This window comes from Muntiacus reevesi, chromosome 2 (assembly GCF_963930625.1).
Source record: "Muntiacus reevesi chromosome 2, mMunRee1.1, whole genome shotgun sequence".
NCBI lineage: Eukaryota > Metazoa > Chordata > Mammalia > Artiodactyla > Cervidae > Muntiacus > Muntiacus reevesi.
Window position 1 is genome coordinate 89,586,078 of NC_089250.1, and position 121,896 is coordinate 89,707,973.

At 40.0% G+C, this 121,896-nt stretch overlaps 1 protein-coding gene across 1 annotated transcript; it reads left to right on the forward strand.

The window, feature by feature from the left end:
- The first annotated feature begins 61,635 nt into the window (after positions 1-61,635).
- On the forward strand, positions 61,636-118,975 carry EGLN1 (egl-9 family hypoxia inducible factor 1). Its single transcript, XM_065922313.1, has 5 exons — positions 61,636-62,924; positions 107,389-107,508; positions 112,671-112,807; positions 115,415-115,482; positions 116,472-118,975. The coding sequence occupies exons 1-5, from the start codon at positions 62,016-62,018 to the stop codon at positions 116,534-116,536; spliced, it is 1,299 nt and encodes a 432-aa protein (XP_065778385.1). The 5' UTR covers positions 61,636-62,015; the 3' UTR covers positions 116,537-118,975.
- The last annotated feature ends 2,921 nt before the right edge of the window (positions 118,976-121,896 follow it).

Genomic DNA, 121,896 nt, shown 5'->3' on the forward strand with positions numbered 1-121,896 from the left:
TGCCTGGAAGCAGTCCATGGCATCGCAGAGTCGGACATGACTTATGTATGTGAGCGTACACACACACACACACACACACACATACACACACACTTTGGAATTAGGGCCCACCCTAAACCAGAATGACTTCATTTTAACTAATTACATGTACAAAGACCATGCTTGTAAGTAAGGTCATATTTTGAGGTCCCAAGTGGGGAAGGGAATAAAAGAGAAAATTCTAGAATAAAATAATGCGTGAAATAATTCTGTTTAGTTATAAGAGGCTTATTCAATCTAACATTTAAATGTTTTCATATGCTTCCCAAGATGTTATTTGGCTTCTAAAATTGTATATAATTGCACGTATTTTCTTCCCATCACACTAAACAAATAAAAATTCTTAAACAATAGATAGGCAATACTTAACTACTCAATAATTAAAAAGCTGGATGGGAAGAAAATTATTAGTTTGAGACCCTCACATTTCTTAATATAGTCCTAGGAAGAACCAATGGGCCATGAAGACTGAGCATATGGAAACAGGGAAAAGAGACAAAAAGACACAGAAGGTGAGAGATAATTTGCCTTGATTGCACAGATCTGTAAAACTGATGATGACGGGTGTAGCATCCCAACTTAGGCTGCTACTTCATGTTGTCTCTGTAATAAAGTAGTATATGTCCTACACTTTCAGTGTTGACATTTACTTTCATTATTTTCAAGTGTCTGATACAACTACTCTGTTAAGACACTGGCAAAGTCTTACCTTCCTTTTAAATATGGAACTCTATGGCCGGTCTTCTTCATCACATTAGGGTCACGAACCTCTTTGATAATAGATAATTTGATAATCAATTCATATTATGGAGTTCTTCCCAAGAAATAAATGAAAATACACTTACATTGTGTGTGCTATTGTAGGTTATTTATGAACTATCTGAAATCCACTCATGGGTTTTAGGTTAAATTCCATGCTCTGTTATTTTTTTATTCCGTGGAAATTCTGTCTTAACAGATTTTTGAAATGGAACATCTTCGGTATTTGTCCACCAACCATTCTTCTCCTTCTTATGGTATATTTATGTAACACTTTATAGTTTAAAAACATGCTTATAAAGTTAATAAAATATATGATGTATTTTGTAAACATCTTCATGAATATTTTTACCCAGGGAAGCTTTGATAAAGTGTATTTATTAAATACCTACTTTTTGCCAACTCAGAACATGTTACTGAATTTTAAGTAGAATATAGTTCTCATGTTCTTATGATGTTCAGTTCAGTTCAGTCCAGTTGCTCAATCATGTCCAACTCTTTGCAACCCCATGGACTGCAGCACGCCAGGCTTCCCTGTCCGTCACCAACTTCCAGAATTTACTCAAAACCATGTCCATTGACTCAGTGATGCCATCCAACCACTTCATCCTCTGTTGTCCCCTTCTCCTCCCTCCTTCAATCTTTCCCAGCATCAGGGTCTTTTCAAATGAATCAGCTTTTCCCATCAGGTGGTCAAAGTATTGGAGTTTTAGCTTCAACATCAGACCTTCCAATGAATATTCAGGACTGATTTCCTTTAGGATGGACTGGTTGGATCTCCTTGCAGTCGAAGGGACTTTCAAGAGTCTTCTTCAAAAAAAAAGAGTCTTCTCCAACACCACAGTTCAAAAGCATCAGTTCTTTGGTGCTCAGCTTTCTTTATAGTCGAACTCTCACATCCATACATGACTACAGGAAAAAACATAGCTTTGACTGGACAGACCTTTGTTGGCAAAGTAATCTCTGCTTTTTTAATATACTGTCTAGATGGATCACAGCTTTTCTTCCAAGGAGCAAGCTTCTTTTCATTTTGTGGCTTCAGTCACCATCTGCAGTGCTTTTGGAACCCCCCCAAAAATAAAGTCTCTAACTGTTTTCATTGTTGCCCCATCTATTTGCCATGAGTGATGGGACCAGATGCCATGATTTTTTAATGTTTCTGAATGTTGTTTTAAGCCAACATTTTCACTCTCCTCTTTCACTTTCATCAAGAGGCTCTTTAGTTCTTCTTCACTTTCTGCCATAAGGGTGGTGTCATCTGCATATCTGAGGTTATTGATATTTCTCCCAGCAACCTTGATTCCAACTTGTGCTTCATCCAGTCTAGCATTTCTCATTATGTACTCTGCATGTAAGTTAAATAAGCAGGATGAAAATATACAGCCTTGATGTACTCCTTTTCCTATTTGGAACCAGTCTGTTGTTCCATGTCCAGTTAAAACTCTTGCTTCCTGACCTGCATACAGATTTCTAAGGAAGCAGGTAAGAGTCTGGTATTCTCATCTCTTGAATAATTTTTCATAGTTTGTTGTGATCCACACAGTCAAAGTCTTTGGTATAGTCAATAAAGCAGAAAAAGATGTTTTTCTGGAACTCTCTTGCTTTTTTGATGATCCAACAGATGTTGGCAGTTTGATCTCTGGTTTCTCTGTCTTTTCTAAAACAAACAGTCCACGTATTGCTGAAGCCTGGCTTGGAGAATTTGGAGCATTACTTTGCTAGCGTGTGAGATGAGTGCAGTTCTGTGGTAGTCTGAGCATTCTTTGGCATTGCGTTTCTTTGGGATTGGAATGAAAACTGATTGTTTCCAGTCCTGTGGCCACTGTTGAGTTTTCTAAATTTGATGGCATATTGAGTGCAGCACTTTCACAGCATCATCTTTTAGGATTTGAAATAGCTCAAGTGGAATTCCATCACCTCCACTAACACTAGCTTTGTTCATAGTGATGTTTCTTGAGGTCCACTCGACTTTGCATTCCAGGAAGTCTGGCTCTGGGTGAGTGATCACATCATCATGATTATATGGATCAAGAAGAACTTTTTTGTATAGTTCTTCTGTGTATTCTTGCCACCTCTTCTTAATATCTTCTGCTTCTGTTAGGTGCATATCATTTCTGTCCTTTATTGTGCCCATCTTTGCATGAAATGTTCCCTTGATATCATTAATTTTCTTGAAGAGATCTCTAGTCTTTCCCATTCTATTGTTTTCCTCTATTTTTTTCCACTGATCACTAAGGAAGGCTTTCTTATCTCTTCTTGCTATTCTTTGGAACTCTGCATTCAAATGGGTGTATCCTTCCTTTTTTCCTTTCCCATTCGCTTCTCTTCTTTTTGAAGCTATTTGTAAGTCCTCCTCAGACAACCATTTTGCCTCTTCGCATTTCTTTTTCTTGGAGATGGTCTTGATCACTGCCTCCTGTACAATGTCATGAACCTCTGTCCATAGTTCTTCTGGCACTCTATCAGATCTAATCCCTTGAATCTATTTGTCACTTCCACTGCATGATGTACCACCATACAAAAATAGAAACCTAAAATGGTTTTTTGGTTATTCACAGAAATATCCTTTATAAGAAAGGAAAAACTGGAAAAAATGTCTTTGTCTATTGTAACTAAAGAATGATTAAACTATCCAATGAGATATGTTGCAAACATTAAAAGTTGCAATTATTGAGAGTTTATAATTACATGAGAAAGTGCTTGATTAAAAAAAAAAGTGTTTCATTTGATAAACAACAACAGAAAAAGAAGACTACAGATTTCCTCTTTCCATCAGGATGTACAGAGTCAAAAGAGACCATCATTTTTAACCTTAACAACTAAAACAAGATAGATAGGCTATAAAGAGTGGTGCATTTGTATTCACTCACCACTCTTCTGGTAAGTCTTCCACAGAATTCTGGAAAGACACACATCCTCTCATGTGTCTCAGGGCCTCTCCTCAGTGCAAGACAGCTGCCCTCAGAATAAGAAGGGTAGGTAAGGAGACCTGACTCAAGTCTAGCTTAAATACAATTGGATTTCATTTCCAAATGCTGGGGAAGCAGAAAAAAACTGAGATAAACTGTTCAAACAATGAGTTTCTACAGAATAGAAGGCAACTCTCCTCCACAGACTGATAAAAGTTCAGCAGGACAGATAGAGATCTCCTGAATTATAGAAAGCTGGGACCAGGACTGGAGAACAAAGAAAGCTCCTCAATAACCCCCCAAATTGGCAACCAAGGTATAAAGCAGAAAGAGATCACCAATAGTTTAGAATACGTGTAAATCCATGGCTGATTCATGTCAATGTATGGCAAAAACCACTACAATATTGTAAAGTAATTAGCCTCCAACTAATAAAAATAAATGAAAAAAAATTTAAAAAAAATAAAGTACTAATTGCTCAGCTGTAAAGTTTAAAGAGATCTCTGAAAACTTACCATTGCTCAGATCTTTCACCTTGGACAATATGCATGCAAAGATAGAGAAATTTAGCAAAGCATAAAATCTATTACAAAAGAACTCCATAGGAAAGTTAGAAATAACATAAAAAGTTCAGAAAAGAATAATTCACTAGATAGGATTAATAGCAAACCAGATATAGCAGGGGGGGGAAATTAATGAATTTAAAGATATTACAAGACAATAGAAAGTATCCAAACTGAGAAAAAATAGTGAGGAAAGAAAAAAAAAATAAACTGTGTCTAAAATCTGTGGAATAATACCCAGTGGCTTAATATATAGCTAATTGAAGTCTCAGAAGGAAAGGAGAGAAAGAAGGAAGAAGAAATCCATGAAAAGATGATGACTAAGAATGTCCTAAAATTTGATGAAAGACATCAATTCATAAATCCAAGAAGTTAAAGAAACCTCAAAGAAAAAAATCTAGGCACATCATAATCAAATGTTGAAAGCAAGGACAAATAGCAGATAGAAAATCAGGAAAAAAAAGACACAATAAATACATGAAACAACAGCAAATAGATGAAAATAAAAGTTGAAAAGCTAGAGAAATATACTTAACCCAGAATTCCATATCTGGTAAAAATGTCCTTCAAAATCAAGGCAAAATAAATATATTTTCAGACTGACAACAGCAGAGAGAATTTAGGTTCAGAAAACTATATTACAAGTTCTTCAGGCTAAAAGAAAGCTCAATAGATGCAGGGAGGAATGGTGAATACTAGAAAGGATAAATATGTGGTTTTTACAAAAAAAAATTTTTAAGTATCTTCACATTTTAAATATATTATAATTTTTTCTTTAAAAAATTTATGTTTTAAAACAAAAAGCAATAATGCATTGTAGAGTTTATGGTATATGTAGAAGGAAAATATAAGATAATAAGAACACAAAGAGTGGAAGTGGGTAAATTAAAATGTACAATCATAAGGTTCTATACTCTCTATACAGTTAAATATTATTTGAAGATAGACTGTATTAACTGAAAAATACATTAAAGTCTTTAAGCAACTTCTAAAAATAACACAAAATTGGCTATAATACTAAAGATTAAATAAATGGGCAAAATAAAATACTAAAAATAATACATGATCACACACACACAAAAAAGGATGATAGGAGAAATGGAGAAACAAACAGTAAATGGGAAAATAAAAACCAAATAATAGGATACTTAAACCCAACCATATCAATAATTTCATTCTATGTAAATGGAATAAACAAAGTAAAACTTTATATGCTGCTTGCAAGAATTATACTTCAAGTTACAGAGAGATTGAATAAATATGCCATACAAAATGTAAAAACTGGTGAAATTGAAACAATGTGTGTAGTTTAGTTAACAGTATGGTACCAATGTTCACTTCCTCGTTCTGATAATTGTACTTTTTAAAAAGTCTAATGTATTCTTATTGAGGAGAGCTAGGTGAAAGTTTCATGGGAACTCTCTATACTATTTTTTTCCAAGTTCTGTATGAGTCAGCACCACTTATATAAAAGTGGTTTCTTTTATATAAGCAATAACTAGTGTTGGAAACCAAATAATTTTCTATTTGTTTGTTTTGCTTTTTAGATTGCTTCCTGCTCATAATAGTTCATAGATCCGAAAGCTTTTTTTCATTTTCTAATATCCCTGTCCCTCTAGTACCAAGTTGAGGATATTTTCATCAACGCAATTCTGTTAAAAACATGGTGGATTTCCTAAGAATCTTGCTGGAGTTCATTACATTTAACAAAAGCAACACCCACAAATATCATAAACCTAAGCCTCTTCTACATTGGGCACCCTGTAAAATTGCTGTGGGACTACAACTTTAAGTTTCCTAAAAGTCCTGTTGTTTGATACAGAGGATTCCCAAGACATGATTTTAAGATTTTATTTTTTTATTTTATTTTTTTTAATTTAATTTTTTTTCAGTGGGTTTTGTCATACATTGATATGAATCAGCCATAGAGTTACACGTATCCCCCATCCCGATCCCCCCTCCCACCTCCCTCTCCACCCGATTCCCCTGGGTCTTCCCAGTGCACCAGGCCAGAGCACTTGACTCATGCATCCTATCTGGGCTGGTGATCTGTTTCACCATAGATAAAACACATGCTGTTCTTTCGAAACATCCCACCCTCACCTTCTTCCACAGAGTTCAAAAGTCTGTTCTGTACTTCTGTGTCTCTTTTTCTGTTTTGCATATAGGGTTATCATTACCATCTTTCTAAATTCCATATATATGTGTTAGTAATGTTCTTTGTCTTTCTGGCTTACTTCACTCTGTATAATGGGCTCCAGTTTCATCCATCTCATTAGAACTGATTCAAATGAATTCTTTTTAACGGCTGAGTAGTATTCCACGGTGTATATGTACCACAGCTTCCTTATCCATTCATCTGCTGATGGACATCTAGGTTGCTTCCATGTCCTGGCTATGATTTTAAGATTTTAAAGAGACTTTTATCTATTTGAAAAGGTCTATGATGCACCACTTAAATCTTTCTGAGTTCATAGTAAAGATTTTACAGTCATACGCTTGGCTTCATCTCTAGACCATGTTTTCTTTTTCTTTTTTAATTTTTTACATTTAAATATAGTTAATTTACAATGCTCTGTTAATTTCTGCTGTACGGCAAAGTGACTCACTTATATACACTATAACATGTCTCCTTGACAGCGCATTTGATTCAATCTCTGCCTAAGAGCCATTGCTTAATTTTAACATTGTCATCTGAAGAGTTTGAAAATAAGAAAGCATTGGTTTTGACCCCGTAAAGTCCCTGATCTTTAATGTTTATTGTGGTAATAAATAATTGTATAGCATAAAATTCACTCCCTTAATGACTTCCAAGGGTACAGTACATAATGTCAACCACATCCCTATGCTGTATGACTGAAACTCTACACCCACTGAACAACAATTCCCCACCTCTCCTTTGCCCCAATCCTAAGTCTCCATCCCCGCAGGCGCAGACTGCTATAGACTCCACGTATAAGTAAGATCAGGTAGCATTCACCTTTTTCTACCTGGCTTATTTCATGTGGCATAATGTCCTACAGTTTCATTCATGCTGTTGCTAATGGCATGATTTCCCGCTTTTTGTAGCTAGGTAAGAAGTTATATCCATTCGCCTACCAATGGACACTCAGTTTGCTTCCACCTTTTACCTACTGTGAATGATGCTGCAATGGTCTGCAATTTCTCTTCAAGATCCTGTTTTCAATTCTTTTGGATATTTGCCCACAAATGGGGTTGCTGCATCATATAGTAGTTTTATTTTAAATTTTTATGGATCCTTAATATTTATTCTTTCTTTTACTTTCTCTCTCTATCTGTACCTTATGACATGCAGCTTAAACGAAGTAAGTGATACTTTGTCTTGTGACTAGAAATCTCCTAGACTGAATCCTTTAGTTCATTAGGTACATTATCTGTTTTCCATGTTATTATAAGTAATAAGAAGCTAAACTTCCCACCACTATAAAAGAGATGTCTCCCTCCTTCCAGCTTCCAATAACATTTTCCTCACTTTCCTTTAGGCCCTCACCAACAGCCTCCTTGAGGGCCGTCAGTCTTCAGCTAGCAGTATCTTTAAGTCTCTGTGACCTCCTCCCACTGCCTGCCCCCAAAGTCACTGCTTATAGCAGCACCCCACTTGTAGTTAGCAAACTTTGTTCCAGTCATATATGCTTCATAGCAAGTCAAACTTTTCTTTTTTCCATAGTGGTATAAATAAATTTATCAAATGAGGGAAAAGACCAATTTTTTTATAGTATTTCAATTAACTGATGTAAACATTCTACCCTTAAGAATATCTCAACTCCACTCTTTTTAAGTGTGGGCTGCACACAGTGACTGCATTTCAAAATGTACAGTGTTGGGGAGAGGGGGTAACTTTACAGTGGGAAAACCTGCAAATAGGAATTTAGCCAGGTGATCAAAGTTCATGTCAATAATAATAAATCATGTTGATAGTGTGCACTCTTGATATGGGATGAGAATGGCACTTTACCTCTGTGGTCTTCCTTTCAAAATCCCTTGAGGTTGTGAGATCCCCAAATCCTACTCAATCCTAATTGAGAAACTTTCAACAAAATGCCTTACTTGAGACTTGAGGTTATTGAAAACGAGAAAAGTCTAAGAAGCTGTAACAGTCAAGAGAAGCCTAAGGAAACATGATGACTAAATGTAATATCCTCCGTGGGACCCAGGTTGCTTGCCTTTGTGTGAATTCCTAGGCAGTGAGCCACCTTTTTGCATCCCTTTGGATCCTGCAGAATTTATTCCTCTGGAGTTCTGCTTTCCTGTTTAAAATTTGAGGTATAATCCAGAATTTCAGTGCAAAATCCCATTGACAGTAGTTTATTTCAACCATCACTTATCTTGGTTTCACGAAGGGCTGTCAGACATCTGTGGTCCTAATGGAAGGAGGTTTCTCACTCAGGTAAAGGCATCTGATAACTCCATACACAGACTGTCCGTCTGCCACTGATTTCCTCTCTTCAGGAGGGCCAAGGATGCCCTACTTTCCAGTCACCTTGGGTCGGCACCTGCCCAGCAGCCGCAGCCGGCCCCTCCGCACATGCCTGGGACTCCACGGGGACACTGCAGTGCAGGCAGAGACCACAGGGGAAAAGGCAGTCAAACCAGCCTGTTCTTAAGGGCTTAAAGCAACAGTTATCATGTTACTATTATTTCTTACAGTCTGGAGGGGGAGTTGAATGTGCTTCCTGCTTGCGATCTCTCATACAGTTAGACTGGAGCTAGAGTCAACTCTAAGTCTTCCTCACATCCCAAGTGGTTGGTGATGCTGACATCAGGGACTCACTCGGGCCACACTCTGTGTGGCCTGGGGTTCCTCACTCACAACACTGAAACTCAAAGGTGTGCATCCCAAGCAGAAAAAGAGAGCCAGAGGGGAGCTGTATATCCTTTCATGACTTAACTTTGGAGGTCTTACTTCTGAGTGATTACAAAGAATCACATATTGAAGGGTAAAAGGCCTTCCACTGCTTTTCTTTAAATATATATATATATATATATATATATATATAAATTAAGTTTTTTGGTTGCACTGTAACTGTTAGTTACAGTACACAGGATCTTCAATTTTGTTGCAGCAGGCGGGATCTAGATCCCTGACCAGGGATTGAATCCAGGGCCCCTGCATAGGGAGTGTGGTGTCTTAGCTACTGAACCACCAGGGAAGTCCCAGCCTTCCTCTTCTTACTTGAGGGAGAGGAAGATTTCTGCAAGAGCTTGTGAAACTGTTGACAAATACTGCTGCAGTCATTTTTGGAAAAGACAAGAGCCTGTCACAGGCTCCTTTGATAAAGAAGCAACTTGGCCGTTTTCAGTTTCCAAGCCATTCCTAGGCATCTCTCTTCAATTATAGGTAGGTCAGATGGTCAGTTATCTTCATGATCAGTGTGGACAGGGTCATCTAACATTTATAGGGAACTAAAGGGGAGGTTTTGATCATTCTTCCTAAATGAAGTAGCACCAAAGCCTAGATACAAAGCAGTTTTTGTCCACGAGATCAGGGCTTGACAAATTATCACCTGAGGGCCAAATCCAGCCCACAACATGCTTCTGTAAATTAGAATTTCAAAATAAGACCCATATACACATATATATTCATATATATATATATATATATATATATATATATATATATAATTTTGTTTCTTTGTTTAATTTTGACTGTTCCACGTCTCTGTTGTGGGGTGAGGGCTTTCTCTAGTTGAGGAGAGTGGGGGCTACTCTCTAACTGCAGTGCACTGGCTTCTGATTGTGGTGCCTTCTCTTGTGGAGCACAGGCTCTAGAGCGCTGGCTTCAGGGAATCTTCCTGGACAAGTGATCGAACCCCTGTCCTCTATCTGATTGGATCGAACCCAATCCACCTGTATTGGCAGGTGGATTCTTAACTGCTGGACCACCAGGGAAGTTGTGTAAATGAAAATTTACTGCAGTACAGCCACGCTTATTTTTTTACATGCTACCCAAGGCTGTTTTTGCATTCAACGGCAGAGGTGAGTGGTTGCAGCAGAGACTGTATGGCAAAGCCTACAATATTTTCTATGTGGCCATTACAGCAAAAGATTTCTGACCCCTGAGATAGAGTACACACACCTCATCATAGGAACAGGTCAAAGAACTTGCCTGCCTCTTCTCTAAAAGGAGATTTTCCTGGTCTCCTTCAGTCTCATCTACTGATCAAGGTGCACTGGAGAAGGGGCTAGGAGGAATGTGCTTTCTTTAAGGGGTGAGGGAATGGTGGACATCTTGGCCACCAAGTATACGGACGAAGCTAAATGGACCACGGAACAGAGGTAGAGATCTACACAGATATTTCTTAAGACGATCTCAGGCTAGGTGGAGTCCTATCCACAGATTCCAGAACATTTGTCACATCTAGTTACTGAGAGTAGGCAACAGGGTCAGTAGAACATCTTTTATTGTCTCTAGGGCAGGCTGACACAGGAACAAATCAAAGAGTCACCTCAGAAGACGTCTTTGTAGAGGGATTGGATAGTCAGGTCTTCCTGATCACTGCGCTTCAGGCATACCTATTTCTGGGCTTTTCTTTCTATCTTACGCTGACTTTTTTTCCCTCTCCATCAGAGTCTCTTTCAATATCATAAGGAGGGAGTCATTTGCCATGGACTCTCCCTTAATAATAGCAAGTTCATGGAAATAGCTTTTCATGGAAACTGTTTTATGAAAGCATCCTCCAATGTCTTGAATTCCCTGCCTGTAAATATTTGTTTCCTCTACATTGACGGTTTCTGTTCAGTCCTTATGTTCTTTTTGAATTGGTTTCTTTTAAAGAATGTCCATCTGCTCAGGGAGTTCTCTAAGACCATCTATTTTTAGAGCTTTGTTTTTATTTTCTAGTTGTGTTTTTGTTAACTGGAGTGGTCAAAAATTGCTATAATTTTTTATTGTTGTTCTCCTTGTTCATGCCAAGCTCACATCACATCACTTATTTTTGATTGTAGATGGTCTCTATCATTTTCAACTAATATTGATGTAGTTTTATAACAAGGAAGAGCAAATCTGACTCCATATTCAATCCATTCCTTTTTTACTTTAACCTTTGGTGTTGCCTGTGCTTAGTTATGCTGGCTCTGCACCTTCTGTAAAAGAATGTTGCCTATAGCCTGAAATATACAGGAGAACCTTTTTTCAGGGCTCTGACCTTGGAGAGTCCATTCACATAGAGATGAAAGTTGAAGAACAGAGAGTAACACTTGTTGGAAGTTCCAGGAACGTTGTGATCTGACCTACATGGACAGCTGCGAGAACACAGGATTCAGACACCAAAAAATGTGCAACAACTCTCCTTGCCATTGAAAGTGCTTTGCTGAAATGTACTTGCCTGCCACCCATCTCCTTGCTTTCAGTTCAGTTCAGTCACTCAGTCGTGTCTGACTCTTTGCGACCCCATGAATCGCAACATGCCAGCCCTCCCTGTCCATCACAAACTCCCGGAGTTCACTCAAACACGTGTCCATTGAGTCGGTGATGCCATCCAGCCATCTCATCCTCTGTCGTCCCCTTCTCCTCCTGCCCCCAGTCCCTCCCAGCATCAGGCTCTTTTCCAATGAGCCAGCTCTTCCTATCAGGTGGCCAAAGTATTGGAGTTTCAGCTTCAACATCAGTCCTTCCAATGAACACCCAGAAATGATCTCCTTTAGGATGGCCTGGCTGGATCTCCTTGCAGTCCAAGGGACTCTCAAGTCTTCTCCAACACCACAGTTCAAAAGCATCAGTTCTTCAGCGCTCAGCTTTCTTCACAGTCCAACTCTCACATCCATACGTGACCACTGGAAAAACCATAGCCTTGACTAGACGGAACTTTGTTGGCAAAGTAATGTCTCTGCTTTTTAATATGCTATCTAGGTTAGTCATAACTTTCCTTCCAAGGAGTAAGCGTCTTTTAATTTCATGGCTGCAATCACACGCTTTACCCTGCAGTAAATCTTTGTCTGCTCCAAACTCCAACGTTTCAGTTTGGCCTCACTGTGCATCAGTCTCAAAATCTTCCGTTCAGTTCAGTTCAGTTCAGTCGCTCAGTCGTGTCCGACTCTTTGCGACCCCGTGAATCACAGCACGCTAGGCCTCCCTGTCCATCACCAACTCCCAAAGTTTACTCAAACTCATGCCCATTGAGTTAGCATATTGGGCACCTACCGACCTGGGGAGTTCCTCTTTCAGTATCCTATCATTTTGCCTTCTTGTACTGTTCATGGGGTTCTCAAGGCAAGAATACTGAAGTGGTTTGCCATTCCCTTCTCCAGTGGACCACATTCTGTCAGACCTCTCCACCATGAATCTTCCATTAGGTAATAATTTTAGCAAAGTCAGTCTAGGAATCTGTGCCCATGGCAGATAAATCTGTTGAGGTAGCCCCTTCTCTGAGTCTCCTAGCAGCTGCCAAAGCTCATCTCACTCTGGGTATCTCAGAAGGACAATCCCTGAGAGAATCCCCACGGCATGAGGCTGTTTGGAGTCACAAAACATCAGAGCTGTGGTCTATATTTAGAGTCATTTAGGGTAAGGACCTCTAGCTTGAGCAAGTTGAGAATTCTCTCACCCCATTTGGGCTCATCCGCTTGTGGGAAGTGAGCCCCTCTGAGTCTGTTCTCCTTTGAGAGCTGGGCCACTCTGTTTGGAGGCCTCCATCTGGGAATGAAAGTGAAATTTTTAGACTACATCTCCTCTGATTTTCTATCTCTGCAACCATAGCTTAATTTTTGTTTGTGACTCCTGTGTGTACCTGTGGTTTTTGTTCATACGTGTGTATGTCAGTACTTGCATTGGCCAGTTGAAACTTCTTTGGTAACAGGGCTCATATGCTACGACAGCAGGGTATCCTCCCCTGTTGCGCTGGGCTTTTGTGGCAGAGCGTTGGTTGGCATTTTCCCTTTCGGACTAGCCTTAGTCATTCATTCAGTTTCACCTCTAACAGGACATCGGTTAAGATTCTCTTCTTTTGGACTAAGAGGGCACTGGTTGAGAATCTCCCTTTTGGGGCTACAGAACTGTGACCCTAAGAGACCAATGTGAGTTGTCTGCTTAATAGTTGGTAACACTGGTTGTGAATAGTTAAGTATGGATAATCAGACAGGAAGGCCTGATGTGCTGCAGTTCATGGGGTCGCAAAGAGTTGGACACGAGTGAGCGACTGAACTGACTGAATCAGAGTTCTGTTCCATATTATAGTCCCCCTAGGGTGAGTTTTGCGAAACTGGGAGATCTTCAGCTATGCTCCCATAAATGAAAGAAAGTAATATTTTTATTGTAATACTGTATGATCTCAGTATTCCCTGAGATCTGGAAAACAATAACCCCTAATGGCTCTGCTATCCATTGCAAATATGATATCAAAGTGAGCCTTTGGGGCTGCCCTGGTGGCTCAGGGGTAAATAATTCACCTGCCAGTGTAGATTCAATCCTTGATCTGAGAGGATCCTACATTCCACAGGACAATGAAGCCCATGCGCTGCAACAATTGAGCCTGTGCTCCAAAGCCCAGGAGCTTCAACTGCTGAAACTACTGAAGCCCATGTGCCATAGAGCCCGTGATCTACAGCAAGAGAAGCCACTTGCAATAGAAGACTGCACACTGCAGCCAGAGGATCGCTGCCACTCTGCAATGAAGCACAGCTGGAGGAAAGACTGGGCAGCAACGAAGATCTAGCACAGCCAAAAACAAATAAATAAATAAACTTAGTTTTCACAAAGCTGGCCTTTTGCAAAGTAGGCTTTTATCCTGGAGGTGTGTGTTTGTCAGTACCTGAGTCCAAATCCTATTCTCTCTTCCTGGTTTTGCTGAAAGTGAGGCATGTGAATGTGAACAAGTTATAAATATGTAATTGTCTGTTGCTGTTATTTCTTTAGTCTGAAGTGGATATTTGTGAACTGGAAAAAAAAAAAGGGAAGTTTTTCTAAAATCTCAAGTGGAAAAACCTTGGGATCTCTGGTTCTGTCTGTCTTTACACGGGAATTGACTTGTACTTTCTAGGTTTAGGGGACGTTGGACAGAGCAGATTTCAGGTTCACATGATCTGAGAAATATTTCTTAATAGTACTGAGTCATCTTTTGGTTTGATTAACATAGACATTTGTCAGCAAGGAAAATAATATGATGAAACTTTAAGTAAATGCAAATGAGATTAGAGCTTTTAGGTAAACTCTATAGGAATAATTATTTTGAAAACGTCTATCTAAAATACTCTCTCCACACGTGTACCCCAATGTTCATCACAGCACTGTTTATAACAGCCAGGACATGGAAGCAACCTAGATGCCCATCAGCAGACGAATGAATAAGGAAGCTGTGGTACATATACACAATGGAATATTACTCAGCCGTTAAAAAAATACATTTGAATCAGTTCTAATGAGATGGATGAAACTGGAGCCCATTATACAGAGTGAAGTAAGCCAGAAAGATAAACACCGATACAGTATACTAATACATATATATGGAATTTAAAAAGATTGTAACAATAACCCTATATGTAGGACAGAAAAAGAGACAGAGATGTATAGAACAGAATTTTGGACTCTGTGGGAGAAGGCAAGGGTGGGATGATCTGAAAGAATAACATTGAAGCATGTATATTATCAAGTGTGAAACAGATCGCCAGCCCAGGTTGGATGCATGAGACAAGTGCTCAGGGCTGGTGCACTGGGAAGACCAGAGGGATGGGATGGGGAGGGAGGTGGGAGTGGGGATCAGGATGGGGAACACTTGTAAATCCATGGTTGATTCATGTCAATGTATGGCAAAAACCACTACAATACTGTAAAGTAATTAGCCTCCAACTAATAAAAATAAATGAAAATAAATAAATAAATTAAAAGTGAAAAAAAATTTTTTTAATTACATAAAAATAAATAAACAAATAAAATAGTCTCTCCAGATTTTGGTAACTTGAAACTAAACTAAGTTGGATGGTGGGACTTCATTGACTATCTGGGTCATTTCAAATAGGATAAAATATTGGAACATCAGTTACTGGGCAGATCTAAGTTTACCTACCTTTTCCTTGTTAGGAGAAGAAAACCAAAGTATAAATTTCCAATCAGCCTATGCTGGTATGACAAACAGTTCACAACTGCTTGCCTCCTAGTTTTCACTAGAAATTAAGGTTTTTGAGAAGGGAGGATTCTAATTTAAACATGTAATTAAAGCTACTAAAAATAATAAAGGAAACATTTCAGTATACAGTAGGAGAGTAGGATAGGTGTTTTGAGCATTGTTTGGCTGAGATTACATTAAGCTTCACTAAGTAAATGGATTTTATTATTAAAAGTAGGCTGGTGCAAGACTAGATTTGGTTCTTCTCTGCTAAGAGAACAAGTGTACTTAGGATGCCGCTTTTGCTAACAGAGTGTGTGAATCTTCTTACCTTCAAGTGATCTGTATTTGTTTTTAAATATTCACAGTGACCTATGATTCTATCTAACCAAATGTTTTTGAAAACTTTTTATATTTTTGACAAACTTTCTATCAAATTCTAATTAAAGTTCTTTTGACTTCAGCTAACTTTGGGTTGTTTCAGAGGGCCCCTGAGGCAACTCAGAGAAATGTTAAACTAGAATTGTTTGGTATATTGAATTACATGGGAGGCATTGTCAAATGAGTGATAAGCCTCCTCAGAATATATGCTATGGATAAATGTTATTAACATAGACAGTCTAGAAAGTTTCCAAAATTTAGATATGTCCTAGTATAATGTCATAATTCTAGTTGCTATCTTAAAATACTTTATGTCAGAGCAAATTGATTAAGCTTCTTCGTCAAAACACTGTAATCAGATCTTTTTTTTTCCATTTATTTTTATTAGTTGGAGGCTAATTACTTTACAATATTGTAGTGGTTTTTGCCATACATTGACATGAATCAGCCATGGATTTACATATGTTCCGCATCCCAATCCCCCCTCCAGCCTCCCTCCCCATCAGATCTTTAACCGTGCCTTTTGAAGTCTTATATAGACAACTAAACTTATGCTTTGCAAAATTGCTTCAAGAAGATTCATGAAAAAGACTGTTTTTCTTTTAAATCATAATGCTGAACTGGGTAAGATGTTTAAAAAGTCTAGCAAAACCTAGATTAATTACATATGATTGAGTAAAGTGATAAGTATGGTTATAATTTTTTATTTTATTTGAAATATTATTGGCTTTTAATCTATGTTTTCTAACTGAACTGTAAACCAAATATTTCTCTCCCTATCACTATTGAAAGTTGTTTTACTTCTGACTACACTGTTGACCGTAATGTTCAGGACAGGAAGAAAATTCTCTTATGTGTTTGTCACAGAGCATAGCTACTCATGAGGTATAACACCATTTGCTTTAAAGTGTGTTGCTAAAAGCACATGTACATCTGCTTTGGCCATTGAGGGAGGGAATACATTTGAAAGTCAAAATAGAGTAGCTGTGGTTCAGACATCCAAGGGAAAACTAGGTGGCCATTGTGGTTGTGATCTCAGACAAGTTCCTGAACTCCTGAGAACTCGAGTTTTCTGAGCGTATCATACTCAGCGTTTCTCAAAGCAGTATCTGCTGGCAGCTGGCAGCTATAACCTTTGACCTCAAGGTCTCCTCTTGTAACTATTAAATTTTGAGACAATAAAATTACCTTAGATTAGATGTTAGCAGAAAAATAAAAGGAGACATGTAGTGACCAACAGCTTCTGTTATGTAAATGTTAATACCGTATCAGAATTTAAAACCTATTTTTGTAGACAACTGGCTTCCTGGTGAAAAGTCTCCCCAAAGTGCCAGGTCCCGACTGGTTTCCAGTTTTATTCTCCTGAACACTTCAGGGAATTAGGTCTTAATCATACAAGAATTGACTCCAGGACTTGGAACTTGGTAATGTTTCCAGTTCACTGTCCATTCCCCAAATCAAGGTAAGGCTATGCTTCATTTCAGCAGGAGGTAGTCAGAATAGTTTTTGCCCCATTCCCTGAAAGATTTGAGGAATGATGAGACAGAATTGGAAATTGAAACCAAATTCCCCTAAAACTGAATTCCTCTGTCAAGTTTATGATTAATCTGTCTGTTCAAAACATTATTCCCCTTCTTGTCCAACATCTGTTCTACTCAATTTTGAGGCATATCAAGAAAAGGAGACAATTGACTGAATATTAGATTCTTTACTTTAACCTTTGGTGGACTGTTGCTGGCTCTGCATTTTTTGTAAAAGAGTGTTGTCTATAGCCTGAAATATATAGGATATCCTATTCTCAGGGCTCCGACCTTTAAGGGTCCACTCATACAGAGATGGAAAGTTGCAGGACAAAGTAACATTTGTCTTACTGGAGGTTTATAGGAACATTGTGACGTGACCTACACGGACAGTTGTAAGAACAAAGGATTCAGACGCCAAGAATTTTGCAGCAACTAATCACGGCCCTTTCTTAACTTGCCATTAAAAGTGCTTTGCTGAAACCCTCCGAGGAGTTCAGGGTTTGGGAGACATAAGCCACCCATATCCTTGCATTGTCCTGCAATAAACCTTTCTCCGCTCCAAACTCTGATGAACTGGTATTACTTGGCCTCACTGTGTGCTGAGTACATGAAATTGCATTCAATAATAGCTTTTGCACACAGGACACAAATCATCTCTTTTCTGATCTCTTAGCACTTCATTCCAAAGATATACCTGATGTTCATTCACTAATTTACACCTTTCATTTTCTCTTTTGTTCTACTGTATTTGCCACCTGATTCAGAATGATGTGGCTATTTCACTTGTATGATGCAATGATTAAAATATTTAATTTCATTTGCCTGGTAAGCAAGAGTCCTTCTATGTCTAAGACTTCTGAATGCCTTGAGTTTGTCTTCTGAACTCCAGGCTGCTGCTTCATCCTCCAAACTCCTCTCCAGGCTTGCATTTCTACTTCAGTTGGAAGCAGGAATTTAAATTTATCTTCTCTTCATTGCCTCTACTTCATGAGGGATATTCTTATGTTTTTGAAAAAATTTCAGATTTCCATTTAAATACTTATAATATATGTATAAATTTCTGTTTTTTCAGTATTTTATCCCATTTCTTTACATAATATTCTTTCTTCATTTTGATATGACAGGTAGATACCTCAACATGTTTTCTCTGTCTTCTCCAAGCCCAAAGATTATATCTTTAATCTCAATCCCTCCATTAGAGATACTTGTATTTTTGTTTATTGGTTTCTTCAAATATTTATTTACTATTAGCATTCCATCTTTTAAAAAAACTGTTTGTTCTCCAGAATGTTAATCAAACCCACTGATCTTGACTTTCAAATATCCTGGAGTTTCAACTTTTTTCTTCTCCATCTGATACACTTTTCTTTAAAGACCTGAAGTTCGTGTCCAGATCACTTCCCACATAGCTGGCTACAGTTTCTCCCTGGACAAGACTTAACTTTGGCTGTATGATGTGTTCATGTGTGCCCAGCGCTCAGTGGTGTCTGACTCTTTGTGACGCTATAGATGGTTGGCCTGACAGGCTCCTTTGTCCAAGGGATTTCCCAGGCAAGAGGACTGGAATAGTTTGCAATTTCCTCCTCCAGGGGATCTTCCTGACCCAAGGACCAAATCTGCATCTCCTGTGTCTCCTGCATTGGCAGCCAGATTTTTTACCATTGAGCCACCTGGGAAACCCTTATGGTGTATAGCATGACTAAAATCAGAAGGTATGTTGAAGATCAGTGTATTGCATGGCCTGTCTTGCAGTCAATTTGTCAACATAAGATGTTTTTATTTTAAGCAGTGGTTTCATGGAATTACTTGTTCTTTGTGGCTCAGCTGGTAAAGAATCCGCCTGCAATGTGGGAGACCTGGGTTTGATTCAGAGTTGGGAAGATCTTCTGGAGAAGGGAAAGGCTACCCACTGCAGTATTCTGGCCTGGATAATTCCATGTATAGTCCATGGGGTTGCAAAGAGTCAAGACACAACTGAGCAACTTTCACTTTCCCCTGTAGAGGCAGAATAATCAAGTGATATTTAAGTTTCTCTGAGCTGACTGATTGTCTCTATCTGTGAATTTCTTCAAGTCCTCATGACATGCATTCAGTTCAGTTCAGTTCAATCGCTCAGTCATGTCTGATTCTTCACAACCCCATGGACCTCAGCACACCAGGCCTCCCTGTCCATCACCAACTCCTGGAGTTTACTCCAACTCATCTCCATTGAGTCAGTGATGCCATCCAACCATCTCATCCTCTGTCATCTCCTTCCTCTCCTGCCTTCAATCTTTCCCAGCATCAGGGTCTTTTCAAATGAGGCAGCTCTTCCCATCAGGTGGCCAAAGTACTGGAGTTTCAGCTTCAACATCAGTCTTTCAAGTGAACACTCAGGACTGAACTCCTCTAGGATAGACTGACTGGACTTTCTTGCAGTCCAAGGGACTCTCAAGAGTCTTCTCCAACACCACAGTTCAAAAGCATCAATTCTTTGGTGTTCAGCTTTCTTTATAGTCCAACTCTCACATCCATATATGACTACTGGAAAAATCATAGCCTTGACGAGATGGACCTTTGTTGGCAAAGTAATGTCTCTGCTTTTTAATATACTGTCTAGGTTGGTCAGAACTGGAATAAGCGTCTTTTAATTTCATGGCTGCAATCACCATCTGCAGTGATTTTGGAACCCAAAAAATAAAGTCTGTCACTGTTTCCACTGTTTCCCCATCTTTTTGACATGAAGTGATGGGACCAGATGCTGTGATCTTAGTTTCCTGAATGTTGAGCTTTAAGCCAGCTTTTTCACTCTCCTCTTTCACTTTCATCAAGAGGCTCTTTAGTTCCTCTTCACTTTCTGCCATAAGGGTGGTGTCATCTGCATATCTGAGGTTATTGATATTTCTCCTGGCAACCTTGATTCCAGCTTGTGCTTCTTCCAGCCAGGCATTTTGCCTGATATACTCTGCATATAAGTTAAATAAGTAGCGTGACAATATACAACCTTTACGTACTCCTTTTCCTATTTGGAACCAGTCTGTTGTTCCATGTCCAGTTCTAACTGTTGCTTCCTGACCTGCATACAGATTTCCCAAGAGGCAGGTCAGATGGTCTGGTATCCCCATCTTTTTCAGAATTTTCCACAGGTTATTGTGATCCACACAGTCAAAGCCTTTGGCACAGTCAAAAAAACAGAAATAGACGTTTTTCTGGAATTCTCTTGCTTTTTTGATGATTCAGCGGATGTTGGCAGTCTGATCTCTGGTTACTTTGCTTTCTATAAATCCAGCTTGAACATCTGGTCATTGATGGTTCACGTATTGCTGAAGCCTGGCTTGGACAATTTTGAGTGTTACTTTACTAGCGTGTGAGATGACTACAATTGTGTGGTAATTTGAGCATTCTTTGGCATTGCCTTTCTTTGGATTGGAATGAAAACTGACTTTTTCCAGTCCTGTGGCCACTGCTGAGTTTTCCAAATTTGCTGGCATATTGAGTGCAGCACTTTCACAGCATCATCTTTTAGGAGTTGAAGTAACTCAACTGGCATCCCATCACCTCCACTAGCTTTGTTCATAGTGATGCTTCCTAAGGCCCACTTGACTTCACATACCAGGATATCTGGCTCTAGGTGAGTGATCAAACCATCATGATTATCTGGTCCCATCATTTCATGGCAAATAGATGGGCAAAACAATCGAAACAGTGACAGACTTTATTTTCTTGGGCTCCAAAAGCACTGCAGATAGTGACTGCAGCCATGAAATTAAAAGACACTTGCTCCTTGGAAGAAAAGTTCTGACCAATCTAGACAGCTTATTAAAAAGCAGAGACATTACTTTGCCAACAAAGGTCCGTCCAGTCAAAGCTATGGTTTTTCCAGTAGTTATGTATGGATGTGAGAGTTGTACTATAAAGACAACTGAGTGCTGAAGAATTGATACTTTGGAATTGTGGTTTTGGAGAAGACTCTTGAGAGTTCCTTGGACTGCAAGGAGATGGATCCAGTCAATCCCAAAGGAAATCAGTCCTGAATATTCATTGGAAGGACTGATGCTAAAGCTGAAATTCTCTTTGATGTGAAAGTCACCTGATGTGAAGAACTGACTCACTGGAAAAGACCCTGATGCTGGGAAAGATTGAAGGCATGTGGAGAAGGAGACAACAGAGGATGAGATGGCTAGATGGCATCACCAACTTGATGGATATGAGTTTGAGCAAGCTCCAGTTGGTGAGTGACAGAGAAGCCTGGTGTGCTACAGTCCATGAGATTGCAAAGAGTCAGACACAACTGAGCAACTGAACTGAACTGACATGTAATACAGTGGCATTAATTACATTCACAGTATTGTGCAACCATCACGACAATTTCCAGAATTTTTCATCACTGCAAACAGAAACTTTGTACCCATTAAACAAATCCTATCCATTTCCCCTTATCTGAGAGCCTGGGAACATTTAATCTACTTGTCTCTCTGACCTATTCTAGATATTTAATATAAGTGGAGTCATACAAGAGTTGCCCTTTTGTGTCTGGCTTATTTCACTTAGCATAATGTTTTCAAGGTTCATCTATGTTATAGCATGTGTCAGTATTTCATTGCTTTTTATGGCTGTATAATTCTCCACTCTATGTATAAATTGCATTTTGTTTATTCATCCGTTGGACATATTTTTGCTATTTTGAATGATGTTAATATGAACATTTTGGTATACAAATTTGTTCACATAGCCCTTTTCGATTCTTTTGCAAATATACCTAGAGGTAGTATTGCTGAATCATGTGGTAATTATGTATTTAACTTTTTTGAGGAAACTCCAATCTATTTTCCACAGTGGCTGTGCCATATTGCATTCCCTTCAGCAATGTATGAGGGGTCTTATTTAGCCACAATCTCACCAACAAATTCCTTTTTTGTTTTTATTAAAGCCATACTACTGAGTGTGAGGTGGTACTTTTCAGTTTACATTTCTTTAATAACTAATGATTTGGGGAAACTTTTCAAATGCTTTTTGACCATGTGTATAGCTACTTTGGAGAAATTATTCAATTTTTTTGCCTAGTTTTTAATTGTTTTTCTTTTTACATTTCACTAATGTATAATGGTATGGATGTGAGAGTTGGACTATGAAGAAAGCTGAGCACCGAAGAATTGATGCTTTTGAACTGTGGTGTTGGAGAAGACTCTTGAGAGTCCCTTGGACTGCAAGGAGATCCAACCAGTCCATCCTAAAGGAGATCATTCCTGGGTGTTCATTGAAAGGACTGATATTGAAGCTGAAACTCCAATACTTTGGCTAACTGATGGGAAGAGCTGACTCATTGGAAAAGACCCTGATGCTGGGAGGGATTGGGGGCGGGAGGAGAAGGGGACAACAGAGGATGAGAAGGCTGGATGATATCACCCACTCAATGGACATGAGTTTGGGTAAACTCCAGGAGTTGGTGATGGACAGGGAGGCCTGGTGTGCTGAGATTCATGGGGTCACAAAGAGTCAGACATGACTGAGCAACTGAACTGAACTGAACTGAACTGAATGTATAATGATGTTGAACATCTTTTCATGTACTGTATATATCTTCTTTGGCGATGTGGTTATTAAAATTGTCCCCATTTTTTATTTGAGTTGTTCTTTTCAATTGAAATATAATTGATTTACAATGTTGTGCTACTTTCTGGTATATAGCAAAGTGATTCAGATAGATATAGATATATTCTTTTTCATATTGTTTTCCAGTATGGTTTATTACAGGATATTAAATATATTTCCCTGCACTATACAGTAGGACCTTGCTTTTTATCCATTTTATATAGAGTAGTTTGTTTTCAGTGATTTACATCATACATATAACAATGTACAATATATAGCACTCACTGTAGCAATATATAGCAGTGTAGCAATATACATAGCAATATATAGTGTCTGTGTTCATGTGTGTACACAGAAATGTCTATGGGAATCCCATAAAGCGTATACACATGCTGTAATTGAAGTCATTATACACTGTAATGGGATGTGTATATCCCATTATATATATATTACATAATCTTGTATAATGTGTGTGTAGACAGGCACCGTATAACACTGTACGTCACTACACGCACAATACTTACAGATGTATATACACACACACTACGCTGCTGCTGCTTCATCTCTTCAGCTGTGTCCGACTCTTTGCGACCCTATGAACCACAGCCCGCCAGGCTCCGCTGTCCTTGGCATTCTCTAGGCAAGAGTACTAGAGTGGGTTGCCGTACCCTCCTCGAGGGAATCTTCCTGACCCAGGGATTGAACCCTGGTCTCCTGCACTGCTGGGAGAGTCTTTACCGCTGAACTACTAGGGAAGCCCACACACACACTCTATCTGTATCTATACGGCATGCGCTATAGCAATATATGTCACCTCCAACGGGGATGAAGTGTAAGCATCTCATGGGAAAGTGTTAGTCACTCAGTTGTGTCCCACTCTTTGTGACCCCACGGACTAAAACCCGCCAGGCTCCTCCGTCCAAGGAATTCTCCAGGCAAGAATACTGGAGTGGGTTGCCATTCTCTTCTTCAGGGGATCTTCCCGACCCAGGGATCAAACCCTGGTCTCCCACATTGCAGGCAGATTCTTTACCATCTGAATCTCCTAGGAAGTAAACATCTTACATGTAGTTATAAAAGCAATAACTGAAAATAAGCATTACATTGTATGCCAAGGTTCTTTAACAAATGGGCCATGATTAATTGTAACAAAATCTTTTTTTTTTAATTTTATTTTATTAGTTGGAGGCCAATTACTTCACAACATTTCAGTGGGTTTTGTAACAAAATCTTAATCACCAACAACAACCACATCCGCAGCTGCTCTGTAGTACAAATTGTGGCTGCCCTCAAGACATCACTTGCAATTTAATTCACTGTCATCCTAACATTCTGAGGTCACTGTTAGTCATGCTTTGTATGAAGATTCCCTAGATCATTCCTATTGGCAAACATGCTTTTGCTCTCATCTTTCAGAAAATCCCTTGCCGGCTTCCACCACTGCCTTCGATTCCTGCCCTATTTCTTTTCACTTCAGAGTGACAGTTCTATGCTTCTCGTTTCCAGTTCTCTCCTTCTACTCTCCCTTTAACTTACGACAATCAGGTGTGCGCCCTGCCCACTCCTAAACTGCTCTCCTCCGGTCACAGAATAAGCTCTACCTTTTCAAAGCCCCTGGACACCCTTCAGTCTTTATCTTACTGCTCTATCAGCTACATTTGTCATGGGTGGTCACCTTTTCCTCCTTGAATCACTTGAACAACTCAGCTTGCAGGGCACTTCTTTCTCCTGGTCCTTTCCCCAATCTCCTGCCCACTCTTCCTCAGTCTTTTTTTCAGTGCTCCTCATTTCTCTAGCCTGTAAATGTACGGGTTCTCCTAACCACAGTCCTTAGTCATCTTCTTTTTAGAAAAATAATTTTATTTATTTTCAGCTGTGCTGGGTCTTCATTGCTGCGTGGGCTTTTCTCTGGCTCTGGCAAGTGGGGGCTGCTCTCAGGTCGTGGTGCATGGGCTTCTCAGAGTGGTGGTTTCCCTTGTGGAGCACAGACTCTAGGGCGTGCGGGCTCCAAGTGCTGTGGCGTGCAGGCTCAGTGGTTGCAGTTCCCGGGCTCTGGAGCACAGGCTTAATAGTTGTGGTGCACTACTATTCAACATAGTGTTGGAAGTTTTGGCCACAGCAATCAGAGCAGAAAAAGAAGTAAAAGGAATCCAGATAGGAAAAGAAGAAGTGAAACTCTCACTGTTTGCAGATGACATGATCCTCTACATAGAAAACCCTGAAAACTCTTCCAGAAAATTACTAGAGCTAATCAATGAATATAGTAAAGTTGCAGGATATAAAATTAACACACAGAAATCCCTTGCATTCCTATATACTAACAATGAGAAAACAGAAAGAGAAATTAAGTAAACAATACCATTCACCATTGCAACGAAAAGAATAAAATACTTAGGAGTATATCTACCTAAAGAAACAAAAGACTTATACATAGAAAACTATAAAACACTGATGAAAGAAATCAAAGAGGACACAAACAGATGGAGAAACATACCGTGTTCATGGATTGGAAGAATCAATATTATCAAAATGGCTATTCTACCCAAAGCAATCTATAGATTCAATGCAATCCCTATCAAGTTACCAACGGTATTTTTCACAGAACTAGAACAAATAATTTCACAATTTGTATGGAAATACAAAAAACCTCGAATAGCCAAAGTAATCTTGAGAAAGAAGAATGGAACTGGAGGAATCAACCTGCCTGACTTCAGACTCTACTACAAAGCCACAGTCATCAAGACAGTATGGTACTGGCACAAAGACAGAAATATGGATTAATGGAATAGAATAGAAAGCCCAGAGATAAATCCACGAACCTATGGACACCTCATCTTTGACAAAGGAGGCAAGGATATACAATGGAAAAAAGACAATCTCTTTAACAAGTGGTGCTGGGAAAACTGGTCAACCACTTGTAAAAGAATGAAACTAGAACACTTTCTAACACCATACACAAAAATAAACTCAAAATGGATTAAAGATCTAAATGTAAGACCAGAAACTATAAAACTCCTAGAGGAGAACATAGGCAAAACACTCTCCGACATAAATCACAGCAAGATCTTCTATGACCCACCTCCCAGAATATTGGAAATAAAAGCAAAAATAAACAAATGGGACCTAATGAAAATTAAAAGCTTTTGCACTACAAAGGAAACTATAAGTAAGGTGAAAAGACAGCCCTCAGATTGGGAGAAAATAATAACAAATGAGGAAACAGACAAAGGATTAATCTCAAAAATATACAAGCAACTCCTGAAGCTCAATTCCAGAAAAATAAACGACCCAATCAAAAAATGGGCCAAAGAACTAAACAGACATTTCTCCAAAGAAGACATACAGATGGCTAACAAACACATGAAAAGATGCTCAACATCACTCATCATCAGAGAAATGCAAATCAAAACCACAATGAGGTACCATTACACGCCAGTCAAGATGGCTGCTATCCAAAAGTCTACAAGCAATAAATGCTGGAGAGGGTGTGGAGAAAAGGGAACCCTCTTGCACTGTTGGTGGGAATGCAAACTAGTACAACCACTATGGAAAACAGTGTGGAGATTTCTTAAAAAACTGGAAATAGAACTGCCATATGACCCAGCAATACCACTTCTAGGCATACACACTGAGGAATCCAGATCTGAAAGAGACACGTGCACCCCAATGTTCATTGCAGCACTGTTTATAATAGCCAGGACATGGAAGCAACCCAGATGCCCATCAGCAGATGAATGGATAAGGAAGCTGTGGTACATATACACCATGGAATATTACTCAGCCGTTAAAAAGAATTCATTTGAATCAGTTCTAATGAGATGGATGAAACTGGAGCCCATTATACAGAGTGAAGTAAGCCAGAAAGATAAAGATCATTACAGTATACTAACACATATATACGGAATTTAGATAGATGGTGGCGATAACCCTATATGCAAAACAGGAAAAGAGACACAGAAGTACAGAACAGACTTTTGAACTCTGGGGGAGAACGTGAGGGTGGGAGGTTTTGAAAGAACAGCATGTATATTATCTATGGTGAAACGGACCACCAGCCCAGGTGGGATACATGAGTCAGGTGCTCGGGCCTGGTGCACTGGGAGGACCCTGAGGAGTCGGGTGGGGAGGGAGGTGGGAGGGGGGATCGGGATGGGGAATACGTGTAACTATATGGCTGATTCATGTCAATGTATGATAAAACCCACTGAAATGTTGTAAAGTGATTGGCCTCCAACTAATAAAATAATATTTAAAAAAAAAAAAAAAAAAAAAAACACTGATGAAAGAAATCAAAGAGGACACAAACAGATGGAGAAACATACCATGTTCATGGATTGGAAGAAACAACATTGTCAAAATGGCTATTCTACCCAAAGCAATCTGTAGATTCAATGCAATCCCTATCAAGCTACCAACGGTATTTTTCACAGAACTAGAACAAATAATTTCACAATTTGTATGGAAATACAAAAAGCCTTGAATAGCCAAAGTAATCTTGAGAAAGAAGAATGGAACTGGAGGAATCAACCTGCCTGACTTCAGACTCTACTACAAAGCCACAGTCATCAAGACAGTATGGTACTGGCACAAAGACAGAAATATAGATCAATGGAACAAAATAGAAAGCCCAGAGATAAATCGACAAACCTATGGACACCTTATCTTCGACAAATGAGGCAAGAATATACAATGGAAAAAAGACAACCTCTTTAACAAGTGGTGCTGGGAAAACTGGTCAACCACTTGTAAAAGAATGAAACTAGAACACTTTCTAACACCATACACAAAAATAAACTCAAAATGGATTAAAGATCTAAATGTAAGACCAGAAACTATAAAACTCCTAGAGGAGAACATAGGCAAAACGCTCTCCGACATAAATCTCAGCAAGATCCTCTATGACCCACCTCCCAGAATATTGGAAATAAAAGCAAAACTAAACAAATGGGACCTAATGAAACTTAAAAGCTTCTGCACTACAAAGGAAACTGTAAGTAAGGTGAAAAGACAGTCCTCAGATTGGGAGAAAATAATAGCAAATGAAGAAACAGATAAAGGGTTAATCTCAAAAATATACAAGCAACTCCTGAAGCTCAATTCCAGAAAAATAAATGACCCAATCAAAAAATGGGCCAAAGAACTAAACAGACATTTCTCCAAAGAAGACATACAGATGGCTAACAAACACATGAAAAGATGCTCAACATCACTCATTATCAGAGAAATGCAAATCAAAACCACAATGAGGTACCATTACATGCCAGTCAGGATGGCTGCTATCCAAAAGTCTACAAGCAATAAATGCTGGAGAGGGTGTGGAGAAAAGGGAACCCTCTTACACTGTTGGTGGGAATGCAAACTAGTACAGCCACTATGGAAAACAGTGTGGAGATTTCTTAAAAAACTGGAAATAGAACTACCATATGACCCAGCAATACCGCTTCTGGGTATACACACTGAGGAAACCAGATCTGAAAGAGACACGTGCACCCCAATGTTCATCGCAGCACTGTTTATAATAGCCAGGACATGGAAGCAACCTAGATGCCCATCAGCAGACGAATGGATAAGGAAGCTGTGGTACATATACACCGTGGAATATTACTCAGCTGTTAAAAAGAATTCATTTGAATCAGTTCTAATGAGATGGATGAAACTGGAGCCCATTATACAGAGTGAAGTAAGCCAGAAAGATAAAGAACATTAGAGTATACTAACATATATATATGGAATTTAGAAAGATGGTAATGATAACCCTATATGCAAAACAGAAAAAGAGACACAGAAGTACAGAACAGACTTTTGAACTCTGTGGGAGAAGGTGAGGGTGGGATGTTTCGAAAGAACAGCATATATATTATCTATGGTGAAACAGATCACCAGCCCACGTGGGATGCATGAGACAAGTGCTCGGGCCTGGTGCACTGGGAGGACCCAGAGGAGTCGGGTGGAGAAGGAGGTGGGAGGGGGGATCGGGATGGGGAATACGTGTAACTCTATGGCTGATTCATGTCAATGTATGACAAAACCTACTGAAATGTTGTGAAGTAATTAGCCTCCAACTAATAAAAAAAAAAAATAGTTGTGGTGCATGGGCATAGTTGCTCCATGACATGTAAGATCTTTCTAGATCAGGGATTGAAGCCGAGTCTCCTGTACTGGCAGGCGAATTCAGTACCACTAAGCCACCAGGGACGGAGAAGGCAATGGCACCCCGCTCCAGTACTCTTGCCTGGAAAATCTCATGGACGGAGGAGCCTGGTAGGCTGCGGTCCATGGGGTCACTAAGAGTCGGACACGGCTGAGCGACCTCACTTTCACTTTTCACTTTCATGCACTGGAGAAGGAAATGGCAACCCACTCCAGTGTTCTTGCCTGGAGAATCTCAGGGACGGGGGAGCCTGGTGGGCTGTTGTCTATGGGGTCGCACAGAGTCGGACACGACTGAAGTGACTTGGCAGTAGCAGCAGCAGCAGCAGCAAGCCACCAGAGAAATCCCTCTTCTCTTTCTTTTTTATACCCACTCACTTGGTGATTTTTGTTGAGTCTCACGGCTTTATATGCAATCTATATGCAGGTGACTCCTAATTTATATCTCCAGCCTGGACCTCTCCCCCAGTTCTACCACAGTCCTTGATCCTCTTCTCTTTTTTCCCATTTAAAAAAAAAAATTTTTTTTTTGTTTATCTATCTTCAGCTGTGTATGTCCAACTGTCTGCTTGACATCACCATTTAGAGTAGTAACGCCTATATCAAACCTTACAAGTCTAAAACAGATCTCTTGATAGCCGCCCTCCCGGAACAGCATCTCCAACAGTCCTGCTTACCTCAGCTCCATTCTACTAGCTGCTCATGTTAAAAAAAAAAAAAAAAAAATGCTGATGTCATTTGAGGTGAACTCAGTGCATGCTCGCTCTCTTTCTCTCACCTCATGGCTGATCTGTCAGTAAATCCTGTCAGTTCCACCTAGAAAACAACTGGGACACTTCTCACAATCTCACATTCACCACCGTGGTTCAGGCCACCACTCTCTCTAGCCCAGATGATTGCGAAAGCCTCCCAGGTGTTTTCCCCATGTCTGCCCTTGCCTCCTACAGTCTTTTCCTGCTAAAATGTAAGTCAGACCTTATTATTCCTCTGTTGTAAACTCTCTAGGATTCCTCACTGCATTCAGAATAAAAGCCAGACTTCCTTAAAACAGCCACAAAGCCCTACATACTCTGGCTGCCTGTCACTGACGTATATGAGCTGATCTCCTGTTAGTTTATCCCATTTTCTCTGCTCAGCTACACTGGCCCCCTCGAAACATCGGGCACGACTCCACCTGCTCTTTCCTCTATCTGGGGTGCTCCTCGTCAAATATCTGTGTGTAAGCGCCTCATTCCTCTCCACCTCTGCTCACAAGTCACCTTCACAGTGACGACTTCCCTGACCATTCTATTCAACAATTCAATCTTCCTGAATTTTTGTTTTATTTTTGTTTAGCATTATCAGATTGTAACATGCCATAATTATCTCTTTCTTTGTCTTTCTCACCATGAGTCACATACATGTGAGGATCATTTTTCTGTTTTATTCACTACTGTATCCATTCTGACTAGAACAACAGCATCTCACATATGCTAGGCACACACAAAAATACCTACTGAATAAATGAAAGAAAAAGAAAAACAGTTTGAAAAACAGTTCATATACATTCAAACCTTATATTAGCAAGTAGACCCACGTAAGTGGGATTATAAAAATCATTGTAAAATATTTGTAAATATGTTTATCAAAACAATGACTACCCACACTACTGATTGCAGATCTAATTACACTTAAGGAGTAAAGTTAAATTATAAGTAATTGGTTTATGTTCTGCCTCAGAATTTCTGAGGCTTATAGCATTAGGATGTTGATATTACCTCCTAAACAATAAAACGATGTTGCTTCTTCATGCAAGTTAAACATAATTAGAATCTTTGCTGCTGTGCTGCTTAGTCATCGTGTCCCACTCCTTGCAACTCCATGGACTGTAGCCTGCCAGGCTCCCCTGTCCATGGGATTGTTCAGAGAAATATACTGGAGTAGGTTGCCATTTCCTCCTCCAGGAGGTCTTCACAACCCAGGGATCAAACCCCACTCTCCTGTGTCTCCTGCATTGCAGGCAGATTTGTTACCACTGAGCCATTTGGATAGCCCCAGTTAGAAGGTTTAGCAGATCAATTTTGATGAAGCTGATCTTTCTCTTCTAGTATAAGATTCACTCAATACAACATGACATCATCTTTATAGAAAATTTAAATTTTAAATAGATTACCTTTATAAGATATTTCTAAAACAAAGTCGTTTCATCGTTACACCATTACTCATGGATTAGTCAAGATTCACTTTTTCGGTTCAGTTCACTCACTCAGTCATGTCCGGCTCTTTGCAACCCCATGGACTGCACCATGCCAGGCCTCCCTGTCCATCACCAAATCCCAGAGTTTACTCAAACTCATGCCCGTTGAATCAGTGATGCCATCCAACCATCTCATCCACTGTTGTCCCCTTCTCCTCCCTCCTTCAATCTTTACCAGCATCAGGGGCTTTTCCAATGAGTCAGCTCTTCCCATCAGATGGTCAAAGTATTGGAGTTTCAGCTTCAACATCAGTCTTTCAAGTGAACACTCAGGACTGAACTCCTCTAGGATAGACTGACTGGACTTTCTTGCAGTCCAAGGGACTCTCAAGAGTCTTCTCCAACACCACAGTTCAAAAGCATCAATTCTTCAGCGCTCAGCTTTCTTTATAGTCCAACTCTCACATACATGACTACTGGAAAAACCATAGCCTTGACGAGATGGACCTTTGTTGGCAAAGTAATGTCTCTGCTTTTTAATATACTGTCTTGGTTGGTCAGAACTTATCTTCCAAGGAGCAAGCATCTTTTAATTTCATGGCTTCAGGCACCATCTGTGATTTTGAAGTCCCAAAAATAAAGTCTGTCACTGTTTCCACTGTTTCCCCATCTATTTGTCATGAAGTGATGGGACTAGATCCTGTGATCTTAGTTTCCTGAATGTTGAGCTTTAAGCCAGCTTTTTCACTCTCCTCTTTCACTTTCATCAAGAGGCTTTTTAGTTCCTCTTCACTCTCTACCATAAAGGTGGTGTCATCTACATATCTGAGGTTATTGATATTTCTCCCGGCAATCTTGATTCCAGCTTGTGCTTCTTCCAGTCCAGCATTTCTCATGATGTACTCTGCATATAAGTTAAATAAGCAGGGTGACAATATACAACCTTGACGTACTCCTTTTCCTATTTGGAACCAGTCTGTTGTTCCATGTCCAATTCTAATTGTTGCTTCCTAACCTGCATACAGGTTCCTCAAGAGGCAAGTCAGGTGGTCTGGTTTTCCCATCTCTTTCAGAATTTTCCACAGTTTATTGTGATCCAAACAGTCGAAAGCTTTGGCATAGTCAATAAAGCAGAAGTAGATGTTTTTCTGGAACTCTCCTGCTTTTTCAATGACCCAGCAAATGTTGGCAATTTGATCTCTGGTTCATCTGCCTTTTCTAAATCCAGCTTGAACATCTGGTAGTTCAGGATTCATGTATTGTTGAAGTCTGACTTGGAGAATTTTGAGCATTATTTTGCTAGCATGTGAGATAAGTGCAATTGTGTGGTAGCATTCTTTGGTAGTTTGAGGTTCACTTGAGGAGGTCTCTATTTCTACTTCCCTCTGAAATACAGCATTCATAAAACTTATCAGGGAATACAGGAAATGTCACACAGATCTCAATGACATAAACATCGCTGAAGAGTTCTGAAGTATTTTGATTATTTTGAAAATAATTTTAAAATCCAGTTAATAAAGTGCATGCAACATAAGTAGCAAAGGAAATTCTTTTTTTTTTTTAGGTTTCTCAATATACATTTTATTTATTTATTTACTTTGGCCACACTATACCAGGGACCAAACCTGTGCCCCCAAATTGGAAGCACAGGGTCTTAACCACTAGACAACCAGGTAAGTCCAGGAAATTCTTCAGAAATTTTATTTTAAACACTTAATTCAAAAAGTAAGTCTTGGGACTTTGCTGGTGGTCCAGTGGTTAAGAATTTGCCTTCCAATTCAGGGGATGGAGGTTTGACCCCTGGTCAGGAAATTAAGATCCCACAAGCTGTGGGGCAACTAAGCCCATGTGCTTCAACTAGAGAATTCAGCAAGTTCACCTAGAGAGCAGCACCAGCGAGCTGCAGCAAACAGCCTGCACCCCACAGTGAAGACCCAGTGCAGCCAAAGGAGAAAAAGAAGACTTCTCTATAGCAACGAATCTCTTATCATCTTCACTTGTTTCTTATATTCAGGTGATTGGCATCAATCTTCCTCTTCCTTCTTTTCGTATCTTCATTTTGAAGTCTGAGTGTAATTCGTTGTGCACAGAAGATAATCTTATTTTCATTGAGGCCTTTTCAGACTATGGATATCTGCAAAAAATATCAAAGGAATGATCCAAAGCTCCAGCTACTGCAAAGGAAGGCTCTTTGTCGGAAACCTGAATAAAGAGAGCATCCGAAGCTATTAATCATTTTCTTAATCCTTTCCACATCCCTGCCAGTGACTCCTAGGATATAATACTAATAATATTTACTCTAACACTGGTGTTACTATAACAAAAACTCCCTTTATATAATAACAATTGACTCAAATGGTAGTCAAGAGTTGAGGAATATTTTTGGAGGCCACTGCTTGCAAAAGTTTTTGAAGTTGCCTTCTTACAGTTTTTGAAATTGACATGCAGAAGCAAAATTTGATCAACAGAAAATAAATTGCAATGGACATTTTGCATGGTCCCAATAGTTCTAACAGCAAGCGAGAAAAGAAATGGTCTAGTGAAAGAGCAATTTGCAGATCGATATGTAAGTATGTAATATCATTTCTGTGAAAAAACTCAGATATGCAAAACTATATCCTTCTATCACCTACTCCTAATGGTGATTGTAGCTAGTACATGGGTAGCAGTTTCCAAAAGGATGCTGGATTTCACTTGGTATTCTTTTGATGTATGGCTCGGAGATTATACATAAGCATTCACAGCATTAAAAGATGTAGAGATTACATATAAATCATTCACATGATTATAGAAGAAAAGACAAAATGGATCAAAACCCAAATCAAAACAAATTTTTGAAGGTGACTCTAAGGAATCGGGGCTGGTGACTCTAAGGAATTGGGGCTGGTGGCTCAGATGGTAAAGAATCTACCTGCAATGTAGGAGACTGGGTTCGATCCCTGGGTCGAGAAGATCTCCTGGAGAAGGGAATGGCTACCTATTCCAGTGTTCTTGCCTGGAGAATTCCATGGGCAGAGGAGCCTGGCAGGCTACAGTCCATAGGGTCACAAAGAGTTTGACAAGATTGAGTGACTAACACTTTCACTTTCTTTCACTAGGAAATTGATTTGGAAAGCCACTGGAGAGTGCTACAGAGCACTTTGAATTAATTCTGTAAATTGCTTCTTAATTCTCACCACAAGATTGAGGCAGTAATATTATTTCCTCTTTATAGACAGGCAAACTGAGACTCAGGAAGGTGTCTCATTTTCAAATTTTGCATAAATATTAAGGGAGTTTGAATTTGAATTCAGTTCTTTTTCCAAAATCCATTCTTCTTCCAGTAGACCATCTAGTCAAAGCTATGGTTTTGCCAGTAGCCATGTATGGATGTGAGAGTTGGACTATAAATAAAGCTGAGCACCGAAGAATTGATGCTATTGAACTGTGGTGTTGGAGAAGACTCTTGAGAGTCCCTTGGACTGCAAGGAGATCTAACCAGTCCATCCTAAAGGAGATCAGTCCTGGGTGTTCATTGGAAGGACTGATGCTGAAGCTGAAACTCCAGTACTTTGGTCACCTGATGGGAAAAGCTGACTCATTTGAAAAGACCCTGATGCTGGGAAAGATTGAGGGCAGGAGGAGAAGGGGACAACAGAGGATAAGATGGTTGGATGGCATCACTGACTCGATGGACATGAGTTTGAGTAAGCTCCAGGAGTTGGTGATGGACGGGGAAGCCTGGTATGCTGCAGCCCATGGGGTCGAAAAGACTCAGACATGACTGAGTGACTGAACTGAACTGACTAAATCTTGCCAGTTCTCTTCTGTGATCATCTACTAAAACATCTTTTGTTTTTAAGTCTTCTAATCCTTTCATTATTTGAACACTATTATTCTATTACAATGGAGAAGGCAATGGCACCCCACTCCAGTACTCTTGCCTGGAAAATCCCATGGACAGAGGAGCCTGGTAGGCTGCAGTCCATGAGGTCACTAAGAGTTGGACACAACTGAGTGACTTCACTTTCATTTTTCACTTTCATGCATTGGAGAAGGAAATGGCAACCCACTCCAGTGTTCTTGCCTGGAGAATCCCAGGGACAGGGGAGCCTGGTGGGCTGCCGTCTATGGGGTCGCACAGAGTCGGACACGACTGAAGTGACTTAGCAGCAGCAGCATTCTATTACAAACAGATGATTATAATATTGTTTTGTTCTTTTAGATCAAAACAAATGTATTTAATAAATGTTTTACACATTTATCATAGAATCACTGCAGAATAAGAAAAGATTAAAGAAGGAAAAAAGCTGTACATGTCATATCATTTAAAAGTAGTCACTGTTAACATTTTTGTAAACATCTTTTCAGTCTCTTGAAGATCCCTTTGCAGTATGGTTTTGTCGTTAGGTTTTAAGAATTACTCATTCAACAAGCATTAACTGAATGTTGAAATGTGTTATTATATTACAATATATTGTAAACATCTTCCCATCATTGAATATTTTCTATGGTCACAGTTGTTACATTGTAAAATTTTAAGATAAATTTATTTTTTGGAGGATACAAGCTAATATTTTTTTTATTTAATGAGAAACTCCAGAGAAATTAAATTTTTATTTTATGCTGCAGTCCATGGCGTCACAAAGAGTCGGACATGACTGAGCAACTGAACAATAGAGTCTGAGTTTTCTACAAAACCATCCATCATAACATTTGTAATTTCTCTGCTTTGAAGCCATTTCCTATGGGTTGCTATATGCCAGGGGTTGGCAAACCATGGCCTGAGGGTAAGACCTGACCTACTATCCATTTTTGTGATAAACTATAGAAACACAACCATATTCATTTAGTTAGTTGCTTGCCTTTTGCTGTTTTGTGCTACAACCAGTTGCTGGCCAACAGTTAATTATTAAAAACATTTAATAACTGGGACTTTACAGAAAAGATTTGCTGATCTCTGATACATACTACAGTGGTGATTCCTGCTCAAAGCTTCTCTGGCCCATATGCTCACAAATCACCATATGTTGGTTCTAGAGACACAATTCCAAATAGAGCATCCAGGTGTAGAACATAATGTCAGATGCTCAGATCAGAATCTATCTATGCAACTTCTGCCATAAAATCAACAAAATGCAAATAAAACCATATATTACCAGCCTTCAGAATTAGTAGGAGACAGAACAACTCACACTTCTAATTAACTGTAAGTTACTGTTGTTCAGTAGCTCAGTTGTGTCTGACTCTTTGCAACCCCATGGATTGCAACACACCAGGCTTCCCTGCCCTTCACCATCTTCCTGAACTTGCTCAAATTCATGTCCATAGAGTCAGTGATGCCATCTAACCATCGCATCCTCTGACACCCCCTTCTCCTTCTGCTTTCAATCTTTCCCAGCATCAGGGTCTTTTCTAATGAGTCAGCTCTTCGCAACGGGTGGCCGAAGTATTGGAGCTTCAGTTTCAGCATCAGTCCTTCCAATGAATATTCAGGATTGATTTCCTTTAGGATTGACTGGTTTGATCTCCTTGCAATCCAAGGGACCCTCAAGAGTCTTCTCCAATACCATGGTTCAAAAGCATCAATTCTTTGGTGCTCAGCCTTCTCTTTTTCCAACTCTCACATCCATACATGACTACTGGAAAACCACAGCTTTGACTAGACAGACATTTGTTGTCAAAGTAATGTCTCTACTTTTTAGTGTACTTTCTAGGTTTGTCACAGCTTTTCTTCCAAGCAGCAAGCATCTTTTAATTTCACAGCTGCAGTCTCCATCCACAGTGATTTTGGAGCCCAAGAAAATAGTCTATCACTGTTTCCATTGTTCCCCTATCTATTTGCCATGAACTGATGGGACCGGAGGCCATGATCTTAGTTTTTGGAATTTTGAGTTTTAAGCCAGCTTTTTCATTCTCTCTTTCACCTTCATCAAGAGCTCTTATTTCAGTAGAACTCCTGCTCCTTCAAGCCTCTGGGGGCTAAGAGTAAGGGGGTGGTGGCTTAAACAGCTACATTCAAAAGAAAAGAGGGGAGCAGAGGACTTAAAGCATTGAACAAAATCACCCCAGGGAGAAATCATTCTATACTGAGTGTCAGAACTTAGGTCTGGGAGGTGATCATCAATAGTCGTGGGTACTTGAAAGATGTTTGAAGGTGACAGGGCTGAAAGCAGCTGCCTTCAGTGAGTGTGTCTGTGAACAGAGAAGGTGTGGGGGCACCTTGGAGACACCACAGTGAGAGGAATAAACAAAGCTAAGGGTTTTAAAAATTAGGGCACACCAACACTTCCACCCTCCTACACTACCATAAACTCATTTATTTAAAAGAACTGTGTGTCCATATCCTGGCTGAGCTGGGTATTCACACTGTGTGTTAAATGCCTAGGAAGAGCAAAAAGTTAAATCAACTTCATACTGTACATAAAACAAAACAAGCAAACCAAGAATCACATCAACTAAAGTTGATGAAAACTCTCTCCCCAAAACCAAACAGAAAGTAGTATACTGTGACACGAAACTCTATGAATTATATATTCTCAAAAAAGTCTTTAAAGATAATTTTAGAAAAACAAGTTAGAATCATAAATTCAAACACTATTAAGCAATATGGACTCCTTACCCTTTACAAATAAACAAACCAAACCAAAAAAAAAAAAAAAATAGAAAGAAGTGCAATAAGAATTGATCAAATTTAGCAAAATAATTGAAGAAAAAAGTATAAGATCTAAAAAATGAAAGACTATAAAATGCCACAGAAGAAGGAATTCAAATAAAGACCTAATCAGAAATAAGACATAGAGAACAAGCTAATGGACACCAAGGAGGAAAAGGGAGTATGGGATGAATTGGGAGATTGGGATTGACATATATATAATTATTGATAATACGTATAAAATAGACAGCTAAAAAAAAAAATAGAGCGCCAATGACACAGGAAACTCTGCTCAGGGCTCTGGGGTGACCTCAATGGGAAGGAAATCCAAAAAAGAGGGCATATATGTATATATATATGTAAGGTTTACTTTGCTGTGCAGTAGAAACGAACACAATGTTGTAAAGCAACTATCACGTGTGTGCGCGTGCTCAATCTTGTCTGACTCCTTGCAACCCCATGGACTGCCCCCCGCCAGGCTCCTCTGTCCGCGGAACTTTCTAGGCAAGAATATCGGAGTGGGTTGCCCTTTCCTGTAATCAACAATATTATATTATGTATTTAAAAATTTGCCAAGAGGTTAGATCTTAAGTATTCCTATCACAAAATATAAAAGTAATAAATAATCAGAGAAGGAGGAAATTTTAGGAGATGGATTTTTTTACAGCGTAGTCTGTGGTGATGTTTTCACAGATGTATACTTATATTCAAGCTCATCTTTTGTATATATGAAACATATGCAGCTTTTTATGAATTATACATCAATAAAATGGTTTCTTAAAAATAAATTATAGAATAAAATCTGTGTTATTTTTTAAATAAAAAGAGAAACTTTGAAAAAAGGTTTGAAAATATTGAAAAGAAAGAAAGAAACAGTAAAATGCAGAGGTTAAGAAGGCAGAGTAAAAGGACATTGACCTCCCCTCCCCTCATGAAAACATCAAAACTACAATTACATATAGATTGATCCTCACTGAAATTGATCTGGGGACGAGCAGAACAGCTACTGTACAATCAAGTTTATAAAGAAAGAGTCACACAGACTCTGGTAGGAACGGAAGAAAAGTGATCTGGTTGGGATCCACATCCCTGGTGGGAAACACAGAAGAGGAGGATGTTGCAAGCTCAGGGATCCTCCCTGGGGAGCAAAGGGTTTGAGGCACATCTGCATCTTCCCTGGTAGCTCATCTGGTAAAGAATCTTCCTGCAATGTGGGAGCCCTGGGTTCGATCCCTGGGTTGGGAAGATCCCCTGGAGAAGGGAAAAGCTACCCACTACAGTATTCTGGCCTGGAGAATTCCATGGACTCTATAGTCACAAAGAGTCAGACACAACTGAACAACTTTCACACCAGACCTGAGGCCTGACCCGAGGAGGACAGGCACCCTTAGCTGGTTTGAAAGCCAGCGGGGCTCACCAGAGAAACCTGCGCCTCCTGAGCACACAGCACGGAGGCAACAGACTGAAAACTGCCTGGGGCTCCGGCTGGCCTGCCAGGGCCACTCCAATGCACCCCACAGCTCACCCCAGGCTCCTGCTCAGCCCCTCTTGCTCTGGCATTGCTCCCCACTAACCTTTAGCCAACGCTTGCACACTAGGGAAATAGTGAAACCAGCACAGAAGTTCAGCCCCAAACCCTCAGGCCTCAGTGCATCCCCAATCAAAGTGGAGACTACATCCAGGTAAAACCTAGCTCTCTCAGGGTTCCTGTTCCTGACCTCACATCTGATAGGGCTGCACTCACCACTGAGCACAGCAGAAGCACTGGCTAGACCCTCCAACCCCAGTCCTACCTCCCACAAAAATTACAAAGGCTGCCAGCATACCACACAGAAATATGTATTCCTGCTCACTTCAAATCCAGCTCTTCCACCAAAATCGCTAGGTACACGCAGACTGCATGGGCCCACTCACATGCAAGGACATACCTTCAAGACCAGAAAGGTGACTGTTTCACCTATTTTCATAAAGACAGAGAAAGTTAAACAGAATGAGAAGACAGAGAAATATGTTTCAAAGAAAAGAATAAAGAAAAAAACCTGAAAAAACCCTAATGAGGCAGAGATAAATAATTTATCTGATGAAGAGTTCAAAGTAAAAGTAATCAAGAATGCTATTGAACTGAGGAAAAGAGCAGAGGAACATAGTGAGAATTTTAACAAAGAACTAGAAAATATAAGAGAATCGGTCAGGACTGTCCTGGTGGTCCAGTGATGCAGAATCAGCCTGCCAAAGCAGGGGACACCAGTTCAATCCCCGGTCCCGGAAGATCCCACATGCCACAGGGCAACTAAGCCCATGTGCCACCACTACGGACCCTGCACACTAGAGCCTGTGCTCCACAACGAGAGGCCACCACAATGAGAAGCTTACACACCACAACTAGAGAGTAGCCCCTACTTGCCTCAACTGAAAAAAGACGGTGTGGCAATGAAGACCCAGTGCAGCCATAAGTAAATAAATAAACTTATTTTTTTAAAAAAGCATTGGTCAGGCTGAAGAATACAACAACTGAAATGAAAAAATACAACTAGGGGAAATTAACAACAAGGTAGGAGATACAGAAGAACATGGTGATCTGAAAGATAAAATAATGAAAATCATCCAATCAGAATAGCCAAAAGAAAAATAAATTTAAAAAATAAGAACAGTTTAAGGGACGCCTGAAATAACATCAGTGTACTAACATTGTTAGAGTCCAAGAAGGAGAAGAGAGGAAAAGGAGATAGAAAATGAAATGGCGACAGAAAAAGTCCCAAACCTGAAAAAGGAAATGACATCCAGGTTCAGGAAGTACAGAGAATCCCAAACAAGAGGAACTCAAAGAGAACCATACCAAGATATATCATAATGAAAAAGGCAAAGTTAAAGAGATAGAGAATTATAAAGGCAAGAAGAGAAAACCAATTATACACAAAGAGATCCTCATAAAGCTATCAGATGATTTTTCAGCAGAAATTCTGTAGGCCAGAGGGAGTGGCACGATATATTTAAAGTACTGAAAAGAAAAAAACCTGCAACCTGGGACATTCCACCTAACATTGTCATTCAGCATTGAAGGAGCTATTAAATAACCACTCAAACAACCAAAAACTAAAGGAGTTTGGGACTTCCCTGGTGGTCCAGTGGTTTAGAATCTGCCTCGCAATGCAGGGAATATGAGTTCAATCCCTGGTTGGGGAACTAAGTTCCCACGTGCCGCAGGGCAACTAAGCCCAGGTGCGGCAACTACTGAGCCTGTGAGCCACAACTAGACAGCCTGTGCACCACGACAAAAGACCCCACGTGACAACAAAGATCGGGCATGGCGCAACGAAGACCCAATAAATACAGAGAAAGTCAAATAAATGATAAACACAAAAAGGAGTTCATCAATACCTAACCAACCTTACCAGAAGTGCTAAAGGATCATATTTAACAGTGAAAAACAAAAGACTACTGTAAGAAATCAGAAATCATAGGAAGGTTAAAATCCCACTAGTAAAGAAAAATATATAGTAAAGGCTATGGAATAACTACTTATATAGCTTGTACAAAAGTTAAAAGGAAAAGTTATAAAACCAGCCATAACTATAATAAATAGCTAAGGGACAGACATGAAGATGTAAAATATGACGTAAAAAAACACAAAACGTAGTGGAAGGGAGTAACAAATGTGGAGCTTTTAGAATGTGTTGAACCTAAATGATAATCAGTTTAAAAAGTAGATACATGTCAACACATATGAACTACACGGTAACCACAAATCAAAAACCTATAACAGATATACAAAATTTGGAGAGAAAGGGACAAAAACATAACATAAAACATTAGAAAGCCACCAGGGAATAGACTAAAACAAGAATAGAGAAGAACTACAAAACAACCAGAAAACAGATAACAAAATGTTAATAAATAGACGCCTATCGATGATGGCTTTAAGTGTCAATGGACTAAACGCTTCAATTAAAAGACAGGTGACTGATTAAAAAACAAAACTCATTTATGTGCTACCTACAAGACACTCTCCTCAGAGCTAAAGACACACAGACTGAAAGTGAGAGGATAGAAAATGATGTTGCATGCAAATGGAAATAAAAAGAAAGCTTGGGTCTCAATACTCATAACAGATAAAGTAGACCTGAAAACAAGTCTACAAAAAAAGAAAAGAAAGACATTATATAAAGATAAAAGGATCAACACAAGAAGAGTGAAAAACATTTATAAACATTTAGGAGCCTAATATAGGAGCATGTAAATATGTAAAGCAAATATTAACAGACATAAAGGGAGAAATTAACAATAATACAATAATAGTAGAGAAGTTTAATACCCCAATTCATTAACAAACAGATCATCCAGAGAGAAAATCAATAAGGAAATAGTGGTTGTCTTACATGACACATTAGACCAGCTTGACTTAACAGATATCTGTAAGACATTCCATCCAAAACCAGCAGAATACACATTCTTGTCAAGTACACATATCATGTTGTCCAAGAGAGATCACAAATAGATCATAAAATTAAGCTAAAAAATTAAAGAGGATAGAAATTACATCAAGAATTTTTTCGTTCCATAATGATATAAAATTAAAAATCAGTTATGTAAGAAAAATGGGAAACCACAAACACGTGGACACTAAACAATATGCTACTAAACTAATGAAAAAATCAAAGAGGAAATAAGAAATAAAGAAATCAAGGAAGAAATCAGAAAATACCCTTGAGATCAACGCAAATAAAAGCACAACTTTCCAAAAGCTATCAATCAGTTCAGTCACTCATTTGTGTCCTGTTCTTTTGTGACCCCATGGACTGCAGCATGCCAGGCTTCCCTGTCCATCACCAACTCCCAGAGCTTGATCAAATTTATGTCCACTGAGTCAGTGATGCCATCCAATCATCTCATCCTCTGTTGTCCCCTACTTCTCCTGCCTTCGATCTTTACCAGCATTGAGGTCTTCTCCAGTGAATCAGTTCTTCGCACCAGGTGGCCAAAGTATTGGAGTTTCAGCTTCAGCATCAATCCTTCCAATAAATATTCAGGGTTGATGTCCTTTAGGATGGATTGGTTTGATATCCTTGCAGTCCAGCAACTCTCAAGAGTCTCCTGCAACATTATAGTTCAAAAGTATCAATTCTTTGGTGCTCAGCTTTCTTTGTAGTCCAACTCTCACATCCATACATGACTACTGGAAAAAGCAGACAGAACTTTGTTGGCAAACTAATGTCTCTGCTTTTTAGTATGGTGTCTAGGTTGGTCATTGCTTTTCTGCCAAGGAGCAAAATCTTTTAATTTCATGATTGTAGTCACCATCTGAAGTGATTCTGGAGTCCAAGAAAATGAAGTGTGTCACTGTTTCCATTGTTTCTCCATCTATTTGCCATGAAGTGATGGGACCGGATGCCATGACTTAGTTTTTTGAATGTTGAACTTTAAGCCAGCTTTTTCACTCTCCTCTTTCATTTTCATCAAAGGCTCTTTAGTTCCTCTTCACTTTCTGCCATAAGGGTGGTATCATCTGTGTCTCTGAGGCTATTGAGATTTCTCCAAAATCTATGGGATCCAGCAAAAGCAGTTCTAAGAGGGAAGTTTATAGTAACAAAGGCATACTTCAAGAAGAAAGAAAAATCTCAAATAAGCAACCTAATCTACCATCTAAGAGAATTAGAAAAAAAAGAACAAACAAAGTCAACAGAAGGAAAGATATAAGATCAGAGAGGAAATAAAATAGACATCAAAAAATAAAAGATCAATGAAAATAAGACCTTTTTAAAAAAAAAAAAGATAAAATTGGTTCAGTCAGGTTTATTAAGAAAAAAGAACCAGAGGAACCAGAGATCAAATTGCCAACATCTGTTGGATCATCGGAAAAGCACAAGAGTTCCAGAAAACATCTACTTCTGTTTTACTGGTTACACCAAAGCCTTTGACCATGTGGATCACAACAAACTGGAAAATTCTAAAAGACATGGGAATACCAGACCACCTTACCTGCCTCTTGAGAAACCTGTATGCAGGTCAAGAAGCAACAGTTAAAACTGGACTTGGAACAATGGACTGGTTCCAAATTGGGAACCAATCAAGGATGTATATTTTCACCCTGTGTATTTAACTTATATGCAGAGTACATCAGGCAAAATGCCGGGCTGCATGAAGCACCAGCAGGAATCAAGCTTGCCGGGAGAAATATCAGTAACCTCAGATACTCAGACGACACCACTGTTATGGCAGAAAGTGAAGAAGAACTAAAGAGCCTCTTGATGAAAGTGAAAGAGGAGAGTGAAAAAGTCGGCTTAAAACTCAACATTCGATGAACTAAGATCATGGCATCTGGTCCCATCACTTCATGGCAAATAGATGGGGAAACAATGGAAATAGTGACAGGCTTTATTTTCTTGGGCTCCAAAATCACTGCAGATGGTGACTACAGCCATGAAGTTAAAAGACATTTACTCCTTGGAAGAAAAGCTGTGACCAACCTAGACAGCATATTAAAAAGCAGAGACATTACTTTGCCAACAAAGGTCCATTTAGTTAAAGCTGTGGTTTATCTAGTAGTCATGTATGGATGTGAAAGTTGAACTATAGAGAAAGCTGAGGGCCAGAGAATTGATGCTATTGAACTGTGGCATTGGAGAAGACTCTTGAGAGTCCCTTGGACTGCAAGGAGATCCAACCAGTCAATCCTAAAGGAAATGAGTCCTGAATATTCATTGGAAGGACTGATGCTGAAGCTGAAACTCCAATACTTTGGCCACCTGGTGTGAAGAACTGATTCATTGAAAAAGACCCTGATGCTGGGAGGGATGGGGGACAGGAGGAGAAGGGGACGACAGAGGATGAGATGGTTAGATGGCATCACTGACTCAATGGACATGAGTTTGATCAAGCTCTGGGAGTTGGTGATGGACAGGGAAGCTTGGCGTGCTGCAGTCCATGGGGTCACAAGTAGTCAGACATGACTGAGCAACTGAAATGAACTGAACTGATTAAGAAAAAGAGGACCTAAATAAATAAAATAAGAAATGAAAGTGAAGAAATAATAAACAATATATCGCAGAAACACAAACAATCATAAGAGAATACTATAAACAGTTGCATGTCAACAAGCTGGGCAATTTAGAAGAAATGGATAAATTCCTAGAAACATAAATCTTCCAAAACTGAATGAGGAAGAAATAAATAATCTGAACAAATTACCAGTATTAAAATTGAATCAGTAATCAAAAAACTCCCAACAAGCAAAAATCCAGGACCAAACAGAGTCACAGGGGAATTCTACCAAACGTGAAAATGAGTTAAAAATCTATCCTTCTCAAACTGTTAAAAAGAAAAAGTATGAAGGGGAATACTCCCAAATTCATTCTACAGAGTCACCATTACACTGATACCAAACCCAAAGACTCTACCAAAAAAAAAAAAAAAAAAATTAAAGGCTAGGATCCATGATGACTCTAGATGCAAAAATTCTTAACAAAATATAAGCAGATAGAATTCAATAACATATAAAAACCCTCAGATACCTTGATCAAGTTGAATGTATTCCAGGGATGCAGGCATGGTTAAACATCTGCAAATCAATCAATTAAATACAATACATTAACAAAATGAACAACAACAACAAAATCACATGATTAACTCAATTATTTGAGTTCAGTTCAGTCACTCCATCATGTACAACTCTTTGGAACCCCATGGAGTGCAGCACGCCAGGACCTCCTGTCCATCACCAACTCCTGGAGTTCACTCAAACTCCTGTCCATTGAGTCAGCGATGCCATCCAACCGTATCATGCTCTGTCATCCCCTTCTCCTCCCGCCTTCAATCCTTCCCAGCATCAGGGTCTTTTCAAATGAGTCAGCTCTTCACATCAGGTGGCCAAAGTATTGGAGTTTCAGCTTCAGCATCAGTCCTTCCAATGAACACCCAGGACTGATCTCCTTTAGGATGAACTGGTTGGATCTCCTTGCAGTCCAAGGGACTCTCAAGAGTCTTCTCCAATACCACAGTTCAAAAGCATTAATTCTTAGGTGCTCAGCTTTCTTTATAGTCCAACTCTCACATCCATACATAACTACTGGAAAAACCATATCTTTGACTAGACAGACCTTTGTTGGCAAAGCAAAGTCTCTGCTTTTTAATATGCTGTCTAGGTTGGTCATAGCTTTTCTTCCAAGGAGTAAGCGTCTTTTAATTTCATGGCTGTAGTCACCATCTGCAATGATTTTGGAGCCCCAAAAATTAAGTCTGTCACTGTTTCCCCCTATTTGCCATGAAGTGATGGGACCAGATGCCATGATCTTAGTTTTCTGAATGTTGAGCTTTAAGCCAGCTTTTTCACTCTCCTCTTTCCTTTCATCAAGAGGCTCTTTAAAAAAAAAAAAAAAGGCTCTTTAGTTCTTCTTCACTTTCTGCCATAAGGGTGGTGTCATCTACATATCTGAAGCTATTGATATTTCTCCCAGCAATCTTGATTCCAGCTTGTGCTTCTTCCAACCCAGCGTTTCTCATTATGTACTCTGCATGTAAGTTAAATAAGTAGGGTGACAATATAAAGCCTTGACGTACTCCTTTTCCTATTTGGAACCAGTCTGTTGTTCCATGTCCAGTTAAAACTGTTGCTTCCTGACCTGCATACAGGTTTCTGAAGAGGCAAGTCAGGTGGTCTGCTATTCCCATCTCTAGAAGAATTTTCCACAGTTTATTGTGATCCACACAGTCAAAGCTTTTGGCATAGTCAATAAAGTAGAAATAGATGTTTTTCTGGAACTCTCTTCCTTTTTTGATGACCCAGCAGATGTTGGCAGTTTGATCTCTGGTTCCTCTGCCTTTTCTAAATCCAGCTTGAACATCTGGAAGTTCATGGTTCATGTATTGTTGAAGCCTTGCTTGGAAAATTTGAAGCATTACTTAACTAGTGTGTGAGATGAGTGCAATTGTGTCGTAGTTTGAGCATTCTTTGGCATTGCCTTTCTTTGGGATTGGAATGAAAAGGGACCTTTTCCAGTTTATCTCAATAGACACGGAGAAAGCACTTGGAAAAATCAATATTCATTCAAGATTAAAAAAAAAAAAAAAAAAAACCTTTCAGCAAATCTGGTATAGAGAGAACATATCTCAACATGATAAAAGCCACCTATGACAACTCACAGCTAATATCATACTGAACAGTAAAAACTGCAAGCTTTTCTCTAAAATCAAGAACAAGACAAAAATGCCCACTCTTGCCACCATTTCCTACTAAAAAGAGTCAGGACTGTTTGAAAAAATGACTGATCCCAGGTCAGGGACAGGAAATGTACAAGATAAGTCTGGGCCATCTTGTGTCAGAAAGCAAGAAAGTTATCATAAATTAAGATGAGCAAATCTAAAATACATAGGAACCAACTTAATAATTTTTCACTGGCCAAAATGGGACAATTTAATCAGCAAAAATAATAATTAAAGCAATTCAAATATATGAAAATCAGTGCATTCACAATAATATTTAAAAGTCCTCATTTGTCACAACTGGAAGTTGCTAGAACACCAGTACATTATTCTGACAACTGATAAATAAAAAACAATCACTGATTCTACCTTCCATCTACAAATTGTTTTCAGGGCAACCAAAAAAAAAAAAAATGATGAGAAAGTTCTCTATGGTAGAATTTTAGTTAGCAAATTCAGAAGGAACGATAGATTTAGAAACTCTTTTTCTTTTTTTAACTTCTAAAGAAATATTGACAAAATGTGGTCCACTGCAGAAGGGAATGGCAAACCACTTCACTATTTTTGCCTGAGAACCTCATGAACAGTATGAATAGGCAAAAAGATATGACATTGAACAACGAACTCCCCAGGTCAGTAGGTGCCCAATATGGTATAGCAGAAGAGTGGAGAAACAGCTGCAAAAAGAATGAAGAGACAGAGCCAAAGTGAAAACAACACCCAGCTATGGATGTGACTGGTGATGGAAGTGAAATCCAATGTTGTAAGGAACAGTATTGCACAGGAACTTGGAATGCTCAAGGTCCATGAATCAAGGTAAATTATAAGTGGTCAAACAGGAAATGGCAAGAGTTAACATCCATATTTTAGGAATCAGTTAACTAAAATGGACTGAAATAGGCTAATTTAATTCAGATGACCATTATATCTACTACTATGGGCAAGAATCCCTCAGAAGAAATGGAGTAGCCTTCATAGTCAACAAAATGCAGCACTTGGTGCAATCTCAGAAATGGCAGAATGATCTCTGTTCATTTCCAAGGCAAACCATTCAATATCACAGTAATCCAAGTCTATGCCCCAACTAGTAATGCCAAAGAAGCTGAAGTTGAACAGTTCTATGAAGACCTACAAGACCTTCTAACACCAAAAACAGATTTCCTTTTCATTACAGGGGACTGGAATGAAACAGAAGGAAGTCAAGAGATACATGGAGTAACAGGCAAGTTTTGCCTTGGAGTATAAAATTAAGCAGGTCAAAGGCTAACAGAGTTTTGTCAAGAGAATGCACCCTCTTCCAACAACTCAAGAGACAACTCTACACATCGACATCACCACATGGTCAATACCAAAATCAGACTGATTATATTCTTTGCAGCTGAAGATGAAGAAGCTCTATACAGTCAGCAAAAGAAAGACTGGGAGCTGACTAGCTCAGCATGAACTCCTTATTGTGAAATTCAGTCTTAAATTGAAGAAAGTAGGGGAAACCACTAGACCATTCAGGTATGACCTAAATCAAATCTTTTACCATTATATAGTGGAAGTGACAAATAGATTCAAGGGATTAGATCTGATAGACAGAGTACCTGAAGAAATATGGACAGAGGTTCATGACATTTTACAGGAGGCAGTGATCAAGACCATCCCCAAGAGAAAGAAATGCAAGAAGGGAAAATGGTTGTCTGAGGAGGTCCTACAAATAGCTGTGAAAAGATGAGAAGCGAAGGTCAAAGAAGAAAAGAAAGATATACCCATCCGAATGCAGAGTTCCAAAGAATAGCAAGAAGAGATAAGAAAGCCTTCCTCAGTGAGCAATGCAGAGAAATAGAGGAAAACAATAGAATGGGAAAGACTAGAAAATCTCTTCAAGAAAATTAGAGATACCAAGGGAACACTTCATGCAAAGAAGGGCACAATAAAGGACAGAAATGGTATGGACCTAACAGAAGCAGAAGATATTAAAAAGAGGTGGCAAAACTAATAAAAATAATTGGGGAAAAAAAAGAGGTGGCAAGAATACACAGAAGAACTATATGAAAAAACCTTCATGACCCAGATAATCACGATGGTGTGATCATTCACCTAGAGCCAGACATCCTGGAATGTAAAGTCAAGTGGGCCTTAGGAAGCATCACTATGAACAAAGCTAGTGGAGGTGATGGAATTCCAGTTGAACTATTTCAACTTCTAAAAGATGATGCTGTGAAAGTGCTGCAGTCAATATGCCAGCAAATTTGGAAAACTCAGCAGTGACCACAGGGCTGAAAAAGGTCAGTTTTCATTCCAATCCCAAAGAATGGCACTGCCAAAGAATGTTCAAACTATCACAGAATTTCACTCATCCCACACTCTAGCAAAGTAATGCTCAAAATTCTCCAAGCAGGGCTTCGACAGCACGTGATCCATGAACTTCCAGATGTTCAAGCTGGATTTAGAAAAGGCAGAGAAACCAGAGATCAAATTGCCAACATCCGCTGGATCATAAAAGAAAGCAAGAGAATTCCAGAGAAACATCTACTTCTGCTTTATTGATTACGCCAAAGCCTTTGACTGTGTGGATCACGAAATACTGTGGAAAATTCTTCAAGAGATGACAGTACCAGACCACATGAACTGCCTCCTGAGAAATCTGTATGAAGGTCAAGAAGAAATAGTTAGAAACAGACATGGAAAAATGGACTGGTTCCAAATTGGGAAACAGTATGTCAAGGCTGTATATTGTCACCCTGCTCATTTAACTCATATGCAGAGTACATCAGGTGAAACGCTGGGCTGGATGAAGCACCAGGTGGAATCAAGATTGCCGGGAGAAATATCAGTAACCTCAGATATGCAGATGACACCACCGTTATGGCAGAAAGTGAAGAGGAACTAAAGAGCCTCTTGATGAAAGTGAAAGAGGAGAGTGAAAACTTGGCTTAAAATTCAACATTCAAAAAACTAAGATCATGACATCTGGTCCCATCACTTCATGACAGATGGGGGGAAAAGGAGAAACAGTGAGAAACTATTTTTTGGACTCCCAAATCACTGTAGATGGTGACTGAAGCCATGAAATCAAAAGACGCTTGCTCCTTGGAAGAAAAGCTATGACCAACCTAGACAGCATATTAAAAAGCAGAGACATTACTTTGCCAACAAAGATCTGTCTAGTCAAAGCTATAGTTTTTCATAGTCACATATGGATGTAAGAGTTAGACTATAAAGAAAGCTGAGCACTGAAGAATTGATGCTTTTGAACTGTGGTGTTGGAGAAGACTCTTGATAGTCCCTTGGACTGCAAGGAGATCGAACCAGTCCATCCTAAAGGAAATCAATCCTGAATATCCGTTGGAAGGACTAATGCTGCTGAAATTCCAATATTTTGCCCTCTGATGCAAAGAACTGACTCATTGGAAAAGACCCTGATGCTGGGAAAGAGTGAAGGCAGGAGGAGAAGCAGACAACAGGGGCTGAGTGGTTGGATGGCATCGTCGAGGCGATGGACATCAGTTTGAGCAGGCTTTGGGAGTTGGTGATGGACAGAGAAGCTTGGCATGCTACAGTCCATGGGGTTGCAAAGAGTCGGACACGACTGAGTGATTGAACTGAACTGAACTAAAAGAAATGCTGGATCTACTCACAATTATCAATTGCTAAAATAGACGAAAAGTTGATGATAAATATTCTAAAGTTGGAATGAAGCTGGCATCATTTAAACCCATGAATCATATTTCATCATGAAATATGAAACTATCAGATATTGTGTTTCCAAGATGTGATGATACAGGAAATACACACCAAGCAGTATGAAGTATTCTTACATAAAATATACAGCCTAAATTTAATAAAAGTTCCAGATCTAACTATCTAAAAAAAAAATAAGAGGAATATCATAAGGAAGCAATCAGCTGTAAATTCAGGAAATATTCTACAGTGCAAGTGATATTATTTCTCCAGTAAATTAGTGGTATGGGACAAAATGGCAGGGTAGTAGTTAAATTGAGTAAAAAGGACTTAAGACATGACAATCAAGTGCAAGGTGTAAACTCTGCTTAGCTCTTAAATTAGATAAAACAATGGTAGAGAGGATCTGTGAGACAATCATACGAATTCTAATATTTGCTAGATGATAGGTAGTATGAGGATATTTTCTTAATTTTAGTGAGTCTGATAATGATATGGGGATATGATTTTATTTAAGTCCTTATTGGACATGCATACTGAAATTGAGTATGCTTTATAATACTTCAACCAAAAAAAAAAAGGATAAAATTGGAAAATACTATGAATTAAATGTCAACGAATTGCACAACTAGAAAAAATGGACAAATTCCTAGAAACTGACAACCTACCAAGACTGAATCATGGAGAAATAGAATATTTTAACAGACTGATTATTTGTAAGGAGACTGAAACAGTAATCAAAAACCTCCCAACAAACAAAAGTCTAGAACCAGACAGCTCCCTGGTGTATTCCAACAAGCACTTCAATAAGAATTATTACCCATCCTTCTCGAACTCTTCAAAAAAAAAAAAAAAACAAAGAGGAAGGAACACTTTCAAACTCATTTTATGAAGCCAAACAGAAACCAGACAAGGATACCACACAAAAAAGAAAATTCAAGACCAATATTCCTGATGAACATAGATGCAAAATTCTCAACAAAATCCTCAACAAACAGCAATACATTAAAAGTATACATCAAAAAAAAAAAAAAAAAAAAAAGTATACATCATGATCAAGTGAGATTTATTCCAGGGATGCAAGGATGGTTCACTGTCCACAAATTAATCAATGTGATACATTATATTAACAAAATGAAGGATAAAAACCATAAAATCATATCAGTAGATGCAGAAAAAGCTTTTGACAAAATTCAACATCCATTCATGATAAAAACTTTCAACAAACTGGGTGGAAAGGGAAATATGCATCAACATAATAAAGGCTTACATGATAAGCCCACAGCTAACCAGTCAATCCTAAATGAAATCAACCCTGAATATTCATTGGAAGGACTGTTGCTGAAGCTGAAGCTCCAGTACTTTGGCCACCTGATGTGAAGAGTTGACTCACTGGAAAAGACCCTGATGCTGGGAAAGATTGAGGGCAGGAGGAAAAGGGCACAACAGAGGATGAGATGATTGGATGGCATCACTGACTCAATGAACATGAGTTTGAGCAAACCCTGGGAGATAGTGCAGGACAAGGAATCCTGGCATGCTGCAGTCTGTGGGGTCGCAGAGTCAGACATGACTTAGCGACTGAACAACAACAGTAACAGCTAACATCATACTCAATGGTGAAGAGTAGAAAGCTTTTCTTCTAATATCAGAAGAAAAAAAAAAGAAGAATGCTCACTCTTATCACTTTCATTCAGCAGGGCATTGGAAGTCCTAGCCACAGTAATTGGGCAAGAAAAAGAAAAGGAATCCAAATGACAAAAGAAGTTCTCAATTTGCAGATGACATGATATTATGTATATAGAAAACTCTGAAGATTCCACCAAATAACTATTAGAACTAAGAAATGAATTCAGTGAATTTTCATGATACAAGATCTATATATATAAAGTTTGTTTCTATACACCAATAACAAATTATCAGAAAGAGAAGTTAAGAAAATGGTGTCATTTAAAACTGCATCAAAAAGAATAAAATGCTTAGGAATAAATTTAACCAGGAGGTGAAAGACTTATACCCTGAAAACTATAAGATATTGATGAAAGAGACTGAAGAAGATACAAATAAGTAGAAACATGTTCCATGCTCATGAATTGGAAGAATTAGTATTTTCAAAATGTCCATACAACCCAAAACATTCTACAGATTCAGTGTAATCTCTATCAAAGTTCCCATGGCATTTTCCCACAGAAATGCTCTTCAGTCACTCACTTGTGTCACTTTGTGTCCCCATGGACTGCAGCACGCCAGGCTTCCTTGTCCTTCACTATCTCCCAGAGTTTGCTCAAACTCATGTCCATGGAATCGGTGTGCTATCCAATCATCACATTCTCTTTCATCCCCTTCTTTTCCTGCCTTCAATCTTTCCCAGCATCAGTGTTTTTTCCAATGAGTCAGTTCCTTGCATCAGATGGCTTAAGTACTGGAGCTTCAGCTTCAGCATCAGTCCTTCCAATGAATATTCAGGATTGATTTCCTTTAGAATTGATTGGTTTGATCTCCTTTCAGTCCAAGGGACTCTCAAGAGTCTTCTCCAGAACCACAATTCCAAAACATCAATTCTTTAACACTCAGCCTTCTTTATGGTCCAACTCTCACATCTATGCATGACTACTGGAAAAATCATAGCTTTGACTGGGACTTTGCTGGCGAAGTGATGTCTCTGTTTTTTAATATGCTGTGTAGGTTTAGCAAAAGTTTTCTACCAAGGAGCAAGCGTGTTTTAATTTCATGGCTGCCGTCACCATCCACAGTGACCCCAAGAAAATAAAGTCCATTACTGTTTCCATTTTTTCCCCAATCTATTTGCCATGAAGTGATGGGATGGATACAATGATCTTAGTTTTTTGAATGCAGAGTTTTAAGCCAACTTTTCACTCTCCTCTTTCACTTTCATCAAGAAGCTCTTTAGTTCTTCTTTGCTTTCTGCCATAAGGGTGGTGTCATCTGTGTCTGTGGTTACTGATATTTCTCCTGGCAATCTTGATTTCAGCCTGAGCTTCATCCAGCCTGGCATTTCGCATGATGTGCTCTGCAGAGAAGTCATAAGTCACCGTGCAGGAGGTCGCCATTAGGTCCACTATAGAGCCACCAGGTGGGAGAGATACCAGCTGCAGCACCGTTACACCAAACCAGTTCTCACACTGTTGAGAAAGTTCTGGGCCCCACAATAGCCTTCTTAACCTGCATATCTGACAAAGGGACTGGAAGCCCCTGGGAATCTGACTTTGAAGATCAGTGGGATTTGACTACAGAACTTCCACAGGACTGGGGAAACAGAGACTCTTGGAAGGCACAAACAAAACCCTGTGTCCACCAGGACCCAGGAGAAAGGAGCGGTGACCCCACAGGAGACTTCCATAGAAATAGAAGGAAACAAATCTAAAATTTATGTGGAGCCACAAAAGACCCTGAATAACCAAAGTAATCCTGAGAAAGAACAAAGTTGGAGATGTCACACTTTCTGATTTCAAACTATATCGCAAAGCTATAGTAAACACCACCAACAACAACCAAAAAAACCCACCAACAACCAAAAAACAAACAGACCTTGAGTGAAGGAGATCAAAAGGTAAAAGGAAAACAGATCTTTTCCCTGAAATGCAAAACTGTAGTCAATTTAACTGTATATCCTTGGGTTAATTGTTCAGTTGCACAAAGATTAAATTTTCTGTTATGTAAAATGAAAGTCCTAACAACATCAAGAGCATCAAATGAGAATTTGTATGTGTAAGTCCTTTGTGAATTATAAAAAAACTACATTGAGATTAGTGGGGTGTTTATTTACACAAGCTTTGTATACACACATTTTGTGAGAGAAATGCAATTTCAGATGATCTTTATTGAATGAGTAGGAATTAGATTTGCAGAAAAGAGAAGAGATCAGTCAGCTGTGGGAAAATGGTATGATATAATAAAGAGTAATTAGAAAAAATAATGAGCTGAGTGAGAAAATAGTTTAGTAAAATAAAATAATGACTAAATATTAATAAGAAGGAATGTAATGGAGGAAAATATTCTTATTTAAAACTTAAAATACTACTTTTCTCTCCTGAAGGTGGAGGAAGAGTGTGTAAATACCATATGAGTAGAAATATAAATCCCACATCATTTTCTTCCATATGAGAGGGTGAAATTTCAAATTTATCCAGTTCTGGGCTACTCAAGAGAAAGTCTCTGAGTGTACTGCCTTAGAGATAATGTTAGTGAGAAGCCTGATATCTGAAGGCCAGCCCAGAACCCAGGGATTAAGCTATATAATGAGAAAATTCAGTCTCCTGCAGAGTTTAGTGTGAAGGGTACCCTAAAATGGAGTAGCCAAAACAGTGTGAAAAGACTCCTGAGGAGGAACAGAAGAAAAAGAGCTTTAAAAAGAGTTGAGTTTTGAACTGAGGGTCTTTTCAGAGTGGAAGAAAGAGAACAGGGAAAAGAGTTCTTTAGATTTATGGGAGCAGAAATTCAGTATCAGGGATAGCCGTAAGAACGAAAATTGTACTCCCCCTGCCCAACCTCCCCCATCTTTTTGCTCCTGCTCAGAGATTTGCAGACCCTTAGGCAAGGAACTGGACCTCCCATTTGATGTGGGTAGGACTGTCAAGCATATTTAAAAAAGAACGTCTCTTGACAAAGAGATGGGACCAGGGAAAATGTATATAAAAGATGAAACATACACACAAACATATGGTATTAGCATAAAAACAGACACATAGGTCAAAGAAATAGAACAGACAGCCTAGAAATAAACCCACATATATGGTCAATTAATTTATGACAAAGGAATCAAGAATATATAATGGGGAGAAGATAGTCTCTTCAATAAATTGTGTTGGGAAAATTAGACAGTCACATACAAAAGAATGAAACAGGACCCCTATCTTACACCACACCAAAAATCAGCGCAAAATGGATTAAAAACTTGAATGTAATACCTGAAGCCATAAAACTCTCAGAAGAAAATATGGTATGGGGGTGTTCTCTGACATTTGTCTTGGCAGTGAATTTTTGGATTTAACACCAAAAACAAAGGCAACAAAATCAAAGTAACACATGGGACTGCATCAAACTAAAAAGATCTGTACAGCAGAAGAAACCATCGACAAAATAAAAAGCCATTCTACAGAATGGGAGAAAATATTTGCAAATCATGTATCTGATATACTATATATATTACAGAAAAAAAACAAACAATTCAATTAAAAAGTGGGCAGACGGTCTGAATAGCCATTTTCCCAAAGAAGACATACAGTTGGTCACAGGTATTTGAAAAGGTGCCCAACATCACTGATCATCAGGGAAATGTAAATCAAAAGCACCACAAGATATCATCTAACATCTGTTAGAATGGCTGTTATCAGAGAAAAGAAATTCATGTTGGCGAGGATGATAAAAAGAGAACCTTTTGTGCACTTTTCATGGGGATATAAATTGGTGCAGCCACTGTGAAAAACTGTATGGAGGTTCCTCTAAAAAATAAAAGTAGAATTTACAAATGATCTGGCAATTACACTCTGGGTATTTATCTGAAGAAAATGAAAACACTAACTAGAAAAGATATCTGCACCTTCATGTTCATAGCAACATTACATAAAATTACCAAGATACAGATGCATTGATAGATAACCATTGATAGATGACCATTGATAGATAAATGATAAAGAAAATGTGACGTATAACTATAAATATATATATGTGAATATTATTCATCTATAAAAATAAAGTATATTTTGCCTTTTGCAATAACACTGATGCAAGGGCATTATCCTGAGCGAAATGTCAGACAGAGAAGGACAAATACGGTATGATTCCACTTATATGTGATTTCTAAAAAACTAAAATAAAAATTTGACTCAGGTACCAAGAAAAGATTAGTGGTTGCCAGAGGCAGTGGGTAGAGGGTAGGTGAAATGGTCCAAAGCTGTAAATTTTCAGTTACACATAAGTAAGTCTTGAAGTTCTAATGTACAGAATAGTGTCTATAGCTAACAATACTGTATTGCAGGTTTAAAAGTCGGTAAGAGAGTAGATCTTAAAAGCTCTCACCACAAGAAAAAAAATTGCAATTGTGTGAGATGATGACTGTTAGCTAAACTCACTGTGGTAATTGTTTCACAAAATATACACATATTAAATCATTATATTGTACACCTAAAATGAATACAATTGTTATATATCAATTATAACTCAAAAAGATAAATTTAAATAAAAAGGTAAAATGGAGGGAATTCCCTGGCAGTCCAGTGGTTAGGACTCCACACTTTCACCACCATGGGCCTCAGTTCAACCCCTGGTCAGGGAAACAAGATCTCCCAAGCCACAGGGTGCAGCCCTTTCCCCAAAATAAAAGGCAAGATAGGGGGACCACAAGAGTATAAAAATGTTGGTAATTGTTGAAGTTGATAATGATTGACCTAATTAGGACTGAGGTTGATTATACTATTAACTCTGTTTTGGTGTATGTTTACATTTTTCCACAAAAAATGTTACAGAAAAAATGGAGCTGTTTTTAATATGGGATGGTGTACGTTACTGATTGGGACTACATTAAAAGTTGGTTAAACATTAAGGTAATGTTTGTTAACAGCAAAAAACACAACTCACAGTGTAACTACATTAACCCATTATATTTACTCATATTGTATAAATAAGTAAGTGAATGAAAGTGAAATTCACTCAGTTGTGTCGAACTCTTTGTGACTCCCTTTGGAATTCTCCAGGCCAGAATACTGGAGTTGGTAGTCCTTCCCTTCTCTGGGAGATCTCCCCAACCCAGGGATTGAACTCAGGTCTCCCGCATTGCAGGCGAATTATAAATTATTATAATGAGCAATGGTTGTAAAGTTTCACAGTATATTTCTTGAGATGGTTGATTATTAACTGGATTAGTGGGTAAGTTTTAAACCATTAGCTGATAAAGTGGGTGATAGATAAATAGTCCTGCATATACAGAAAGGCTATCTAAATATTTTATTTTCATAAGGAAACAAGCTCAGTGAACAGTAAAGCTGGTTCTACTACGTGGGAAAGCACATGGCTCATGTGTGCCCCTGGCAGAGCCCCCAGTACAGGGAAGAGCAGGTGCTGTTTTCCAACAACACCTCCTTGTGAGTGTCCCGATACTATAGTTAGAAAATGGCTCAAATTTTTAGTTGCTTTTCCCAGAACTCAAACATCACTTTCCTGTTTATCTTGGTGGGATGCCTATATTATACTTGTGATTTTTCTGCTCTCTGTAACCTATTAAAACAGGATTGTCACAGATGGGAAAACAAGAGGTCATTAGTTAACAATCAGATGTTTGATTTCCTGAGCAGAAAAGACACTCTCTTGTGCGTTTTAAACATTTTTAAAGGAGAAATAGGACTAGTCCCTTGAAGATAAAGCCTGTTCCCTGGGTTTTCCTCAAGAGTCAACAGTCACTTTAAATTCATTGCCTCATTTAACTCTGTCCTTTGCATTTAACCTCAGCTCTGCCTTTTTGCTTTTTCTCAGAAGGCTCTTGTCAGTTCATAGAGGTTACTGCTGTATAGTTTCAGTAAACATTGCCAGAAGAACACAGGAAAACCAAAGAGGTGGACAGTGAGCTTTGGTCCAAGTTGGTCTGATGTGGTGATGACGGCAGTTCTACTTTTTTAATTCTTTCTTTGATTTTTAGAACAGTTGATTTTGATTAGATTTGGGGGAAGGGAATGAGTTGTACTAATTCCTGGCTTGGGGAGACACAAGCTTTTGTTCTCGCTGAAGTATTAGGTAACACACCTAGTGCTACTCATCTCATTGTCTTACTCCCTTCATTTTCTATAAATGGACATAAGAATAGTCCTCATCTCGTGATTATAAAGATTAAATGAGTTAATATTTATAAAATGCTTAAAACAGAGATTTTGGCACAAAGTACCCTCTATAGGGTTTATAAGATAAATTCCTGCATGGCAGTGTAGATCTTCTCTATAATATTTGAATAAATGACAACAGCTACATTGTTAGGAGTTCTAGGATCTCCTTGGTGAACTGGTCATTCACTGGCTATTGCATGGTCAGCAGATGGTTTGGTGATACTTCACTAATTTGGAATAAGTTTACAGATTATTAAACCTGAATAAGTGAAAACTCTGAAATCAGTGATCTTTGTTAAGTATTTGAAACATTTTATATTCGTTCTACTCATGGAAGCATTGAAAGTGTCACATTTGACTAAGTATCTTCAACATATACATGCTTAGTTTGTGATTTTGTATACTTAATTGGAACAAAATGAAAGCTAATAAAGGTTCTGATATGGACAGCTATTAAGTAGATATCAGTGAAATATACGGGAAAAAAAGCATACAGAGATGTAAATACACTTCTTTGAATGCCATAGACCTAAATAGGAAGTTTCAAAGATATAGCTGGACTATTTTTAATATCTACAAAAATTTAAATTTAGAAGAATCAAAGTCTTTGTAGAATAATTGTATCTTAGTAAATGTGAGAATAGTTAAGAATCAGTTATCATTACTATGCAAAAGGAAGGCAAAGAAGTTTTAGATTTCACTTGTATTGAAATTAATTTTATTTTTATAATTCACATACATCAAAATGTTTTAAAAGCTAACTTTTAAAAGCCATTTTTAAGACTTCCTAAATTAATCTATTTGAAATCTTGATTAGTGCAATGGGCAGGGCTCTGCTTAGTCGCAGTCCTCTCTGGCTCTTTGTGACCCCCTAGACTGTAGCCCACCAGGCTCCTCTGTCCATGGGATTCTCCAGGCAAGAATACTGGAGTGGGTTGACATGCCCTCCTTCAGGGGATCTTTCCCACCTAGGGATCGAACCCAGGTTTCTCATATTGCAGGCAGATTCTTTACCATCTGAGCAATTCCTTTTTCTGTCTTCCCATCCCACCCTACCCGGTTCTCTGTCTTAGGGCATTTACTCTGAACTCCAGGTTGTCATTATTTGTTTACATTTCTGCCCCCTGCATTGAACTATATACCTCCTGAGTGTATGTAGAGTGACTATTTCACTGGTGTGACACTTAGACAGTCTGGTAGGCAGCATGCTCCTAGTACACTGCCAGGTTCCTCTGTCCATGGAATTCTCCAGGCAAGAACACTGAAGTGGGTAGCTATTCCCTTCTCCAGGGGCTCTTCCTGACCCAGGGATCGAACCTGGGTCTCCTGCATTACATGCAGATTCTTTACCACCTGAGCCACTAGGGAAGCTCAATACAGTGTTAAATAGTCTAATTAGTAATATATGAAACAATGACACTTTATTTAATAAAGCTCTGGGAAAAGTTGGATATACATCAAGATCCAAGTCTGGATTTTTTACAGAGTTGGATTTTTAGTTTGGTTTGGAAATTGAAGCTGTGGACAAAATACTTACTTGAGTATTACAAAGGTCAAGCTAATTGGAATTACTGTCCTCTTTCACCAGATTGGATCCCCAATATACTGTTTACTTATATGGCAGAATTTAATGACAGTTTTAAGTTCTGTGTAGTTTATCAAGAGTTTTTGGATTCAGACCAGTTTTTCTAAAAATATTCTATAAAGTGAATAATTCCTTATAGTCTTCTGCTTTTAACCTCACACATTTCAGCTCTTGTGCTGTTAATTTCAAGGATTGCTTAAGTTACCAGCAGTCTATTCAAATGATACACAAGTCTAACACAGCATTTCCCACATTAGCATGTGCTCAAAAAAAGACTAAAAATCTAAATCACAGCCCTTTTTATTCTAAAAATAAATGGCAGGCAGAAAGAAACACCCTTGGCTTATTTCTGGTAAGGTTTTTATGTTCTATAAAAGAAAGAATTGTATTCATCAGCATAGCACATATTTTAATAACATATTTTTGTTTAAGAAGTCGTAAATGTAGTAACGCTTATTTGCCACCCCTCTTGCCCCCGCCCCCATCCACTTTTCAGGAGTCGTTGCAGCAGTTTTGAGCTTAAGTGCCTGAATGTGGACACTGAAGTGAGCATTGAAGTGAAGTCGCTCAGTCATGTCCGACTCTTTGCGACCCCGTGAACTGTAGTCCACCACGCTCCTCCGTCCATGGGATTTTCCAGGCAAAAGTACGGGAGTGGGTTGCCATTTCCTTCTCCAGAGGATCTTCCAGACCCAGGGATCGAACCCAGGTGTCCCGCATTGTTGGCAGACGCTTTACCATCTGAGCCACCAGGGAAGTCCTAAAAGTGAGCATTGATTACCTTAATTAACTAGGTAGCCAAACATTTTTTCACGAGGTTTTAAACTCGGCAAGATTTCACAGGGCTTAAAAATGGTGGTTTTTTTTGTTGTTGTTGTTGTTGTTGTTGTTTTAAAATCACACTTCAGTACCTTTAAATTTGGCTCAAAATGGGCACAGGGGCTTGGGTTGACACCACACAATACTTATTTTTGCTTTTAACTATTTCAGGCCTTCTTGAAATACAATACACCTTGTTTTCGTGTAATGGAAAAAGAAGCCTTGGAATCTTGCAGAATCTGATTCCTGGATTCAGTTCCAGTTCTGCGTGACCTTGGGCAAGTTTCTTTACTTCTCTGAATTTCCGTTTCCTCCGACGCAAGGCGACGATGGCAACAGCCACCTTGCAACCTAGTCTGGAGCGCGCCTGGAACACACCCAGTTGGTCCCACACAAACAGCAGCCATATTAAGGCCGCCCAGCTCCGCGGCGACTCCGCGGCCGCGCTCTGCCCAGCAGGTGTAGGCACCGTGCGGGGCGCGGGTCCCGCTGCGGCGGCGCGGCCCCCATCCTTCCGCCGCTCGCGGGCCTGCCCCTCCGCGTCCCCGGCCCGCTCGGGGCAGGGTCGGCGGGGGCGGGGGGCGCCGGAGCCGGCTCGGAGGCCCGGCTGGCCGAGTGCGGGAGCGCGGAGGCGGCCCCGGCGCCGCCCCGGCCCAGGCGCGAACGCGCGGCGGCCGCCCCCTCGGCCCTCCCCTCGGCCTGCCCCGCCCCCCGCCTCGCGCGCCGCCCGCCCGGGTCGCCGCGGGGCCGTGGTGTACGTGCAGAGCGCGCAGAGCGAGTGGCGCCCGCACGCCCTGCGCTGCTCCGCCGGCCGGGCCGGCCGCCCGGAACGCTGAGGCGGCGGCGGCCAAGGCGGCGGGTCTTGCGCGCCGGGCCCGCGTGCCCGAGCGGAGGGCGCCGTCCGCCGCGCAGGCCGCGCTCTCTCAGCCCGCGGCGGTGATGAGGCGCTGAGGCGGCGGCCGGCGCTGCGCGGCGCGACCGAAGGACGAGGACGCGGCCGGGCCGAGGGCGCGGGGCGCCGGTCTCCTGAGGCGAGGGGCGGCGGGCGCATGGCGCAGTGACGGCCCCTGCCGCTTCGCCCGCTCGCCGGCCCCAGGCTAGGCCGTCCGGCCGCCACCCCTCCTGCTCGGCCGCCGCCTCCACCGCTGCCGCCATGGCTAATGACAGCGGCGGGCCCGGCGGGCCGAGCCCGAGCGAGCGAGACCGGCAGTACTGCGAGCTGTGCGGGAAGATGGAGAACCTGCTGCGCTGTAGCCGCTGCCGCAGCTCCTTCTACTGCAGCAAGGAGCACCAGCGCCAGGACTGGAAGAAGCACAAGCTCGTGTGCCAGGTCGGCGAGAACGTTCCTGCCCCCAGCACGGGCCAAGCGCAGCAGCCGGGCCGCGCGCCGCCGCCCAGGGCCGCCGGAGTCAGGGAGGCCAGGAAGGCGGCGCCGCGCCGGGACCGAGCCGTCGAGGCCGCGGGCCCGCGGGCCTCCGGAGACGCGGCCAAGGCGAAGGCGAAGGCGAAGGCCAAGCCCACGGCCGACCCCGCGGCGGCCGCGTCCCCGCCCCGCGCGGCCCCCGGCGGCCAGGGTCGGGTAGCGGCGGCCGCCGAGGCGGAGTCCGCGAAGGAGGAGCTGCTGGCCCGCCCGTCGCTGTACCAGGAGAAGGCGAACCTGTACCCGCCGAGTAACGCGCCGGGCGAGGGGCTGAGCCACGGCGGCCTGCGGCCCAACGGGCAGACGAAGCCGATGCCGGCACTGAAGCTGGCGCTGGAGTACATCGTGCCCTGCATGAACAAGCACGGCATCTGCGTGGTGGACGACTTCCTGGGCAAGGAGACCGGCCAGCAGATCGGCGACGAGGTGCGCGCCCTGCACGATACGGGCAAGTTCACGGACGGGCAGCTGGTCAGCCAGAAGAGCGACTCGTCCAAGGACATCCGAGGCGATAAGATCACCTGGATCGAGGGCAAGGAGCCCGGCTGTGAAACCATCGGGCTGCTCATGAACAACATGGACGACCTGATCCGCCACTGTAACGGGAAGCTGGGCAACTACAAAATCAATGGCCGGACGAAAGTAAGTGTGTGCTAGGGGTGGGCGCGGGGCGAGCAGCGCGGTTGCTGTGTGTGAAAGGGATTTCCTTCTTGTGCAGCAACCCGTGGAGAAAACGGATATCATCCACCTACTCCCGGTGCACACACTTTGTCTAATTGCATGGTCTTCTGGCTAAACTTAGGCTCCCCTTGAACGCTGCTGTTTTGTGTACACTGTTTTAGTCGCTTCAGACGTCGCTGGAGTTGTAGCCGCGCGATGGGGATTATCGGAGTGCAACCCGGAGCAAGTGCTGGGTTCTACCTCGGGCTGGTGTTTGCATCGGCTCTTAAAGTCCCCATGCGCTTTGAACCACTCATCAGACTCTGGCTTACACCAGTGTTTAGTTAAGAATCTGCCAACTGACCAAGAAAAGGTACATCTAAAATAAAATAAGCATGTAGGCCAAAGACTCCTTGCATTCAGGAAGAGCTTGACTTCTCCCCTCCCCCTCTTAGAGCTCGCATCCATCTCCCTGTCCCTACTGTTTTGAAACCCATTACTAAACAGGAGAAGAAGTATTTCCGTTTTCAGACCTCTCTGTGTAGGTAGGTTACATTTTTAGCATAGGTTTCCTTTATTTGCTTTTGTTAGTATAATCCCTGTGTTGAAAAAGAACTGTTTAGCTTCCTGGAAAAAAATACGGAATTGGAGCAAAGAGGGAGGGCTCTAACATCTCAATTTGATGAAATCTCTTTGTTTTCTCTTTACAGTTGTAGATTTTCCCCTAACAGTTTCTTTCATTCCTACCGGGTCTAATCCCTCTTACCCCCTCAGTGCAGTAAATGATAAACTCTTTCCTTCTTTGTACTCTCTTTCCATTTGACTCCCCAGATCTTAGTCTGTCTTTTCTTTGTATCCAGTTCCACTCCCGGCCACTCTACTCCACTTTCTTCCACCATCCATCTCTGTCTGATATTGTGAGTTTGAGGAGATTGTTTAAAGAGGTCATCACACGTGGGTGTTTATACAGACACTGACTCTTCCCAGTAGTTCTTTTGTGTGTGTCACATCGTCTGTTTTGACAGTGGTTATGTGTGACTCAAGGCTGAGCATAGGCAATAAGGAAAGTTCTAAACATGAGAATTGGGTGAGAAAATACAATGTAAAGTCGAATTTATGAACTGCTGCTTCCTTGCTGGATGAAGGCACATGTCTTAATACAGTCTCAAAAAAAAAAGTTGAACGCTTACTTAACTTTAAGCTGGAAGGAAAAAGGGGCCTGATTAAACCTCACCTTTGGTCTTTAATGAAATTTTCATTTATATGCATGTATGTGCTTCAACTTTAGTATGAACCAAATCTGAATATAGTCATGAACTCTATAGCAGGGAAAGCTTGAAGGCATATTGATATAACAGTACGAAACTGACCAAAGTATGTATGTAGTTGGGGCACAAGCTTAAGGTGAAGTCATGAAAAAGATAGTGTCCTAAATCTTCCTTGATCTGCTTTCCTTAGTTAATTTAGCTTTCCAAATTAAGCTAAATCCTCTTCTCTCCGATCTTCCTGTTTTTAACTGTCCTTCTCAGGGAAGGGATAGCAGTCAGCCCAGCTCTTACAAAAGTGTCTCCTAATGGGGAGGCTGTTAGAAAATAGCCACCCCCTTCCTCAGGAGTGCCTGTGGCTGAAGGGCCATTGAGGTTTTCAATCACCTGACTGCACAGATCATGTGAAGGAAGGATGGATTTTAAACTCTTGAGATTTGATCTTACGCTTGCTTGCCTTAATTTTAGGGACACAGTTTCAGGATCTTGAATAGTCTCAGGGACTGCCTTTCATTGTACTTCTTGGATGAGAGAGATTTCGGTAATCTTGTTTGTGTGATTTTAAGCATTCCTAAAAGAAATTGAAGATGCTTGCTTTCAGGAATGGGAAGGCAGTCAAATGACCAGCCACCATATAATGAACAAACTCAGTGTGCTGTTACCAGGTTAGGCTCAATACAGACATGGTCACAGTAATTTTAATCCTGTGAAGTAGGTAGTAGTATTCTTCCTTTATGTTTGAGGATGTTTTAGCTCCTAGCTGGAGAAGACCTACCACTTAGGATAACGTAGCTGGGATTCACACGTAGGTCATTCAAACTTCAAGCCTGGTGCTTTTTCTACCATACTGGATATGGGGAGGATATTAAATGAGAAGATATAGGTTGCTTAGCACACTATTGGAACTAAAATTTGGTATACATATTTTGTGAGAGCATTAACCGTGTATGTGAATAATTGTAGTTATGTTAGGACTATATAAACAGTTTTATTAGGTGACTATACAGTATTTGTTTCAGGTAGTGACTGAAAAGCCAGTTAAATTTATCTGCCTCATCATGCTTATTTCAGTATATCTCTCTCTTTTTAAAAAAAATTCATTTTTGGCCGTGCTGAGTCTTCGTTGCTCTGCGGGCTTTCTCTGGTTGTGACAAGCTGGGGCTACTCTCTAGTTTTCACTGCTGTGAATTCTCTTGTTGCAGAGTACGGCCTCTGGGGTGCGTGGGCTTCAGCAGTTGTGGCCCACGGGCTTAGTTGCCCCATGGCATGTGGAGTTTTTCCGGACCAGGGATCGAACCTGCATCCCCTGCATTGGCAGGCAGATTTTTAACCACTGGACCACCAGGGAAGTCTGTTCAGTATAACTCTTAATTAAGAGAGGCATAATATGGGTGCTATATATTCAGACTGAATAACAACAACGTGATTGCAAGAAAGGGTCTTCAGTGAAGTATTTTATTATCCTATACAACATTATGGTGACTCTGAAAGGTACTTGCCTTGAACATGTGTTTTTCTCAGATTTTCACAGCAACTCTGTAAAATAGTTAGGTTGTTGGTGTGTTCTACCCATTTATAGATTAGAAAAGCGAGCCTCAGAAAACTTAGGTCACTTGTTGGAAATCCTGCAGCACGTGTGTGTGAGTGAGACTCTCAGTCGTGTCCGACTCTATGACCCCGTGGACTGCAGCTGGCCAGGCTCCTCTGTCCACGGGATTCTTCAGGCAGGAATACTGGAGTGGGTTGCCATTTCCTTCTAATCCTGCAGCATACCAGGACTTAAATTCAGGTTTTCTGACCAAGATTTGATGTTCTTCATTTACAGTATCTGTTCTGTAGGGTCTTTGTATATGTCAGGGCCTGCTAATGAGATGATGTATAATTTATAATTGGCTGTGGCTCATTTGGTATTTTTTTCAACTTCTCCCAAGTTTCTGCTTCCGGTATGCTTCTGTGGCCACTGTTTGTCCAGCTACTTTAAAAGAGGAACTGTAAGGGAAGGATGAAAAAAATAGAGGAGCATGAAGGAGAAAAACAGGAACATGATTGTGGTCACTGAGCTCCAGTTTCCACTTTGTCTGGTCCTTTTTTGGGATTTTCTTCCTTTCTGCCCTTAAACTGCCCTTTAATCCTTTATGCTTTTTCACACCCTTTCTTCCGTCAAGAAGACTTGCCGTGGTGTCCAAGAGGAGGGAATCATGGCCTGCTGATGTGAAGAGTAACGTTGTGTGGGAAATCATAGGTGTTTTAACTTAGAGTAAGAATAGCAGAAAAGGGGTAGAGGAAGAATACAGAGGAACGCAGGTCCTGGGGAAGTAAGGGACTGTTCAGTAGGAGCTTCTTAACCACTCTGAAAGAAAGCATTTGCCTTAAAAATAAAACTGCTAGGATCATATACATAGTTTTCGAGTTTTGTCTAAAGCTTACTCTAAGGAGTAATAAAATAAGACCAATAAGCAGCATATTGTATTCCTGAGATTTTTCACCAGTCCCACAGTTAATTGGGCAGCTCTAGCTGATTATGGCCTTTAGAGCAAAGAACCGGATAAGGAAAGACCTGATCCTTTATCATCACTACCGCAGAGATGTGGTGTCAATCCTCTTAGATGCTACAAAGAAAACCAAACAAAACTGTCTCTCAGTTCACTTCTGCCACTTTCTCTATACTTGGCTCCCAGGATGTACTAGTTGAAGCAGCTTGTTTAATGTTTTAATAGTTATATCATAGTTCAAGTTCAAAGTCAATTATTTTGTATTCAGAAAGGCTGTGAAGACATTACAACTTAAGTAATAACAGTTTTGCATAGTATTTTGTTGTTTTAAAAGAGATGCAGGTGGACTGAAAGAGTAGTCTTTTTTGAAATTTTAGTTATTTATTTCTGGCTGTGCTAGATCTTCATTGCTGTGCAGTCTCTTCTCATTGCGGCGAGCGGGGGCTTCTCTCTAGTTGTGATACTCCAGCTTCTCATTGCGGGGGCTTCTCTTGTTGCAGAGCACACGCTCTGGGCGCACTGGCTTCAGGCTCAGTAGTTGGACTCCTGGCTCTAGAGCATAGACCTAGTAGCTGTGGCACATGGGCTCAGTTGCTCTGAGGCATGTGACGTCCTCCTGGGTCAGGGATCAAGGTCTCCTGCATCAGCAGGCAGATTCTTTACCACTGAGCTACCAGGGAAGCCCCTGAAAGAATAGTCTTTGTAGGTTGTGACAGACAAGTTCAACTTTGTAGAAAATACATTTTGTATGGTCAATTAGTTCATATATGGGGTAGTTTCTTTAATTCTAAAGGAGTTTTATTTTAAATTGACAGATTGTTATTTAAATGTGTATAACTCTCCCTTTATCTCCTATCTAATAAGCGTCAGAAGTGTCCTGAAACACCTTAGGCACACAGGAGGAGGCCGTCTGAACTCAGAAGGATGGTGGACCTGGTGCTGTGATGAGACCTGGGGTGGATCCTGGATCTGCCAGTGTTTCTGTGTCCTTGAGACAGTGGCTTAATCTTTCTGAGCCTCAGTTACTCCATTTGGAAAGTGGTGTTAAATGATGCCTGCCTTTTCTGTCTCTCAGGCTTCCTGTGAGGAGTGTGTATAATCATGCATGTAAAAGCACTTTTAAAATTGTGAAGCACTATGCAAAACTGTCGTTAACTTTTCTCATTTAAAATTTTCTGATTTCTTTCTTTAAAAGAGTTCTGTGCTTGTCTTTCCCTCTTTTTTCTTTTCTTTCTTTCTTTTTTTTGTCTTTCCCTCTTTAATAAGCTGGAGGAAAAAAAAGAGTAAGAATGTGATCACCCATTTTTGACTTCCCCCTACACACACACACATTTTTTTTAAAGAGAAGAAATAAGTCCCAGAGAGGTTAAGTGACTTGTTCAAGGTCAGAGGGCTGGTGAGTGACAACATTGACTTTGACTTACTTCATTGGTATATCTGCAACTTGATGCCGCATCTCCTATAGAAGTTAAGTCTTCCCACTTAACTAATTTTGGCGTGTTTTGTGCCATTTTTGAGGCTATGCTTGAACATTTATGACTTCCTTCTCCCTTTTATTCCCATCACTCTGCAGTTTGTTTGGCTTATCTGATAGTCTAGTTAAAATTTTCCTCCTCTCTCTAATTCCTCCCTGACTACCCTAGGTGTTCTTTATTCACCTCTTGTTTTTGCTCTGCTGTTAAAGCCATTTTCCATGAAGCAGGCCTGCTGTCTCTTACTTCCTTAGTTGGAACTGTCTTCCTGCTCTGTGTTTCTGATTTATGTGTTCATTCTCTGGTTTCCTTTCCCCCTTTTCCCCTATCAGGCATGAAATCTGTCTTTGTTCATCTTCTAGCATGTTTTCTGAAGCCTGAGCCTTCCCAGTATGCCTCTGGATTGATGGTATCAGCTTAGTTGTTTTTATTTCATTTTTCTCTTCAGGCTTTTAAAGCAACACCGGCTGTTTCAGTCTGCCTTTCGTTTGCACACTTTCCTGGACAGCGTTTCATAGATGCACTTTAATGCTGCCTTTGTCTTCCACCTCCCTTCCCACTGTGCCCTTGTTTCTGCACTTGAAGACAGTGTGACTACAGGATGGCCTTCAGATCGTATGGAACCATATTCATAGCTTGTCTTTGACTCTTTCTGTTCCAGCTAGAAACTTTCCAGTCTAAAAAACAAAGAAACAATTAAAAAAAACAACTGACAAATGATTAACCAAAGTCTTCTCTTACAATGGTTTGTTTCATAGCATATTTCTTAATCCAAACTCTGAATTGTTCTGCCGTCTTTATTGGAATGTTTTGTATTTCAATTATCACATTTTTTCAGAACCAAGTCACAGTTTTATTTCTTTAAAAAAAAAAAAAGGAAAAAAATGTCCTTATTTCTTTTTGGCTGTGCTGGGCCTTTGTTCTTGCCCCCGGGCTTTCTCTAGCTGTGATGAGCAGGGGTTCCTCTTAGTTGTGGTGCATGGGCTTCTCACTGGTGGTTTCTCTTGTGGAGCAGTGAGCAGACACAGGGCAGTGAGCAGACACGGGGCAGTGCGCACACGGGGCAGTGAGCAGACACGGGGCAGTGCGCACACGGGGCAGTGAGCAGACACGGGGCAGTGCGCACACGGGGCAGTGAGCAGACACGGGCAGTGAGCATACATGGCTTTAGAGAGTGTGCTCAGTAGTGGTGCAAAGGCTTCGTTGCTCCGCAGCATGTGGGATCTTCCCAGATCAGGAATTGAACCTGAGTCCCCTGCATTGGCAGGTCGATTCTTAACCACTAGACTCCTAGGGAAGCCCCACAGTTGTATTTCTGAAGAGCTTGGATTGTATCCGTACCCTCTGTCTGTTTGCTCATAGAAATCACTATAAAATTGTCTTAGGTTTGGATTTTCCATTTTCTTTAGTTAGTGTCCCAAATCTAGTTTCTTTTCCAAAGCAAAATACATGTACTCTTGGCTCTTTCTTTCATATTCTCTGAGTCCTATTTTTATAATCTTTTTATTTGTTTGTTGATTCACCAAATAATATGAAGTGAGTACTTTCCATGTACAGGTGCTGTCCTCAGGGCTAGGAGTACCTGAACAACGGGAACAAAAATGCCCCTAATCTCATGGAGCATAAATTCCACTTGAGGTGTGGGGTGTATAAGTAAGTACATGTATAAAAGAGATGTATAAGTAAGTACATGATATGTTAGATGGTAAATATTAAGACAAAAAATTGACAGTGATGATCAAGGAGGGTATTCTTTTACATAGGATTGGTTAAATAATATATTTACAAAAGACTCAAATGAGGTGAAGGGCTGGGTTCTAGGGAAACGTGGGAGAAGAACATTCCAAGTAAAGGCATTAAATAGCCAGAACAGTGCCCCTGACGTGGAACGTGCTCGGTGTGTTGAGAAAAGTGAGAAGGTCATTGCAGTCGCAGCGGGGGAAGAGAGTGAGAGCATGACAGACGTGGTCAGCGAACAGGGGCCAGGAAACAGGGTCATCTCATGGGGTATTTCGACCCTGAGCCCTGGCGAGAGCCCTGGGTTCTGTCCTGGGTGCTGTGGGAGGCTGCTGGAGAGTGTGTTCTGGAAGGTCTTGGGGGCTGCTGTGTGAGAGTAGGCAGGAGGCGGCAAGGGTGGAAGCAGGGGAACCGGGAAGGAAGTTCTTGGAACAGCCCTGGCTTTAGAGGCGGTGGCTTACCTTAGGGTAGGAGCTGCAGAGCTGCAGAGAATTCGTTGAATTCTGGGTTTATTTTGAAAGTAGAGTCAGTGAGATTTGTTGATGGATTAGATAGAGGAATGAGAGAAAGGAAGGAGTTGAGAACGCCCTCCAGGTTTTGGCTTGAGCAATTGGAAGGAAATAATTGCTGTTTTATCTTGCTCTGACTCTCCTGCATTTCTCCTCTTGCCCCACTTTTTAAGCTTCCATTTATAGCAGAAATTGTTGACACTTATTTCGCAGCCAAAGCCAGAAGAAAAAAGTTCCATGCTCTACTTTTCCACATTCCTTCAAGCTGGCCGTGCTCACTGCTCCTGCTGCTGACCTCCCAGTGCCATCCTTCCCTTTCCAGAGGCTTTCTGGCGTCTTCACACCGCGCGCTCCACGCGCCTGCCCTGGGGCTGCTGTGGGATCCCCGCAGGACATCTTGAGGCGCTTCTGGTGCTGTCCACGAGTAGGGCTGTGCTCACTCAAGATGGCTTGTAGATACAAATCCATGTGAAAAGAATTACACAGATTCTGAAATTTAGGGAAACATTGGAGAAAATTGGATGGTTCAACGTGACAGACAAGGATAAGTTTAAATTAAACTTCAGAATAAAATTAGGAACAAAACATCTTCATTTAAACCTGCTGTTGGAAGTAAAGCCACTGTAGAAAATTGAGGAAGAATGACCATAAAATATCAAAAATAATTCCTGATATATTGGTGCAAACAACTATTTTCTGCCTTTTGCTTTCCTTCTCACTCCTCATTACATCTGTGAGTTCTTTGACTGGTTTATGCTCCCACAATTCTACATCCTTTTACATCTATCTTAAGTCCCATTCCCCATCCCCATATCTCCCTCAACTCTGAACCTCCAGTGATCTCGCTTTTCTCAAAAACTTTATATATCTTTTATTCCTGAAGTATCTTCTCCAGAAAGTTCTAAGGACAAGGAACTGTTTTATACTCTTCTGTCTTACACAAGATGGAAAACCTTTCATTGTTCTTGTTATTTATTATTCATATGTTAACACTCAGTAAATTGCCCTCAACCTGTACCTCTCTCCTCCACTGCCCCTCTTTCCATGTCATCTAACTACAGTAAGACTTTTTGGAAGTCTGTGAGCATTTTCATCCTATTGTGGTCAACTCTCCTTTCTATGCTTACTATGCTATTTCTAGTCCCTATTTTCCAGATAAAAATATCCCGGCCAACGTGACCTGTACTATTTTTAACTGCAAGTACTGGGAGAAAGTTCTGAAAGTGAAATGAAGTTTTAGCCACTGTGGTAGAACCCTACACATCCATGAATCTCATGGGGAAAGGCATGTACATCTTTCCTCCTTCAACCTGCAGTGAGAATCCCCAGGGAACATGTGTCACTTTAGAACAAGCTACATAGTAGACGCGATGCTGAAAGTGACCTCTCACACACTCCTCTTGAAGCTTGTGCCTAGCAAGCTGACACAAAGCTCATCATGTGTATACCATGGGATTGATGTGTAAAATAAGTTTTTGAAGAGAAAAATTATCATAGTTTTGATTTGGTTTTAGCATTTGGTAATTTATTCAGAATTTCAGATCACATTAAAGGAGGTTTAAAAGTTATATTTAACAAGAGAAGGCATGAGTTAAACAAGATGAGAAATATTTCTTTATGATGAGAAAATCTTTGGCTTTAACCACATGCACGTATTTAGTCAGCTTTGGGGAGAAAGTTGATTTGCTTGTGTTAAAGGAGGTAGTGCACAGGGTAGAAACTGCAGTACAAAGGTCATTTGAGTTTGGTCCTGAGGTGCGTTCATGCATGCACTCATACATGCCTGTGTGCATTCATACATGCATTCTTATTATGCTTAAAAAGAATTTCACTTTCCAGTTGTTCTTAACTTTGGTATTTAAAATGTATTTTCATTCTCTGAGAACAATTTTTTGGGTGGAAGAAAGTAGCCTGAAGATGTAATATTTACCAAAGATAATACATGTGCAAAGAATGGGCATAGTTTTGGATGATTACAATCCAGAGTATTTGGAATCAAACCTCTAAAAGAAAATTTTGGCTAAAAATCATGTACGGTAATAAAATAGCACCCTCTCCAGTAGTTTACAGGTTTGTTTTTTTTTCCGCCAAGATAATTACATACATTTGTTCATGGCTTTGTTTTGTATCTGGACCCCTTTAGGAATCTAGTGGTAGCCATGCACCTTCTTACTCTAAAAATGAGCATACATGCCTGTTTTGCTTACACAGAGTCAATCCATAGATCCTACAGTAAGAATCTCTGTTTTAAGACGAGTTCTAAAGAACAAACCATTTTTAAGCATCTCATGTCTGGTTATGGTTGATTCAGTTGCTCTTGTTGCTCCATGTCCACAGAACTGTGCTTTGAATCCCCTCCCCCACCCCATGATAATAGGCAATTTAAGTTATGGAGACTTAGATAAAGGATATATATTATAACTTAAATCTAGTGGTGTATATGTACAGACTTCTGAAAGATATTTGCCTTGTACTGTGAAACAGAACAGAGTTAACTGGTGTGTACCAGGATGGAAACCATGACCTCAGCGAGAATGCCTTCCCAGAGGACATAGCTCCACAAGCATGTCTGCTAGGTTATCCTTGCTTTAGAATTCTGAGTGTGCAGTTTTGGCATAAAAGACTGAGGCTATTACCAAGAAATAATACTGGATTATGATTCTTTCTCTTCTTCTTTCCCTTTACACTTTACACTGTCTTGTTTCCTCCTCCCACTGAACATGTTTATGTATATTTCACTTTTTTTTACTTGTAACTGACATGTCAGTAAGATTAAACCCGAACTTTTTAAAAAATAGAAACTAAAAAAAAAAAAAAAAAGGAAACCGTGGTAGTAATAGAGCACCAGGGCTGGGAGTGGGGAGCAGTATCCTTATAACAAAAATGAAACTAGCACTCATATTGGTTGGTTTTGTTTTTATTAAAAATAGTTCCTGTAACTGTTAGATTTGAAGGACCTCTTGATAGTTTTGGTAGAAAATATTTTAAAAATGTGTGAGAATAATTTGTCCATCTTGTTTTCAGAAACTGTGCTTTGGTGTTGCATAATAACTGTGAGGTTGGTCTCTGATGTAAAGATTCTTGCAGGTGTCTAGGGGCAGGGGTGGTTGCTGATAGAAGCCAGGAGTGGGAGTCAGACCTGCTTGCAAGGCAGTGCTTGTCATTGGGCTCTGAGCCCTGAACAAGTCACTCAGCACCCGTCCCAGCCTCTTTGTCTCTGAAATGGGAATACTGCTGACCTGATTAACAGGAGAAATGTTGGATCATTGGTGATTGTAAGAAACTTTTTAAAGGGTGACTGACTTTTCCGCTCTCCGCAGTGCCTTTTCGATCACTGAGCCTTGGTCTTGGCTGTCCTCAGCTCTACACCTTTGACCCCATTCATTGTGTTGGTACACCTTTCTTGTTCATTTGCTCAGTCGTGTCTGATTCTTTGCGACCGTGGACTGTAGCACACCAGGCTTCCCTGTCCTTCACCATCTCCCCAAGCTTGTTCAGACTCATTTCCATTGAGTCGGTGATGCCATCCAACCATCTCGTCCTGTGTCGTCCCCTTCTCCTGTCTTCAATCTCTCCCAGCATCAGGGTCTTTTCTAAATGGGTCGGCTCTTCAAATCAGGTGGCCAAAGTATTGGGGCTTCAGTTTCAGCATCAGTCCTTCCAGTGAATGTTCAGGGTTGATTTCCTCTAGGATTGACTGGTTTGATTTCTTTGCTGTCCAAGGGGCTTAGCATCATCTTAACATCACACATTCAAATTCAGTTTTAGATTAAGAAATCTTAACTTGCTTTTAATGGGATTCATGTGTGCCTGCTAAGTCACTTCAGTCGTGTCCGACTCTGTGTGACCCTGTGGTCTCTAGCCTGCCAAGCCTCTCTGTCCCTGGGATTCTTTAGGCAAGAACACTGGAGTGGGTTGCCTTGCCCTCCTCCAGGGGATCTTCCCTCCCCAGGGATCAAACTCTTACGTCTCCTGCATTGGCAGAAGGGTTCTTTACCATTAGCGTCACCTGGGAAGCCCTTTTAATGGGATACCAGAACCATATTTTTAGTTAAAAGGAATCTGTTGTTGCTTAGCCATTTGGCTTATAGCCTTGGCATTGTGAAAACAGACTGGTCAGTTGATAAGGGCACCTTGAACCGAATTTCAAAAGTTGTGTTACATCATGGGTAATGAAATAACTCAGTCTGAGGGACACCTGGATCAAAGGCTCTTTCTCTTCATGTTCTCCCCTTTAGCAGAATGAAGTCAAATAGCAATAGATATTTTATTTATAACTGAATCATTTAAGGTGCATATAAAAAATTGAAACCTTTAGGTGTTAGTTTTAAAGATAGTCATGCATACAAATGAGCTAGTACCTATAAAGTGATTGGATCATATTTCACACAAAGAAATTTATACTTATTTTATGGTTATTATTGATATAAATATAGGTTAGATGATTTTGTAATTTGTTGATAGTGTTTATCTTATTTGCCATATAGGCTATGGGGCTTTTAAAACAGTCTGAGAAGGTGATTCTTCCTTCCCTAAAATAATGAGGGGGTTATTGAAGTGAGCTATTTTTCAGTCATGCCTTATGTCTTTTTTACCCTTAGTAATATTATTTTTTGGCTATTATCATTTTGTAGAATTACTTTGGTGTCTGCACTGTTGAATTTGACTCATAATAATTGTGCTTCTAGTGAAAAATGCATTTTAAAAAGCTCGTGTTATCCTTGATTTAAGAAATTGTGTATATTTTTCACATTTTTTCCTAAAATTGATCATTTTTAACAGTTGAAACATGAAGCCAGTAAGATATGAACTTACTTACATATCGTAGGAAATAACTTTTTTATATTGACACTAGACAAAATTGTTTACAAATAAAATAAAGCTTATTTGAAATAAAGAATTGAGAGTGAAGTTAAATTGCATATGTCCATAGCTGTACTTTTTTTTAAAGAAATATATGCTATCTAGATATAGAAGAGTAATTTCTTCGAATTTTATAGTACTTTTTATACTTTAATATATTTAGATTAAATACTTGGTAATTTTGTGCTTGCTATCTTTTCAGTTTGGAAATTGCTATATATCTTAACTGTAAAGATCTTACATGTGAAAGAAAGACTGCTGCTTTATTTGTGACTTTATATGTTGTCTGATGATAAAAATAATGCAGTGCTTCATAATATATGAAGGCAAAACTAATAGAATAGAAAGGGACAATAGATAAAAAATTATAGGTGGAGATTTCAATACTTTGTTCTAGTAATTGTTAGAACCAAGCAAATAGATTGTCAGCAAGCATGTATAAAAGATTTGAACACTGTCAGCCAGCTTGACCTAATTGACATCTGTTGAACACTCCTCAAAATTACAGAATAAAATACTTGCTTTGTAAGCACACATGGGGAATAGACCCTGTAATGAGCCATAAAATAGGTCTCAGTGGACCTGAAAGGACTGAAATAATTTAGAGTTAAGTTAGAAGTGTAGACGAATTAAGTTAGAAGTGAAGAATAGGAAGAAATATTGCAAATCTCATATATGTGGAAATTGAAAAACATATTCCTAAAAAGTGTATAAGTCAAAGAAGTAATAGATATGGAGGTCAATGGGCAGGAATAAGAATCTAGAAATAGACTCACGTTGAAAACATCAATTAATTTTTTTTGTTGTTCACAGAAACACTAAACAGGTAGTATTTTTTTTTTTTTTTTAATAAATGGTTTTGGAATAGGTGGAAATCTATATGGAAAGAGTAAACATGACCTTTACCTCAGTTCGTACACAAAGAATTAAGTCAGAGTGGATCATTGACCTAATGTAAGACATTTTTAAAAGAAAATAAGAGAAAATCTTTATGACCTTGAGATAGGCAAATTTCTTAAGGCAAAAAAAAAAAAGATGAACCATAAAAGAAAAAAACTGACAAATTGAACTTAAAACATTAAAGCAGTTTGCTTATTGAAAAACACCATTAAAAAAAAACACCATTAAAAAAAAAAAGACAAGCCCTTTTAGGAGAAAAGGGTTTTATATAATGTGTTTTATACATATAAAACATATCTGACATAAAACAATAATGTGTTTTATATTTATAAAACATATTTGACAAAAACTTTTATCTGTAATATAGGAAGCTTTCATTAAACTCAATAACAAGGAGGGAAACAGCCCAACAGAAAAATAGGGCAAAGATTTGAAGCAATAATCCACAAAAGAAAATATGTGAATGACCTAGTACGTGAAAAGATTCTCAACATCATTGGTTATTAGGGAAATGAAAATTAAAGCCCAGTGAAAAAGCATCATACATACACTATAAAATGGCTAAAATTTAAAATACTGACAATACCACCTTTTGGCAAGGGTATGAACCAGCTGGAATGCTTATACGCTGATCATTCATTCATCACTTGTAGGGATGCAGAGTGGTATGGCCACTTTGGGCAACAGGTCAACCACTGCCCCAAAAGTTAATACATACAGACTCATCATATGACCCTAACTAAGTATCTAAGGATTTCACTTCTAAGTATTTCCTAAGAGAAATAAAAACATATCCAAAGACATGAGTAGTATTCATTATCGTTAAAAATAGGATTCAACCCAAAATGTTCATTATCTGGTGACTGGATAAATAAAATGTACATCATACAGTGGGATACTTTTCAGCCATAAAATGAACTACTCTTTTATGCAACAACATGGATGAATCTCAGAAGCGTTGTGCTCAGTGAAAGATTGTACCATAAATTATTTAGCTCCTCGTGATCGAAGTTTAGGTTATTTCTAATTTTTTTCTATGACAAATAATTCTGCATCAGATATTCTTAAAGGGGAACCTTGTGCATTTTAGTAATGTTTTTATAAGAAAAATTTCTAGAAGTAGTAATAGAATTGCTGAGTTGAAGATTTTTATTTACTTACATTGCCAACATTTACTTAATGCTTATTTTGTACCACACACTATTATAAGTACTCCTTCTACCCAGATTTTCTTGTTTAATTTTTACAATAACTGTATGAAGTATAGGTACTATTATTTTCCTTATTTTGCAGTTGAGGAAACTGAGGCACAGATTAAGAAAAAAAAAGTGCCAAGTCACATAGCTAGAGATTTACAGAGCCAGGGCACAAAGTGGGATGGTCTGACTCCAGAACCTGACCTCCTACATAAGGCATGTGAAGTAGTTTTCTATTTTATGTATGTTTTAGGAGAATTGTATTTACTTTTTAGGTTTCCTACTTGAACTTCCACTATGCATTACAGAAATTTCTTAATTTTAAAACACTGGGGATAAGGCAAGCCTTTCTTTTTCCTTAACGAAATAATTTCAGAAATGCACTATTGGAATGTTGTTTAACATAGACAAAGTCATATTCACAAAAAATACCAATTGTTTACTTCAAGGAACACTGTTTTGGTAGTATACAAACACAGCATACAATTCTTTGGGCAGGTTAGTTTTTTTGTGTAGATCACAAAAGATACTGGTCAAGTAGTAAAATTAACCTTTACGTAGATTGTTGTTCAGTTGTGTAGTCGTGTCCAACTCTTCGTGACCCCGTGGACTGTAGCACGCCAGGTCTTCCTGGATCTCACCATGGGGAGGCCTGGCGTGCTCCGTTTTCAAACAGGCCATATATGCAGAAGATATAGTTCCTTTAAGTGTGTAAACTTTGCATTGGAATCATGTTAATGTCAGCTGCTGCTGCTGCTAAGTCACATCAGTCGTGTCTGACTCTGTGCAACTCCATAGACAGCAGCCCACCAGGCTCCACCGTCGCTGGGATTCTCCAGGCAAGAACGCTGGAATGGGTTGCCATTTCCTTCTCCAATGCATGAAAGTGAAAAGTGAAAGTGAAGTCGCTCAGTCGTATCTGACTCCTAGCGACCCCATGGACTGCAGCCTACCAGGCTCCTCCATCCATAGGATTTTCCAGGCAAGAGTACTGGAGTGGGTTGCCATTGCCTTCTCCATTAATGTCAGCAACCCACTATAAATCTTCTGAATGAGACATTTTGAATTCTATGTGAAGGCCAGACAACTTCTTAAAACTGAATAGAGTTTCTAGTTCATTTTTGTGTCTGAGAAAACGTATATAAGGTATATTCTTAACCGGTAGGAGAGATTAAAAAAAATGTGACATCTCATATCTCAGAAAACCAAAGGACATTTATTAACTATTCCAAATACCTCTTAACAACCAATAAGTTGGCAAAGAAAAGAAATCTTTTGTTAATGAAAGCAGCTGGTTTACATTTTTTTTTATTATATTAATCCCACAAGTTAATGTTCTCTCATCTTTTCTCCCCCAGGGCTTTTACAAGTAGGTGATACATCCGCTTTCACTTGGTTATCCCTTATTTATTCCTTAACCAACTTGTAACATGACATGTGCTATCAAGTGATGTTCTGAAAGGAAGGAATGTTTTTAAGTTATTACTCCCCTATTACATGAGGACCTGTCCTTGGCTCTCTCCTGGCTTTATTCCCCTCTGTTACTCTGCAGCACTTGACTGGATATAACTGGTGTGTGATATAACAGGTGAAGAACGTAGGGTTCAGAGTCAGAATGCTTGGATCCTCAGCCCTCCTCTGCCATTGGCTAGTTGTGTGACACTACCAAGTTACCTGCCTTGTTTTCACATTTGTTTCATGGGATAGAAGTAGCACTCATGGCGTGATTGGGCGAGGACTAAATGAGCTAATGTATGAAAAGCGTTGTAGCTGGCATGTGGTAAGCTGTCAGAATTCTCACCTGTGGTTATCCACCCGTCCCTTTTTCTTTCTCCTTCCTTGGCTACATGATACTGCACTGCCCTGGCTTTCTGTAATTCTCAATCTATTCCTTCTCTGCTGGCTTCCTTCTGAGTGCAGGTATTTCCCTCTCTTTGGCATCAGCATTCTTCTCCTTACATGTAGTATGGAGATTGGGCACTGGCTTTGAGATCAGGTAGACCTGGGTTTCAGTTCTACCCCTGCTGCATATTAGCTGTATGGCCTCCAATTTTAACCTGAATGCTTTCTGAGCTCAGGTTTTTGTTCTGTAAATTAAGGGCAGTTCCTTTTTTCAGGATTATTGGGAGGGTTAAAGGTAACAAAATATTCAGTATAGGGCTGAGCTGATGGGTCTGCTGCTCCTGCCGTCATTTCTAGCTTGTCTCATCCACTTGATCTCGTCCAGTTCTGTATCTTCAGATACCATCACTGAACTTTTGATTCTTAATTCTGTTTCCCAAGTTGGATTTTCTTCCCCCACTGTGTACTTTCTGTATGTCTTACTGGCGTTTTAGAGTTTTTCCTATCTGATATCAGATTACTCCTCTGTCATCTCCCCTCGGAAACTTGCTCTGTATCGTGTGTTCCGTTTTTCCGTCGTCCTCCCAGTCGTGGTACCTTAGAACTGGATTCATTCATACTTTGTTTCAGACTGTCTCTGCTTCTCCTTCCAGTTTGGGTTCCATTCTCATCAACACTGAGCTCAAACACCTATCTTTGGCTTTCAGTTCGCACAGTCTTTTGATGTGTGCTTTTTCCTAATCGCCATGAATGTCATCTCCCTATTTCCAGGATTCCCTGTTCTCCCTAATCTATCCTTTACTTTTATCTTCACATTTATCCTCCTAAAGTGGGAGTCAGCGAGTTTTTCCAAAGGGGTTACATGTTTTAGGCTTTGTGGGTCAAACATTCTTTGCTGGAGCTACTGAACTCTGCTGTTTAACAGGAAAGCAGCCGTAGTCAATGTGTAAATGAATGAGCATGGCTGTGTTCCAGTAAAACTTTATTTACAAAAATAGGAGGTGAGCTAGCTTTGGCCCATAGGTCAGAGTTTGCTGACTGCTGTCCTAAATGACAACTCAGATTATTGTCAGTGCTTGCTTATATGACTTCAGGCATTCTGTAGCTTGAGAAATAAATCTGAATTCCTTAGCTTAATGCTTGAGATCTGCCTCAAGTTAGCTTTATTTCCCTTTACTCCTTGTCATACATTGTTTATTTTAGCAAATGGAACGATCTGTTCTTTGGACATGCCATGCTTTATTAGTGCATCTCATGGTTCTTTTGTTGGTTAAGGTCTTAGAGTAAGCACCCTGTGTATTCTTTTTAATTTTTCTCCCTCCCTACCTTTCTTTCTTGAAATAATTTCCTTTTAAAAATACTGCCAGGTGGAACAGTCTTCCTAGTGACTTGCTTTCCTAGTCTTATCTAAAGTATTTTGGTTTTAAGTGTTTTACTTCTCATTGTTTGGAGAAGAAAAATATGATGCAAGGTTCCAGAAATATTTTATTCTTATACCAATTGCTCTGAATGGTAGTTTCTAACACTTTCTTAGTCATTCTAATGTGTGTGTAAGGGATACAGTGGTACTTGGAAGTTCTTTAGGAAAATAGCTTTAGATTTGATGGGCTTGTCGCTCCCCTGGTAGCTCAGCTGGTAAAGAATCCGCCTGCAATGCAGGAGACCCCGGTTCGATTCCTGGGTCGGGAAGATCCACTGGAGAAGGGGTAGGCTACCCACTCCAGTATTCTTGGGCTTCCTTGGTGGCTCAGCTGGTAAAGAATCGACCCGCAATGTGGGAGACCTGGGTTCAATCCCTGGTTGGGAAGATCCCCAACCAGGAGATCTGGGAACAGCTGCTCACTCCAGTATTCTGGCCTGGAGAATTCCGTGGGCTGTATATGGTCCATGGGGTTGCAAAGAGTCGAACCTGACTGAATGACTTTCACACACAGTGATGGACTTAGTGGCAGTTTCTTCAGAACCTATTTGACCTCTGTATAATAGTGTTCTATTTTGCCTACCTCAGCGTTTGAGATCTTCATTTTTCTCTCTCTAAATATATCAGTATATTCTGAAATATTTGGAATTAAATTGCAGGCATGATACCTGTTACTTTAGTATATTCTTTTATATAAGCACACAACTATAATCAAAATTAGGAAATTAACACTGATATAATTCTATTATTTAATATACAGATCTTATTCTGATATGGTAGCTTATTCCAGTAATGTCTGTTGTAACAAATTAAAATCTTAGATCATGCATTGTATTCAGGTATCATGTCTTTTAAGTCTCCGTTGATCTGAACTAGTTCCTCAGATCTCCTGTTTTATGACTGACATTTTTGAAGTGTGCAGGCCTGTTCTTTTGTAGAATGTCCTTGAGTTTGGGTTTGTCTGAGATTGTCTAACCATTAGATCAGGGTTATTTGTCTTTGTCAGGAATATTACTCAGGTGTTGCCGTGTTCTTCTCAGTGCCTCTTACCAGGTGGCAAGTGATACGGATTTGTCCCTTTACTGAAGAACATCTCTGTTTGATCTTGTGTGTCTTCCTTAGGGCTTGAGGGCATTCCATATCAACTTGGTGAACACATCCCTTATGAGCCCTTGGAGCTCTTCTAGCAACATTCTAATTCCTTCAGTTAATATTTTTTAGTACTTTCTCTAGACATGTGCTGGGGGCATAAAGATAAGTAAAACACAGTCCTAATCTTAACTGTACTCATGGTGTGATGCAGGAATCAGCAGGTTTTCCCCAAGGGCCAGACAGTAATTACTTAGGCTTTGTGGGCTCATGGTCTCTGTTGCAACTACTCGAATCTGTCGTAACAGAAGTGGCTAACCATGAAATAGGTTGCAAAATGGAAATGACTATTTAAGATTAAAACGGAGCCTTGAAAGAAATGTCTTGTTTATAGTGAGCTTCTTAGATCTGTATCAGCAAACCCTTCTGCTATTTGCTGGAAAGCTTTGACAAGCACTGCCTAAGCATTTGGAGCCATGGAAGGATTAGAGGCAGGCAGTGACATTAGGTTTTGATTTTAGAAAGTTAACTTGGATGGAACATGGAGAATGATACAGAGCAGGTCATGGCAGTCCTGGAGGCAAGGAGAGGAGTCAAGAGGCTGTGAATAGGAATCCAAGGAAAAGATTAAGGACCTCTTTTAAAATAGAAGTAATAGAGATGGAGATATCCATACTTAGATAGCAAGAGATGTTTGATCTGATTGATGATATAAGCAAGGGCAGTGGAGGAGGAGAAGTCAAAGATGATTTCTGAGCTTCTCTAGGGAAATTGGTTGACCGAGGATGCCACTTGGTGAAGGAAGGGTGTATGAAGAACAGCAACTTGAAGGCCAAGGAAGACAGGCAGGTAAGTTGTTTTGGAATTGTTGAGTTTAATAAGCCTGTGTAGATACAAGTGGAGATTATTTTATAGGTCTAAGGCTGCAGAGAGCCATCTAGACTAGGGTGGTTAACTATAGATCTTAGCCGAAGCCATAGGATTGATTGAATGCAGTCCCCTGGAGAAAGCAGCTTTCACAGCAATGATAGTGCTAATTACAGAAGCTTTGTGGGAAACAATACTCTTCTTTGGTGGAGAAAGGGCATGATAGGAAAGTGTATTGAAAGAAAAGGAAGGAAACCAAAAGACAGTGGTGTTTTAGAAACCAAGGATGAATAGAAAGTTGATAGATAGTATCAAGTACTGCAAAGAGGGTTAATTAGGATTAGAACTGGAGGCATGCAATGCTTTTATTAAAAAGGTTGGGGGGCATCGTTTGGGACTTTGCTTGTGATTTCAGTGAGTTGAATGGTAAGTGAGAAGATGTAGGCAAGGACCAGTCTTCTTGAACTTGAATGGAATCAGTGAGTCATTTGAGTATCTTGTTAAAGTAGAAATTCTGAAATCAGTGAGTCTGGGGTGAATCCCAAGAGTCTGCATTTCCAACAACTTCCCAAGCAGTGGAAATGCTGCCATTCTGAGAACTACATAGACCTACAGTTAACAGGTTGTACATTGAAGGCATCCCAGGGCACTGTAGCTAGCTCACAGGGGTGCCATGACTATTTTTAAATTTCAAGGAAAGTACAGTAGTATCTCTTGGACACCACACTGTATTCCTTTTGGTGCTGTCATACCTTTGTGAAGCTGGGTTTTCAGTGTTTACTCTGATTAAAAAAAAAAAAAGTTAAGTACTGCTTAAAAATCAGTGTGAAACAGGAAATGAGGCTGATTCCACAGTTTGAAAAACTATGCAGTGCCGGACAGATGCTAAATTATTAGGATTTAAGTACTTGCAAAGTAGTTTGGCCCGTATTCCTTAATAAAGTGAACCCTCAGATATTTCTTTTGGCCTACGAGTGCCATGAAAAAATTACTGCGACACTAATTACTCTTGAACCAAAAAAGTTTGGGAACCGTTGGTGTAACTGTTCTTCATAGAAACTTACTGTGGAGCAAAGCAACTGAGAAGATTGGATGGTAGCTGAGAAAGGACTTATTTTAAAGTATTGATAGCAAAGACAGGTATGTTACCTGCTGGGGGAGGGAGCAGCTGAGAGAGAAACAGATCTGAAGATATGGCAGAGAAAAGTGTTAACTTGGAGTGAAAGGTCTCTGAGGAGATGAGACGGGATGGAATCTGGACCCTGCTTTCCCAAACCTTGGAGAAGGAAATGGCAACCCACTCCAGTATTATTGCCTGGGAAGTCCCATGGACAGAGGAGTGTGTCAGGCTTATTAAGTCCATGGGGTTGCAGAGTCAGACACAACTGAGTGACTTCACTTCCACTTTCCCAAACCTTGCTCCAAACGTGCAGCATTGGTTTGCTGGAAGCAGTGCAGAATCTCACATCCCACTCCAGGGTGAGATACATATATATCCCCTCCCTTTTGAATCTCCCTCCCATCTCCCTCCCCATCCCACCCCTCTAGGTTGATACAGAGCCCTTGTTTGAGTATCCTGGGCCATACAGCAAATTCCCGTTGGCTATCTATTTTACATATGGTAGGGTAAGTTTCCATGTTACTCTTTCGATGCATCTCACCCTCTCCTCCCCTCTCCCCATGTCCATAAGTCTGTTCTCTATGTCTGTTTCTCCACTGCTACCCTGTAAATAAATTCTTCAGTACCATTTCTAGATTCCATATATATATATATGTTAGAATATGATATTTATCCTTCTCTTTCTGACTCCCTTCACTCTGTATTATAGGTTCTAGGTTCATCCCCGTCATCAGAACTGACTCAAATGCATTCCTGTTATGGCTGAGTAATTTTCCATTGTGTATATGTACTACAACTTCTTTATCCATTCATCTGTCAATGGACATCTAGGTTGCTTCCATTTTCTACCTATAATAGTGCTGTGATGAACAATGAGATACATGTGTCTTTTTCAGTTTTGGTTTCCTCAGGGTATATGCCTAGGAGTGGGATTAATGGGTCATAGGATGGTTTTATTCCTAATTTTTTAAGGAATCTCCAAATTGTCTTCCATAGTGGCTGTATCAATTTACATTCCCACCAACAGTGCAAGAGTGTTCCCTTTTCTCCACACCCTCTCCAGAATTTATTGTTTGTAGACTTTTTGATGATGGCCAGTCTGACCAGTGTGAGGTGATATCTCATTGTGCTTTTGATGTGCATCTCTAATAATGAGTGATGTTGAGCATCTTTTCACATGTTTGTTAACCACCTGTATGTCTTCTTTGGAGAAATGTCTTTTGAGGTCTTTTTCCCACTTTTGGATTGGGTTTGGTTTTCTGGTATTGAGTTGTATGAACTGCTTGTATATTTTGGAAATTAATCCTTTGTCAGTTGTTTCATTTGCTATTATTTTCTTCCATTCCGAGGGTTCTTTTTTCACCTTGCTTATAGTTTCCTTTGCTGTGCAAAAGCTTTTAAGTTTAATCAGGTCCCACTTGTTTACTTGGTTTTTATCTCCATTACTCTAAGAGGTGGATCATAGAGGATCTTGCTTTATGTTATCAAGTGTTCTATGTGTTTTTCTCTAACAGTTTTATAGTTTCTAGTCTTGTCTTTAATCCATTTTGAGTTTATCTTTGTGTATGGTGTTAGGAAGTGTTCTAATTTCATTTTTTTACATGTAGCTGTCAGTTTTCCCAGCACCATTTATTGAAGAGGCTGTCTTTACCTCATTGTATATTCTTGCCTCCTTTCTCAAAAATACCCATAGGTGCATGGGTTTATTTCTGGGCTTTCTATCTTGTTCCATTGGCCTTATATTTCTGTTTTTGTGCCAGGACCATAGTGTCTTGATGACTGTGGCTTTGTAGTATAGTCTGAAATCAGGCAGGTTGATTCCTCCAGCTCCATTCTTTCTCAAGACTGTTTTGACTGTTTGGGGTCTTTTGTGTTTCCATATGAATTGTGAAATTTTTTGTTCTAGTTCTGTGAAAAATGCCATTGGTAATATGATAGGGATCGCATAGAACCTGTAGATTGCATTTGATAGTGTAGTCATTTTCACAATATTCATTCTTCCTACCCAGGAACATGGAATATCTCTCCATCCGTTAATGTTGCCTTTGATTTCTTTCATTAGTTTCTTACAACTTTCTGTGTCAGTTCTTTTGTCTCCTTAGGTCAGTTTATTTATTTCTGCAGTGGTGAATGGGATTGATTCCTTAATTTCTCATTGTGATTCTTCATCGTTAGCATATACAAATGCAAGTGGTTTCTGTGTATTGATTTTGTATCCTGCAACTTTGCTAAATTCACTAATTTGCTCTAGTAATTTCTGACACTATCTTTAGGGTTTTCTATGTACAGAATCATGTCATCTGCAAAGAGTGAGAGCTTCTTTTCTGATCTGGATTTCTTTTATTTCTTTTTCTTCTCTGATTGCTGTAGCTAGGATTTCTAGAACTATGTTGAATAATAGTGGTGAAAGGGAACACCCTTGTCTTGTTCCTGATCTTAGCAGAAATGCATTGTTTTTCACCATTGAGAATGATGTTTGCTGCAAGCTTGTCATATATGGCCTTTACTATGTTGAGGTAGGTTCCTTCTGTGCCCATTTTTTGAAGAGCTTTAATCATAAATGGGTGCTGAATTTTGTCAAAGACTTTTTCTGCATCTATTGAGATGATCATATGGCTTTTATCTTTCAGTTTGTTAATACGGTGTATCCCATTGATTGATTTGCATATATTGACGAATCCTTGCATCCCTGGAATAAACCCAACTTGATCATGGTATATAAGCTTTTTGATGTGTTGCTGAATTCTGTTTGCTAAAATTTTGTTGAGGATTTTTGCATCTGTGTTCATCTGTGATGTTGGCCTGTAGTTTTCTTTTTTTATGTTGTCTTTGTCTGGTTTTGCTGTCAGGGTGATGGTGGCCTCGTAGAATGAGTTTGGAAGTGTTCCTTCCTCTGCAATTTTTTGAAAGAGTTTTAGAAGGATAGGCATTAGCTCTTCTGTGTTTGATAGAATTCTCCTGTGAAGCCATCTGGCCCTGGGCTTTTGTTTTGGGGGAGACTTTTGATCACAGCTTCAATTTCAGTGTTTTAATTGGGCTGTTCATAATTTCTGTTTCTTCCTGGTTCAGTCTTGGAAGATTGAATTTTTCTAAGAATCGGTTCATTTCTTCCAGGTTATCCATTTTATTGCCATATAGCTAGTTGTTCATAATAGTCTCTTACAATACTTTGTATCTCTGTATTGTCCTTTGTAACCTCTCCTTTTTCATTTCTAATTTTGTTGATTTGATTCTTCTGTCTTTTTTTCTTGATGAATCTGGATAAAGGTTTGTCAATTTTGTTTATCTTTTCAAAGAACCAGCTTTTAGTTTTATTAATCTTTACTATTGTTTCTTTCATTTCTTTTTCATTTATTTCTGCTCAGATCTTTATGATTTCTTTCCTTCTACTAATTTCGGGGTTTTTTTGTTCTTTTTCCAGTTGTTTTAGGTGTAAAGTTAGGTTGTCTATTTGATGTTTGTCTTGTTTCTTGAGGTAGGATTGTATTGCTATAAACTTCCCTCCTAGAACTGCTTTTGCTGCATTCCATAGGCTTTGAGTTGTTGTGCTTTCATTGTCATTGGTTTCTAGAAATTTTTTTATTTCCCTTTTGATTTCTTCAGTAACCTCTTGGTTATTTAGAAACATCTTGTTTAATCTCAGTGTGTTTGTGTTTCTTACAGTTTTTTCTTGTAATTGATATCTAGTCTCATAGCGTGGTCAGAGAAGATACTTGATACAGTTTCAGTTTTCTTAAATTTTACTGAGGTTTGGTTTGTGACCCAAGATGTGGTCTATCATGGAGGATGTTCCATGTGTACTTGAGAAGGAGGTGTATTCTTCTGCATTTGGATGCATTGTCCTGAAGATACCAATGAGATCCATCTCATCTAATGTATCATTTAAGACTTGTGTTTCCTTATTAATTTTCTGTTTTGATGATCTGTCCTTTGGTGTGAGTGGGGTGTTGAAGTCTCCTACTATTATTGTGTTACTGTTTTCTCCTTTTATATCTGTTTGTATTTGTCTTATGTATTGAGGCGCTCCTATGTTGCGTGCATAGATAATTACAATTGTTATGTCTTCCTCTTGGATTGATCCATTGATCATTATGTAGTGTCCTTCCTTATCTCTTGTAATCTTCTTTATTTTAAGGTCTATTTTATCTGATATGAGGATTGCTACTCCAGCTTTCTTTTGCTTCCCATTTGCATAGAATATATTTTTCTATCCTCTCACTTTCAGTCTATTTGTGTCTTTAGGTCTGAAGTAGGTTTCTTGTAGACAGCATATCTATCTATGGGTCTTGTTTTTTTATCCATTCAGCCAGTCTGTGTCTTTTGGTTGGAGCATTTAATCTATTTACATTTAAGGTAATTATTGATATATATGTTCTATTGCCATTTTCTTAATTGTTTGGGGTTGATTTTGTATATCTTTTTTCTTCTCTTGTATTTCTTGACTATATAAGTCACTTTAACATTTGTTGTAAAGCTGGTTTGGTGGTACTGAATTCTCTTAACTTTTGCTTGTCTGGAAAACTTTTTATTTCTCCATTAATTTTGAATGAGATCCTTGCCGGGTACAGTAATCTTGGTTGTAGATTTATCTCTTTCAGCACTTGAAATATATCCAGCCATACCCTTCTGACCTGCAGAGTTTCTTCTGAAAGATCAGCTGTTGAGCGTATGGGGTTTCCCTTGTATGTTACTTGTTGCTTCTCCCTTGCTGCTTTTAATATTCCTTCTTCATGTTTAGTCTTTGTTAGTTTGATTAGTTTGTGTCTTGGCGTGTTTCTCTTTGAGTTTATCCTGTACGGGACACTGTGCCTCTTGGACTTGATAGACTATTTCCTTTTCCTTGTTGGGGAAATTTTCAACTATAATCTCTTCAAAATTTTTCTCATACCCTTTCTTTTTCTCTTCTTCTGGGGGCCCTATAATTTGAATGTTGGTGCGTTTGATATTGTCCCAGAGGTCTCTGAGACTGTCCTCAGTTCTTTTCATTCTTTTTACTTCATTCTGCTCTTCAGAAGTTATTTCCACCATTTTATCTTCCAGCTCACTGATTAGTTCTTCTGCTTCAGATATTCTGCTATTGATTACTTCTAGAGTATTTTTAATTTCAGTAATTGTGATATTTGTCTCTATGTTTATTCTTTAATTCTTCTAGGTCTTTGTTAATTGATTCTTATATTTTCTCCATTTTGTTTTCAACGTTTTTGATCATCTTTACTATCACTTCTGAATTCTTTTTCAGGTAGTTTGTCTATTTGCTCTTCATTTATTTGGACTTCTGTGTTTCTAGTTTGTTCTTTCATTTGTGTAGTATTTCTCTGCCTTTTCATTTTTTTTTTTTTTAACTTATTGTGTTTGAGGTCTCCTTTTCCCAGGCTTCCAGGTTGAATTCCTTCTTCCTTTGGTTTCTGCCCTGCTAAGGTTGGTCCAGTGGTTTGTGTGAGCTTTGTGTGGGGTGAGGTTTGTGCTCAGTTTTTGTTTGTTTGTTTTTCCTGTGATGGGCAAGACTGAGTGAGGTAGTAATCCTGTCTGCTGATGACTGGGTTTGTGTTTTTGTTTTGTTTGTTGCTTAGATGAGGCATCCAGCGCATCTGGTGGTTGGATGATGCCGAGTCTTGTATCCAGGTGGTTTCCTTTGTGTGAGTTCTCACTATTTGATACTCCCTAGGGTTAGTTCTCTGTTAGTCTAGGGTCTGGAGTCAGTATTCCCACTGCAAAGACTCAGGGCTTGATCTCTGGTCAGGAACGAAGATTCTACAAGTGGTTTGTTACAGCATTTAGTGAGATTAAAACAAATATCTAAAAACAAGGAAAGGCACTTACAAAATAAGGCAAATAATAATTAAAACAATGAAATATACACATATACACATATACCCTTTTATATATATACTGTTCTGATCAAAGTCAAAACTGTCCAGCAAAAATAAAGTACAGTATGTTGACCAAGTGAACAAAAGAAATAAAAAATTATATATACCAGTTACGAACAAAACTAACTAATGCACAAACTGGAAAACAAATCTAAAGCAAGGTGCCAAGTGGGGAATAAAGCAATGAAAATTAAACTAACAAATATGTTGAAAGGAAAGGAAAGAATGAAAGAATAGATATGCAGAGTTAAATAGGGGTAGATAAAGATTTATATACACTAAAGATTAACTGCAAGGGGAAAAGAACAGTAGGAAAAGCAAACAAAGGAATAGATATAGAAAAAATAATAGGTTTAAAAAATTAAAATTAAAAAAGAGGAAAAAAGAAAAGGGTAAACTCCACAGAACTGCAAAAGCCAAACATAGAGGCAGAGGTTTATAACAACAATAAAAAATGTGGCTGAGGGGAAAAAAAGCTCAAAAGCTTGATTAGATTTCATAGTGCCAATAAAATCGACAACTACAACAGAGGTGAGAAAAAAAGGAAAAAAAATCTAAAAGAATCTACACAACAAGTCAAAACATAAGAATGATAAATTTTTTTCCTGAGTCACTGCTGTCAGAGTCCTTTCCCTCGCTGGGAGTCACCGTCCACCTCACCTCCCCAGGATGCCCTCCAACACTGCTGGTCTCTGGACCTGCTGTGGGGGCAGCTCAGATTCTAACCTGGTCCTGCTCCTGTGTGTTCTTGCCTCCAATGCCCACAGCTATCAGAGCTAGTGTGTTTTCCTTTGTGGGAGCTCTCAGTGGCCTTTTATATATTCCATAGACACAGAGTCTGCCTAGTTGATTGTGTGGATTTAATCGCAGCTTGTACAGCTACTGGGAAGGTTTTGGGTCTTTTTCCCTAGCCACACTGCCCCTGGGTTTCAACTGTGGTTTTATTTCCGCCTCTGCAATGTGGGTTTGTCCACTGGGGTTTGCTCCTGAGGCTGCCCTGGAGGACTTGGGTTTGCCCCTGTGAGGGCCAGGTGTGGAGGTGGTGCAGCTGCTTGGGTTGCAGGGGTTCTGGCACCAGCAGATATTCAGGGGAGTTTGAGGCTAGGGCAGCAGGAAATATAGTGCTCTAGAAGGGTATGGCAACCAGTGTTGGCCGATACGCTCCAGTATTCTTGCCTGGAGAACTCCCCTCCCTGACAGAGAAGCCTGGGCAGGCCACAGTCTACAGGGTCGCAAAGAGTCGGATACTACCGAAGCGACCATACTCGCATAGACGCGAGACATTTTCTGCCTGTGGCAGCTCTGCCCCAGTGAGAGTTGATCATGAAGGTGGCATGGCTGCTTGACTTGCGGGGACTCTGGTGTTGCCGAGTGTGCAGGGACACAGACTGCCCCCACTGCAGGAGTAATGGCCCTATCAGTCTTTTTTCAAGCCTCCTGTAGCTGGCGATCAGATGCCTCTTTGGCCAGTCTTTCTCCTTAGCGCCACCCGTTCAGACACTTAGAGGGCTCCCTTGCCTGGGGTCCTTCTCTGCTGTTCGGCACATTAGGCCAATAGAGGGGCCCCATGGCTGGGATCCTGCTCTGTAGATTGGCACATCAGGCACTTAAAGGAGCACCCTGGATGGAGTTCTACTCTGTAGTTCAGTGCCTCAGGCATTTGATGTGGTCAGCCTCTCTGTTGTTCAGCTTCGGATGCTGGTGTGGGGGGAGAGAGAGGCTATGGTGATGGCTCCACCCTCTATGCGTGACTCAACAATATCGCCTTGCTTCCATGGCTGCCTGGTTTTCCTCCACCGGCATTTCCCACCACAGTCTCCTCCCTCACATCCCTCAATCCCGCTGTCTGCAATCAACAGCAGCCCTTGCCCTGGGATTGCTTCACACTCCCTAAACTCCAGCTCCCAGCCGCTGCTCCTTTCAGGGGACCTGTCTCCCTGTCCAGGGTATGCATGGCTGCAGCAAGGACTGTCTGATTCTCATTCCATTTAGGCTGCCACAGATCAGCTGTTTCACTCTCAGCCTTGAATGTTTCTCCTCTGACTCCGACAATTGCCCCGATGTGGGGATCAGACCTCTGCTTCAGTGCCGCCACCTGCCGAGGGCAGGTCCAGCCCTACTAACACTCCTGTGTTCCTGCTAGTTCCTTCGTCCTACCGAGTTTTGCCTGGTTCTATATATTCTTTCCGCTGCTCAGGTACTCCTGTCCGCTCTCAGCTGGTGTTCTGCATGCACTTCTGTGTCTGAAGGTGTCTTCCTGATGTATCCGTGAGAGATGTGCTGCATGTCCACCTCCTCCTCCGCCATCGTGTTCTCTCTGGAATGCATTTTAAGGTTGACTTAATATATGTCCTACAAACAGACTGTCCTTTTTTTCACTCTGGGCATACAGTAGGCTCTCATTAGCCATCTGTTTTATGTCCAGCAGTGTATATGTCTCAGTCCCATTCTCTCAGTGTATCTCTTCTTCCCTTTCCCCCCTTGGTGTTCATTGTTTGTTCTCTACGCCTGTCTCTCCTTCTGCCTTAGACTTGTCTGTATATGCATTCTCTTTTTAATCCACACAGTAGACTTTTGAGATTATATACAGTCATCCCTCCTTATCTGCGAGTTCCCCAACATGGATTCAACCAACTGTGGATAAGAAATATTGGGAGAAAAATCCAGAAAGTTCCAAAAGCAAAACCTGAATTTGCTGCAATGCTGGTACTTACAGTTCACCGTCAAACAACACAGGTTTGAACAACACAGGTCCACTTAAATGCACATTTTTTTCATTAGTAAGTATTGCAGTAGTGTACCATTAGCTGGCTTCCCAAGTGGCTTAGTGGTAAAGAATCCATCTGCCAGGCAGAAGAGGTGAGTTCAGTCCCTGGGTTGGGAAGGTCCCCTGGAGAAGGAAATGACAACTCACTCCAGTATTCTTGCCTGGAAGATCCCATGGGCAGAGGAGCTGGCGGGCTACAGTCTATGAAGTTGCAAAGAGTCAGACACGACTGAAAGACTAAACTGCCACCACCACCACCATATTGTCAGTAGTTGGTTGAATCTGTGGATGTGGAACCTCGGATATGGAGTGCCGACTGTAAGTTTACTTGGTGTTTGGGTATGTTAAGGGTTGGTGCCCCTAATCTCTGTTCAAGAGTCAGCCATGTTTACATAGCATTTACATTGTATTAGATATTATAAGTAATCTAGTGAGTGAGTGAAGTTGCTCAGTCATGTCCAACTCTTTGCGACCCCATGGACTGTAGCCTACCAGGCTCCTCTGCCCATGGGATTTTCCAGGCAACAGTTCTGGAGTGGGTTGCCATTTCCTTCTCCAGGGGATCTTCCTGACCCAGGGATTGAACCCAGGTCTCCTGCATTGCAGGCAGATGCTTTACCATCTGAGCCACCAGGGAAGCAAGTAATCTAGAGATGATATTAAATATGTGGAGAATGTGTAGATTATTTGTAGATACTATGTCATTTTATATAATGGGCTTGAGCATCCATGATTTGTGTATCCAAGAAACAAATCACCATTGATATTGAGGAACAGTTATACTGTTGGTGCCTCCACATGTAGCTCCTAAGTAGTTGAGCTGAAACTTGAATACAGGTTGGCCAGCTGCAAATCTTAATACACTTAGTCATTATAAGTTTCTTATCTCCTCTATACTACCATAATATTTTATTTGTGTTTTATTTTTCATTGTATTTTTTACATTTTATCCATTATAGTTGGGGAATTATAGCAGTTTAGTGAATCAGACCTAGGTTACCCCATTCTATATATTAATAATATGCTTAATAAACATTTGTTAATGTGACTTAACATTTACCTTAAATGTTATAGTGGGGATTGCTTGCTTTTTTAAAAATTAAATTCTTATTTTTAAGAATGTTTTTGTGATGTGTGTGTGTGTGTGTTTATTTTGGCTGTGCTGCATGGCTTGTGGAATCTTAGTTCCCCAACCAGGCACTGAACCACGCTGCTTGGCAGTGAAAGAACGGAGTCCTAACCACTGGACTGCCAGGGGATTCTCTGTGCTTTATATTTTAATCTCACAGGTGGCTTTTTATATTTAGCACCAGAACACATTTTTTTTTTTAAGACTTTTTATACCATTCTTGACTATGTAAAATTCTAGTTAAATTGTTGCATTTAGTGTATCTCTAGAGATAATGAAATTTTTTCTGTTAATCTTGGATGAACCTTTCTAACAGTAGTTTCAGCATCTTATCAAATATTTCTGTAAATACTTTTCAAAAAACCAAAGCAAAATAAAACTAATAGTGCTTCTGCAGGGCTTTTGTTATCAAAGTAATTTATTTGAGGTCACCCTGTTTTTTATTACAATTGGGTATTCACAAAACTGAGACAGTATCCTAAGGTGTCCTCATGAGCTGTTTATTTTAAGCGATGAGTATTCTGTACTAACAAAGTTTGCATTTTTAGAGTAATAAAAGTTACCAAGTACTGTTTAATTTTGGCATCCATTGTTATGGATGTTTTGTTATGTGTTTTGTTATGCCAGTTATATTTCTTTTAATCCCACCTATTTAAAATGTCTGCTTTATGTCTTTATAAAAGAAGCAGTGTAGGATTGGAAATTGGGAGACCCAGATTTTTATCCTTTGGCTCTCTAGTTAGATGAGTCTAACTGAAGAGTTTGGGCCAGGTCTTTATGGTCTCTTCCATTTTTAAATTCTGGAGTTTATTTATTTTAAGTCTCTGCTGTATCAGAAGTACTGCCAGATGGAACATACAGTCTTCAAACTAGATTGGAAGGTTACGCAGTCCAGATTCCTGGTTCCGGCGACGGAGAACGCTGGCATGGCAGTGTGGTTCGTGAGCTCCACAGCCAAGTGGAAGGTGTGGCAGGGACGGCGCTTTCCTGTCTCTGCTGCTCCTCACTTTCCACAGAACAGTTGTACCTGGTGTTTATTTGATTAAAGAAACACTGATTATCTCATACAACTTCCCTGGTGGCTCAAACGGTAAAGCGTCTGCCTGCAACTCGGGAGACCTGGGTTCATTCCCTGGGTCGGGAAGATCTCCTGGAGAAGGAAATGGCAACCCACTGCAGTATTCTTGCCTGGATTATTTTATACATATGAGGCACTTTTTTTAGGCATGTTGCTAGTTGCCAAGATGCATAAATGAGGTGATGTGGAGCCTTAAAATGGGGCTGTGGAGCCCAACAAACCTGGATCCACAGTCTAGCTGGCCGCTTAGCTCTACGTCCTCAGGTAAGTAGTTGTAAGGATTAAATGAGCTACTAAAGATTATGTTTCGCATGGTGCCTGGTATATAGGAGCCCCTTGTAGAGATTATGATGGAGGTAGAAAAGGATTAAGACTTACGGAACTCTTTCCTCTGTTGTCTTGCTTGGCTCACGTCCTGTGAGAGGGAGAGTTCTGAGTTCTCCGGTGAGGCAGCGGCTCTGAAGGTGTTGGTCTTAGCCAGCACTGTTGACGCTCTGTTTCCTGGGCAGTGTCTAAGTAATTTTGTTCTAGCTGATTTGCCATGTAAGTCAGGTGCACCGTTGTTATTTTTACTTTGCAGACAAGAGAAATCAGGCACACAGAGTTTCAGTAACTCCGCAGTGGCCCAGCCTGCAGAGTTGGGCTTTGAGTGCAGGCAGTCTCTGCGCCCTTCCTTTATTTTGTGTGGCCTTTGGGACGGTAAAGAGCCATGTTGCAAACTGGAAAGCTGTGTGTAAGATGGGGTGCTGTCTTATCTGATGTGGAGAGGAGTCTCCACAGTCCACTGGCGATGTGTCTTCTCCACGCTAACCCTGCTCACTTCTCCCATCTGCTAGATGTTGCCCTTAGTATTTCGGCCTTTTTTTTCCCCTTGATAATACTGCAACTTGTCAGTAGTCTTCCTCTAATGTATCCCCAGGAATGGATACAGTAGACCCATTATACTACTCAGATAAGGCCTGAGTAGTACAGAATCTAGGAACTGTTTAAGGTTGCTTAATGTTGCAGTGGCTTTTTAGTAACACAGTAACTAGTTTAAGGTTATGGTCAACCTAAACTCCTGGATTTGGGGAGGTTTTTTTTTTTTTAAGCTATCTTCTGGAAATTGTCTTATCCCCATTTTATAGTTTACTCTGCCTTCCAGGAGTTGTGAGAATTAAATGAAATTAAATTAAAGAATGAGTATAAAGTTCTTGGCACAGTTACCAACAGGTGGTGATACCTCAGTAAATGATAGTGGTTTTCCTGTTATATATATTTATCTAAATTTTTCCTATTCAGAAGTTATATGGATAGATTCTTCTGTTTTTGTGATTCAAGATCATTGGTAATGATAAAAATTTGTGATCAAGTTGCTGAGCAGCTATATTTGAGCAGAAATAAATGTAAGTGAAGTTAAGTTTAAGGAAGGATTGTAGAGAAATGGGAAGTAACATTTGAGAATCATATATTCTCATGCTTCTGCTGTTTGTTTTAAATTCTGTTAGGTAATTTTAGTCACTGTGGTTTGGTTTTACATGTTACATGTGTGGGAGAAGAAAAGTTTGTATTATTGCAGTACTATCCTCTGCAAAGCCTTTTAAAATACATAATGTCTAGGACTTCCATCATTGGTCCCATTGGTTAAGAAGCTGCACTTCCACTGCAGGGGGTACAAGTTCGATCCTTGATCAGGGAACTAAGATCCTGCTTGCCGTGTGGTGCGGCCAAAGAATAATGTGATGTCTACACCCTCCCCCCCCAAAAAAATCATTGATAAAAACAGATTAGCTAGAGGCTAAAACATAACAATCTCCTTCCAGGCAGATGGAGACCTAGATGCGGGATTTTATCCTACATCTAGAGATGTGGGAGAAGTAGTCTCTTAGGTTTGTATAGCTCACACCTCGACATCATATCAAATACAGAAGTGTGTGTGTGTAATTTTTGTCATCCCTTGCAAGTGGAAAGCTGTTGAACTTCAAATTTATTTCTTACAACCTAACAATATTTCTGTCAACCTTTAGCATAGATGGTAAAACTCAACTTCTATTTTAAATATATTTAAGTTATTTACATTAATCCCACCTCCCCCTTAGTCATTAACTAATTTATTCAACAGATGGTTGAGCACTTGTATTTGGCACAGATTAATAAAGCCTGATTCATACCCTGTAGGAATCCAGAATCTGATTGGGAAAATCCAGAAAACAAGTATTATAATGGTGTATAGATATGGTAGTTCATAACAGTTAAGCAGCTATCTTTAGAATGATGTGAAAAGCGAAGAACAGTAAAGAACGTAGTTCAGTCAAGGTGATGAAAGTAGAATAGAGTTTTAACATTATTTGAATTGGGCCATGATTATTTTCTAAGACCAGATCTGGCTCTTAAATTGGTTACACTCCTATGCAGTGGTTTGGAGAGGCAGAACTTAAAACAAGGCCCAGATGGATTTACTTGTAAAATGTAGGTAGTCACTCATGACTCGCAGAGCTGTGGCGGGACTGACATGAGATGCACTGTGTGCAAGCCCTGTGGACCCGTCTTCTCTCCCAGGAACACTTGTCCTCTCACAAAGGCTGCGGCCTGAGTCTCTGTCAGTCACACCACAAAAGCTGTTCAGAAGTGCTTGGTTGTCAGCCTACAAAGAGAGTTGTGCTGTTACTGAAAAATTCAGCTCGTTATTGGAGTTGTTGATCTCTTAAGTCTTGAGTCATATATTTCTATAACCATGAGTTATATGTTCTTATGAACAGAATGCTGACTCTATTAAGTTTTAAAATGAATAAAGTATTTAGTGACTACTAAATATCTCTTTAAGCATTAAGGCTCAGGCTAAGTTTAAACATTTAAGTACAGCATTTGAGCTCATTCATTTTGTGAATTTTCTTTGAAAAATCAGATGTTTGTTGTTACTGTTGCATTGATTCTACATCAAGAAAATTAAATGTAAAAACCAAACATTTTGATAAACCATAATGGAAAAGAATATGGAAAAAGAATGTATGTATGTATGTAACTGAGTCACTTTGCTATACAGCAGAGATTGGTGCAATATGATAATTAACTGTACTTAAAAAAAAAGACAGGGTTTGTAATTACAAAAACAAAAAGAAACTGTTCTTTTCCTTTATCGAATAACGATGGGGGAAACGGCTAGCTGTTGACTGGCGCTGGTGAGAGAAGCAGACTCACTGTGTTGTACTTTGGTGCTCTGTCACCTGCTCAGGGAATGAGAACCCGCTGAGCTGACTGTGTCGCTTCCTCACTCAGAACTCCCCAGTGGCTCCCTGTTACCCGTGAGATAAAGCCGAGTTAATGATCAAGGAATGCTGGCCTTCCAGGAAGCAGCTTTGGATGTGTCCGGCCTTGCCTGTCACACCCCTTGCTCACACTTTGGGCCCCCCTCCCCCCGATTGCAGTTTACAAAGCACACATCGGAGCACATTCACCGTGCTCTTCCTTGTCTTCGTTTGTGACTTTTTCTTTTCTTGGAATATTCTCACTCCTCTCTACCTGGTCAATTCGTATTCTTCTTTCAAGACCCATTTATCAAGAAGCTTTCCCTGATCCCAGCTTCCCCTAATGGTTGGTTGATTGAAATGATTAGTTTTCCTTTCTGTTCCACTGGACTGTAAGTTCTTCAGAGACTCTCTTCCTGCCCCCGAGCAAGTGAACTCTTTAAGTCTCAACATGTTCAAAACTGGACTCCTCACAAGGCCCCTGCACTGAGGCTGTGCCACCTGTTATCTTTGTCCATTTAGGGTAATTGCATTTTTTCAACTTCTCAAGCCAAAAACCTTAGAGTCATACTCTCTCTCTTACTCTGTATGAGTTCTTCTGGAAATCCTGCTTATGCTTCCTTCAGAGCAGATTGAGGGTCCCCTCACTTCTTAAAACTGTGATCTAAGCAGTCAGCATACTTCATCTGATTTATTGCAGGGAAAGCTTTCTCACTCATCTTCTGCCTTCCACTTGTGCCAGCCTTGGTCTGTTTTCCACATCAGGGGTTGCAGACTTTCTGCGAAAGGCCAGGTGGTAAAAAATTTTAGGCTTTGTGGACCAAACCCTGTATTACAGCTACTTGGTTCTTTTATGGCCTGAAAACAGCCATAGATAATAATACATAAACAAATGAGTGTTCCAAGAAAACTTGACTTACAGAACCGGGCAGTAGTTTTCCAGCCACTCTCCACGTGGCAGCCAGACTGCTCAGAGCCCTCCAACGACCTCTGTCTTACTTAGTCCTTTCAATGGTGTCTAGAGCCCCAGAGCTCTTCCCCTCTCTGACCTCATCTGACTGTCCACTGCTTTGCTCTCGCATCTCCAGGCACACACCCTCCTTTTCCTCACACAAGCCAGGCCCACTGCCCAGAACACTCACTCCTCTTCTTCAGATCTGCAGATGTCAGGTCTGCTTGACCTACCCCATTAACACCCCAGCATTGTATTCCCCATTCCTGCCTTGTGTTTTCAAAATACTTATCTTCTCACATACTATTTATTATGCTCTGTGTTGACTTAATTATTTTGTTTGTCCTTTCTCCTCCTACCAGAATATGTTCCCTGAAAGCAGTCACTTTTTTCTCTCTTCATTATTGTACCCCCAATATCTAGAACAGTATCTGACATACAGTAAATGCTTAGAAAAGATTTGTTGAATGAATGAACAAATGGTGGGTATTTTTGAGGTGGTTGTTTTTTAATGCACTCTTCCTTCTCTGTCACTGCTACCAAATCCTGACTGTTTCACATTCTTCATTTTGCCTTAATTGCCCTGTCCTTCAGTCCTGCACCCCTTGTCCAGGCTAGCGTCTCTTGTCTGTGTGTTGGTAGCCTCTAATTCCAGGTCACCCACTCCATCCCCTTTGAGTAGCCTGAGTCATGTTGGAGAGGTGAAATGTTATTTCACTACTGTTATTTGAAATTTGTTACAGTTGTTCAGTCGCTCAGTCGTGTCCAACTCTAGGCGACCCCATGGACTGCAGCACCCCAGGCTTCCCTGTTCTTCACTATCTCCCTGAGTTTGCTCAAACTCATGTCCATTGAGTTGGTGATGCCATCCAACCATCTCGTTCTCTCTCGCCCGCTTCTCCTCTTTGCCCTCCATCCTTCCCAGCATCAGAATCTTTTCCAATGAGTCATTTCTTTGCATCAGGTATCCAGAGTATTGGAGCTTCAGCTTCAGCACCAGTCCTTCCAATGAATATGCAGGGTTGATTTCCTTTAGGATTGAGTGGAAATTTGGGCCTTTGTTAGTCAAAATCCTATGGAGTGCTTGTTTAAAATTCTGAGATCACAGGCCTCATCACATACAGGATTTCAAGTATGGGGTTTGGAATCATAGTTTAAGAAGAAGACCAGGTGATTCTTACTGAACACAATTGGCTTCATTGACTTGTAAAAAAAAAAAAAAAAACCTCCTGAGCATCTGGCGAGAGCTTTTCTGCCAGCCCCTGCCCATCTGTCCTTCCCCATCTCCCACAGCCCTGATGGGGACCTCATCTTCCACTGGTGCTTACTGGTTTTGGTCCTCTCAGGGTGCCATATTTGTTAACGGTTTTTGAAAACATTGTTTCCTTTACTTGGAAACTCCCTCTACTCTGGAAAAGTTCTATTATTATCCTTCAAAATTCTGCTCGTTTGTCACTTTCCCTATAAAATGTTTTCTGATGCCCCATTCCCATTAGAGTATTAATCATTCTTGCTGTCTGGGTAACTTGTGTAAGACCCTGTTTTGTTTATTACACTGCCCTGGATGCCTTTGCGTGACTGTCTCCTTGTTATGACCTACGTGAGCCAGTTCAGTTGTTTAGGTGTATTAGGTTCTCTTTGAGAGATACTGCTCAAGTTTGCAGCTTCAGATTGATGAGCGCTGTTGACCTAGTCCCCCAAAACTGAACTTTTAGATGGCATGTTACTATGAAACCAAAACTCAGACAGAGCTCTACCACACCCACAAAAGTAGTCTTAGAGACTCCTTTCTAAACTGGATGAAATCTCTACTCTACATTTTAGAAACTCTTTTATGAAAGGTTTATTCCAGGCAGAAGTGCTAATCTGGTTTTAGTATTCATTTTAACATAAGTAGGATCAGACAACAGAATTCCCTTGTAGTGGACTTATCACAGAACCTGTAGGAATCTTAAGTCCTCGGGAACCATCCCAAAGAGTATAAGCTTCTGGGTTCATTAGACTCCTGTGTATGTGCTCATGTAAGAGCAGTGGTCCCTGTTTGATATCTAACCAAACCACATAGCTTATTCACCGCTTTTCTATACTGTTGTCATTTCTAATACCTGTTATGCTAATTACCAACCTCTCTGGATTTGAAAAGAGATAAGGATAGAGGGCTTACCTGAGGTTTTTGATTAGAAGCTTTCATCATTAACCAGTGACTCTGTCCTGGAGTGGTTTTGCAAATGTTCACTAATGATCCAGGATGAATAATCAGACCCTCTAATTCAAGTCCTCCAGTCCATTAAAGCAAATCAGCACTCTCTATGCTGAAATAACTTACACAGTTTAAATCACACCTCTTTTCCAGACTCTGGAATTTCAGGAAGCAGGTGTTGAACTTTTCACCTCTGTATCACCCACCAGGCTTAGTGCACTGCCTGCCCTGTGGGCCTTGAGTGGTGCTGAAATTATTGTTGGTAATGTTCAGCAGTTGGGGGTTTTGTTTGTTTTCTTTGTTTGAATGCTAAATTGCAAGCCCTGCCAGAGAATTATTTTATTAATAAAACAAGTTTGCCATAGCTGTCAGAGACCGTGTCTTAGCAGTGCACCTTCCTGCAGGGGCTGGAATGCAGTAGTGTCTCCCGGAGATCAAGCTGAGGCCTGCCTGGGACCCCTGCCTCCTGTGGGGAGAGGTTGCTCTGTCCTTTTCCTCAGGTGCTGTGGGCAAGTGGCATAAACGCAGAGCCTGGCCTGGGAACCAGAGGAAGGGCTGTGCAGAACTGGTGAGCTTGCAGCCGAGGCTAGCAAGTCACAGGTCTCCTCTGATAGCAGAAGCCAAATAGAAGCTGCTCCACAGACCTGTTCCTGACGTGTGAAGTAGAATTTTATCAATTCCTTGCTAAAAGGGGAAAGAGTGCAGTAAGGCATCATTAAAGATGATTACACTGCCTGTTTAAACTGCTCTTAAGCAGGTTAATTTTTAAATGTATACTGGAGTTGTTTTCTCTCAGGCTTGAATTAGGGCCCAAGAAGGAAAATAGGTATCTGGTGTTGAATTAAACAGCCCATCATTTTTGGGCCATTTAAGGAGTAATTTGTAGTAATACTATTATATTATCTTTCCTTTTTCTCCCTGCATTTTTCACTCCTATGAGTATGGTCAGAGGAGTCTCTTGGACTTTTTAAAACTTTATAATTAATATGATTATACTCTGCTTTTATATACAAATTATAACTAGCTAGTATTAAAATATTCTATAGAAATGTAATAAAAATGTTGAAATTGTTGTTTTATCATATGATAGAAGATTTATAGTTAAAGAGCTCTCAAAAATCAAGAGAGAAGTGATGAATAACCCATTAATTAGTCGCTCAGTCACGCCTGACTCTTTGCGACCCCATGAACTGCAGCCCACGAGGCTCCTCTGTCCATAAGATTTTCCAGGCAAGGATACTGGAGTGGGTTGCCATTTCCTTCTCCAGGGGATCTTCCCAACCCAGGGATCGAACCCGGGTCTCCTGCACTGCAGGGAGATTCTTTACCAATTGAGCTACAAGGGAAGCTCAAATAACCCATTAGGAAAGTGAATAAAGGATGTGAGTAAGCAGTTGACAAAAGAGCAAGTAAAAATACGAAAAATCTCATAAATTGGGATTTCCCTGGTGGCTCAGATGGTAAAGAATTTGAGAATCTGCGTGCAATGCAGGAGACCTAGGTTCAATCCCTGGGTGGGGAAGATCCCCTGGAGAAGGAAATGGCAACCCACTACAATATCCTTGCCTGGAAAATTCCATGGATAGAGGAGCCTGGCCAGCTACAGTCCATGGAGTTGCAAAGAGTTGGACACAACTGAGTGACTAACACTGCATGTTATTTATAACATTAAAGTTTAGCAAATGAGTCAAGAGATTTTAAATTTTTAGATACCCATGGATTGTCCTTCCTCATCGCCCCTGTTTAACAGGCTAATTAATACAGTGAACAAAATTCATAATTTTATAAAGTTTTTAGTTACATCTTTTAGAAAATGAGATTACCTAAACAAGTATAATTGAAATCTGCCGTTTAAGAAAGAAGATTATAGTAGATACCAACTTGTTTTTAGTCTAGTTCTTTTGATGTTATGTGTCCTCCCATATTTGAGCTAGAGTTATGTAAACCCGAATGATGGTGATCGTGGTGGGTCCCTGTGCTGTGGGCATGGAGGAGGAAGAGACTTCAGAGCGGTAATGCAGAGTTGGAGGAGATCTTCTGCAGAACATGGGAGAACTGAACCTTGGACGCACGTGGGTGTGTCTGTCGTCATGGCAGGTGGCGAGTCCCTCAGGAGCCAGCTACTGGTTCACCTGAACTCTGCAGTCAGACTGAACACAGCCTTACTGGAAACAGGAACTGAGGAGGACGTAAAGGAGGTGGTTTTCCCCTCCAGACTCCTCAGCATCTCTGTGATGTTTGGCAAGTTTTTCATTCTCATTATAGTTCAGTTTTCTAATCTCCAAAATGAAGAGATTAATTGGACCTGCCTCACAAATTTGTTGTGAGGAGTGAATGAGATGATTCTTGCCTGACTTATGGTGAGTGCTTACTAAACGTTAACTGTCAGTATCTGCAAAGGCAGAGGGCTGTAGACCTGGGTCAATATATTTTAATAGAATAAATTTTCAAATAGTAAAGCTTTTCCCCACATTCAGGGTAAAAAATTAGTACTTTGTTAGTCATAAAATTTTACTTTTCTTAGCTTTGAATCAGTTTTAAAATAATTCAGTTCAAGAAGGAAAAAAGTAAGTTTCCTTGTTCAACTTCATATTGAATACAAGCCTTCCAATGCCAGAAATAAATGCCTTCAGATTCCAGAGAGGTATCACAAACCTCTTCCTTCCTTTTATTCTTAGAGTAAAAAACAAGTTTATGGTTTTTCTTATCCTGAGAACATCTTCAATCATGTATATTTTCATTTCAAAAAGGGAAAAAATAGCATTTAATTGTTTTGCTTATGTTTAAATAGGCTTTTCCCAACGAAAAACTGAAATGTTTAAAATTGGTGTCTCAAAGACATGTCAAATTAGGAAGGTACCTCAGAATGGTAGAGTAGGCAATTGCATTGTTTCTTTTTCAGGCAAATGTCAAGCCTTTTCCACTGTCTTCCAACCCAGCCCTCATGGGAGTGTGAGGTCATGTCTGCTACTCCTCAGAAAGGATAGAAGAATACCCAGGGAGTATCACTCCAGTCCTCATCAAATCTCCAGAGATAGTTCAGTTTTACTTGGTAGACTTCCGTGACTTTCCTTATCCTTAGGACCACTACATACAGTGTAAACCTCTTGAAACAATTTTATCCTTTATAGGTATGTCTTAATCCATCTGGGCTACTATAGCAAAATACCACAGACTTGAGTAGTTTATAAACACAGAAATGTATTGCTTACAGTTCTAGAGGCTGGCCAGCTCAAGATCGAGTGACCATGCTCGCCATGGTCTGGTAAAGCCCCTTTCCTGGTTTGTAGCCGCTTCTGGCTGTGTCCTCGCAGGGAGGAACGGTCAGGGTTACCCTCAGAGCCCCTTTTTAAGAGCACTTATCCATTCATGAGGGCTCCCCGCTTATGACCTCAGCGGCTCGCAAGGGTTTCACCTCCTAAATCTTTGGGGCTTAAGAGTTTCAGCATGTGAATCTAGGCAGGGATGCAAACATTCAGATCATAGCAATGTCCTTTATCTTACATAATCTTTCATATAAATCCTAGAATAGGGAAACTGCCTTCTTCAAAGCTTTCATTGTAGCCCTCCTACACAAGCACCCCAGTGGTTCCCTGTTACTTACCTTTCATGTCCTTCCTCTGCTGAATTTTCAAGATTTCATCTTATTTCTGCCACATTAACTTTGCCTACCTAGTCGGTTATTAAGTGACAAAGCAGACCACTGTAGAAGCACCCCACTGTAACTGAGTTGCCGCCTGTGTTTGCCATGCCCATACTGTTCGTTCTCTCATCACTTTACCTTTCCAGATCACACCTGTCCTTGGAAGCGGAGCCAGGGTCGTGTGTAGTTCAGAGCCTTGTCCTTTTACTTTATCCCACGTGAATAATTCCTTTCTTCCGAATTCCTTTTCTGTTCGTTACCTGCACGACTCAGTTTATCAGTTGATTTGCAAGTGTGTGGTGTTTTCTTTCTCTCCAGCTAAGCCCTTTCAGACATACCATACTGACCCTTCTTGTAGTGTGACATGGTAGGTATTTCATAATACTTTTTAATACTGCTAATGACTCCTAGACTAATAATGGTCTCAAGCAGGTAAAATCAGGTGTGGAATGAGTTGTTATTGTTTTACCAAGAGATTAAGAGAAAATAAATTGAATTTATTAAAAGTATTGTGAACAAGAACCTGTATATTAAAAAAAAGAATAGCAATAGTCTTTTTTACACAAATATATATATATATATATATAATATACGTAGAAAACAAAATTACCAATTAACACTTAAAGCATAAAGGTTATTTAAAACCTGTAAGCACTGTGTAACATTTAAGGAACTTTAAATTTTGATAGTCCAAACTGTAGCTAAGGATAACTTTGTTTAAATGTGAATACTTATTTTAAACATAACGGCTTCTAAATTTCATGAGATTTAATAGAAATGTCTTTATATGTTTTCTAGAATCCAAGTGGGGAGGAGTTTCAGGACATGCATGAATTGCTCAGCGCAGTTTCACTGTGTCGTGTTTAGGCCATGCAGATATTTAATGAATTCACGACTCTCCCAAATCTTTGCATGTTTCCTGCAATATTTATCTTTCCCTGGAACCTCTAGGAGTTTGACTCCTTCAGGTCTCAGGTTTTGCAAGATGATCCGCTCTTTATAGCTGTGCTTGGTTTTCCCTTCTCCTCTTAAGAGTCTCTGGTTGTAGGCACAGAAGGGCTTGTCTGTCTTCTGGGAGTAGGATTCTCTTGCTGCTTTCTCTTTTATGCATTACTCATTTTATAGCCACCTGCATTTAGCTCTAATTATCAATAGGCCTTCTATTTGCTGGGTTATGGTGGGGTTTCTCATCTTATCCTTTATACAGTTGTAATAGTGTCCTGCTGCCTTTGCTATGGCTGCTGTAGACCGTTTGAGTCAGCAGACAACAGGCAGGCCCTGTGTAGCACTGACTCCCTTCCCCTTCCTTTCTCTTCACTCCGTGGTGTCCCTGCCACCACAGCAGAGCTAAAGGGCTCTAGGGAACACCAGACGAGGCTCCAGTGATAATGGCCCCTCAGATAATACATTTAGGTGGAGGTAACTGAGCTACTTCAGGGATTATAAAATTTAGTTAATGCAGTTGTTTAAAACTTTTATTGCATCTTTTATTTTTTCCAAAAGTCTCGCTTGGAATTCAGTGGAAACAGATAAATGCTACTCCAGTTGAAGGTTGGGGCAAGACCTGTTTGTGTGGCCTCTTGTAATTTCATGGGCCTGTGGGGTTGCAAAGAGTCGGACATGACTTAGCGACTGAACAACAGCATTTCCCTGGACTCCCCATCAGCCACCCCTAGGTACCGCCATGGAACCCCAAAGGGAAACGGTGTAAAAGTGACTGACACAGACTTCTCATTCTGAAGCACAGTCATAGAGTCTCAGTTTTGTTCTACTTGGAATACCTGGCTTATCGGGACCACTGCTGGGAAGCTCCTTTTGTGCCCTGTGCATAGTCTTGACTCTTTCACCTAGTATTTCTGTTTTTGTCTTTCTTTTTTTTTTCTTTTTTAGTAAATACTCATTCATTCAGTTACATAGGCTGAAAACAGCAGAATCATCCTTCACTCTCCTTTTTCTCCACTTCAGTCCGAGAGCAAACTCTGGTGGTTTTCTACCTTCAGAATACCTCCTACCTTACCACCTTAGTCAACCTGATTTTCATTTTTCTCCTGGAAACAAACCGCAATAGCCAACTAGCAGTCTTTTTTCACTGTCCACCCCCTGCCCCCCAACACACACACGAGTATAGCAGTGTGTTATATGGATAACATACTAGTGTCATGTTACATGGATAACATAGTATAGTGTCAGTGACTTGGGTTCTGAAGCCAGATTGCCCACATTCATACTTGGTCTCCTGTCATGTGTCATTAAGAACATTAACCTTCCTGGGCCTCAGTTTCCTTAACAGAGGGGCTTGTTACATGCTAATTTGTCGTTTAGTCTCATTGATATTAAATGAGTTAATGTTCAGCGTTGATCTGAATTGTGCCTTTCCAAATTGGTTCCACTCAGAGACAGTGTTGGAGGCGGTTTGTGACTATTGGATGGTAGCACAAGTGTTCTGTGGTGAACTCAGGGAAAATGGCCATCTTCCATGGAGCAGGACAAAGCCCACTTGATTTTGATTATCAGCATGAATCAAGGTCACAAAAGAGAGGCCTTTCTGCGGTCTCTCGGATCCTTCCATGTCAGCTCTTCCCATCACTGTGACACAGAGTTCTCCAGACCTTGCATTGTTCACCAGCCTGCCCTGTGTTTTTTATACACATCAATGTAGAAGGTCTTTACTTCTTATCTACAAACATGATTTTTTACTAGAGAAAGAATTTAAATCAGAATAGCCAAAAATCAGAGATCTATGTTATAAGCTGTTTTCCCTTTTTACTCGTAGTTAGATTTTTAAATTTATTATTATTGTTGTTGTTACAGGCCATGGTTGCTTGCTATCCTGGCAATGGAACAGGTTACGTACGTCATGTCGATAATCCAAATGGAGATGGAAGATGTGTGACATGTATATATTATCTTAATAAAGACTGGGATGCCAAGGTATGCCACCTAATTGAGCATTTATTTTTTATCTTACAGGTGTTTTTTTCTCACCAGTAGTATTAAGATTCATACTCCTCATAGGTGAGACTGACTTAAAATGTGGAACAGTTAAACATTTCTCCTTAGATGTGCTTTACTCTAAGGTATTAGGGGTGGATCTTTATTAAAATGAAGCAGATACTAATACAGCTCAAAAAGTAGATTCCCTTATTTTGGATATTGAAGCATTCATCCAAAATTTAACTTTTACAAAAATATCTTTTATTAAAATAATATCCAAAACACTTATGAGGTTTTTTTGCTCTATCACAACTTTTGAGGGAGATTATGTATAAATGATTATTAAGAATTATTTGCTATTTAACTCCTACATTTTTTTTTTTGCATTGTTGCAGAGATGTTATTGGGCATTGAGTTGTTGGACTGTTGGAGGCAGGACTTCTTTCTCTGATTATGAAGTTTATCAATACTGACAGATTCTATGGTACAGTCAGAATGTACAATACAGCTAATCTCTGTTGTTTCAAAAATATATTCCTTGAATATCAGTCTTAGTTTCACTGAAGTTTAAAAGATTTAAACTTTAGAAGTGTGTCATGTATGATTGCATTAGAGATTGTATAAACTAATTTTGGTTGATTTCTTTAAAATCTTTTTTATTTACATATATTGAAGGAAAATAGAAAAGTGAACATAATATATAGCCCAGTGGATTTTCACAGAGTGAACACACTTGTGTAGTCATGGCAATTTTTAAAAATCAAATAACCTTTAAAACACCTTCCTTCGCTACACACACATACACACAAATGAAAACCACCAGGTCTTAAATGTGCAAAAACTTAGTCCTGTTCTATAAGCATATCCTAAAACTTAGTGATCCAGTAATCTTTCTGTACCATACTGATTTAAAGAATATCCTCTGTCCTTGATACTCTTATAGAAAACCTTAAAGACTCCACACAAAAACTATTAGAACTGATAAATGAATTCAGCAAGGTAGCAGGGTACAAGATTGATGTACAGAAGTCTATTGCATTTCTTTACACCAACAATTAAATATTGAAAAGAGAAGCTAGAAAAAATCCTGTTTAAGATCACATCAAAAAATATGTATCTAGAGATATACCTAACCTATATGCTGAGGTTTATAAAACTCTGATACAGGAAATTAGTGATAATGCAAAGAAAAGGGAAGATATCCCATGCTCTTGGATTGGAAGAATTAATATAGTTAAAATGGCCATACTACCTAAAGCAATCTACAGATTTAATGCAATCCCTATCAAATTACCCATGATACTTTTCACAGAACTAGAACGTGTAATCCTAAAATTTATATAGAATTGCCAAAGCAATCTTAAGGAAAAAGAACAAAGTTGGAGGCATAGCCCTTCCAGACTTCAGACAGTACTATAAATCTATAGTAGTCAAAGCAGCATGGTATTAGTGCAGACACAGACATGTGGATCCATGGAATAGAATAGAGAGCTCAGAAATAAATCCACACATCTACAGTCAATTAATCTTTGACAAAGGAGGCAAGAATTTGCAATGGAGAAAAAACAGTCTCTTCAGCAGATGGTGTTAAGAAAGCTGGACAGATGTATGTAAATCATTGAAGTTGTTATATTTTTTATATATTTACACACACACACACACAATAGAACACTTCTTCACACCATATACAAAAATAAGCTCAAAATGGCTTAAAGACTTAAATATAAAGCATGACACCATGAAACTTTTAGAAGAGAACACAGGCAGTACATTCTCTGACATAAATTGTACCAGTGTTTTCTTAGGTCAGTCTCCCCAGGCAATAGAAACAGAAGCAAAGATAAATACGACCTAATCAAACAAACAAAAACAAAAATACAACCTATGGACTGGGAGAAAATATTTGCAAACACTGTGACTGACAAAGGCTTAATTTCCAGATACACAAACAGTTCATGTAATTCAATAACAACAACAGAAACCCAGTCAGAAAATGACAGGAAACCTAAATAGGCATTTCTCCAAAGAAGACATTCAGATGGCCAAAAGACAAGTGTAAAAATGCTCAACATTAACTAGTTATTAGAGAAATGCAAATCAAAAGTACAATGAGGTAACCTCACAAAATGGTCAGAATGGCCATCATCAAAAAGTCTACAAATAATAAATGCTGGAGACGGTATGGAGAAAAGGGAACACTCCTACACTGTTGGTGGGAATGTAAATTGATATAGCCACTATGGAAGACGGTATGGAGACTCCTGAGAAAACTAGGAATAAAACTACCATATGACCCAGCAATCCCACTCCTGGGCATATGTCCAAAAAAGATGAAAGCTCTAATTCAAAAAGATAACATGCACCCCCATTGTTCATAGCAACACTGTTTGCAGTAGCCAAGACATGGAAGCAAGCTAAGCATCTATCAACAGATGAATGGATAAAGAATTCCTTATGAGGGAATATTATTCAGCCATAAAAAATGAAAATGCCATCTGCAGCAACATGGATGGTCCTAGAAATTATCATGCTAAACAGAATAAGTCAGAAGAGAATGACAAATACTATTATGTATGACTTACGTGTACAGTCTAAAAATGCTACAAGTGAACTTATTTACAAAATATTTAGAAATAGATTCAGACATAGAAAACAAACTTGTGGTTAACAAAGGGGAAGGTGGGGAGGGATAAATTGGGAGGATGAGATTAAGAGGTATACACTACCATATATAAGATAAAAAAGGATTTACTGTTAGTAGAGGAAACTGTATCCAATATCTTATAATAAACTATAGTAGAAGATAATTTTCAAAAAAGAATATAGGAAAATACATATATATGTATAACCAAATCACTTTGCTGTACCTCTGAAACTATCACAATATTGTCAGTCAACTATACCTCAATAAAATGAATAAAGAACAAGTAACAGGGCTTTCGGAGAAGGCAGTGGCACCCCACTCCAGTACTCTTGCCTGGAAAATCCGATGGACGGTACGCTCCCGTCTATGGGGTCGCACAGAGTTGGACACGACTGAAGCGACTTAGCAGCAGCAGCAACAGGGCTTTCCTGGTGGCTCAGTGGTAACGAATCCGCCTGCCGATGCAGGAGACACAGGTTCAGTCCCTGGTCTAGGAAGATCTCACATGCTGTGGAGCAACTAAGCCCATGTGTCACAAACACTGAGCCTGTGCCCTGGAGCTGGGGAGCCACAACTACTGAGCTCATGTGCCCTAGAGCCTGTACTCTGCAAGAGGAGCCGCCGTCATGAGAAGCCCATGCTCCAAACTAGAGAGTAGCCCCCTCTCCACAGCTGGAGAAAGCCAAGACCCAGCACAGCCAACATGAATACATTTTTTTTTTTAAAAGAGCAAGTAGCAAATGCAAGAATATTGTTATAGAAGTGTGACAAGCAGTTAAAAAATGTTTTTTTGAAAAGAAAGAATTTCCTCTGTCCTACTGCAAGTTCAAAATGGAGGTAAGTTTTATTGCTAGTATATTTTGGGGCAGTATGTCAACAAACTTGGTTTTTTGTTAAAACTTTCAAAGTTTGAAATCGAGAAATTGTTAATTCACCTTGAACTCAACACACAAAACAACTGGTGTAAATTTAGTTAAAACTTAACTTTTTTTTTTCACATTTTGTGAATATCTAGAAAATTAGAAATATGTTTGATCAACTCTTCCACATTTTGTTAGAGTCTAGGTTCTTTCTAGGCTGATCCTTTAATTTTTATATGACCTAAGGTCATCAATATATAGTTTTTAAATTAGTACATAAGCAGAAAAAAGTCTTCAGTGCTTCTATATGTAAAACTGAAAACTTTCCTTGCAAGATTTTGCTCTCAATAAGTACATTGTACCAGAGGGTGTTCTGGTAACTGGAACTGGAAACTGAGCAGAAATGGAGCTCTCCCTCCCAGAGCGTGGCTCCAGGGGAGGGTGCAGACCATGTGGACCGACGGTTACCGCTGGTGTTACCAGGTGCGGGGCAGACTGCTGTGGGAACGCACAGGAAGGCTGCCTGACGCAGGGGTCAGGGAAGGCTTCCCGGAGGAAGATAGGAAGCTTTGAAACCTACCTCTGTTCCCATTGACTCCAGGGGAAGGGCAGAGAGAAGCGGGAAGAGAAAAGAAGGTACGCTCTCTGTCACAGTCTAGACCCCCTTTAGATGTCCACAAGTGCCCTGGGAACCTCCTGGGGCAACGCTCGAACCTGAGGACGGCGGGCAAGAGCACCAAGTAGCTTGAGTCTAACTCACTTGACTGTGAGCCTGGTGGACAGCTGCTCTGACTGTCATGGAACTGAGGAATAGGCTCAACCTCCATGGTGTCTTGATCAAGTATCAACATTCCTTTCAATTCAGGAGTCTGCCTGTTAGGAGTTTAGTTTTTCAAGGGTAAAGAGTTACTCAGTTGGGTGGGGGTTACCTTGCTTTACTCCCACCCAGATTATAATCACCACAAGGACATCTGTCTGAATTGTTCCCTACTTTGCACCCCGGGCCAACAGCAGGTCCCAGAACAATCCATATCAGAATGCATGGGGAGTCCCTCTGGTCTCCAATAGAGACAGACACCTACTGGGGTAAATGATAGTGGCCCTCTGTGGACGAGTTCAGTTATGTAGGCCCAGGCTGGGAAGCTACAGTTTCTAGTGCTGACCATAAGTGACACTTTTTCCTGCTGTATTGGATTCCTTAAATAAGACTGCTCTATTATCTTCTGAACTTTTAAAATATGATGAACTGCTTCTTTGACACAGTTAATCATTTGTAGTAATTTTCATCAGAATGATTTGAAATGGATACATTTTTAAGAGTAGGTGAAGCAAGTCATCACCATACATAAATAAGGAATGCTTACTAGTTGTTCAGACTTTTAGATGTCATTTTAAGACTTTTTTTTTTAAGACTTTTGAGTTTAGAGACTATTCATCTGTTTCATCAAATATTTATAAAATTCCCTAAAACAAGGGAATGAATTTTTCCTTCTATCTCTGCATATACTTGAAATCTCAATTCCAGATATTGTTAATCGAGATATTATGTGAATAATTCAGTTAAGACTTGATTTACTAAAGTGGTCTTTTCCCCCTAAATTTAATTTTTTCGCATTCTTGGTTGCTCATATTTACATATTTGGCTCCTTTCCTAGGTAAGTGGAGGTATACTTCGAATTTTTCCAGAAGGCAAAGCCCAGTTTGCTGACATTGAACCCAAATTTGATAGACTGCTGTTTTTCTGGTCTGACCGTCGCAACCCTCATGAAGTACAACCAGCATATGCTACAAGGTAGTATTCCTTTTAAGAAAAAAAAAATGGTAAACAGCACAGTAAGATAGGAGGGGCTTGATGGCATAAACATGAATTTTCTAATGAGTATCTCGCTGTCCTTCTGTTACCTTTATCATAAGGCTTTAGTCGTGACGTTTAATCTGAATGATTTTATAAGGGTGTTCACAGTCCCAAATGTCTGCAAGTCTCTGTGCAGCCCCTCCTTGTCTAGGGGAGACAGGGAGGCTCAGGGTTCTTATCTTCCCAGGCCTGTCTGCTTGGTCTGTGCATCTCCTCACTAGTATCCATTCTCGGACCTCGTGAGAGTGTTCACGTGGGGAATAAGGACTAACTAGACAAGGGAAAGGGCAGCTTTGTTAAAGGGGGTCCAGCAGAAGTGGGGGGCAGAGGGATGGTATGGAAAAAGGATACGGGGTAGAAAAATACATAACCAGAGAGTGGATGTGTAGAGAAAAAAGAATAGAGCAAAGAGAAGTAGAAAAGGTGTGTTAAAAAACTACCCTTCTGCTTTAATAGACAGTGTCTGTTAGGCTTATACTGTTGTTTACATTTTCTGCTTTATACTCATTTTCTACAAGGTTTCATTTTCTAAACCTATTTTTTACTGTACTCTTAAAAGTTTTTTTTTTACCATTTACCATGACCTAATTAAAATGTGTAGGCTATTAAAATGAAAGATGTTATAGACATTGTTAGCAAAATAAATATTTGTTAAAAAAAATCTCTACTTTTTAAATACCTGTTTTTCATTATAGAAGGGATTTGGGACATTATGATAGTGAATTACTGTTACACAGTGGCTTAGATCTGGTGAGATCCCTTAGAAACACAAGGAGAAGAGCTGGCTCTTGAGGAGAAGAGCTGGCTCTTGACAGTGATGTTGTATCATTTCATGAGGTTCAGATTGTAAAGCTTTGGTCACCTGTCCCTCCTTCCTTCTTTCTGAGCTGTGTTGCCTCAGCCCTTATGCATCTTAGTGAGTAGCAGGCTGAGCGGTGTGACTTGAGGCTGTAAGAACTCCTGGGTGGAACCTGGGGATCCCATCACATCACAGACTCTGTCCTAAATCCTGTCTCTCCTCCCATCACCCCAGTGCCCATCTCAGCCCTGACTGCTGCTTAAAAATCGTTTCTGAACTCGAAACTGCTTCATTGATCTTCCTTTGTATTGAGTCTTGAATGTGATGTGGTTGTGTCCTTCTCAGTGGAGATAGAATGAACATTTTAGGTAATGAATAGATGCCATGTAATTATGAGTTGCTCCAGGAGTTTGGAGGAGGGAGAAAGTGGTCTTGCATTGGAATCAGTTGGTCCAGCTGTAGCCGCTGGACCTGGAGTGAGGAGAAACAAGGAGTAGACAGTGTCGGCAGGGCTGGGAGGAAAGGGCGAGGCTGTGGAGTCAGAGCAGAGACAGATTCATGGAGGAGGAATCTAAACAGATAGGGGATGAGGCAGGAGAAACAGTGATATGTGGTGGGTTACAGCTGTCTTCTGGGAAGACCTTGGACAGTGCAGGGACCTGATCCAGATAGCTGAACTCTGGTTACTAAGGAACTAAGAGTTTGGGGCGGGTGCAAAAGATAGAGAAGACTATTTGTGCACCTTCCCCATTGCCAGGCCACCTGTGTGATAGGATAGGGGCTGGAGCTCTGGAGCCGGGGAAGCCGGGAGGCCACACCTTGACCTCAGCTCTGTCCCTTTCCAACCTCCCTGACTGTCCAGACTCCCAGGCTCTGCCTCTGCTCTGCCTTTGACTCTTGACAGCAGACAGTTTGCTGGTTCATCATTTGATCAGTGTTGCTTTTCCCTAGTGAACACCGGCCAGAATCTGCAGGACACTTTACTGACTGCTGCATTCTTCTAAGAAACTGATCCTTTCTAACATGCTTTCACTCCCTGTGGTGTTTGCAGATTTTCTGCATTTTTAGTACCAAAAGGTGTAACTAAGTGCTTTGTGGTCTTTAATAAATGAGAGAGTCTTCATTCATTTGTGAAATGAGGTGTTCCATATGATTGAAATTTTCAGAAAAATGAAACAAGGCATAGTATAATTGTTTTGATTAAAATCCTAAAAAATTCTCTGCATGATTGAACTTTCTTTACTCCAGGTTGTAAAATGATAAATGCCAGTCATGATTCTTTGTTGTTCTGAGTGTAGTGGCATCCTCAGATGTGGCTGAGACTGCCCATCCTCCCATGCGCTACAGACCCCTGGTCTGGCATCCTCCTGTTGCTCTTCTTTTCTTTTGGAACGCTAGTGATAACATACTTTTTCTGTGACAGCCACTCTTTCCTTCTTGGTGTCTGTTTCTGATGTGCTATAGGCTTGCAAAACAGATCATCAAATAGGTTATGTAGGTATTAAGAAAATCGTAAAAAGTCACAAACTCTGCAGTGTTAATTTGAGCTACTCCTGGCTCTGTGTTATGCTGTTGACCATTGGGGTTCTTGGATAAGTGGGTTGTTACTGTGCCCACGTATCACCTGATGTCATTCCAAGTTAGGTGTTGTTTTGCCATGATGAGTTTTACTAGACCTTTGCAACAGCATTCCCTTTTTTTCTCTCAGTGTGATCATTCTTACCCTGTTCTAAATTTTCTTTTAGGTACGCAATAACTGTTTGGTATTTTGATGCAGATGAGAGAGCGCGAGCTAAAGTAAAATATCTAACAGGTAAACATTTGGGGCCTGGGTACACTAGAAGGAAGAGATCCCAAGCCAGGCGGTGCTTTCCATTGTTTTTGTCAGATTCTTAATCCCCCTATTTAGAAGAGGACTGCTGTTAAGTCACCTTCATTGTTACCTTTAACCATCAAAATTGCCCAAAGGTGAGGCAAGTTTGAGACAAAGCAATCTGGGGGAAATGGTTCGAGCAAACTGAGTTTTCTGTGATTATCCTTCTCAGTCATAGGCTGTCTTCTCATTCTCCCCGTGGAAGAAAGGTAACATCCTTTCCTCTTTAGATGTACATGCCCTGGAGAATAATCCAGGTCTTTCATGTTAAATGTGGATATGAAGAAAATTAACACAACGAGATGAATTGAGATGCTGAAATCAGTAAATCTGACAGGCATGCAGAGTCCATATCTGCAAGTGGTGTCCAGTCACCTCCACTTGTCGACACTCTCCTGAAAAAGTTGGGCTTGAGGTTTTAAGCAGATGGACTGCTGACCTGTCTTTTCTTTAACCCCACTTTGTACCTCACAAATCTGCTCCAGTTCACATTACTGATTTGACTACCTGTTCTGTCACCAGCCATGGATAATCCCACATCAGCCTTCTATAAAACTATAAAAATTGAATATTCACAAGTTTCTGTTTATTTTCAGTCACTGTTTGTGACAGAAGCCTAGTAGTGTGCTTTCAGTGAGGCTGAACATACTGCTATTAATATTTTATAGCAATTCAGTTTGTTTTTCAAAAAGAAAAAAGCAGACAAAAGTCATTATCCCTCTGTAGAGAGTGGTTTTCCCCTTTGAAGGTTTACTAGTTCAGAGTCCCTGCACTCACCATAATCAACCCTGAGGGTGACTTCTGGGAGTCTGAGTGTGACCACTCTCAGATGATGTGTGTTTGCAAGTTGAAATGCTGCGCACACTGGGATGTAGGAACAGAAGCTCTCTGGTACTTAATGCATGAATTTTTTTTTTTTTACCTTGCAGGTGAAAAAGGTGTGAGGGTTGAACTCAATAAACCTTCTGATTCGATCAGTAAAGACGTCTTATAGAGCCTTTCATCCAGCAATACCCCACTTCACCTACAATAATTATTGACGCTATTTGTTAACTTGTGAATACAAATAAATGGGATAAAGAAAAATAGACAAACAGTTGGCAGTTTAAGGAAACAGAAACAACTTTTTTGTGTTGCATCAAAACAAAGATTTTGACTGTGTGGCTTTGTACTGCATGACTGACTCCAAACCTGTGATGGGAGGAATATAAGTTATCAACTGAAAGTGGTATTTACATCTGGACATGAAATAAGTGCCCTAGGTAGAATTGTTTTCATTCTTATATTTTGCCAGATCTGTCATCTAGCTGAATTCATTTCATCTCTCCCTTTTTTATATAGTCAAGTTTGAATTTGAAATAATTTTTGTATAATCAGGTACAATTTATCAAAACTGAATTGAGAAAAAATTACAGTATTATTTCCCAAAATAGCATCAATCTATTTTTGTAAACCTCTTCATACTATTAAATTTTGCCCTGAAAAGCCTCTTAAAATGATTGTTGCCAGTGACTAATGATTAATTTTGTTTTTACTTAAAATAAGAAAAGGAGCACTTTAATCACCAACTGAAAAATCAGATTGTTTTGTAGTCCTTACACTAATTTGAACTCTTAAAAGACTGCTGCTGTTGTTTTTTTGACATTGTTAATAGTGAAAACTGTCACTGTTTACTTTACCATTTACTACCAGTAACTTTAGTTCATGTTTTATAGGAAAAATACACAGTAAAAAGGTTTTATCTTTTAAGTTACATTAAAAAAAAAAAAAAACTACAGTGACTGGCACTAAATGAACTTGAGGTTATCCTCCTCAGCATCAAGTTCCCAAGATAAAGGGCTTTCTTCTGCTTTCAGGTACATCCTGTAGATGTAGAACATCCTGTCCCCTTTCCTAGACTTTGCCTTTTGCTTCCCGTCAGGTTGATTATCTTTGAGTTTTGCTCTTTTCTTCCTACTTCTCTGCCAATCTGGCCAGCAGATCAGAACCTCATTCCTGTTAGTTAGCGTCAGGGGGAGACTGTGCCTCCAGACCAAATGGTGTTATTACAGACTTGACATCAGTGACTCCTCAGGCCACTGCTGATGCCTCCCAAGAGGTGGTGCTGTCCGTCAGGACTGAAAGATGGACATTCAGCTTAAAAATCAAAACACGAAGCAAAAAACCAGATACTTCTGAGTCTTCTTTTTTACTTTTCAGAAAAAAGAGGGAATCCTACAAAATCATGTAAGTCCTCCCAGACTTGAGTTATTTAACACCTGAATTAGGATGGATATCTTAGACTTCAGTTTCCTAGGCTGTTTAGCAAAGCCCAAAAGGTGGTTATCTGTATTTTGCATGAATTATGGGTGTAAGACCTTGCCCACTTCAGTTTTCTATCTCTGTCCTTGATCTTCTTTGCCAAAATAATGTGAGTGTACAGAAATGTTTCTGTATATTTCAACCTATGACAGTTTTAGCATCTGTATAGTTTGTATTCAATTAGAGACCTTTTCTATGGAAAGCTCAGTAATTTTTATTAAAAGATTGCTACTGTTCATATAAAACATGAAAAAAAGTTGTTTAGTGAACTGGCAGCATGGATTTAGGGTGGGATTAAATATTCAGTATTGTGATCTCACTTCGGAGAACTTGCAGGAGACAGTTGTAGTTGATTGTTGGTTTTCCTCACCCACTGCAGTTTTGTTCCACTTCCTTTCCTAGTCCCAGATAATGTTAGTACAATGCAACATCTCAACAGTAAGTGCCTCTGCCCCTCTCTCCCCTCGCGCCCCAGCCTGGTCTGCAGTGCGCTGCACTGCCTGAGGCCACAGCTCAGAAGCGCTATTATTTTTAGGTTGAGTAGAAACTCTGTGATGTTGGTGGGAGGTTTGTTTGTCAGGGTGTACAATAGCAGCCTTTTAATCTGGGAGCCCCTGTGTCATTCAGATATGTGTCTCTGCGGTTGTGCAAAGTGTCCGATTCTCCTGTCTGTGGGTTGTGCTTGCCTGACAGGTTTTAAATTTTGTTGTGGGTTTTTTTTTTGTTTGTTTTTGGAAAAGTTTATAATTTCTTGGAGATTGTTGTGAAAGGATGGAGAAATCAGGATAGCCATTTCTTCAATATCCATTTAAAATCTGTTCTTTTCATGTTAGTGGGACTGTTAACTTGTCACCAAGCAGGACTCTATATAAAACAAAATTTAAAACTATTTGTGGCCTATATGTGTTTAATCCTGGTAAAAGATAAAGCTTCTAATGCTGTTTTTATTCAACATATTAACCAGCTGTAAAACACAGACCTTTATCAACAGCAGGCAAAGAATTTCAGGATTTACATACAGATAGACTATAAAGTCATGTAATTTGAAAAGCAGTGTTTCATTATGAAAAAGCTCTCAAAATGCTTGTAAAGCTAATCTAATTAAACAGATGTATAAATGTTCTTGAAAAAATTATGCTTATTTCCACTTGTCTCTTGTTGTTTTTTGATCCTTTATCATACACTGACTTTCTTAATGGGCTTCTCCATCAGATAATGTGCTTTTCTCTCACTCATCTCTGGCTTAGTCCAGAGCATTTGGTACTGCTTTTTATAAATAATAACAAGGGAAAGAGAACAGCAAACAAGGAGTGTGACAATTTTAGCAATAACTTTAGCAATCCTGGGAGTAGCTGGACTGTCCATGGGATCCATGAGCTCTATATTTGTATTCTCAACATTTAGATTCTTGCCCTTTTAATACGATTTTTTTTAATGACTCTAATACTCACACTGTCGAGCCTGTCTGTGTGGCCCCTCTGCTGCAGAAACGAAGGGCCATGAGGTTTATCTCTAACCGTCACAGGTATCCTGTGTGTATATATGCAGAAAAGTATAATCGGTGTGGTCATGAACTAAAGAGTTCTTTACAACATGAGGTCAATATACATATTCATTTACCTCTTATTTAAAATATTCTTTGGTATGGTGTTTTTGTTATATTTCAACCTATCTTAGGGCTTCCCTCATAGCTTAGTTGGTAAAGAATCCGCCTGCAATGCAGGAGACCCTGGTTCAATTCCTGGATCGGGAAGATCTGCTGGAGAAGGGAAGGGCTACCCACTCCAGTATTCTGGCCTGAAGAAGTCCATGGGGTCACACAGAGTCAGACACAACTGAGCAACTTTCACTCAGTTAGGGCACTTGTAAAATTCTACTGAAATACAGCTGAATGGATTAAAGGGGAGGGCCAGTGTGAGTTAGGGATGAAAACTGATTATTTTTGGTATTTTGGCAAAAAGAGCACAGACAAAATTGACAGATCTGTTTAGTTCTAATTCAGAACTAAACAGGCTACCTTCGAAGCTTTTTTCATCTGAAAATAAGCACAGTGGCTCCAGTCTTACAGAAAGAGTTTTGCGTGACCCAAGTGAAACAGAGTATTCCCAAGATGCAGAGGGTCTGAGAACGTGAGATCTATCTTGGTTGTAGATGGCAATTATATGTATTTATGCCATATATTTAATAATTGTACCTGGGTTTTTAGAAGTACCCAGTCTCCACTGCTTCAGGAATAGGCTCTTAGGCATCTTAATGTCAAGAATGCAGTCCCCAGATTCTGCTGTTGATTTTAAGGCTGATCTTTTCATGATCAGTTCAGTTCAGTTCAGCCGCTCAGTCGTGTCTGACCTCTTTGTGACCCCGTGAACCACAGCATGCCAGGCCTCCCTGTCCGTCACCAACTCCCGGAGTCCACCCAAACCCATGTTCATTGAGTCGGTGATGCCATCCAACCATCTCATCCTCTGTCGTCCCCTTCTCCTCCTGCCCTCAATCTTTCCCAGCACCAGGGTCTTTTCCAATGAGTCAACTCTTCACATGAGGTGGCCAAAGTATTGGAGTTTCAGCTTCAACGTCAGTCCTTCCAATGAACATCCAGGACTGATCTCCTTTAGGATGGACTGGTTGGATCTCCTTGCAGTCCAAGGGACTGTCAAGAGTCTTCTCCAACACCATAGTTCAAAAGCATCAATTCTTCTGCGCTCAGCTTTCTTTATAGTTCAACTCTCACATCCATACATGACCACTGGAAAAACCATAGCCTTGACTAGACGGATCTTTGTTGACAAAGTAATGTCTCTGCTTTTTAATATGCTATTTAGGTTGGTCATAACTTTCCTTCCAAGGAATAAGCGTGTTTTAATTTCATGGCTGCAATCACCATCTGCAGTGATTTTGGAGCCCCCAAAAATAAAGTCTGTCACTGTTTCCCCATGTATTTGCCATGAAGTGATGGGACCGGATGCCATGATCTTAGTTTTCTGAATGTTGAGCTTTAAGCCAACTTTTTACTCTCCTCTTTCATCAAGAGGCTTTTTAGTTCTTCTTCACTTTCTGCCATAAGGGTGGTGTTATCTGCATATCTGAGGTTATTGATATTTCTCCTGGCAACCTTGATTCCAGCTTGTGCTTCCTCCAGCCCAGCGTTTTTCATGATGTACTCTGCATATAAGTTAAATAAGCAGGGTGACAATATACACCCTTGATGTACTCCTTTTCCTATTTGGAACCAGTTTGTTGTTCCATGTCCAGTTAAAACTGTTGCTTCCTGACCTGCGTACAGATTTCTCAAGAGGCAGGTCAGGTGGTCTGGTATTCCCATCTCTTGAAGAATTTTCCAGTTTATTATGATCCACACAGTCAAGGGCTTTGGCATAGTCAATAAAGTAGAAATAGATGTTTCTCTGGAACTCTCTTGCTTTTTCATGATCACCAGAAAGTAAATTTCACCTGGAACATGGCAGTGCTCAAGGACACACCATTGGACCAATGATACATATAAGGGGCCTGGCCTCATGAGCTGGGAACAGTTTTACAAGTAGAAAACACTTAAATATAAACCAGGTCATAAGACAGGGAGGGCCTGAACAGCTGCAGGCAGCTTCTTATCAAATGGATCATTTCTTAGCTCTGAATAGGTGCTATAGAGGTTATTGGATAAGGAGTTACTGGATGAAGTCTATATTTATTGAGATGAGGTCTTTTTCTGCCAAAATTGTTTTATTTCTATGATCTTCTATAAAATAGCATTTCAGGTTTTTAAAGTCAAAGTTACAAATGCACTTGTAGGTAAGTCAGCTTGTTTCATGTGAGGCTTGGTAAGAAAAATAGCCGCTTGTGTTCTTCCCCTGAGAAAAGGTTTTTACTCTTATGTGATTTTTTGGGTACGTGCTCTATTGCTGTGCTGAGTCACTCAGTGGTGTCTGACTCTGGTGACCACTTCGACTGCAGCCCGCCAGGCTCCTCTGTCCATGGGATTTTTCAGGCGAGAACACTGGAGTGGGTTGCCATTTCCTCCTCCAGTTGCACCCAGTTAGTTCTAAATTATGCAGT

Coding starts and splice junctions, on each gene's coding strand:
- EGLN1 (XM_065922313.1), top strand. CDS start 62,016: ATGGCTAATGACAGCGGCGGGCCCGGCGGGCCGAGCCCGAGCGAGCGA. Junction 62,925..107,388: donor AAATCAATGGCCGGACGAAA/GTAAGTGTGTGC, acceptor TTGTTGTTACAG/GCCATGGTTGCTTGCTATCC. Junction 112,808..115,414: donor CAACCAGCATATGCTACAAG/GTAGTATTCCTT, acceptor ATTTTCTTTTAG/GTACGCAATAACTGTTTGGT.